Below are 133,496 nucleotides of genomic sequence, written 5' to 3'. Positions count from 1 at the left end.
TGCTATGGAGGCTTCACGGAATGGGGTTTGGTCTGCCCGTGGTGTGTGTGCATGTGTGCGTGTGTGTGTGTGTGTGTGTCTGTCTGTGCTTGCTTGCTTAGGGACATACAATATAAACATTGTAAGGACGTCAGTGTCCACATATGTGGCCAAGTGAGTAATGTAAGGGATACAGGGAATGTTACACCAGTCTGTCCATACGCTGCTGTAAACACAATCTGTCTGGTGCCGTCTGACCACTTAACAACCCTGAGCACAGCATGGACTCACACTCCTATGGATGTATGTTTTTCAGAATCCGCGAATGACCATACACACACAGACACACACAGACACACACACACACACACACACACACACACACACACACACACACACACACACACACACACACACACACACACACACACACACACACACTGAGCTCCAGATATTCCACCATGGCATGCAAACATCATAAATCAAGTCTGTAATTGGAGCTAAGCCACAAGTTCACTGCAGCTTCTTACCTCTCAACTCCCTCTCTCTCTTTCTCTCTCTCTCAATCTCTCTTTCCCTCGCTCTCTTTCTCTATTCCTATCACTCTCTCTCTTTCCCCTTCTCTTCTCTGTCCATCTCACTCACTCCTCTCATTTGTCCATCTGTTTGTCAACAAGTATGAGCAGACCACAGTGACACACATACTGAGTGGGAAATTAGCCTGCTGTTGTGACGCTGATGGGTGTGTGTTTGTGTGCGTGTGTGAGTGTGTGTGTGTGTGTGTGTGTGTGTGTGTGTGTGTGTGTGTGTGTGTGTGTGTGTGTGTGTGTGTGTGTGTGTGTGTGTGTGTGCGCGCGCGCGCGCGGCGAGTGCCTTCGGTCCCACTTTGTCTTCTGTCCAGATGGTATGTTTCCTCAGTGACTATCTCACCGAGCATCTCTGTTTCTCCCTTGGCCCCTCCCCCTTCGTCTCACTCTTCTCACCCCTAGGGTCAGTGCGATCCACCCCACCACCACCACCACCGCCACCACCACCGCCCCATGCCACCATTTTGGGTGCCAGATCGATTGCGCGCACCCTCGGGACACATGCGCTACACCCCGGACAACAAAGCTCCCCTGGAGAGTTTTGAACTTCACTCAGCACATTTTCCGGCCTTCGCCCGCCAATCTGAACTCCGACCCCTGACCTGGTCACCTCACCCTTTACACACTGCCTCCAGTGGCTCATTGTCTCCGGAGGGGTCATAAATCAAAGCCGACCGAGTCTCACGGACGAGATCCAAGGGATGATTTTTTTATGAATCCTAAAAAGGAAAAAAAGCGATCTTTGCGTAAAGCTGCGAGGAGGGAGAGAGGAACCAGACAAATATAACTGAAACAGAAGAAGGAAAATCAGCGCTTTAACTGATTTCAGGCGTCACTTGGATTTGCATTTGAAACGTTCCATATTACAATCCAGAGAGAGAGATACTGAACAGAACCGATAAAGAACCAATGAAGTTGAGGAGTTACAGATTACATCTAATGGGGCCACAAAGCTGTCGTCTTTTATAGTGGCTGCACCGAAAAGGATCACTGCCTTTGGGGGTATTGTATCAGCTTAAAATAAATTTGATTCAACTTGCTCAAACCATATTTTTTAGGTTTTCTCCATCTTCAGTGATCAATCTCAGGCTGAGAACACTGAAGAAATATAGATTAAAAAAAAATAAAGCACATTTTTAAGTTAATCCTGTGACTCGTTTTTTTCCTGTGTATCAGAGTTTTCTGACTCACCAATCTAATAAAGCCTCTGCAGTGGTTCTTCATTATTTATGGCTGTGTAAATACATCTGCAGGTTAAAGCGATTCAGCGCTGCGATAACGCGGCTCACTGTATACAGTAGCGAGGCATTATTACAATATCTTCCCATTCTACTCCCCAAGAAAACACTGTCAGTTTGCACCAACTGCAAGATCAAAGGTTCCTCCAGTATCTGGTGCATCTCCTGTCAAACGTGTGCAAACACACACACACACACACACACACACACACACACACACACACAAATACATGCATGCATACAAATGCGCAGAAACACACACACGCACTCTCTCTCTGTCTCGCTCTCGCAGACATGCGTCTGAGCACACACACACACACACACACACACACACACACACACACACACACACACACACACACACCACAAATGTTACCTGGGGGGGGGGGGTCTGAGCTCTTCCTCTACAGGCTTTCACCTCACACGCTCATCTCAATTAATCAGCCAACAAAACAGATGTCAGGAACAAAGAAATGATCTCCAGGCCCATGGGCTACGGGGGAGGGAGGGGGAGGGGGGGCCGGGCGGGTGGGGTGGGTGGGGGGTGGTGGTGATGGAGAGGTTGGCCAGGGGAGGGGGGGAGGGAGGGAGGGAGGTTGGGGTTGAGGTGGAGTGAAAGGTGGCTGTCGGAGGCAGGTTGCTACAGAGGCGCTGGGGCGAGGCTGCCAGGGAGCTCCAGCCTCGCGAGGCGCCGCCGTCCGTCTTGTTGCGTGGGGTCGCCGTGCACAAGATGAAACTGTAAATGAGAGAGAAATAAACGGCAACGAGAGGGAGTAAAATAGAGGCAGCGTGTGTGTGTGTACAGCGTGTGTGTGTGTGTGTGTGTGTGCGTGCGTGCGTACGTGATTGCGCGCGTGCGTGTGTGTGTGTGAGGAAGGGAATAACAAAGCCTCGAAGATGAAAGAAAGTCCACAAAACAATGGGTACAAAATACTGTTCCGCGGTGTGCAGAAATAGAGCAAAGATTGAAAACCTGCCAAGATAAAGACAAAGCTCCGCTTTTGAACTGTCACTTCGCCACGATACCGTCAAAAAAACAAATGGCAATCTTGACACGCTTCAGTCGCTTTCAAAGAGGCGTTCATATTTTATTCACAAATGCAAATGTGAGGGGGGGGTGTTTTTGTACTTTTTTTTTTCAAACAAAGATCTTAACCTGTTGTTAAGCATTGAATTCTAGAATCCACTGCTGAATTATTGACATCTACATCATCTACAGATGGAGCAAAGGGCAGGGGGAGGGGAGGGGTATAGGGAGAGATGAAGGAGGAAGGATAGGGGAAGAGGGAGGTGGAGGGGGGATGAGCCAGGAGGGGTGGGAGGAGGACGTGGGGAAGGCCCCAAATCATTCCACTGTTACTTCTTCCTTTATTGAAGCCGTGCAGAGCTTCAATAAAGCCAGAGCCATGTTAAGCAGCCACTGAGACGCGTCCGCTCGCTCTCGTCAATCTCTGCCGTTCACACCAGACGCAGCCGCGAGTCCCGGCAAACACCCGGGCAGAGCCATTCATCCGCCGGCATTATCTGGCCATCCCTCTCCCCAGTCTCCCCCTTCAATCCCTCCATCCCTCTCTCCCTCGCCGCGCGGCGTAGACAGCCGGAGTTACAGTACACATCAATAATGGGGCAGATAACGTCTCCGGGCGCACCCTTAAATCACGCTAGCGTCGGCCCCGGAGGGAAGAAGGAGCATATGAAGAGAGAGAGAGAAGGGGTGAGAAAAATGAGGGTATGGGGGTTTGGGGGGGGAGGAGATGGCTCAAGGTGCCCATTTCACGCCACGCAACTCCACACCACACCACACCACGCCACGCCACACCACGTCACGCCACTCCACGTCACGCCACTCCACGTCACGCCACTCCACGTCACGCCACTCCACGTCACGCCACTCCACGCCACGCCACTCCACGTCACGCCACTCCACGTCACGCCACTCCACGCCCTCCCACGCCACTCCACGCCGCTCCACACCACGCCACACCACTCCAAGCCACTCTACTCCACGCCACGCCAGGCCACGCCACTCTACGCCACTCCACTCCACGCCGCGCCACGCCACACCATGCCACGCCACGCCACTCCGCGCCAATCCAGGCCACGCCACTCTACGCCACTCCACGCCACGCCACGCCACTCCACTCCACGCCACTCCACGCCACTCCAGGCCACGCCACTCTACGGCACTCCACTCCACACCACGCCACACCCCTCTGTGCCACTCCAGGCCACGCCGCGCCACTCCACACGAGGCCACGCCACACCACACTACTCCACACCACGCCATGCCACTCCACGCCACGCCACTCTACGCCACTCCACTCCACGCCACGCCACGCCACTCCACTCCACACCACGCCACGCACACTGCGCCACTCCAGGCCACGCCACTCTACGCTACTCCACGCCACGCCACTCCACTCCGTGCCACTCCACACGGCGCCACACCACACCACTCCACGCAACACCACACTACTCCACAACACGCCATGCCACTCCACGCCACGCCAACCACCAGTTGGGAAATACACAAGCATGACAAGGTTGCATGAAATAATAAGACCTCAAGACCTCAAGTTCAGGAAAGAGACAACAATGAGGGTGATGATGATGTGTGTGTGTGTGTGTGTGTGTGTGTGTGTGTGTGTGTGTCTGTGCGTGTCTGTGTGTCTGTGTGAAATGATTTGCATAAGTCTAAGTGTGTGTTCCTTGTGTGCGTGCGTGTGTGTGTGTGTGTGTGTGTGTGTGTGTGACTGTGTGACTGTGTATGTGTGTGTGTGTGTGTGTGTGTGACTGTGTGTGTGTGTGTGTGTGTGTGTGTGTGTGTGTGTGTGTGTGTGTGTGTGTGTGTGTGTGTGTGTGTGACTGTGTGTGTCTGTGTCTGTGCGAAATTATTTGCATATGTCTAAGTGTGTGTTCCTTGTGTGTGTGTGTGTGTGTGTGTTTTAGACAAGAGACACATCACGGAGGTGGAGGACACGAAAAAGCACTTAATGGAGCGCTGCAGTCCACTGCCACGCATCGATTCAGAGGAAACACTGACCCAGGCTGTAAATATTGAATTCAGATTCCCACCCGGGCTCCTCAACAGACGCGCAAACGCAGACACACACACACACACACACACACACACACACACACACACACACACACACACACACATACATTTCTCACTGTTTAGGCTGACCTTCCTGTTTGGGTTGAACTGGGGTACATCTGATATAAGAGAAGATTTTATTAATCCCCATTTTACGTGTGTGTGTGTGTGTGTGTGTGTGTGTGTGTGTGTGTGTGTGTGTGTTAGCGCTCCTCCTTGGCCCTCCATCCTTCACACACACAATACACACACACACACACACACACACACACTATTACACCCTTCACTCTCTCCTTCTTTCTTTCCTTCTTCATTCTACCCACTGTTGCCGTGGCCACTCATCCTTCGTAGGCAGCTGCTGTCCATACACCCAGCGCGCTCTGAAGTATAGATCTGGACAGCAAAAGAGATTTATCGGATTACTTCAATCTGCGCAAACAGACCCCCTAACTCCCACCCCACCCCCCCCCCCCACCCCCAAAACACACTCACGCAATCATGCACACACACACACACACACACACACACACACACACACAGGCTACCACAGGAAAAAAAAATGCTGCGGCACAAACGTGGAGTTCTGGTTCAAGGTCTCGTCAGCCGCGGTGTGAAAGTATTAAGGTTTATCAACGTCTTCATTCTTCTGTTGCGTTTTGTGACGCGGCTCCCCGCACCACGTGGTAGCTGACCTTCTGACCTTTGACCTGTTCTCAGCACCTGCCCGACCCCTTGGGCAAAGGGTTAAAAAGGTCACAGGGGGACCTCCCACTCAGGACAGATGCAGCTCAACACATGATACAAACACATATAAACAAATAAACAAACAACAAACACATGTGTTGGATATTGGATTGAATTGGGATATAAAGTAGGGTTGATATATACACTATATACTGTAAACATAACCTAACCCTACTTTATATCTTTATATCTTCACAAAGATGGCACAACAGAGCTCACTTCATTCAGTGAACACTCAAAAAGTTCCTTTAATTATTTCTCTCTGTATATTCATACATCCCATTTTCTAAATGTTCTTCATATTCCAAATTCAAATATATATATTATATATATATGATGTATATATATATTATATATATACATCATATATCATATTCATCAAAACTCGAGTTCAAAACCATACGAATAAAATTCAAGATGATAGCAATTTGATATCATTATAATGTGCAATATAATAAAGCCTTTAATGCATTTCTATAACTTGTTCCTGTGAATTACATCCAGTTGTTCTGTTAAGATTCAAGATTCAAGATTCAAGATTTTTATTTGTCACATACATATACATACTTTCATACATATATGCAGTGAAATGTAATGCAACTAAATAGGGCGAGCTTGTAAAAACAGAAAACCTATACGTTGCTTACACTGTCAACCAAAGAGCAGAGTAACTCTATGAACGACTCACAACACAACGTAAAGGTAAAATAGAGCGCATAAAATGATCATTCACGACTCGAAAGTTTGGCATAAAACAGTGCGCCCACTGTGATGCCACCTGTTGTTCCTTTTATATGATTTCGAAAATCTACGCCAGTTTTGATCGAACGACTTTATTTCAAGACACGTTTGCAGCGTTTGGGCTGTCTAGGTGGGGTTTTTTTTGGGGGGGGGCATGAACATGAACTATTGTGTTGAGCCACGTTTTGGCTGCTGAGTGCTGTACGGAGAGTTTTGTAAACAGTGATCTCAGTGTTATAAAACGCTTGTTAGTAACTGTAAAAAAAACAACAACAACAGCAGTAATTGTACAGCGGCAGTGCTCTGTGAGAGAAGCACCGTTGGCTCGACCGGATTCACAATAGAATCCAGACGCAGCTCGTCTGACGACCCAAATGTCACGGAGCAGATCGGAGAAAAAGAAAACGTGTCCCATCCAGCGCGTTAAGACATTCGGCCCAAATGTTTAATACACTCATTATGGTAGTTTCATCTGTTATACAACACTGTGTGTTTTATCCCGCACACATGCACATACACAAACAAACCGCCCACAGCACTCTGTATACGTGGTGATTTGTGTGTGTGTGTGTGTGTGTGTGTGTGTGTGTGTGTGTGCGTGCGGGCGGGCGTGTGTGTGTTTGTGCGTGTGTGTGTGTGTGTGTGTGTGTGTGTGTGTGTGTGTGTGTGTGTGTGTGTGTGTGTGTGTGAGCTGTCAGAGGAGATCTGGGGAGAGTGGGCTAATTGGAGTTAATTCACCATCTGTCTGTGTGAGCCAGCAGACAGGGTCATTAGCAGAGACAAGTCCAGCCACAGGGGAGGCCGAGAGGGGAATCATCATCCCTCACTCCTTTTCTCTCCACCCCCTCTTTGGTTTTCTTCTGTGCCTCGTCTTGCTTCATTTTTCCCCCTTTTCTCTCTTTTGTCTTCACCTCAGTCTCACCCCCTGATCCCACTTCGTCTCATCCTGCGGTTGGCTGTCGTTTTCAATCGCTTCTGAAAAAAGATAAATAATAAATAAATCCCGGCTTTTATTTTGAGAGCTGAATTATGAAGGATATCTCACTTTGTGATATGCAAAAGGAAGTCTGGCGAAGAGGCAGTGATGAGCCATTGAGCGCGTTTCCCAGTGTGCCGTCGCCCTCTGCTGGACAGACTTGGTGTGTGCAGGCAGATCAACCCGAACTTGAGGGGGACCTATTATGAAAAAGTCACATTTTCACTGCTGGTGCGCATACATTTGGGTCTCTGATGGGCCTGCTAACAGACAAACTGTGAAACCCAACCCTGGCGGTTTTTATGAGCGGCCTTCGGCAGAAAACCTATGATTCCACAAGCCGCTCACATTCGCCTCCCCCTACTACGTCAAGTGGGGACTCGAATTAGACTAGAATTAGAACCGTGCCCCCATCTGAGTAACTCCACCCACGGCTTGAGAGCCACCAGACCCGCTAGCCTTGTCGAAGCTAAGCCCTAAGCATGGGAAGTGCTGTCGGTTGCAGAGACCAGCACAAATCTTCTAAAAGAAAGAGGAATTAGTTCCGACTGGCCCTGATAAAACTGCAGACGAGGGAAATGTAAGTATTTCAAAAAATAATTGTGCGGTGTGTTTGGCATAATCCACTGTGCGTTTCTCCAAACAAAACAAATAAAAACAGTCTGTTTTCAATGAAGACGTATCTATTTTATTTTATTTTCCGACATCTCCTAATTGAATGAAACAATAAAAGCCCTGTGCGGTGTCCCCCACAAGCTTGAAGTCCGGCCAAGAAAGCAGTGGCAACCGGCAGTGCCCATGCCTTATGAAAGTTGGAACAAACTTTAAAATCAGGCCTCGGAGATGTAATATGAGTGAAGATTCAGCAACCGCATTGCTTATTTCTTGCCTCAAATTTGTTCAGAAACATATTTTGGTGGACTCATAAGGTGAAATCAGTGAAAGTTTACATACTTACTACTCATTCTCAAACCCCGTTGGCTCACAGAACAAGGGGCCTCAGGAGGGAGGCGACACACACGTGTTTTTGAGGCATGTTATAATGGCAAGAATGCATAATCTGAGTGGTATGTTCAGCAAAAAATAAAAAATAATTCAAAGACATGTATTGGGGACCTCAGAGCCCTATATTAACTTGTTGAAAATGGGTATAATACGTCCTCTTTAAAGAACCACTCGTGTAGCCTCTGTGCCCCATTTCTGACCTGAGCTTTCAAAACTATGTGCGTGTGGCACTCGTGCACTCACCCACAGTGAATGGCCTGTGTTGATGTGGTCCCCCACATCAACACAGGCCAGTCCGACGAAAAATGATCAATCCTCAATCCTCCCACTACAGGCCTATTACCTACCATTTGAAGGCACGTGATTGATTTGACCACTAGATTCCTCCACTCAAGATATTTTTTTTGTGTGTGTTTTGTATTTGCTCATGATCAAAGGACTCTACCTTGATATTAACCATTGTGAATAAAAATAAAAATAATAATGTCAATATCAGGCTCAAAACGTATATGTATTGGAAACGGGAGCGTATCTACGCTCCCAGGGTCCTATGTTCCCCAGTTCAATATTCTAACCCTAACCCTAACCCAAACTAACCCTAACCCTAACCCTAACCCTAAACCCCAACCCTTCCCATAATAGCCCATGTCATATTAGGTGAATACAGAGCTGGGGAACATCTTTTTCAGTTTCCCATAATAGGCGTGTTTGTACCAAACAGTTCTGGGGACTCCCTGAAGGGAATTAGGAACTGAGGAGGTCCCCGAGAACTAAATACCGTGCACTTGCGTCACGGCAGCTTCATCTTGTGTCGGTTAGCCCCTGCCCCGGAGGAGGATCTAAAACAGTTCCTAGTTCCTGCAGTGCGGACACAAACAAAGGGACGTTTCTCCAAAAGTTCTTCGAACTATGAAAAGGTTCCTGCGGTGCGAAAATGCCTCATGTGCTATATAAAGCTGAGGAACATAGGAACCTGGGAACATAGAACCTTCTGAACATAGGACCCTAAGAACATAGAACCCTGGGAACATAGGAACCTGGGAACATAGAACCTTCTGAACACAGGACACTGGGAACTTCGGAACCTGGGAACATAGAACCTTCTGAACATAGGACCCTGGGAACAATAACCCTGGGAACATAGAAACCTGGGAACATAGAACCTTCTGAAGATAGAAGCCTGGAAACATAGGAACCTGGGAACAAAGAACCTTCTGAACATAGGAACTTGGGAACATATAACCTTCTGAACATAGGACCCTGTGAAAATATGAACCTGGGAACATAGAACCTTATGAACATAGGACCCTGGGAACATAGGAACCTGGGAACATAGGACCCTGGGAACATAGGACCCTGGGAACATAGAACCTTCTGAAAATAGGAACCTGGGAACATAGAACCTTCTGAACATAGGAACCTGGGAACATAGAACCTTCTGAACATAGGACCCTGGGAACATAGAACCTTCTAAACATAGGACCCTGGGAACAAAGGAACCTGGGGACATAGAACCCTCTGAACATAGGACCCTGGGAACATATGAACCTGGGAACATATGAACCTTATGAACATAGAACCTTATGAACATAGGACCCTGGGAACATAGAACCTTCTGAACATAGAACCCTGGGAACATAGAACCCTCTGAACATAGGACCCTGGGAACATAGAACCTTCTAAACATAGGACCCTGGGAACAAAGGAACCTGGGGACATAGAACCCTCTGAACATAGGACCCTGGGAACATAGGAACCTGTGAACATAGAACCTTCTGAACATAGGAACCTGGGAACATAGGAACCTGGGAACATAGAACCTTCTGAACATAGGAACTTGGGAACATATAACCTTCTGAACATAGGACCCTGTGAACATATGAACCTGGGAACATAGAACCTTATGAACATAGAACCTTATGAACATAGGACCCTGGGAACATAGAACCTTCTGAACATAGGACCCTGGGAACATAGAACCTTCTGAACACAGGACCCAGGGAACATAGCACCTTCTGAACATAGGACCCAGGGAACATAGCACCTTCTGAACATAGGACCCTGGGAACATGGACCTTCTGAACATAGGACCCTGGGAACATAGCACCTTCTGAACATAGGACCCTGGGAACATAGCACCTTCTGAACATAGGACCCAGGGAACATAGAACCTTCTGAACATAGGACCCAGGGAACATAGCACCTTCTGAACATAGGACCCTGGGAACATGGACCTTCTGAACATAGGACCCTGGGAACATAGCACCTTCTGAACATAGGACACTGGGAACATGGACCTTCTGAACATAGGACACTAGGATCATCGAACCCTGGGAACATAGGAACCTGGGAACACAGCAACGACCCATTGGAAACACAGTCACGGTCGACCCTCCTTTTCAACATTTGTTGTTAGTTTGTCTTTGTTTTTTAAAAATGCAAAACTTTACGCACAACACACAGGACCGTTCTTTTATTTATTAATTAACACTGCAAACATGTCTTGAAATGTAATAATTGTTCAACCGTAAAAGACAATCGGGGTGGTTGGTTTTATCATATACTCATCCAGACATAGACTGGAGGTTTAAAAAAAAAAATAATGCTCAGGAAGGCTCTGTATCATTGTTGTTTTTTTCGATTGCTTTTATTTTGCAAGGTAAAGGATGAAGGTCATTTCTTATTTGTGATATGCAAATAAACAATAAACAAAAAAAATATATATACATGCCAAGGGATATTTTCAATTTATGATTAAGAACGGCCTTTAATAAAATTAAAAAAAAAACACATCTCCCGAAACACATTCAATAAATGAACTGAAAGCACAAAAAAACGTGACAAGGCATTGAGCTGCAGTCAGACCTACTGTGCGAAACCAGTTGTTTACCGGTTCCAGTTAAAAAAAAGTACCTTCACTGGCCTGTGTCGAATCAACAGATCTCACTAAATACAATTGAATAAACCCTCAAAAGACTGTCTAAAACACTGTTCTTGTAACGTGAGGCAGAGGTGTAGGAATATGAAAGTAGACAACCGTGTGTCGTGCCGGTGACGTCCGCTAGGGGGAGCGGTCAAATATTTCAAATCCGTGCCGTCCGTTATGCGGCATTCAGGGCATTTGGGAGAGTGGGAAACTACGGGATCCGACTCGAAAAACACCGTGACGTCGGCGTCCCGGTCGCGAAAACGCTCCTTGTGGGTTTTTTTGCTTTGTCCCCCCGCTTCCTACGAAGTGTGACAATTCCACCAACGCGTAAAGAACATCCATTCGGGGGCCAAAAAAAAAAAAAAGATCAGCGTAAATAGACATTTACGCTATTCATGGGAGTATAAACACCCTGAGGAGTTCGACACAAAACAAATGCGCAAGTCACCAATTCATATCTCACGTAGGCTGCAACATAAACAAAGATCAGCTGCGCACTCACTTGGGACAATCGCGAGAGTAGCCGCCTCACCCGTCGAATATAAAGTGTTGCAATATCGTTCAAATCGCCGAAAGGTTCCAATAATAGCCGACCGATATCGCGGTCACCCGAAGTTCCCGTCGAGCGGCGCGACGAGGCGGCGACACGCTCCGCTCCGGCGCGGCGTTTACCACGCGACTCGAACGCGGCGCGACTCCACCAGCGGCGCCGCTGTGAATGGAGCAGGGATCCACGGGTACACAATAGTTACCTTTGTAACCAGCCGCACGTAACACCGGGGGAAGCGAGGGGAGACCTCGGGGATGGAGGGAGCGACTCTTTGGGTGGAAGTGGAAGTGATCGCAGTGGGGCTCCTCGCCCGGCGGTATTAGTCGCTCGGCTCCGGCTGGGGGTGAGATTCCGAGGCGTTAAAAGATTTTGAGTGAAGTTAGCTGTCGGCTAGCGTTAGCGTTAGCCTGCTAGCATCAGCCTTGCTAGCCCGCCAGCTCGCACTTGGGCACCGTTCAGATTTCCCGACTTTCGCCGCCGATTGACGTTTTCGCCGCCACAATAGTGTTACGCGTTTCTGTTTCGACCGAGTTTTTTGTGGTAATCCGCAGTGCGATGAGGTGGGTCGGCCCTCGCTCACTGGCTGGGGTTGCAGGCTAGTTAGCGTGTGTGCTAGCGTTAGCAGCTTTACCTGTAACATTGGGGGAAGCTGACCCCGTCCACGCCGCCTCTAGAAAACCACGGTTCGGGCTGAAGCCTCTGCGCCTGCAGCCATGTTTGAGATGGAGGCGCACATCTCCTGTCTCTTCCCCGAGATACTGGCCATCATCTTCAGCTATCTGGACGTTAGGGACAAAGGCAGGGCGGCCCAGGTGTGTTCGGCCTGGAGGGACGCCTCGTACCACAAGTCCGTGTGGAGGGGAGTGGAGGCCAAGCTGCACCTCCGCAGGGCCAACCCGTCCCTGTTCCCCAGCCTGCAGACCAGGGGCGTCAAGAAGGTCCAGATCCTCAGCCTGAGACGGAGCCTGAGCTATGTGGTCCAGGGGATGCCGCAGATCGAGAGCCTGAACCTGTGCGGCTGCTTCAACCTGACGGACAACGGGCTGGGCCATGCCTTCGTGCAGGACATCCCCTCCCTGCGGGTCCTCAACCTCAGCCTGTGCAAGCAGATCACCGACTCCAGCCTGGGCCGGATCGCCCAGTATCTGAAGAACCTGGAGGTTCTGGAGCTGGGCGGGTGCAGCAACATCACCAACACCGGCCTGCTGCTCATCGCCTGGGGTCTCCACCGGCTCAAGAGCCTGAACCTGCGCAGCTGCCGGCACGTGTCGGATGTGGGCATCGGCCACCTGTCGGGAATGACGCGTAGCGCGGCGGAGGGCTGCTTGTCTCTGGAGAAGCTCACGCTGCAGGACTGCCAGAAGCTGACCGACCTGTCCCTCAAACACGTCTCCAAGGGCCTGAACAAGCTCCGGGTGCTCAACCTGAGCTTCTGCGGGGGCATTTCGGACGCGGGCATGATCCACCTGTCGCACATGACCCACCTGTGCAGCCTGAACCTGAGGTCCTGCGACAACATCAGCGACACAGGGGTGATGCATTTAGCGATGGGGACTCTGCAGCTCTCCGGGCTGGACGTGTCCTTCTGTGACAAGATCGGGGACCAGAGCCTGGCCTACATCGCCCAGGGACTGTATCAGCTCAAATCCCTCTCCCTCTGCTCCTGCCACATCAGCGACGACGGCATCAACCGAATGGTGCGGCAGATGCACGAGCTGAAGACGCTCAACATCGGGCAGTGCGTGCGGATCACGGACAAGGGTCTGGAGCTCATCGCCGACCACCTGACGCAGCTGACGGGGATTGATTTGTACGGTTGTACCAAGATCACCAAGAGGGGTCTGGAGAGGATCACGCAGCTCCCGTGCCTTAAAGTGCTGAACCTGGGACTGTGGCAGATGACCGAGTGACGGAGCTGGGCGCCAAGCTCCTCCTCACGAATATGTTGTTTTCCTCTGTCATTTCCATTCATATTGCTCCCACTATGACCATTACCCGTTGTTTCCTTTACTGACTCTGCTGTGACTCGTTGAGGTTCCGGACCTCTTCTCAAATCTGCGGCGCAGGTCCGAGCGCCTCCACCGCAAACGTTCCATTCCTTGTTTTGATTCATCTCCATTCCAACGCTCTCTGTTTGCCGTCGTATCTATGTTTCACCTGGGCCTTGGAAAAGTTCTTAAAAGCCAGCTACCTCACTCACGAAATAAACAGGAGTGCCTATTAAAGTTTAAATCTAAAAACAAACAAAAAAAATGACATTGCATATTTTTCTGAGTCATCGGTGGCATGTTTTGATACTAAGTCCGATTGTAAAAAATACCTACACTCTCGATTCTTTGCAAAAAAGGCAAAGGTAGAGCAAAGCAAAAGTATCTTGGATTTAAGTTTTTATAGAAAATGTTTTTGTTGGCTGATGTATTTTTGCTTATGTAAAACATATTTTTTTTTTGTAATGAATGACTGTTGTCCAGAAAATTGTACTTCAAATTGAAGTGAGTTGATTGTTTCTGTTTCTTTATTTTACTTTAAATTCTTTTCAGCTCAGTTTTGTATTCCTGCGGAATGCCACATATTCAAGGGGCTATAGAAATAAACTTGACGTATATCTGATATTCCACAATGCTACTCTACTACTACAGGCTTTTGTCGATGTGACAAGACTCCACCAGGAACAGCTGCCTAGTCTTCTTTATGCAATATCTTAGTGTTCCAGTCCTTTTTTCTCCTAAGGAGCTTCCATGGATGTAGTGTAAAAGCATTTGTTAAATAACAGTAATTTAACATTCTTTTATATTCATACTGCAGTTATATTTATAAATAATAATAAAAAAAGGTAGATGTCACTAAATGAGTTGTTTTATTTGCGGTTTTAAATATGAAATGAAACCTTAGAGGTTTGCACTGAGCAATTCGTAACACCTTTGTATCCAGGGGGTTAGTTGGACTGTATGCGGTTTAAAAATAAATCAAAATCTTTAGAAAGCTGCAAGTTTACTCTGTACAATGGCCATCTTTGTTGGGAATCTAATTAGATTTGCTCGGTATTTGCAGCTTGCATATCTTCATATAAATAAATATCTTAACCTTGTAGAAAAGCTGTAGATGATAATTGCTAGAGGAGTGTATTGAATCTAGTTCAGTTAAAGGGATTCGGTGGTGAAACAATACACAGTAACCGACACTAGTTAAATGCTCGAGGCTGATCCAAAAATAATTTTTGAAGGAAATGGATTGGATCGCTTTTATTTCAATTGATTGGAATGACATTTTCCCCATTAAAGTGCCGATCAGAAATCTTTCAAATCTGACATGTACTGCTAATATCAATCCACCTTAATACTCGGCCTTTTAGCAGGGAACACCTGTTCACTATTTGACCAACTTTGTGTATAAATGATATAAACAGACACATATAGGAAACTAGCTGAGTGATGTTTACTACATTACAGTAACAGAACATGTTCCTGATCCTTAAACACGCGGCTCAATAGAATTGACAACGCAAAACTCAAGACTGATATTTATTTACATACATACAAAATGCAATTAATCAAACGTGTCTGTTTTGCTTTCTTTTTACAGTTCGATTCTCAGTAACAGACAGAAGGCAGTACATTTCTTTTACAAATGCAGAAGAAAATAAACCAAATAAACGTCACAATGGACTAGATGGAACCCCCTTCACGCCGCTTCTTTCCTGATGACGTCGAGAGCCACACACGTGTTTTACAAATCGGGACCATTCCAGAGGTGTTTGTTTTATTTCCACCTCCTCAAAATAAGCATCTGGAAATCTTGTGTTACTCGCGACACAGATTGGCGTTTTGGGTCAACTCAGATAGCCTACATACACGTTCAGAAATAGATTTGGAAGTGATCCGTCAAAAGGGCCCAGATGTTTAAAACCAGCGTTCAAATGGAATGTGGTGAACCTCTCCACTACTAAATAGACCACGGGAGGGTTTTTTTTTTTTTGGTTTTTTTTTTTATAAACCCAGACAACCGGCTTCCACCAATATAATCCAACATTCTTTGACATACCAGGGAAGGGAAAAAAACAAAACAAAAAGAAAAACAAACACTGGGATGGGAACAAAATACAATTACATCACTGAGAACACATGAAACCAGATTAAAGGTTAATGCAAGAAAAGTACTCTCTCGTCACACAGTCACGGCTTGAAAACATTTGTAGTTCACGTATTTTGACACAAGCTTTGTTTTTTGACACGTTTTCCTCCATACATTTTGCTGAGGACACTAACTTTTAACAGCCATTTTATTCAGAGCAACTTGCCCCTTAAGATTTTGTGCAAACATTCAATGCATATCCATATGGTAAACATTTTATATATATTTATATGTATATCTATAGATCGTGACTTTCCGCAATTTATGGCAGTACTGACACACCCACACACACCCACACACATTTTGTCTTGACGACAAAATTATACAAACACAAGAGACAACTGCACTGCTTCTAACTCTTCAGTTGGTTTTTTTAAGAATGCACAACATCTTCCACTAAATTATCTTTATTTGATCACATTAGTCGTTAATTATCAAGTTTATTTACAAACTGATCTAAAAATTTAAAATCTGCCGAAAAACTTGACTTATATTTCCTGTAAATGTAATGCCGTAGCACAATGAAAAACAGCCCTGAAGATTAGATTAAACAGTAACAATCCCGTTAGAGAAATTAGGTAAATAATTCTCAGCAAATACCAAAAAATAACTACCACTTGGATTTGCAAGTGCTAGGAAAAATACAAGAAAGGGACATCACTTGCATTTTTCAGTGATTCAATAAAATATAAAATAATGTTTACTTGGGCTTTTAAGTAACATCACTAGAAACTTTGAATGAGATTTAATTGTCAGTGGGTTAGATTGAAACCAATCCTCACATCATGCCTTAGCACCAATAGTACAGAGGAAGTCACGCCCCTGCAGTAGGTCCATACAGATCTCTGTGCATGCTCCAAGGCCACTAGAACGTTCCAAAAACAAAACACCATTGCATACCTCATAAACAAGTGGACGTCGTGTGCAAAACCATCCAAAAAAATAAAAAATAAATTCACAAAATAATAAAAGTTTCTCGCCTCTCTCCGTCTCTCAGACTTGTTTAAAGAACGTAGCTCAGGCCAGTATCCATTGTTGTTGGAACTCCTGGACAGAGTGTAAACCCGACCACGAAACACAGTAAAAATCCGCCGAAAATCCTAGCTATTAAAAAAAAAAAAAGAAAACTAGGGTGGATCCCCAACTCTGTGCTTTAACAGGGAATATACATATACACTCTTTTTTTGGTTTTAAAGCAGTGATTTCTTGAGTGTTCTAATAACCATCCAACAAAAGCTGAATTTGTATTTTGTTTAACCCAGTCTAAACTCGCTGGTAGAACACGGGGCCAAGCCGCTGGTCTCAGCCCGCTGGCCTAAAAAAATACGATTATAATACAAAAATAAAAAAATCATAATTCATCATCATCATGCCTCCAGGATTCACCCACCAAACACACCGTTTCCCCCCCCCTTTCACAGATCCGGAAGGCTTCCCCGCTTCCCCAACACTTCCAACCCTCCGCTTCTCCCACACCCGGGGATCGACCTCAGAGACGGTCGGGCTCAAACGCCGTCGCCCTCCGTGCATCAAGTACTTGTGCTAAACCGAACTGCGAGTGACAATCTGGGTAGATGTGCTTGATGCGCACGATGGCGCCCAGACCAGCCTCAGAGTTGTAGGAGGAGGAGGAAAGAGGAGAAGCTCCAGGGTGCAGGATGATGACCCCCTCTCCCCTTTCTAACCCGGGGACCACCGTGGAGGTTTTTCCTGCTCGGTTTGGTCCGCAGAAAGGTCGAGGGGGGCCGCCGGGCCGCTGTCGTCGTCCGGGGTCAGAGGTCAGCAGGACTCCTCCAGCGCGTTGACCACCTGCTCCAGGATGTCGGGGCAGTAGTCCGCGATCTGCTGGAGCACCGAGTTGGCGTACTCCTGCAGCTCGCCGCTCTCCCGCTCACACTCCTCCAGCTCCCGCTCCAACTGTGGGGGGGGGGGGGGGGGGGGGTGAGGAGGCTTTCGTCAGCCTCTGAGGGTCTGGGTTCGTAGGCGACATTGTGACATTATGGTATTGATATCAACAACATTGTTATTGACGCGTCCAGCGCGACCATGCATTGGATGGTTTAGGACATAATCTCATTAATAAAAACAAACAAACAAGTAAATGAATGAATAAGACAATCTCAAAGGTAAGTGTGAGAATATAAGAATGCATCCATGCATCTATCAGGAAAAAGTCCTTCCTCCATGTATTAAACACCCATATTCTTCATCGTGAATACTATGTGCTCCAAGCAACTTCAATAAATACTATGCAAATCAAACTATGCAACGTCAAACCTTATTTTGAGAATTATTTGGCCTCATTTCAGACCAATTTCCACCGGAATTGGACTAAATCCCGCTGACTGGTGCCGAGCGCTCCGTAGGTGTGAGCCTGTGTGAGAAGGGGGGCTTGAGGGGAAAAAAGGCAGAAGCATCGCTCCGCCGGTACCTGTTGGAGGCTCATCTTCTTCAGCTCCTCCTCCCAGGCGGCGGGGTCGCCATGGTGATAGTGAGGGGGGGGCGTGAGCTGACTGAGGATGCTGGGATCGCGGTCGTGGCAGAGGTCCGTCAGGTGGGCGATGTAGAGCTTGAGCTTACTGCGGTTCTGAGACAGGGCTAAGAGAGGGGGGATCATCTGCGGAGGGCAAAGGAGGGAAGACACGGGGGAGGGAAAGGGGGGGGGGGGGACGGTCAGATCATAGGACGACAGGTCTAGAGGGAGGAAAGAAGAGTTGAAGCTGAAGGGAAAACACAAAAGAGAAATAAACCCTCATCTGCATGCACGGCCTCAGAACACATCACCCATCTCATCAGTCTAATTTGGAATATTATTGAGGTTGAACTCCTAATTCCAACAGCTTGTCCAGCGACTAATAATAATAAATAATAACAACAACAATAACAACATTAATAACAATAATAATTCATCTGGATCAGAGCAGTGGTTAGCGGATCCTAAATGCTCCAGCAGGGGACCTTGATATCAATCATCCCACTTAATCTGCACGTAATCCCTTCCTTTAAGTCACCAGAAGGCGACGGGTCTTCACAGTGTTGACGCACAAGATGAGAGGTGAGATTTGTTCTTGGAGGAAAGGCCGAAGTAAACGAGCGAGCGCCAGATGAACCAGACGCCCCCACCACCCAATATCAATAAAAGGAAAATATAACAAAAAGTCGGAACAGAAAACAAATGGGAGCGGACGGCGGATGAGAAGGGGAGCGAACATGCCACAACCCACGATGGAGGGGAAGGTTTTGACGAGTCAGGCTCTTTTTTGTCGGTGCTCACCCTTCTGAACGAAATAGCTGAGAGAGAGAGAGGAGGAGGGTGGGGGAGGCACTGGGGTGGCTACGCCCAGATACCCTCCTCATCGTCCTTTTAGGCAAAGGAGAAGCCATTTGCAGCAGTAGGAATAAACACCTTGTTAGTCAGCAGACGACACACACACACACACACACACACACACACACACACACACACACACACACACACACACACACACACACACACACACACACACACACACACACACACACACACACACACACACACACACACACACACACACACCTCGACAACGCAGAGCAATTATTTTGCTAAATGTTGTTTAAACTTTCAGTTTATTTCACCAATTATAATCCCATCGCCGTTGAATTCCATTGCTTTCGCAGAAACTACAAAACATACTTGATCTAAAATATTAAGCGAGTGGAAACGTATACTACGTGTCTAACGTAAAAACAATAATAAAAAAAGAGATGTAGGCTACTAATTATTAATGAAGGAATTGTAATTGCGTTCCAAGTGTTTTGGACACTGTAAACAAAGTTGTTACAGCGAGCGAGGAGTACTCCCTTCATAGATAATTAATATCCTCCATTACACTGCGGTTCTCTGATATACCTGCATGGGATGTTTCAACCTGCCTCATATTTTAGTCAGAAATATGTTTTTAAGACAAAAAAAATGGAAGTCAGTGGAGTGCAGAAATAAATCTATTCAAAATTTATCTTGGTTCCACACTCAGCGATCACACAGGCTTCTGGTAAAAGTGACTTTTAGAACTGACACTGATCAGCTGGTCACAGTCAATGGTTTCGATGGACAAGGTTTAACTTGTGGCCCGGTAAGTCACCTGATCTGGAGAGGGTTTGTGATTGGTCTGGTCAGGGGCCGTCTTCAGATGGTCGTCCTCATAATTATCCGCCATCAACTTCATTCGGTTTTGAGTCTGAGTGTGGGGGGAAAAAAAGGAGAGACAGTGTTTATGGTAAACGGGGAAAAAACGGAGAGGGGAAGGTATCGGAATTGGGACAATGGGATATTCCGATTAGGTCGTGATGGCTTTTCAGAGTTTATGCTTTTCCTAAACTACGGAAACCGCCCTGCTCTGCTGGTGAAACATGTGTGAGAGTTGAACGCCGAGCATGAAAGCAGGACGCCGAGTTAAGATGTAGCTTCAGCAGCATCCTACCTGCTGTTTGAGCTGCTGCACCAGCCGGTCCTTCTCCCTCTTCAGCACAGCCACCTCGTCCTGGGTCTTCTTCTTCTTGGAGGACGACAGCTCCAGCAGGGCGATGTTGGCGTCCTTCTCGCTGATGGCGGCCAACAGCGCCTCCTGCCTGCCGGGGCGGGAACGACGGGAGGCGGCATTTAACACACGCAGGTAAACACCTTGATTATAATCTATTATTAATAGTAAACAAGCGCCTCGTCAACAGGGAAGGGGCCAGAACTGGCTGACATTTTGTAACATGCAGGTAGCACATCAATAATCTAGAGCGTGCGTGCACGCGTGCATGTGTGTGTGTGTGTCTTACTTCATCTCCAGCACCTCCTCCAGGTGTTTCCTGCGCTCGACTCGCAGGGTGGTGAGGTGCGCCTCCTTCTCACACAGAGACTGCTGGGTGGAGGCCAGCTTGGCCCTCATCGACTCCAACTCCTGTTTCACCTTCTCCATCGCCCCCAGCAGCTCCTCCATCTGGAAACACACACACATGCCCACAAACACACACGATAAGCAAACATGAACAGAGTATAAATAGATGGCCTCGTTTCATCAGAACAGACATATTTTGATGTGTTGCCAACATGAGCTGCGCTAAAGAGGCAGGGGCAGGAGTATTATCATACGCCATTGGGGGGGAAAAAATAATAATAAAAGACAGGGGTCTGCTTTGACACCCGTCAGAGCAAAATAGACTAACTGCAGCACTCTTTTATTTACGTGCTGCTTAGATGTGAAAATGCAGTGGAGTGCTTTGTTTTTTTAGCGTGTCCGACAATTTCAGCTGGCTGAAAAGATTGTTTACTCATTTGTCCATTGACGTCAATAGCTCAGCAAACATCTCTTAAGCAGCAGGTAAACACAGAAACATGGAGGAACGGGTGCTCAGCAATGGAGAAGGGGGGGGTCATACACTTGGCTCATACCTTAGACCACTTAAAGTGGGCGAAGTTGGACTCATGCATTGGTTTGAATGAGTGCTTCTGAGAGGCAATGTTTGGCAGAGAGAAGACAGGAGATAATGATAAGAAAAGGTAGAGAAATAAAAATAATAGGAGAAAGGGAGGCCGAGAAAAAGTCGAAAGGTGAAGATGACCGCAAAATGGCAGCCGGGAGAGGGAACAAGACTTCAAGATTTGTGAAGGTGTATTTGATCGGCGTCTGACTACGTGCCTGTGTGTCTGTGCGCGCACGCGTACCTGCTTCTCCTGCAGCGACCTGTGCGCCTCCTCCTGTGCGAGCACCATCTCCCTCTCGGCGGTGATCTGAACGCTCTCCCTCAGAGCCTCCTCCAGCTCCTCGATGCGCTCCGTATTCTGCCGCAGCATGTCCTGCGGCGTGCGGGGAGGGTGGAGGAGAGACGGAAAGACAGAGAGAGAGGCGCAACGTAAGGGTAAGGGTGGAGGAGGCACGGAGACAAGAGGGGCTGGATGAGCCAGAGGAGGGAGGGGAGGGGTGCGCTCCAGGGAGGGAGTGTAAGCGGGTCCCCACCGGCCCGGACACCTCACCTTGACCTGCTGGGAGCTCTCCGACATGTTATCCTCCCTCTTCCTCGCCTCCTCCATCAGTCTGGCGTTGCGGCTCTTTTCCACCTGCTCCTTGTGCTTCAGCGACGCCACTTTCTTGGACTGGTCCTTCATCTGCCTGCATGGACACCGTTCAATATATGGGGGGGGAGGGGGAATCAATACAGTATCACAGCAGGACACGGCGGGTTAAAAAGAAAAAAAAAACATTTGGATTTTACTTGCTGCGGTTTCTTTTAGATGATAAAAATAAATAAATAAATAAAGTATCCAAATCAGATTTGTATTGTGTTGACACATTCCAGCCAGGGCGTCTGAAAGTCACTTCAAAATCAAAAACAAAGGACAGCAACAAGCAGTGAAAGAGTCAGGTGTGTGTGTGTGTGTGTGTGGGACGAGACAGAGGCTTATATTCAAATAAACAGCGGAGCGGTAAGGAGTAAAGTGGAGAGAGAGAACGAATTTGGACAAAAAAAAAAAAAAAAAAAAAACAACAACAGGGAGAAAAAGAAAGTGAAAAGGAAAGTGAGGATCCAAGAAAGGAGTTACTAACCTGGAGGCCAGACTGGGCAGACGATAACATTTCCAGTGCAAGGATAAAATGGCGGGACAGAGAGAGAGAGAGAGAGGGAGAGAGAAACACAGATTCAGACATCAAGAAGATGGGCGGGGGGAGGGTAACAAAAGAGAGAAGAAGAAGAAGAAGAAGAAGAAGAAGAAGCAGAGGAGGAGGAGCCACCGTTGAAAGGGCAACACAGGGGTTAGACGCTTCGGCTCCAAGCACAAACGCACACCCCATCACATACAGCCTCGCGGACGCCACGGGCGTCCGTAAACGCCCGAGGGCACCCACGCACCTCTCCAGCTCGTTGATCTTCTTGTCCTTGTCGTTCTTCTCGTTCTCCATCTCGCGGAGGATCTCCAGCAGCCGGTCCACCTCCGCCTGTGCCTTGCCAGAGTCCTCCCTGTGCCGGGCGACCTCCCGCTCCAGGGCGGCGATGCGCTCCGCCAGCTCCGTGTTGGCCTGGGCCTCCAGGGTGGCATTCTGGGCCTGGCGGGACAGGCGAGCGACGGGAAAGTTAGAAGAAGCAGGAGGACGACATCAGTGCAGCGTCGCCAAAATAACACCTTTTACAAGGAAAATTGATTTAAAGATTCCCCCCCCCCCAACACCACAAACAAAACCAAATACTAACGCGCTGTCACAGTTGGGCAACATATGGAGATAATATTGATATTATGATATGAAACTGTAATTTTGGTTATAATATAGTAATAGAGTAAAATGGTTTGTTTTGAAGGCTGCAATACAGCAGTATATCATTAACTTCACTGTTCAAGTGAAATTTTCATTTTGGGAGAATCATTTTTTCTGCCATACTACGTCGACCCACCCTCTTGAGCTGGTTCTCAAGTTTGAGGCATTCCTCCTTCTTCTGCTCCAGCATAATCTCCAGACTCTTGAGTTTGGAGTCTTTCTTCAGCCCGGAGGAAGCCAGCGAGGAGGCGTGCTCCTTCAGGTCCAACAGAGAAGTCTGGAAAACAAGGCACACACACACACACACACACACACACACACACACACACACACACACACACACACACACACACACACACACACACACACACACACACACACACACACACACACACACACACACACACACACACACGTAAAAATAATAAAAATGGTGTCATCATGTCTCACGTAGGAGACACGTACCCAGACGTTTGTCTCTTCCACCCAGGGTATAAATAGAGCAGATGAGTGCTTCTCACCTCTCTGTCTGACAGGTCTCCCTGCAAAGAGCTCAGCCGCTCCTTCAGCTCCTTCAGCTCCTTCTTGTTGCAGTCGAGCTCCTCAGTCTTCTCGCGGTCGTCCCGGTCTCTCTGCTCCTTCAGACGCTCGATGATGCGCTCCTGCAACAAGGCGGAGGAATACACCTCTCTTGTTATATAGAAATATGACACGTTTCCCAGGGGCGCGCGCACACACACACACACACACACACACACACACACACACACACACACACACACACACACACACACACACACACACACACACACACACACACACACACACACACACACACACACACGGCTGACTGTTCTTACCGATATGTCACGACACCATTTTGTATTTGTTCAAAATTTACTTTAAAAGGAATATTTTTCAAGTGTTTAATACTCTTATCAACATGGGAGTGGACAAATATGCTTGCCTTATGCAAATGTTCATTGGAAATCAAAAAACAATGAGAACTAAAACAATGACAAATATTATCCAGAAATCCTCAAAGGATATTCTTTCGTACAGTTTTAACCAATGGCGAGTGAGAACGCCGAGCGCGCGTCACTGGATTTCCCGCGTTCTGTCTCTGAGCCAATCACGATGCACATTAGAAGAACATTTTTTTCATTCATAACTATAAAAAGTGTGCTGATGAAAATCCTGCATGACGGCACCATTCATGGATTATTACAACGTTTGGCATCTGCTACCACGCCGCGACGGTGCAACACACACAAGGTGAGGCATATCCATCTTAAGAATGCTCGGCTTTTTAGAAGCACTATACCATGTTTGCTGATCATGGTCGACTTCAAGGTTTCAATGAATGAAAGTTTTCATCTTCAATTTTGCAAATATGTTAAAAGTCGGATTTTGACATGGGGCACATTTTTCCCGCTTATTTTGAGTATTCTCTGCAGACGCCGCGCAATGAAGACGTGTCTGTGTTGATGCAGCATGCAAACTGAACAATACAACAAATCATCAGCAGTATTTTGCGCCGACCCTGCATATGTCACTTTGCCGTGGCAACTACAGACTTGGCCTAATTGTGTACACACACAGGCACACACGCACGCACCTTTTCTGCGAGGGACTCCTCCAGCGTGGTCAGAGCTGTGTCGGTGTTGGAGGTGTCGGCCTGCAGGCTCTTCACTCGCTCCTTCAAGCTGCTCATCTGCTTCTCCTTGTCCCTCAGCTGCTCCTGCAGGTTCTCGATCTGTAGCAACAACACAGTCCACCGTCAGACAGCACCAAACGGCGTGCCGCGCTTCGTGGATGCCGGCCTTGTCGTCGAGCCGAAAAAGGGCGGCGAGGAGACCGGACTTTGGACGCACCTTCTTCTGCAGCACGTTGACCTTGCGCTCCTTGACCTCCAGCATGTCCTTCAGGTCGTGGATCTCTCCGTTCAGCGTTCCCTTCTCCTCGGACACCTCCTGGATCTGCTTGCTCTTCTTATTCAGCGTGGCCTCCTTCTCCTCCAGCCGGAGGCGTAGGGCGTCCACCTGGCCGGAGGAAAGCGGATTGAGGCCATCGAGAAAAGCCACACGCTTCTGTGCATACATTTCAATGCAAAGTGATGAAAATGCAAATAAAATAGATAGGGACAGTCTTCTAAACATGGCGGTTGTATTTTCTAAGCCATCCATTCTGGATCTGTCTCCGGCGTGGAAGGAAGCCCTAACACACATCGTACCGACAATTTCATTGCAGTGTATATGGGTGTATCAACATGTAAAACCCCACCTTCAATCCCCAACTACTGAGTCAACGTGCAGACACTCTACCTCCGTCTGCAAGATGGCGGCCCTCTGCTCCTTAGCTGTGAGCGACTCCTTGAGCACCTCGATGTGCTGCTTGCTGTCAGAGAACTGGTTGGTGAGCGTCTCCAGCTTGGTCTGCAGGCCGAGCATTTCGGTGTCCTTCCTGGACAAGTCCTGCTTCACCTGCTCCATCTGACGAAAACCAAACACAGGAGGAAAATTGAGGAAACATTTTTTTCCCAAAACTGGGTCTTTTGTTTTGTTACGTTTCTTTTTTATTGAGGGAGGGGGGGTCGAGGTGTCATATTCTACATTTGAATGTGGCCCTGGACCTTGTTCTTCATGAACTTGGTGTGGCTGCGGTAGACCTCCATCTGCTTCATCTCCTCCTGCCGCTCCTCACAGCTCAGCAACCCGTTGGACTTCAACATCAGCAGCTCCTCCTCCATGTCCCGCAGACCACGCTCCATTGAATTGATTTTGGCATCCTAGGAAGCAAGAGGGGGGAAAAAAAAATCAAACAAAAATAACATCTAATAAAATTTACTGTGGACATATGCAATCAATAAATACATAAATATATATTTTTTTCCTTTTCTGAAAATTCCACTCAGATTCAGCGTTCGAGCCATTGTGACATGCCTCTACACTCAGACCGTTCCAAAACGGGCTGTTTCAGTGTGTGTGTGTGTGTATCTTTAATTGTGAATGAACAGCCAGGCCCCTAGCTCTGAGCCAATGGGGTTTGAGCTTTCCTCCGGGATCCATTTTCTTTACTCACGGTGACTGATTTCACCTCATCAGTACACGAAAATTTGTTTTCTGAACAAATTTGAGGCGAAAAATAAGCAATCCGGTTGCTGAATCTTCTCGTGTTAGAGCGACAAGGCCTCACTTTAAAGTTAGTTTCGACTTAAGGTTGGGAGGTGGGTACGTTTTTGCCCAAAAAAAACATCTACAGAACAAGATAAAAATAGAGGCGGTGATCTGAGTTCTTGCGGTGTTCACAGCACAAGCCCCTGAGGCGAAATTTGTCTTTTTCTTGTTCTGAGAGCTCGCCTTGTCGTGATTGGTCCAAATGCCGTTGCGTGATGGCAGGGGACAGACTTCGATCTCACTTTCCAGGTCATTCAATCTCCCCCTTTCCCAGTTCAACAAGCTTGTTTTTTTTCCCCCCAGAGCCGCAACATTCGGAGCATGTATTATAGATACAGTATTTCCCCAAATATAAACCAGCGAACGAGGCTGAAGCTAAGTCAGTGTGTTTTTTTTTGGTTTTTTTTTTCTTCTTTTCTTTTTCCAATCTTGCAAAGCCACTCCCAACGCCTCTCGCTGTCGAGTTTGTCCTTCTTTCACCGCGGAGTTCTTATCGAGTATTCTGCTGACAGTGTTCTGGGACATGTTCTCCCGTGGTTCTTACGTCTTTTTAAGTGTACCTCCTGCTTTAAGGTTGTCGTGCTCCAGGCTTGTGGGAGACACGGACACCGCACCGGGACTCTCGCACGCGGGGATATTTTGTTTAATTTGAAAATCTGAAATTTCATAAATACATACATCTACAATAAAAAAAAACAAAAAAAAAAAACATTTTTATTGGTTTTGTTTGGAGAAACGAGCAGATGACCTTATAGAGAAATACGTGACAAGCTGACTTCAGCTCATGCAGAGAGTAGAAAACATAATCCCCTTTAAATCCCCATAGGGTCAACTACTTCTTCTGATACGTTGTACGGGATTCCAAGTGACCAATCAAAGGAGCGGAGACATCACCCACTGTCTATTCCATCCCCGCCCCCAAAATCTCAAAAGTCATCCTAACGAGAGAGTGTTGCGCAATCCCTAGCGCGTAGGGAGGGTCGAGCTCACGCTCATCATAGCCCCGAGCTTGCGGGATGGCATTTGTGCACGAGGAGCAGAAATGTGCTTGCGGCGGATGGTTTTCTGCTCGCGGGTACTGCCCTGTGCGTTGCGAGTTTTGAGACTAATTTGACGCCATACCTGATGCATTTAATCTGCGATTGGTTAGGTAGGGGGAGAAGAAAAAAAAGAAAAAGAAAAAAACTATGACGACTAGGAGTGTCTTTCTGAATAGTCCAAACTCTTTTTTTAACTAGAAGTGCTCGGAGCGCTATGGAAAATAAGATGTCACGTGGCAGCATGCGCTCTGTCCTGATCGGTATCAAGTGAGAAAAAGTCGCTTGCGCTTAGCGGACACAAGCCCTCATTCTGTGAGGCTCATTGTTTTCACCGAGACTTTGTAAACCTACACATAAAAATCTCACTTGTTTCACCATTTTTGACGGGGTAAATCATTGCGTCAGGATAACTTTGGTTTGGTTCTAACCAGATGGAGAGATGTACGGCACATATCTATTTTTTATTATTATTTTTTACATATAAAAAATTGGTTGACACCTGGCAACCAGTCAGCACAACACGGTTGATAGCGGCCCAAATCTGGTTGCCAGGGGCAACTGGGCAACCATTGGTGTCGAGCCCTGACTTTAGGGTTGCTAACAATGAATGGATTGTTGATTAACTGCCATTAAAATTTGGTCGATTCAGCTTTTCAAACCAAACAATCATGTTTTGTGTCGTAAGCTGTGGGTTGCCTGTGAGGGCAAGCTTATTTCGAATGGCCTTTTTGTTTATTTCATAAGGCGACAGCAACCCATGCCAGAACATAAATTGTTGAAATAGTTATAGATTTCAGTTCAATCCGATTCTGATTTCATATGTCAGAAATGCTATTTTGCCATCAAAGGCTAAATCTCGCCCTCAAAATAAAACTTGAATTGGGATAAAATAAAATCGGATCAAGGGAACTCCCGTAATTTTGCACACTTAATTGACACCGTCATTGCTCCTTCTCAATCCTCACCTTCATGTCAATGACCGTCTGCAGAGCCTTGGTTTTGGTGGACTCTGGGGTTCCCTCGTACCGGCGGTGCAGTTCCTGTTTGGGCGTAGAAGAAACAAAATACGGCGTCAGCGCAGCTTCAGAATAAGACCGGAGAGGGTCTAGTCGCGGTCACCTGACTTCCCTCAGGGTTTCTGTGAACGTCACCTCTCTCAGGGCGCCAATCTCTCTCTCTCTCTGATCCATCAGGCTCTCGAGATGGTGCCTGTGCATCTCTGCGTCCGCCAGTCTCCTGGTCCGCTCCTGGTCCTCCTCTGACGCTTTGGCAGACGGCCCTAAAACCACACCACGTTGTAATTTATTAGCTAGTTAGCCGAGCGACAGACAGAAGCTTATAACCATAGCTGTCCATTGGCCTTGTGCATTAAGTCCCTCCAAGGGCCCTCAGGTCCTTCATACCCACCTTTGCTTTGCAGCATTTCAAGGAGCTTCTTGATGGACTCGTCCCTGGCTCCCAGGGTCTGCTTCTGGGTGTCGATCCTCAGCTCCATCTCCTCGAGGGTCTTCCTGAGAAGGAACAGCTCCTTGGCCTGCCGCTCGTGTTCGCCCTGCAGCCGGCGGAAGTTCTCCTCCGTGGGCTCGGAGGTCAGGGCCAGGTCGCGGCCGTGGCTGGCGGGGTCCTGCTGGAGGAGCTGGTTCAGGTCCCTCTGGATCCTCAGCTCATCCTGGAGCGCCTGCACGGTCATCTGGAGATGCTGGGGAGAGGTACGGAATAATGCATAAACTGGACATGATATTCATCAGTTCAGTTCGTCCATCTGCCATACTTTATTCCAGAAACGATCTCTATGGGTGGCCGGCGATACGGAAATGCATTCACCGACCACAACAAATTTAAAAACCACACGGGGATAACGACAAACCACCATTCATGTTAATGGACCTTGATGGAATATTATATTACGACAGCTCAAACTCGGCCCCTCGTCATGACAGGAAATTTGGCGAGGTGAAACCGTCACAGGCTTTTGAAAAGTCTTATATTTCATGTCCCAAGTGGTGAAACACAATCGCCCCAGTGTAGTGTTGCTTTGTTTGGGGCATTTGATGCCATGGGCACTTGGCAGAGCAGCACTGACACAACTACAATGCCGTGTTGCACACGCTGCTTAAAACCAGCTGCGAGGCTTTCCAGCAGAACAAAGAGACAAGTCTGTGTCTGCCTCTGCCCATCTCCGTCCTGGTCCTCAGATGGAATCGCTACATTTTCCTCTTCCTCTGTCTTCTTCTTCTGCTGCTCGCTCGTCGCTCGCTCTCTCGTCGCTCGCTCTCTCTCCCCCACCTGCCTTGTTCACTCACGCCCTCAGTTTATCTCACCTCTCCTCTCACTAACCCTCCTGTTTTCAGCCCCTCCTCCCTGTGACTCAGGCTGACTCACTGCGCCACACACACACACACACACACACACACACACACACACACACACACACACACACACACACACACACACACACACACACACACACACACACACACACACACACACACACACACACACACACACAGTAGAAGAGCATACGTACATAGGTAATGCACTATACTTATAGCGCACTATACCAATCCACACTGTTGAGCCTATGCTATGAAAAATACTGTACAGACAAAAAATAAAGGCAACAACAGATCTACAGTACATACTCTACTACTCTGGGTCAAATATTAATGTGGCTGGATATGGTCTTTGCATCGCTGCCTTTTTTTTGCCATTATAATTGAGTGTCAGCATTACTTGCATGCATCATCCTAATAGTTGATTAAGCATCATTACCATCTCAAAACATACAACACTACATGAGAAACGGTTATATAAGCCAAGTGGCATGAGCATTTAGCAAGCAACAACTGATGGTCATTAGCCAGATCTGTCCTGCTTTAGTAGGAAACAAGAGATGACAGCCATTTCATGGCAAGGCATATGTGGAGACGAGGTAATGGCACTTATCACAGAGGATGAAGGGGATAAATGTCTTATAGTGGGGATTTTGAGAAAGCTGTGGCCAGCAGACATGAGAACACACAGGAAAAAAAATGAAACACATTAAAAATGACCACAATATACACATCAACATGCCAAGCAACATGTATGTAAATGCACAAGCAAAAATCTGCCTATTTGGAGGCAGGCTAGATGAGAGGGTGGACATTTTTTTTTTTAAAGGGTGTAATTAGCCAGATGCCTTTGTGTGAGTCTGTATCTTTGTGTCTGTGGGTGGAAATAGCTCACGAATGAAAGCAAACATCTTTAAATTAGAGCACCCACTTATTAGCCTTACACTAGTTGGGCATTACTGGGAATTAATCCACAGTGTGACTCTGTAACTCAGCAGGCGTAAACACCAGATTATACATATCTGTGCGTCCTCTCCACCACAATCATTAACGGATTAGACTCTTAGGCAGCGTGCACAATGAAAAAGCACTGCAGAACAATTACAAAAATGATTTTCCTCACAGATACAAACGCACAGTGAGGAGGTACCGAGCAAAGCATTAGCCTAAATACAGAGCCAGCATCTCACTCTCAATCTGAAGGCCAGGGAGAGAAAAATCAGGAAAGAAAAAGGCAAAGAAAAATAGAAATGGGAGAGGAGGGGGATGGATGGGGGTGAGAGTATGAGGAGGAAAAGGGCGTGAAAGATAGGGTTATGGGTAGGGTAAGCGGACACCTTCTTTCCTTCACTCACAATGACCTACCACTACATTTTGGCTTTCTACGGCAGTTTCTTTATTCTTTTCGACCACTCATGTCAATGGCTTTTTTTGGAAGTAGACTTTCAGCTATAGAAATACCGTCTGTAATGCAAATGGGAATCAATCTAAATACAATTTCATTCCAATATACAGCATCACATGCTGCTTATAGAGATAATGTGCTGAGCTTTAAATACCCACGCAAGCTAAAGCTTGCTTTTCAAATAGAAAGTGCCATTCCCTGGAGCCTGTCATTAACCATATCATCAATAGCCAAGACAATTCTCTGCAGTGGAGAAATTAACATACACATAGCCCGCTTTAAAATCTGCAGCCTCTATATGTTTTCACAATGTTCACCACAGTCATGGCTTTCTAAGATGAGCGTGGACCCTAATACAGCTATTAAACGTCCACCCTCTTTGAACCATGTAGCAGTGGTATACAGCTGCATATAAGAGGATTATCTAGATGCTCCTGGAGCTGCTGGTAACCTATGGAGAGTGATGAAGAGACAGGCCACGCAAAGCTGCATTAAAAAATAGAAAAGGGAGATTTCTTTTTTCACCACAAATATAAATCCACCCTTGGCAAGGAATTGCATACTTTGAACATTTTCTCGCAGAACAAAGATTTCTGATTCTCCGTAATCACAAAAATTAAATTCAGAAAGATGCTCACCTGCGTTTCATCTTGAACAACGCGATATTGTTCCTTCCACACGGTGATCTTAGACACCTCGTCTTTACGCAGCGCTCGTTCCTTTTTCAGCTCAGGGCTCCAGAAGGTTTTGATGGAATTCATGGAGGAGCTAAGCTTGCTCTCCTTCACCTCCACCTCCCGCAGCAACAACTCATTCTCACGCAGAACCTGAGAGAGCGGCATTGGTAAGTAGATAAACAAACCAAGTCTTTGGCAAAGCAAATCTGTAAAGTGGAACGGAATGTGAATAAAATACCTCCTTCAGTTGTGCCTGCAGGTCCAGTATTGTGTTGTCCCGTGCCTGTCTCAGAGAGTGGGGCACAGTGGAGGCCATGTGATGGTCCCCGAAAGCCAGGGCATCGCCCATCATCATGCCACCAGGCAGCATGGCATTTGAGGGCACAGAGGTGGCGATATTGGGGGTGCTGGCCGCCACACCGCCACTGTTGTTGCTCCTAGACCCATATGTCACCCTCTGCCTCCCCATAGTCGTCATCACACCACCGCTTTTTGGGAGGTGGTCTGTCGGCATGGCAACTTCGTTGTCACTCAGGTACATTGGCCCCGAGGTGGCGTAAGCCGCATTGAGGGACTGGATGTTCTCCATTGAGAGGGTCTTGCCCCCTGGTCCTCCTGGGCCCCCTCCACTGCCTCCGGTGCTGTTGGTGCGACGGTGCCCCATCCGAGGGGAGCGGGGAAGGCGAGGGGAGCGGCCGGAGCCCTGATTACTGCTGCTACCCCCATCCCTCCCAGTGCTGTGGTTGGCATCCCCTCTGCCAACAGAGCGGGCGCTGCCATACATCTTCTGCTAAGTAAGAGGCTGGAAGTGACAAGCTTGAAGATGTTAGATCTTAAGGGCGTGAATATAATCTCGCTGACTGCGAGGCTGGCCCTGTCGGTGCTTCTGCAATTATGCGCTGTCTCCGTTCACTAGTGTTTGTGCTTTTGACGGTGTTTCAATTAACATTGGTGAGAATAACATTCATAATAAGTTGAAGACGGCTTGTTTTCACAGTCACTGAAAGGCGGAACCGATGAACGCTTCTCCTCAAACTAGAGTCGCCATCCAGGGAACCAATCTGTAAAACAAAACAAAATAAATAAAGAAAAATCACATTGTTCTGTGAATAATATAGTTTACCATTCATGGTGTCGGTGTGTGTGTACTGTGTATGGCAAGCAACCGTGCCTGTTTAAAATGGGATATGAATTATGTAGCTCAAAAGAATAGCACAGCAACATCAATTGCCCATTAAAATGGATTGACTACCATCAATTATCGTTTACAGCTCGTGCAAAAGGAGTTTCTGCATGAAAACAGTAACAAGCTTAAATCAGCTGGGTAGGGTTGACAATTCATTCATGAAAATACATATACACACACATATCAAAAATAGACGACTAAGGGTAATAAAGCAATGCAATAAATAAATAAATACGATTAACGCGCGTTAATAGTGGTGGCGGCTTCGGAATTATCGCGTTGTTGGTTCTGCAGCAAATATTCCACTCCGAGCATCCGAGGCTGCCGGCGGAGCGCCTGCGTGGCCTAGCAGGCGGTGCTAACCCCACGGCTAACACGGGACACCACCGCCGCTACACGCTCGTGTGCGGTGGATTATAACGACGTGTCCCGATCCCTGCTGCTACGATCTGTATAGCGACGGGACCAGTGGAAAAACAACACACACACACACACACACACACACACGCACGGGATTGTCCACTGTGATCAATGGAAGAAACGATGAACCTCCCAGCAAATAAATGGGAGTGTGGAGACATCTCCCAGGGGAAAATAATATGGCGAAAAGGATGTGTGTGTGTGTGTGTGTGTTGTTTATCGACGCGGTGTTCAAACGCAAACCCGACGGGGAGGGCGACGGCGACGACACATCGGAGCGTTTCTTAACCAGCGCCACTGCTTTACCGCCTCCATTCCCCTCCCTTCTCCCCATTCAAGGGCTGACCATCGCGGACCGTGGAGCTTCCATTCACCGCCGCCCCCCACCCTCCCCGCACCGGACACCGTAACGGTCGATCGAAGTGACAGCACGAGAAACGCACGTCCAGCCCGACGACAGCCTCCGTACGCGGGGGGGGGGGGGGGGGGGGGCTCGGTCCTCACTAAACGCCAACACAAATCTCATTTCTGCTCTCGCTCTAACACAATAAGCCCGTGGAGCGGGAGGCAGAGAAACCCCCCCTCTCTAAAAAAAAAAAAACTACCTTTCTCCCCCTCTGTCCAACGGAGGTCAAGTCGGCGTCGACGGCGGATCATGTGACGAGGGAGAACCAGCTGCAAAAAACGCACATTTTCTCTCTCAATTCCTCGACGTTTCCCAGTCTGCTCTTCCCATCTTCCAGCGGCGGCGGCTCTGACGAGCGGTAGCGACGCGCGGCGCGCGAACGATTCGGCCGTGGCGAACGCGTCTTTTAAATGACCCCAAGAGTCGGGAGTCACGGCGAAAGGGGTGGGCGGGTGGGCGGGTGAGTGGGTGTTCGACTCGCACGCTTATAATAATTACCGAGAAATACATTGAAGTTCAAGGCAAAAAAAAAAAAGAAGCCAATATAAGGGGGGGGGGGGGGGTGGTGGTGATTTACACATCCGCGTACCACCAAAATAAAGAATGTTGACAAAAGTAAATGATTTGTGTGGTGTACATTTTGATTTATGGACTTCAAGATTCAAGATTTGTATTTGTCACATACATATACATACTTTCATACGTATATGCAGTGAAATGTAATGCAACGCACCCGGTGATAACACACAATATGTCCTAGGAAAAAAATAAATTATTTCTCATAGACCGACTAACTGACTCCTAAAACGTAATACAGTAAGTTGAATACTTATAGAATAAAATAAAAATATATAGAATCAAATAAAATACAATAAAAATAAAATGAAATAAAATGGAATAGATAGAGATACGCTTACGTATATACAGATATGTGCATTAAAGTGGCCTGTGAATTACTACTTGAATTAATTACTACTTTGATTTAACCACTCTTGTAATTCATTCAATTCACAACACGGAATTCACCGGAGGCCCTCGCTCGCTCACCGTTTTTCTACGCCGACTGACTCGCGTGAACGACAAACGAACGACTCGTTTTTACCGAGCGACTCGTCAAGAAGAGAATCCGAAAAAAAAAAAAAAAAAAAAAAAAAACACCCAAAAAACAAAAAAAAAAACAGTCGAACCTCTCACCGCCGACGAGCGGGGCGCTCCAGTGACGTCAAGCCTGGGACGCGCGTCCACGAGCGCCGTCGCCACGCTCGAATTTCGGGTGCGCGGTCCCGGTGATACCGTGAAACGCGCGCGCTGGCCGGGCGGCGCTGTCTTGCGTTTTTCGGTTCCGGCGTCTTCGTAAAAGTGACCGGATCGCAGTCACCTAGCCCAGCAATGTGCGTCGTTAAAACGTCGCTGCGTCGGATGATTACGGGACAATTTCAACAGAAATGCACATTTGAACCGATGGCCGGTAATGCAATAAATATTAAATATACCAGCAGAGAGCAGTGTTGACTCGCAGGAGCGACGCGGCTTTTAAACGATTTAAGAAATGGTACGATTGAAAAAAATAAACGGCAGAGGGCGTGCAAAAAAAAAATAATAATAATACCTTATTTGAAAAGCAGAACGTATTTAAATATTTGACCAAGGCACGGTGAAAAGAAAATCCAATAAATAAACACGTTTTCTCTCTCTCTCTCTCTCTCTCTCCTCTCTCGCCCTCCCTCTCTCTCTCTCTCTCTCTCTCGGGTCAAAGCCAATAATATACTCATTTGTTGGAGTTAAATAATCTCGTTCTACATGCACCTTTGCCCAATTTCCTACTTTTGCCAGCATGCGAATTATTGATACAGAGGTTTCTCATCGTTGTTGTTTTTTATTTTTATTTTTTATTTTATACCGTCATTTTTATATTGCATCATTACTTTATTGTTCCTTTATTATTTATTATTACTTCATTACTGACTATGTGTGCTGCTGTAACACCGCAGTTTGCCCCTAGTATCTATCCATCCATCCATCTACCCATCTATCCATCTAGAAGTTGTAGTAGTAGATAATAAAACGGAGAGACTGATGCCCTCAGTGTGAGCTTAGTGTATCTCACACGAGTGTGAGTGTGAGATACACTAAGCTCACAGCACTTAGGAAATGTGTTGTTCCTTGTGTTATTAATTCCGAATTCACTCAAGAGTTAGGTGTAGGAATGGGTGTAAAAAGAAGATCGCTGTTATGTATGAAGTATTATGGTGGAGGTATATGGTGGATAGAAAAAAAAACCTGAGCCCGATCCATACAAATAAAGATAGATAAGGGCCCAACACCAACATTTAAAAGCGGTTGCCAGGCTGGCCACCAGGCATCAGCTTTTGGTCGCCCAGACTGAAAATGTGGTGACCATTTTTAGTCACCTTCTATTTTGAGTGATTAAGATACTGCATCTGCATTTGCATCTTGCCATTTAAAAGTAGCTCTCCCCCAGATGAGGTCCGAGCCCTGCTCATTATCAATGCTCTCTGTCTACAAAGATAAGAACCGGTTATTGTATTGTGACGGCTGTATGTTGGCAAATCTGACCACATTCACTGGAAAGGCAGCTTAAACCTAATACATTTCCTGTATATATTTTTTTATTTTATGGGATGGACCCATAATAAAATTGCCATTGTTCGGATTTTTATTATTCTCTGAATTTTTCGGGCTAAAAGTGACAGATGAATGATAGATAGATAGATAGATTGATAGACAGATAGATAGATAGATAGATAGATAGATAGATAGATAGATAGATAGATAGATAGATTGATAGACAGATAGATAGATAGATAGATAGATAGATAGATAGATAGATAGATAGATAGATAGATAGACAGATAGATAGATAGATAGATAGATAGATAGACAGATAGATAGATAGATAGATAGATAGATAGATAGATAGATAGATAGATAGATAGATAGATAGATAGATAGATAGACAGATAGATAGAAAGACAGACCTGTTTCTGATGAGGTCATACTATGATGCGCATGCGCTCTACCAGCTGATTGGCGGGCGAGGCCTTTGCAGCGCTTCCGTTTTTTTTGCGGCAACGAACCGAGCCCCCGGGGCGTGGAGAACGGAGAACACAGCGACACTTGGTGGCGCGAAGGTGTCACAGCGGCCATTCGCTGCTGTGGAGCCTGCAGGCGGAGCCCTGACGTCTCGTCGATTTCATATTTTCATTTTATTCACCATAAAAACTTCGAAGAAGGCTTCGTGTTTTCATGGTGATATTCATGTTCAGTGATTCAAGTCGAAGGTCAAAGGTCAATGGAGGGCGTACGTTACTTGTCTCGAATTGTCTCAAGGTTATCCCAATTGGAATTTCTTATCGGATTCATGTGACAAGTATTTTAAGTGCGATTAATGTTTTCGCCCAATGAAAATAATAATTTCGTCATCGGTTGTTGATGTGGAACGCGGCGAATGCAAAGGTACAATGTTTGTGGTTGTACAATTTCGTATATATTTACAGATTTTTTTTTTAATTTTTATTGAGAAATAGTATTTAGGAAAGGTGCGGGTAGAGTGGCCTCTGGGGTGAGCCAGTGGTCCTTATAAAAGGAAATAAGAATAAAATCATAGAAAGAAATAATTAAAGGCTATTTAACAGATCCACACACAAACGTGTCTGTACATATTTTATATATTATACATATATATATACACACATTATGTGTGTGTGTGTGTGTGTGTGTGTGTAGAGGGAGAGACAGACAAGTGGTCGAGGCGGTACTGGTCTTCGGCCAGCGCCGAAACCTCCATCACACCGGCCGGGCCACTTCCGGTGGGTATGTGACGTCACAATGACGTCACTGCCGCAGGAAGCTCCGCCCCCAGCGCCGCGCGGAAACCGTGCGCTCCTCGCGAAGCGAACGCTGACGCGTCCCCCGTGTGAGGGCCTTGTGATGGAGCTGGAGACAGCGGCTTCACGCCGCGTTCGCAGTTCCTCCGGCTCCTCCTCCTCCTCCATCTCCATCTACAAAGGAAGTCACAGCATGGCGGCGCCGAGGTGTGTGACGCGGCGACACGCTCCATTCTTTTTTTTGGGATTCGGTTCTTGACGGTTCTTCACTCGGTTAAAAAAAAAAACAAAAAAAAAAAAAAAAGGAGTCGTTCGTTTCTCAAGAGTCAGAAGAGGCCGCGAATGGGATCCTCGCAAATTGGAAACACGCGGAGATGTCAAGGTTACTTATCTTGGCGAGAGTGTAAAACAGCGGCCAACGACGCGGCCTCGGGCTTTAATCGAGCCCCCGAGTGTGAGTTGAAGACCCGCGCTCGCTTTGTCGGATGAGGATTTGTTCGCCGCGCACGAATCGTTCGCGAGTCAGGCGTCATTAGTCCGCCACCCGGTGCCGCTGTTGCGCGGCCAGTCGCTCAGCTCGCTGCTAGCTGCTCGGCTAACGCAACGCATAACGGTAACGTCAACACGGTGTCTTCTCGTTACTCCCGCCACCGGGTGCAGTTATAACTCGAGCAGTGAAGTTTAATTGACGGTATCGGATGAATGCTCCCGCATTAGGTCGCCCTCTCGATTCCCAGCGGGGAGGAACACGGCGAGAGGGCGGGTCTAGTTTTTAGGCCATTAAAGACCCGCCTTGCTAACGCCGACCAGCTAACTGCTAAACTAGCTCGCTAGCTAGACGTTCTGTCACTGCTCGATAGCCTCCAGTCGGTACACCGGGCACTCGGAGCCTGGGTTGTGTTAACGTGCGACGTTTATCGTCGTCCTAGCATGGAATTTGGACATCTAAATGGTAGGATCAGCTCTTTAAAAAAATCAATTGCTTGAATATTCACCATGCAGTGTTGTTGTTTTCGTTGCAGCGTTTTCTTAATGGCTGTGAATGGGGTTGTAAGGACGCAAATAATGCGTCAACCGTTAGGTGAACCTAGCTAGCGTTAGCCTGAGCCGCTAACAGGCTAACAAAGAACCAGCGCTCTTCCCCGGATGACCATTCCTATTGATTTAAATATGCAATTTAAAAAAAACATAAAATATGGATATGTGCTTTAATTTCGTTCCTTTCGTCTCATCAAATCTCCGCGTCTGCTATGCTGGAGCCATTCGCCGCTGCTGGGTTCGAGTTTAGTTCTGCTTTAACTAGTTGACAATCCGCGCTGACTGGGTGGTATTGAGGATTTATCTATTTATTAAGTGACATCTATTTATTAAGTGACCACAATAGCAATCTGAAGCTCTGACAACATTAAGTTTACCTTCGTTCGCCGTATTTACCGACATGGATTCGTGTTGCGCCGTCATTGTTAAGCGAGCAGCCTGGACACTCACACCCTTAATATGTAGATCAGAGCTGGTCCATGATTTTTGTGTTGATGTCCAGATCGCCAGCCTGTTACCTGCTTGCCACCTTTCTGTTCTACTTATTTCATTTACATGTTGGCAGTGTTGCCTGTGAATAACTGAGGGCCTTTTTTTTTTGGTATCTTTGCCAAAATAATTGATCTTGATGTAAGCAACTCCAACAATATCTGCAGGCATCAGGCGGCTTCCATCTTATGTACAAAACTTCCACCCAGAGGAACCTTTAGTCAAGTGTGTTCCAGTGCATATATTCTTTTAAATTGTATTTTGGGGGTGTTTTAACATTCCTATCAATTGTAAATGTAGCTTGCCTATTTGGAACGCTTCTACCACGACCCATTGTGAATCCTAAACATTTCAAGTTACTTTTACCCGTTACATTCACCGAATGAATGTGTACATCTGGACTGTTAGTTTGGGGTGATTCTAGTATGATCATTCACATATAAGCCCTTTTTCACCATTTATAACAACATGCATCAACGTTTCACAAGCTGAAAATTCCGGTCTCACATATTGTTCTTGGTATTAGGACTTTCAGTCATTCAATTTTAGTTGCAGATTAATTATTATATTTTTATTTTTATGACACTATCATAATATAAGCCTATAATAGTGTAATAATACACCCCCCCCTCATGAAGAACAACCATTTATTGTCATTGAACATTGGAACATTAAAATACATGTACACAACTAATTTATCTTAACCGAGCCTAATTCACAGCAATGAATTCTAACACTGGCTCAAAATTACCCTGAAATTTGGATAGAAATGTATAATTCTAGAATTGAAGAATTTTACAAAATGGTCACAAATGAGATCTCAAATAACCAGGCAATTATGTCATAATTGTAACAGCTGAACTTGGTATCAGCCTTTTTGATTCACCAATATTCTCAAACAGACACTGTACGTTTTTCTTTCTAAGCTGCTGAGCTACTCTTGACAGACCATGTCGGACAGTGTTATGCTTTGTTTGTGTTTTTGTTTGATGTGTATATAGTCTAAGCATCACTGTAACAACCACTGTATCTTTGACCTTCACATCATTTTGAGCTTTGCAACTTTTGTATTTTGATATTGGTTTGTTTTCTCTTGCAGTGATATTTGATGGGAACTCATTAAGTGTGCAGCCAGCCTCTGCATCTACAGTGCAGATTTTGGTGCCTGGAGGCCGCTGCCACTTGTTCCCCTTCTTCAAAGTGACTCCTTATGTTTGACGAAAACAGTTCCCTCTGTCCCACAGGATGGATGGTGTGGATTTAAAAGGACTTGTATGTCAGCATCGGGGCTCTCAATTTTGCAGTAGTGTTCTGTTTTTTTCCATCTACAAAAGAACACCTCCCAACCAAAACCTTGTCTCTCAGCACCATATATGTAATAATGGTGTTTAAAAGTTAAAAACAGACTAGAGAAAGTTGAAGTCACTGCGATACATCTAGTTTCTATTTGAATCGCAGATTGATACTGATTTACCAGGTCTGTATGGAGGAAGTGCAAGTATCTTCCTTTTAATTATTCGTCTGAAAAATATCTGCTCACTCTTGCTGTGGGTGGTGGGATGTCTGAAAAGCCCAATGACAACATGGTGAAGTTCCTGGCTCTCCCTCCGAAGACTGGAAACAGCACTGGGTCTGGTTCAGACACCATGGTTGGTGAACGGCTGTCAACGGAAGTGAGGCGCCGCCACCACACCATGGAGCGGGACCGCTGTAACGCAGAGCACCGCTTCTTACGCCGCAGCGTCATTAGTGATTCCAACGCCACAGCTTTGGACCTTCCTTTGCCCAGCAAGATCCCCATCCTTGCGCACCAGCGGGTTCAGTTGCACGAGGTTATCACCCAGAGGCACCACACTGCGGCTGCCCTCGTCCCACAGGTCGGCGCTGGTGCGGCTGTGACCGAGGAGTCGTCTCGGTGTGAGGAAAGCGGAAGACCTGAAGAAAAGGCGAAGGTGGATGCGGTGATTGAAGAAAAGAAGGCCGCCTCTGCAAAAGACGTATGTGATGGAGAGGTGGCAGTGGCAGCTCACACGGTACCCAGCCTTACTTCAGAACCTCCAACTCAATCTGAAGCTGAGAGCAGCGGCGGGGCAAAGGTGGATCGCGAGGAAGGCGATGAAGATAAAGACACCGCCAAGGCTCGAGCTGAGGCAGAGCAGAGAGAGGCAGAGAAGAAAGTACAGGAAGACATCGAGGAGGCCGAGACCAAGGCAGTTGGGACATCAACAGATGGGCGCTTCCTGAAGTTCGATATTGAGATTGGACGTGGTTCTTTTAAGACGGTCTACAAGGGTCTGGACACCGAAACCACAGTGGAGGTAGCCTGGTGTGAGCTGCAGGTAAGACATTGTTATGCGTATTGGGCTGGGGGGTGAGAGGGTCCCTGTTGTGTATATGTTTTTATTTTTTTAATTATTTTCATTCAATGAGGGAATTGAGTAAAATAAGATACATCAAAATAAAAAACGCAATGTTTTTCTTTGCTTTATTTAGAGGAACAGGACTCTCGATCGCTCCCTCTCCAATGTCTCCATTACGCATGGAGAGGGAGATAGGGGCGTAAATTGCACCCCGATCGCTCCCTCAATAAGACACACAGAGGACCTGAAATATAATTGCAAGAGAGAGAGACTTTTATCTGATACTTTGAATAATACTTTGAATCTTCAGAGGGGGAAAACACGAGTCAAGACAGATAAGAATCTCAACAGTCCTGTTTGTCCCCTTATTGTTAACAATGATAAATTCTTATTTGCGTCTTTCCATTTAAAAGTAGCTCTCCACCAGATGAGGTCTGAGCCATGCTCATTGTGCTGTCTGTTTATAAAGATAAAAACTGGTTATTGTATTGTAACGGCTATATGTTGACAAATGACCAAATTAACCAGAAAAAAAGATAAAACTTATATTGTTTCAGTTAGTTTGAAGTTTTCCCGTCTAGTTTTGACTAAAATGTTTTTCGAGTTCCCATGAACACATCACTTCTGACACACATTCATTTTCTGAGCCCATGAACGCAGCATCTCTTCCTGCTTTGTTGTGCTTTCAACCGGAGGTAGAGCCTTGTCAACATTTTAGTTTTAACGGTATATCATAGTCCACTAGTTAATCCATCACGGATTGCGTTCGCTCAGGCGGATAAAAATAAAATGCTAAAGTGGGTCGCCGTATCCCCCCCCCCCCCCCCCCCCCCCCCCAAAACCCATCTTTCGATCAATTTGTACGATTCACACGTCACCGAAATTGGCGTGAATAAAGCGACATTCGCCTAAAAGCGAGTTGTTTGCATCCCTGACTGTAATAACCTTGCTCTACTGCCCTCCACTCTGATTGACTCTTCGGCTGACAGTGCACTGTCAGCAGCCCGGCAGGAGAGACACCCCGTGGTGCACTGGGATTTCATAACTGAACTATGAGCAGGATGCACACTTTTACTTCAGTGTCATCACAGATGATGAAGAAAGGCATTAAAACATGAACCACCCGAGGTGCCGGTGCGCACGTGAGTAAATGCACGTGCAGCGTTCTGGTTCCGACTGTAACAGCAAAATTTAAATATCACTAATGAAACAAATTAATTTATTTTGGGGTGCATGTTTTTCTGTTTTTTCCTTATTAGGGGTGAACGATTAATCAAATTCATACCAACATCGCAATTTAACAGAAAGCAATTTTCAAATTGCAAAGCCTGCGAGTACATTTATTTATTACATTTAGTTATTTTTAAATTAATTTTTTATATATATATTCTACTGTTACACAATCTAACCAATATGGCTGTCCATTTTGCTGAAACGCTGCGTTTTTTTCAAATGTTCAGATTCAAACAATTTCAATGCTTGAAGTTAAATCAATGAGTCAATATTCTACTGTGATTGAAGGGGTTTTTTTTGTGAAAGCACCAATACTTAGCTAAATATTGTAAATGTATTGATTTAGAGTTAGTCTGCAAAAAAAAATTTCATATTTGATTTTGCTAATATTGCCCATCGCCCCGCCACCCTCTCCTTCATCTAAAGCTCCTTTTACACATAGTTCCCGGTAAATTACTGGGATAACCTTTCCGGTGTGGTTATTATATAGAATCACGTCATCGGACCTTCCCGGGCGTAAAAGACGCATCTAGGGTCTGAGTGTCATTTTTAAGAAGAAAAATAATAAATTATGGCCTGTCTCCATAGAGACGGGATACATTTCAGTTTCTCGTTTTTGCAGCCGACTGCCACGGTTCAGATCAGACGCCATCACATCGCCATTTTGTTATTAAAATTTTACTACTAGGTCTTGTGGTGGAAAATTGCCGGACCAGATTTCCCCGAATATGCATCGCTGCTCAAATTCACACATGGCCCCATACAGGAAATCTTCCGGAGCATTGCTGGGAAAGACTGCATGTGTGAAAGGGGCTTAAACACTCATTTTTAACCCACTTAGTTTGGAATATAAACAAAAGAGGCCGCTCATTGCAACAACCTTCTATTTAAATTTATTATCAGTAGTTTATTTTTCTTCTGGAAGGTTGACTACAACATCTACCGTTGATGAAGCATTTTTTTATTGGGTATAATTAGACCAAGGCCTAGTGGAAAAGAGACTAAATAATTTCCTTCTTTATTGTTATCTGAGGTATGGCCTCAGTCATTTCCCTGAAGAGAGACATGGCTGGCATTTCCCCTATTGTTCCAGTATTCTATTCTGTTAGGTTTGAGAGGAATGCATTTGTGAGTGGTTAATCTGGCTAATTTATGGATGGGCCTTAGTGTTCAGACCTTGACTCACAATTAGAGGTAATGTCCAAATAAATATTTTGAATGTCGAACTTTTACAGCACACTAGCTGATATGATCGGTCAATGTACCCCTAGAAATTGAAGAAAACAGACTGGACAAACTTCACATATACGGTTGTTCTCCTGCTGAGAAATGGTAGCAATGGCTATTGTGGAAATACATTTTGTCATGAGGTAGTGCTGAACGATTGGGGAAAATCTAATTGAAATTTCTATTTACTTAAAAAAAAAAAAAAATTAAGACCAACTGCGATTTTGTATGTTGCCATTATTATTATTATTATTATTATTATTATTATTATTATTAATAATTATAATAATAAAAATGTAAGTTCCGTATCTTCTGTATTATTCACTAAACAGAAGCAATAAATCATTCTATAGCAGTGGTACTCAACCTTTCCCAGCTCAGGAGCCACATTAACAAAGAATATTTTTGCAAGAGCCAAATTTCTGAAACCTCCCTTTCCTCCATCAAACCATTATGAATTTTAAAATAAGGCTACTAGTAATATCTTACTAATGAATGAAAAGCATGATGTATGCTTTCATAAATTACGTACAAAAAGCGATGGGCCGACTCTACTGCGCATGTCTGCTGCGCTTGCAGCTGTAGATACCTTTTTCTCTGGAATATGTCACTTAAATTAAGTTAAATGGCTTAAATAAAACACGTGGATTGAGATAAAAATTGTCTTTTGTATTTATTAATTGCGTGGAGGCTGTTGTGGTGCTTGTAGCATGGAAGACGATGGAGGATTTGGACGCACGCGGTGGTCTCGTGTGCTGTTGGGGGTCCAGTTATAAGTTGCGACTCCAGGTTATTACTTATATACGGTAATAATATAATTTAATACCAATAATTAATACAACAATTTCCAGTGGAAACCGGGTGATCAGCCGTTGATCACTCAGTTAGCAAATGGTTGATCACTACCAGGAAACAGATCTCTATAGACAAAACCTTTTTTTATTTTATCGCAGCCTTTGTGATTTGAAAATTGCGTTCTATTATTGTGATGGCAGTTTGAATTCAATTAATCGTTCAGCCCTAGTCATGAGTGTTTTCCCCCTATTCTAGATTTTTATGAGCTGAAAACTGCTTTGTAGTAGTTTTATGTAATTGCACCACTGGAAGCCTATAAACAAGATTATGCATGTGGGTCCTTCTATTATATTTTCCAATCATCCCCCTTTTACCAACAAAAAGTGAGATCTATGAGATGGTCATGAGCTTGCATACAAATCTGTTTTGTAAAATGCATTCTTTGTAAGGAGTGGCATGAGCTACTGCTTTGGATCTACCATAGACCAATAGATAACACATTTGGAAGAACAAGCTTCTAAAAGGCTGCATCTCTGCTGCTCATGCTTCAAAACAGCATCACGGCTCTGAGTGAAGCTTGACCTTATTCGCTGCATGCAAGTCAACATTTTTTGTCACGTTTTTTTTGTTTTTTGTTTTTTGTTTTACCATCCTGTCATTGAGTGACTTGAGTTGTCATGTGACAGCGCATAAGCATAGTAGGAACGAAGGCCACAATCTCAGCGCCAGAGATTACAGAAATGGCCCCTCCCAATGAGAGAATCTGGCGCATTCTCGGCGCGCACCCCCTCTGAACGTGTGTGACTGTAAAATGGGTCAGATTCCTGACCAGGAATTTCTAATCTCCTGTGTGAAGTAAAGTGCAGCTGATTGGCCTGCCAAGACATGTTGCTCCCTTCTACTTTATTTCCACCCAATCGCCCCATTTCAACTCCACATTTCTTTTTTCTTTTTTTTCTTTTTTTTTGCGCTTCCTCAACCGCTTTTCAGCCCCACTCCCTTGCTGTCACTATTGTTTTTTCTTAGCTGCTGTGTTTCCTTACAGCCTCTTTCCACTCCTCAGCATGAACTGATTTTCTGAGGGAATGGGTCGAGAAATACTGTTCACTATTTGCTTTTCCCTTTGTACCTTAAGAAAGATCCTAAGTCATGAGTCATCCTCTGATTTATAATGTTGAATGAGCTTTTTGGTTCGAGTCTTGATCCTGTTAACTTTCCTTTTTTTAGATACTCAAGATTTAAAAATTAGTTTGGACAGAACATCATTTGAATACTGCTTATATTTTCGCACTGAACCTGAATTGACCCATTTGTTAAAAAAAAAAAAAAAAAAATGTGGCATCATGCTCACAAATAATCATGTTAAATGTTGCTGGCAATGACTATGTTATGAGTCTTTCATTCCTGTAGTTTGAAGTTGTTATTTGCTGACATGTCAGCAGGAAGGAATGTGCCTCAATTTATCTTGTCATCTTGTCAGCCCAAGATGGATTAGGGGCGGACAAGGCGGATTTCTCTGGGTTTGAAAATTGTTTGAAACATTTGGGATAATGTAAGTACACAACTCAACAAAATATATTACGTAGTAGTAGCATTCGTTTTTAGAAATTTTAATGCGGAAAAGTGACATTGTACCTTTTTAGAACAAACAGTACAATTTGAGATGACTTGAGGTGGGTTCAAAGTAAAGGAAAAGCAGCTATTCAGGTACGGAAGAGTTGAGGATTGGTATTTCTTGTTTGTGCCATAGTGATGCAGCAGCAAGTCAGCCTTGTTGACACTCTTGAGTTTGCCTCAACGCTTGTACGCTTATGCAAATTGTGTTTGCAAAAAATTGTCATGAATGGCCCACATTTTAAAGCACACAGAGGTGCAATACATAACAAATGTTCTGTGCCAAAGGCATATTTTATGTGGAAGCTATTTGTCCAGTTGTCTAGCCAGCCGTCTACCCCCCCATTTGTTTCGGATCTCACATTGCAGACATGTTTGAGCAATAAGTAGGTCAACGCACTGGGGAAGTAAGTGTGAGTGCCGGGGGGAGTGGAATTTATTTGGGAACCTCCCCTTTCTCTGCCCAGCCATCCTTAACGAATTGGTCATCTCCAAATCTCTATCTGTCCAACCCGCTTCCTTCCCAGACTTGGCTGAAGCTCAACAGTGAAATATGAATAAGAAAACCCCAGGCATTCTCTCGAAGGCATGCGTGTTCGACTGGCTGCTGGTATGCCAAGAGTGCTGGGCCATACCCCACTAATCCAACAGGCAGGCTTTCTTGCGATTGTTCTCTTTCGGCATTAAAGAATGCTTGGAGATTTTGAATTTGAGCCTCCTTTTTTATTTTTTTCTCCTGACTACAGTGCCAATTAAGTCTCCTGGTTATCCTTGATCCAACATTTCTTTGGCATCATACCTTTCTGAAACCACAGATCAGAGCTTGCTTCCCAGCTAAAAATGGGAAGAGCAAAATGAACACTGTCAAAATATGAACCAGGGAGAAAAATGCATGCCATTGTCTCATACTTCGGTTCATCATGAATATAATAACACAATGTGCAATAAATATACACTTCGCAAAGGGCAGAGATGCCAGTAGTAATGACAAAATCAATCAATTGTTCCGTTTGCACTCTGCATGCAAACTGCAATATCCCATTCAGATTTAAAAAAAAAAAAGTAAACTGTCAAATGGTATGTTGAATAGCGATTATTTTTAAAGAGTTATTTTTTAGTTATAAGTGGAGGTTTGAGGAAGATTTGCCTCTACTGAAAAGGGAAATATGTTTGTTGTGTGCAGATACTTTTAGTGAAAGAGATGACATCTCACAAACCTTCCTTTATAGCATTAGTTTTTGTCTCACTATGGGGAATGTGATAAACTAGCACTGATGAAGCAGCTATGAGGGAGGAACAAGAATCCTATATATTTGACTGCGTCATTCATAAACCTCTTCTTGGCTTCCCACAGAGGCATCACCTCTTGCAGTAACTGCCTACACCAGAGCCTAATTTTTTTGCTTGGCCACTGATTGGGCCAATTCTCGAGAGCGCTTCTGGCTATCACATTTTGAATGAAATACTCTGGCTTCATGTAGTCGCTTCATGGTCAGTTTTCTACTGATGAATTTCTACAATATATCCCATCATACCTTCCACCACTAGCCTACATATTGACTACTTTATTTGAAGCTTTTGTCCTACAATTGTCCAATGTATTGGATGAGGTCTTGATTATTAAAATTATCGTACTTCTATTGTCATTTATCAGGGTAGATGTGGTGGCCTGGCTAAGCTTAGCCATATCAGAATTAAGGATAAAGAGGACTATAACATTTTGTCTTTTAGTTGATCCAACCCCCAGTGTCATCCTCAGAGCAAGAACCTGACAAGGCCAGTCCTCAGCACCATCACAGGCCTATCCTCACTCTGTCTATTTTTAGGTTCAATGGGTTATTTATGACAGCCTTTGCCTGGCAGCAGTATGTTCTCTTCTACATTGGCCATGCTGCAGTTTAGTGCCACTAATATAATTCACAATGCTGTCTCGGGGAAAAGCTCTGTTAAGGTGCTAAGATTTTAGGGTTATCTTAAATTCTTCCCTCCCCTAAATAATAGGGGTTTTCGGATCAAACAGTTCTGGGGACTGCCTGAGGGGAACTGGGGAGGTTCCGCCGAGAACTAAACCTTCAAGGGCTTTTTTTTACTCTTTGAATTCACACCGCCAGTAGGAGCTCTGAAGTGACGTCAGCCAATGGGGTTTCAGCACGAGTTTCGCGTTCCATGTTGTATTTAATCTAAAATCCTTGACTTATTTCACCCTATCAGTCCACCAAAAACAGTTTCTGAACAAATTTGAGCTGAGAAATAGGCACTCTAGTTACTGAATCTTCACTCATATTAGATGTACAATGCGTAATTTTAAAGTTTGCTCCGATTTTCGGAACGCAAGGGCACTTCTGCACTGCCAGAGTAAACATCTGAAAATAAAATAAATACATATACAATAAAACACAAGTTTTATCGTTTATATTTTTTATTGGCACAGAGTGTACGTGGGCTAGTCTCACGGCCAGAGAGATGCGACTCGACCGGGGCTCACTGGGACAGCCCGCCCCAGTCAAGGGTCGCACCGGGGGTGGAGGTGGACGGGGAAGGCAGCGAGCAGCCCGTGGCGAGGTCGGGGCCTTTTCTATTTATAAAAATATTCAAATTACTTATGTGCTAGGGATAAACAAAAGGCTGCAATTGGGTGGGGGCAGGACTTAAAAAAAAAAAAAAAAGTTGTTACACAATCTAATGATTAGGGCTTTTCCTCCTATAGGCAAGCTAGGCAGATGCATTAATGAACCTTGGTGCTGATGCGCGAAAAAATGTTTTTAAAGCTAAAACATGACAAAACATGACAAAGCATGACAAAGCATGACAAAGCATGACGACGACGACGACGGTGGGTTAGGGTTAGGGTTGACAAGTGGACACATAATGTAATCGGCGCATGCCTGAGCACCAGTAATACCAGTAGCCGTGGCAACCCTAGTTCCCGGGGCTGGATTCAGCGCGCCAGAACGGTGTGTTTTTATTTCAAGTCTCCTCATGGGACGGACGCGTGCATAATGGGGACACTTTCTCAGTTACTCAGTGACCAGTCCGCGGTGCACTGTGCAGGTGGTGTGCTGCTGGCAGAGCCCGGAACACCTGTAGAGTTTTTTTTTCGGGTTTTTTTTTTTTTTTACTTGTTTTTTTTTTTGATTGTTTTTTTTAATTAAATGAGCACAAAGCTGTCCCTAAGCGCACAGAGCGGCGCTCATTCAATTGCGTACACAAAGAGGATGTATGTGGATGTAAGTGCGCAACAGTTTTTTAAAATTATTATTATTATTTTTTTTAATAATGCATTTCTGCTGAAATGTTTTTTTGTTTTGTTTTTTAACGAATGTTAATTTTATGATTCTAACAATTACAAGGCTTGAAGTTAATTCAGTCAGTCCATATTCTATTGTGATTGAATGTTTTTTCTTTTTCTAAATTTCTTAATTCAATTGTTAAAAAAATATATATTCTTCATATCAATTTCAATTTCCCAAATCGTTCAGCCCTAGTAAGTGGAAATATTTGGGGAATAAATTTATCGTTTGATGTTTATTTTTCCATCATTTTAATAACATTTTTGGATCGATTCACTCTTACACTTATCTTATTTCTATGTCAAACTAAGCCGTACATATATTTTTTTATCCATTTAGTCTTTGACCTTTCACACAGATATTGGCAAAGGGCAAGACACTTTGATTGCCCTCGGATATTATTATATATTGCAGTGGTATAAGTAGTGTAGTTGCAACATGACTGCTTATGGGCTGACTCAGTCCTACTGTGTCAGACGAAGCTGCTGTGACTCATCTCTTCTGCCCTGTCGGTGTCTGCCAGTTTTGCTTTGCTATTTCCGACACCTTTTAAAGGCCCCCTTAAAAGGGTATTTAGATGACGAGTCTGAAATGCCCGAAATTGTTCTCTAATGTCTTTCGTGACCAGCTTGAATAAAATCAAACTCAATTGAGGGAAATATGCCCATGATCATGTCACTTGAAAGTTAATAATGTTGAGTATTATATCTGTGCTTCATGGCTGGGATCAAAAAAGTTAACTGCAATTTAAGATTCAAGATTCAAGATTTTTATTTGTCACATACATATACATACTTCCATACATATATGCAGTGAAATGTAATCACTGCATTTCTGACCATTTCTGACCATAATTGTATCAAATGTATTGGTCTTTTCCTGTTTTTAATTTAATTTGTTCACAATCTGACATTAGTAATCAATTTAATTAGAAATAAAGTTCATAATGTATGTAAGGGCGGTGCTTTCTTTAATACAATGAATAAGGAAATACAGATAAAATAAAGATAAAACAATCTTTTTATTTTCTTTATTTAAAGGAATGGGACACGTGATCGCTCCCTCTCCAGTGAGGGAGTTACAAATTGCGCCCGGATTGCTCTCTCAGAGGACACACTTTTCACATGTTAATAAATAACTTAGGCGGTTTGTATGAATCCGACGTTATCTGTGGTGGAAATCTTTAATGCCCGCCTCTTATCTGATTAGCTAAGTAACCATAATATGACATTGATGAGCGCCGCTGCTGTTAGGCTCTCGACCAAAAGAGTCGTGGAAAGCAGCGCCCCAACCTTAAAAATACATAAAAATTTAGATAAACTCAATGCTTAGGCCTGACGGGGGGTCAATTTTAGCTTCCAATACATTGGGGGGAAACCCTGCGGTTTCTGCGGCCAGCCAGATTTATTACACTGTTTACAAGTTTGTGTGCATTAACTAGAGATTAGCACATTCTTCAGTACACCGCTCATTCGTCAAATGACTAATTTACAGATAGTTTAGTTGAATAACTCCCAACTGTAAGATGGACTGTGAAGTTTTCTTCACAGATTTCACAATTTCTTACAAAAATGCTCATCTATGATTCAAAACCCTATTTTATTTAAAGCTAGACATGCTAGTTTGTATTTAAAAGAGCCTTGCAGGGATTTTTATCTTTTTCTATTTTTAAGTGATCATATGAATGAATTGGCTTTTTTTTTTTTTTTAAGACGACACCCAAACTAAATTTTTAGTAAATTTAAATTTCCATTTGTTTTAATATTTTACTTTCTTGATTCAGGAATGATCGTTTCCACAGTATTCCACGAGCCAAGAAGCAGGCTATTGCAGCTGCAAGTCTCAAAAGCTATGTGTGGGGGTGGGGAACAATACAGGATAGGGGAGGGAGCTCTTGTGACTATCAGCCCCTGCCCCCTCCAGGCACAGGGCCTGTGGCTGAGAGCTGCCTTGGATGTGTTGCATGACTGTTTCCACATGATGTGGAAAAGGGGAACCACTGGCCTGTCGATGGATCCTCTGAAAAGTAGGTCAGTTGGTCAAAGTACGCAGTAGCGCCTCCCTTACCCTTCACCCTTTATCATCTATGCCGTGATATTGGTGATAAATTACAGACATCCCTGTTCTCAAAAGGTCTCCACATTTACCCCTGGTATCCTTTAAACCCGACATAGGTTCCCAAAGAATTATTTTGCTCTCGGCTACTCCCGTTAAGAGTAGCCACAGCGGATCATCTGCCTCCAATATCTTCTGTTCCCAAAGAATGTGGAAAGAATATATGACCTCAAAACGCCTGAGGACTGCCAGCAGCTCCTTGACGTTATTTTAAGTTATATTGTACTAGACTATATTTTATAGTTTCCTCAAAACGCACACACACACACACACACACACACACACGCACACACGCACACACGCACACACGCACACACGCACACAAGCACACAATGCTCAAGCTTCCTGTATAACTTGGCTGGCTGCCAAGTCTTGGGTTAAAGTGAGGTTTTCATTTTGAATATGTTGGTAGTTTTTTAGTACGGGCGGTTTATTGCTTTTGGCAAATTGTTATGAGTCGGCTTCTCTGTAGTGAAGCATGGTGCGAATGTAGGTCATGCCAGGAATTGGCAAGGTAACTTGAGATGGCCAGAGAAGATGAATGTGTTGCATGCTCCAGAGGTTATGGTAAGATCCATTGCTATTACTTTTGCAATGGTTTCTTTCCATAAACTCATTCTCAGACTGTTTCAGGCATTTGTTGATTGTTTTTGTTTGTTTGGTGTTTTTTATTTTTATTTTATTTTTTATGTTAATGGTCTTGTTGAACCCACTAACAATAGTATATAATTTCTAGTAGTTTGTCTCCCACTAGTTAAGGGTTTGGGTTACATTAGCATGGGGCTGTTTCTGAGATTGGAGCAGTCCGTATTTTATTGTTTGGATATTGGCAGTTAATAAAGTTGGTTATATGTTACTCTTGCTAAATTGTATAATGAAGTTGAATTGAGGAAAATTACATTTAACAGTTGAGGTAGGGCTTTAATGTGGGCAGGAAATAAACACAGATATGACCTTAAGTGTATTCCACCATGTTAGTCAAGCTTTCTAAGGTATTCAAATAAATGTCAAACTCGTGGGTAGTATTTTGTTCCATATTAGGGAATCAAGATCGCTGTAAATCGAAGCTCTCATCTTTCTTGGCTTCCAGTGGACATGTTTAAACGATAAATTATGGAAATATTTAGGTGGTTATCTTTCAGTCAGTGGTTACAAGTTTGACAAAATCATTATTTAATCATCTGAGAAATGCTCAGTTTCTGACCAAAATAGTCATTCAAACCTTTGTAGTTGTAGCCTCCTCGTTGATGTCCCTCAACTGCTCTATCATTGGAATTTTAAACACTGTATATAATATTGTTGATGATAATGTTGAGTATACTTAATATTTCTTTCTCTTTTTGTCAGGATCGCAAGCTTTCCAAGTCCGAACGGCAGCGCTTCAAGGAGGAGGCGGAGATGTTGAAGGGGCTGCAGCACCCCAACATTGTCCGTTTTTATGACTCTTGGGAGAGTCCCTCAAAAGGAAGGAAATGTATTGTACTGGTGACAGAACTCATGACTTCCGGCACACTCAAAACGTGAGTAAACAGCTTGTATAACATTGACACAATAAATACCTAAGTGAAGCTAACTGGCTAGTATTGCTACTAGCCTGTCTTTATGGCTAATTGCAGGAGTTGTTAATTGTTTTTACACACAGCTTTTGACATTATTACAATTGTTAACTAGCTTCCATAACGGCAGATCAGCATAATACAATAAATAATGTTGATGATGTACGCTGGCATCATTTTTATAAATGGAAATGCTTAGTTTAGATAGTAATTTGATAACAAAATGAAAATGACCCCTTTCCCTTCACCACCTATCTGGAAAGGAAATCACAAATGACACGTAGCCCTAATATCAAATCGTGGGTTTGTTTATCTCTAGATATCTGAAACGCTTCAAGGTGATGAAGATCAAAGTGCTACGGAGCTGGTGCAGACAGATCCTGAAGGGGCTCCACTTCCTTCATACTCGGGCCCCTCCCATCATCCACAGGGACCTTAAGTGTGACAACATCTTCATCACAGGCCCCACAGGATCCGTCAAGATAGGAGACCTGGGACTGGCTACACTTAAGCGTGCCTCCTTCGCCAAAAGTGTCATAGGTATGACTGCACAGTCATTGCTGACTCCCCCTGTCCCCGCAAAGGGGCAGTGCATATCCAAAGGTCATTATACTTGTGTATTGAAAACCATTGGAATCATGAAAGGGTATTTTTTTTACTTTGTGTTTTTGTTTCTCTGACAGTGTGGTTCAAAAACAGACCACAGTGTTTCAGCTCGCTCTCAAACCACAGCCCAAACGGAGGCCAGATATTGTGGCTCTCTTAGGCAGATAACAACAAGCCCTTCTCTCTTCACACTCACACAGCAAGTCTGTTACATTTGGTCTCTGTGACAGAATCTTTCTGTTCTCTGTGTCTTTGATAAGGGATTTTTTTTTATTTCCAGGCACCTACTGAAAGTAAGTAGCGCCTCAGTTCTTTCCTTGCAGAGTACAAATATCTTATTTATACAAATGTTATGCCTTGTACTTGCAGGCTAACCTGGTCAGGGCTAATGGTACACCCTTGCCTTCTATCCTAGACTGATCTTTGTTCTGTGGTTTGGAAATATGTGGTCTGTTTGCCAATAATGTTTAACATCTCTTTCTATGGCTTTACCTCAACAGGTTTTGGCTAGACTTTGTCTTTCTGTCATTTAAAAACATTTCAGGATGAAATAAGTTATTTTCTCCCTCTTCTAGGGAGTCTCCTCCATCCCTGCTCCCCTCTTTATCCGCTTATTTTTATTTATTTATTTATTTTATTTTATTTTATTTTTCCACGTTCTCGGGTATTTTTTTTTAAAATGTAGGCTCTAGCTTCAGCTGTGCCCCATTCTGCTGTATGGGATAAATAGGGTACTGCTGGTCTTTGAGTAAGTATGCACTTTTATGGGCCTGGTAAGTCTGTCAGTGTGCTGTGACACACACCACTTTAGAAACAATTATTGAAGAACCAACTGGGTTTTTCTGTGTAAGACCTACATTTGAAGCCTGAGTTGTCATTTTTTTCAAAGGACTGGTGTACAGATACACACTCATGACCACAGCATCTAGCTATGGGATCTGCTTATCTCAACCTTGACGCTTAACACTATTCCTTTACAGGTCAAGGAAAGACGGTAAGTCAACGATTTAAAAATAAATATTAAAAAAAGGTAAGTGCATTAAACCAGCTGTTTACTTCCCTGTAAGGTCTTGACACAAGTTACTTCCATAGTTAGTCCTATTTGTAAGTCAAATACTAGTGGCATTCATTTGAACAAATGGACCTCCATTTTGGCTTTCTCCAGTGTCCTCTGTATCAAAAACTACTGAAATGTTTTGTAAACTACTCATTACGGCTCTGAAGTGTGTTCTGTACACCAGCTTTCACATACACTTTCACCCCCAAATTGTTATGGTCTTACACAGACAAACGGGTGCATCTTTCTCTACGGTCTAACTGAGCTTAGCTTCCTCTTCCTTTTTTGTTTTCTGTCCCTTTTATACTTTCCTCCCCTCCTCTCTCTTTCTCTCTCTTTCCTAATTATCCTCTCGCAGGTTCTACTCCGAGAGATGGCGACAGGCCTGATTACTCTTCCTCATCCTCCTATTCCTCAACCCCTCGCGAGTTTGGGGGGGCTGAGGGGCAGTGGGTTGTGAGAGGGGCCCACTCAATCTGTCAGGGAGATCGAGAGTTCTGAATAGTTGTTTTGATTTAAGGTACCCCTGAGTTCATGGCGCCTGAGATGTATGAGGAGAAGTACGACGAGTCAGTGGATGTGTATGCCTTTGGAATGTGCATGCTGGAGATGGCCACCTCAGAGTACCCTTACTCAGAGTGCCAGAACGCTGCACAGATCTACCGCAGAGTTACCAGCGTAAGTCTTCCCTTCGGCCCTTTTACCAGCTGCCCTTACTTCCAGTGTCAACACTAATCCTTTGCTGTGAAGGCTAGTTTTAGCCGCAGCCACCGATACAACTAAACTTTAAAAACAGCATATTTACCAACTAATTGTTCTGGCAGAGCTTTTCAGTTCGGCAATTCCTCCAGACTAATCTACGTTGCCGTCGTACCTTCTAAATTTCGACTTCTCCGCCCGACTTATTTACATTTACGTCATTACGGGTGTCATTCTAATTGCACTTGTGTTTTAATTATTTACAAACACACTAGTGGACTCATGTAAGCTCCTTCCCCATTGTCCTTTTTCCTCTGGTGTTTTTGCTGGTGTTAACTAAGAAGGCACGAGGCGTAGATGGTGGATTTGAGGTTGAGCCAGACCACCGCTGTTATATTGCAACCAACTTAAAACACACACAAACACACGCGCAAGCTCATTTTGACAACTTGCACAGTTTTTGTAAGTATATCAGTAACGGCTTTGAACGATGTTCAATTGTTATAAAGTCCAAGTATAGTAAGAAATCTCTTCTAGTGTCCCTAACTAACGGTTAACTCCAGTCAAAGGTCTAACAAGTAGGTCATTTCCATGTGATTAGATCAAGGTATAGCTATTTTTTTTGTTATATCCCAATGTCAGCTATTAATTGTTGTACACAAAGCAGTTCATTTAGGGATTTGTACTATTGCTTTATATGTATGTCAAGTGCAGCAGTCCAACATATTTCTGCAGTGCTATGGCTCCAGGCCCTAATTAATTATCCTACCACAACATGCTTTAATCTGCAAAAGCCACCTGCCATTAAAAATAAAACTTGCCTTCAATTTTATTTGAGTGATTAGTGCCAAAATGGAATGTATTTAAAATCCATCTATTTAAAATACATCTTGTAATTCATTGGAAACTGTTGCATTATTGACTCTATAATGCAGCATTGCAACCGAGGTTGAGTGCATTAAGAGAAAGATAATTCAACCCAATCCTAAATCCTACACATCCTTATCCTGCTTAGAAGGGATACTGAGGTAGATAGGGTCAGGTTGATAGTGGTTGGGCGAGCATCCAAATCGAGTTTGTTCGCAAAGGAGAAGCATTCTCATTCAGTCTTTTGTGTTTCCTTTAGGGGGTGAAGCCAGGCAGCTTCGACAAGGTGGCCATTCCGGAGGTGAAAGAGATCATTGAGGGATGCATTCGCCAGAACAAGGATGAGAGGTTATATAATGATACCAGTCCCCCTCTGACTGAAGCCTATGAAACGGACCATCTGTTTGCTCACTTGTGCTTTTACATCCCCAGGTATTCGATAAAGGACCTCCTGAACCACGCCTTCTTCCAGGAGGAGACGGGGGTCCGCGTGGAGCTGGCAGAGGAGGATGATGGAGAGATGGAGGCCATCAAGCTGTGGCTGAGAATTGAGGATGTAAAGAAACTCAAAGGAAAATACAAAGACAATGAAGCCATCGAGTTCTCTTTTGACCTCTGCAAAGACGTGCCAGAGGATGTGGCCCAGGAAATGGTGATTATTTCAAAGTTTTGATACGCAATGCAGAAAACCTTGAGATTGACGATGCCACAGCTAGTTTCAGTCAGTCACTCAATGCGTTAGGTGTGTTGAATGAAGAGTGAAAATGGAAGTGGTTGTTGTCTTATGTTGATTTGTAGTTTACTATCATTTTTGTCTTCATGCACCAGGTTGAGTCTGGATATGTGTGCGAAGGTGACCATAAGACCATGGCCAAGGCCATAAAGGACAGAGTGGCTCTCATCAGCCGCAAGAGAGAGCAGAGGCAGCAGGTCTGTAATTCATGCCAGACCCTTTCATCTTACCATTTTGTCCTAAGTGTTTGTTGGTGTCCTTTGAGTGCTTTCCTAGAGCGGTTTGGGTTGGTCCTTTAATGTTTCCCCTTGATACTCTCCTGAAGAATCTAATACATTTTGCTGTCAATTTAATTGAAGGTGCGACAGGAGCAGGAGAAGAGGAAGCTAGAAGAAGAACAGGCTCAGTCACTTCAGTCCCAGCAGCAACACCAACCCAGCCACCAATCCGGCACCGAGGCCCCACAGCTTCCTGTGCAGGCAGTACCACAGCCTGCCACATACATCCCACCACAACCGGCCCTTCAACCAATGCAGCAGATGGCTCCTCTGCCCACATCCCAGCAGACTCTCCAGGCAACAAGCTACAGTAGTCCTCAATCAGCCCACCTAACGGGTCCAGTTCAGGGGGTCCCTTATGTCCCACTGTCTATTGGGCAAGCTCCAGCTCCAGCTCCAATACAGGTTCAGAGTGTCAATGCTGTCCAGACGGAGTCAGAAGAGCCAGAGGCGGATCATCACCAGCCGCGGCCACAGCACACCGCCGGAGGTTTGTATCAGGGATCACTTATCATAATTAACTGATTGGCGCTTGACAGGCTGTCATAAAACTGAGCCATCCTCTTTTATCATCCCTCCACTTGCAGCTAGCCAAGTTGCAGTCAGGCAGCCAGGATCTTCTGTCCTCCATGAGGCTCAACCTGCAATGTCATACAGTGCTAATCAGCAGCCTCAACCCCAGGTGTCATATTCTAAAACTAACTCATTATTCAGTCATATAGCACATTATTGTATTTGAACTTTTCTTCTGTCTTGAATAATAAAGAAATGCAAACAAACATTCCTCTTTGATAAATCAGGTCCAGCCCCAGATCCAAGGCGTTCAGGCGACCACAGTCCTTCCTGCGTCTACCAGTGCCCCGACTGCCGGGATGGCACCTCAGCAGGTAGAACTCATTTCTACATGTTCTGTCAGCCTTTCCTCTTGGAAAGCAGAATAGTCTCACAAAGTCCCATGATCTCAGTTTGTTCTGTCTGGTTGTTACACTTTCTTCCTTTGTTTTCATTGTATTTTTTATTTTTTTTTTATATATATATCTTTCCTGAAATTCCCACCTCTTATGTGTTGTGTTTTGTTTCTTGTAGTATGGAGCTTACTACCAATCACCGCTTCCCCCGCAGGTAGATAAACACGTCCCTTATAACATTCTCTAGAGTCAAAACGTGACAGAATCTTTGCTATCCAGTGTATTTGCCTGTAAGACGTGTACTTATTGAACCCTAGTTTCACTACTAACGTTTCATGAGACATACTTTACAAGCCATGTGAGGAAAGTTTCATTGACGTGGTAAAAAGAAATCGACAGTATGACTCATGCGCTGACGGGCTGTTGCCTAATATGAATGATGAAACTTTGCAATGTTGTCAAGCAGGTAAGTGCCTTAGGCCTTGGGGGAAAAAAGCCAGGTCTTTAAACATTTAGCCCTTATTGGTAGTAGGAATTAGATCCTTTGTTTTGTGAAGTTGTTTTAATATTTACCTTTTTGGCCCTCTCCCCCCCTTCATTCTATCTCTGTTGCTCCCTGCCATAGGTGTCCAACCAGCAGGTGATTCTGCCTCCGTCCTCCCAGCCTGTCCCTCTGCAGCAGCAGCCAGAAGCCAGTGCTGCTCCACAAAGTGTACCTCTGTCACAAGCACAACAAGGAGCTCAGCAGCCACAGGTGACACACACCTGCCTCACTTCCACCTATTATGACTTATGGACTGACATATTAAGATCCAGAATTCCATCATATGTTGTTCCTTGCTGTGGACTCATTTCTACATTGCATGGCTTTCCCACTCATTTGCATGCTGCTTCTTCTGGCATAACAATTAGTGTTTGGTCAATGAGCAAAGCCCTCCTGTCCTGTCTCCTCCAATCAACGCTGAGCATCTATACTTCCTCTATCAGGCAACATGCCTCTCTGTTCCACAGGTACTCTCCAGAGCTCATCATAGTGTTTTTGTGATGTTTATATATAGTGGGTGAAAGGATTCGTTATATTGGGAATACATGCTTGTGCTTGTGCATGCTTGAATACATCTTGAGTCTTTGTTTGTAAAAACAATTTTATTCCAATTCCATGCACCACTCAGAACATCTTAGTTGCTAGTTATTGAATTAATGCTTTTATTTAGATTTAGATTTTTAATCTGGGAGTCTTCTCACAATAGTCTGTTACCTAGGGCTGGGCAATGTTGACAAAATCAAATATCACGACCGCGACAATATTTCTGACCAAAACCTCAATATCAATTTGGAGATATTTTGGGGATGGCTATTGGTGTGTTTTTGAGATATTTATACACAATAGATATTTCAGAAACAGTCATTGGTAATGTGGCTATTCTAACCAAACAGGACTGATTTGAACAGCTGGAGCAGTCTCAGATGTTCAGAAAATTTGCATTACTTTACTGTAATGCAACCAATTTAATTTTATCGCCACATTACGGTAACCAAAATGAGAGAAGATATCTAGTCTCACGGTATCTATATATTGCCCAGCTCTACCGTATCCTATAATTATATCCTAGAAAAGCTTTACCGGAAAGTTTTTGTTCCAGTTTCCTCCACTTGTTTTTTCCTAGCTACCCCTGTATGGCCTTCCCCCATGCATGTATCGGCTGGTATCTTGCATTGATCTTTTGGTCTTTATTATTTGTATTTCAGGTCCCTGTGAGTGTTCCTCAGTCCGCACCAGTGGAGCAGCCTGCAGGGCCTTCTGCACTAGTGCCACCCTCTGTGGAAAGGTTTGTATTGGCAACAAATATAATCACTATTTGTTTTTAATTTTTTTCATCAAAATAGCAAAAATAAACATTTTGACCAGATAGCGCTTACCTTTCATATCAATCTCTGCCTCAGTTGCCTGTCAGATGCAGCCTCAGGTCTCAGTGACAGCAACGACGGGCACCCAACATCAGGCAGCCGACACGAAGGCCGCTCGCTCAAGCGCCACCAGCGGCGTTCAGTGCGCAGTCGCTCTCGGCATGAGAAGTTCTCCAAGGCCAAGCTCAACGTCCTAAATGTAAGTTTCTCCTTTTTTACGCGTGTCTTCATCACTTTGACACCGCACGCTCCCGTATTCTAATGAGTTCCATTCCGAATGTTCCATTTAGATTTCGAACATGGGAGACAGAGTGGCCGAGTGTCAACTGGAAACACACAATAGACAGATGGTGACCTTCAAATTTGACCTGGATGGTGACAATCCAGAGGAAATCGCATTCATTATGGTATTGACTTCAAATATCACCCATTTTGGTGGATGTGGATACCAAGACCTGGCATTCTCTGTATTGGTTCTGCTGTGGATCTGACATGACATCAAAATGCTAAAACAGCTTCACGCACGCTGGCATTTGTTCCTAATACTTGTCAACATCAATACTGGCTTTTATTTATAACTTATCAGGTCAAGAGTGAGTTCATCCTTGAGAGCGAGCGAGAGTCCTTCATCGAGCAGGTTCGTGAGGTCATAGAAATGGCCGACGAGAAAGGAGAGCTCATTTCAGAAGGCTTCGCCCAGGTATATTCCTGAGCATTAAAATCTATTATAATAACCCAGTCCCCAAACTGTGAGCCTCCGTGCTTCATTTAGTTTTCATTTTGCCACAGATGAGCGATCTCCAGCAGCAGCCTGAATCCACTCCTCTAATACCAGGTAGACGGAAAACACCCATGAATGCACAAATCTTCCCCTGCGACAGAAGTCGTTATACATCTCTTTTACACCTCTTTTTCCTCAAACCTTTGCCGTAGGCATTTCTCCCAACACCGCAGCCCAGGTGGTGCACTCAGCAGGCCGCAGGTTCATCGTCAGCCCCGTGCCAGAGTCTCGTCTCAGAGAGCAATTTTTTGGTCCCCCATCTGCTAATTCATCCATTGGCGATAAACAGGAATCAGGTATCGGGTGTTTTGTTTGACTGATGAACTGGCGCTGCTCTACATGTCATTGGTGGAAGTGAATGTTTACAAGCTGAATCTCGTATTCTGCTTTTTTGTTTATTATACAGTTAAAATCACTGGTGTATATTTTGTTGCTATTTCTTTCTCATGTTTTTAATCTTGTTGAGTTGAAAGGAAACTGCTTATTCAATCATTGATTTGTAAATTTTGCATTGTAGCTGCACCTGTGAATCTGGGCCTCTCTCTATCGGCACCGCCTGCCGTCCTCCAGCAGGCCTTCAGTGAGATGAGGCAGATGCACGGGGAGAGACGCTACACCATCTCTCACCCAGTGACAGAGCCTGAACCTAGCACCGTCCTGTCTGGGCAGACTGAACTCTGCCCTAATAACACTCAGGCTCCTGTCGAGGCTGCGAGTGCCCCACAGCCTCCCTCAACTGGGAGGGTTTCTCCCTCCCTTGTACCAGCCCAGTCCCAAGCCCCTGCCAGCGGTGATGCTGGCTCACCCCCCCAGTCCTCCCACCAAGCAACCTCTCAGCCCACTCCTGCATCCACCGCCAGCATCCCGCCCTCCTCGGCTGCCGCTTCTGCACCAGCTGCATCCCAGTCTCCGCAGCAACAACTAAGTGGATCTGCAGTCTCCGCCCCTTCTGCTGCGACCGTTGCACCCGGCACTAGCGGTGCAGTGCCGGCCTCAGATCAACAACCCCCGGCCTCTTCCTCCCAACCTGGACTTTGCTCCGTCCCGACAGCGCTGTCTGTCACCTCCCAGAATCAGCCTGTAGTTACGGCCATCCCTGCCTCTGAGCCAGAAGGAGCTGAATCCCAGACCAAGGCCCCTGGGGTAGAGAACATCCAAGCCCTGGATAAAAAATTGCGGTCTCTCTTTAAAGATCAAAGCACCGCCCCATCAGTGGAAGGCCCTCACGGCGCTGGCACTTCGTCTCCTCCTGCCGGGACAACGTCGCCTCCGCCTGGGATGGTCCTCGTCCCCCCATCCAACCTTTCTCTCTCTTCCGGAGTGCAGGCTGCCCTAGGACCAAGCTCAACCCCGGGGCCAACTGGTGCCCCCGCAGGACACGCCCAGACCCCTCCAACCAAACCCAGAGCACAGGTGACTTCAGATGAAATTAAACCTTTTCAAATTAGGCTTTTCAGATACTGTAGATTCATACTGACCTCAGGTTTGTTTTTTGTTTTTTAGACTCTTCCTACTGGTTTTGATCAGCCTGGCTCACCTCCCTCAGAGCAGATACCCCCTTTCCCAGGACCAGCACAGGTGAGAGCCTATATGTCTCCTACTTAGTCAATATGAACTGCAAAAGAGTTTCTATTAATGTCAGAATTCTTAAACACACGTGCCTAGGGAAGATTTCAACCCACAACCAGCTGCTTGTCCTCACCAATCTATCAAGCCTATTTAGGTGTGTGTTTGTGTTCAAGTAAATATCGAAAGCTATTGTGTGTATAAAAGCCACTGATTGTTTTGCTTTGCGGTCATTTTTCAAAGAAAATTTAAGAATTTAGTTTTGAAGTTTCATGCACAACTATGTGTTGACATCAAGCAGGCTTTTCAACTTATGCGAAGCGGGCCAGAATATCATATGACTATAAAACATAAAACATGCCTCATATTATTCACCTTATTTGGTCTTCATTGCTAACTTTGCTTGTTTCTGCACTGCTTCAGTCCCAGCAGCGTCTGGGTGATTTGGAGACTCAGCTGAGGAGAGCTTTGAGCCCAGAGACTATACAAGGAGGAGAATTCACTCTGGGACGTTTCCAAGTATGTTTTTCATTATGGGTGGAAAGTGCTTCTTTTTATTCAGGGTTAAATTATTTCCTCAAAGTTTTGTGTACTTTAGTTGATAATATTTATGTTTACATCTCATGCTTATCGTCTCTCGTGTCTTCCTGAAGGTCTCTGTGGCTACCGACGGAGCCTCCAGCAGTGTGACGGAACCTTCCAATGCGGTCTCTTCTTCCTCACTGACACCGTCCTCTTCATCCTCATCTTCATCGTCTTCCTCGTCCTCCCTTTCAAGTCCTGAAAACACTCTCCATCGATCATCACCTCTGTCCAAAGAAGTTCAAAGAGAGGACACCGTGGACGGGGCTTCTTCCCTCCCTGATGCGCCTTCATGTCAGCCCACCACCATTGGGCGCTTTCAGGTGTCCAATGCCACCGAACCCCGTGCCGGTTCCAGCTCCAAAGTGGGACGTTTCTCAGTAACAGGTGTGTCAGGTTAAAAGTAGTAATCTGTAACATTATTTTGCTCAAAAATCCCATATTTGATTTAGCTGTGACCTAATAAGAAACAGCGATTCAATACTTATTGTAAGGCACTTTGGACAAAAGCGTCTGCTTCATTACGTAATGTATTTGCATGCTCATCTGTATGCTGTTTCGATTGTCTATGGACCGCCTTTCTCGGCAAAGATTGGGCACACCCAAATAGTGGAAGGCAGTGGCACTGAATTTTATAAACCACCGTTGCTAGTTGTGGTCATTAAACTCTCAATATGGACGAGCATTCACAAAAACGAACCTCACCCTTGGGTGAAAGGAAAATAACCCCACTACATCAAGTGACAGACAATTAGTCATTTGTGAAATAGTTGCATAATAAAGTGTGTCTTTAATAGTGACCCCGGCTTCAGCAGCGGCCTCCAGTGTGCAGAACGGGCCCTCGTCCTCAGTCCCGAATGACTTAAGCAGTGACAATGACGACGACTCAGGGCCTGAAGATGATGATTTCAGGAGGGAAGTCAACCGCCTCAAAGAAAAGTATGTCATTCATTAAAATGATGGCTTTGGACCGAACGTTTCCTCTATGAAAATGTTCTCACATCCCCAAGAAGACCACTTGTTCATTTCGGAAAATCTTCATCAGTTTCTCTACCCTTCTTCTCTGCCTCCCATAGACACATGATAGAGATCCAGGCCTTGCACTCTCGTCAGAAAGAGGAGGTAGATGCCCTTTTTACCCGGTTGGGCAAACCTCTTCCATCGGCTGCACTCCCCCCTCCGGGGGCCATAGCTGGAGCTCGACGCAGGCCAAAAAGCAAGGGGCATAAATCCGGCCGTAATTCTGGCCAGCCGAGCCCCCTCCATTTGGGTAAGGACAGGAGTGTGTTGCTGAAATGTATGTCTCCCTGACGTGCTCAACCAAATGACGGCCACACTACCCTTATCGAGCATCAATTGCATCATTTTTTCCCCTCTGTTGTACTGATTATGTTTTTAGGAACCCCAGTCTTGGCCCATGCCCCCCATACTTCACCATCACCCCCAAAGCATGCGTCACCCCCCACCACAGGGACCACGGAAACGGCCGGCAAAAGCTCAGTCCACCGGCTCAAATCCTCGCCATCCATGCCCAGCCTCGGCAGGCCCTCCACAGGTACAGACAACCTTGAAGAAGTTGTCTTGAAGAAGTATTGGGTCTAAAAGGCTTTCCTAGTTCACCGCTCTCCTCAATCTTTTTTTTTAGGAACAAGCGGGACGAGCTCTGACAGCGGCCCGTGCCACAGCCAGAACCCCAGTCATTCCCTGACCCAACCGGCTGGACCGAATTCCGGCCAGAAGTGCAAGGGCACCTTCACCGACGACCTTCTCCTGCTTGTGGATAACTGGGCCAGGGATGCCATCAGCCTCTCACAGTGCAAAAGGGGCCCAAAAACTGGAACAGCAGGACACGATGTAAGTTTTAAACTGAAAGCATGTAGTATTGGCCCTGTAGTGCATGTGCTGTAAAAATAACTATCTCCTCAATTTTGCTCCAGATTATTCCACCAGCCAACATAGGACGCAAATTTTCCGCCCCAGGCCACCTCTGCCCAACGTCCACCGCCACTACCCACCACCCGAACGTAGCCAATCCCTCTGCTCCCATGGGACCTCGGAAAGGCTCCCTGGGCCCAGTGGCCCCGGGACCTCTCAATGTGGGTTACACTTCTGCCCCTTACAGCACACCTCAATGGGCGGGCCCCACCAACCCCTGCCCTGTCAACCTGCTGAGCCCCACACAACCCCTAGCCCAGTATCCGCCCCCCACCACCGCCTCCACATCCCTGCCACAAGGCTACCACATGGCGTCCACGTCAGCTCCGCAAAAACCCATCAATCCTGGAGGTTCAAATCTGAGGCCCACGTAGCCCAGTGGCAGCCCTGGGGGGCTGGGACGAGATAGGACAAGAACCACTAGTTCTCTCTGAAGCCCATTGCTGAGCTGGTTGTAGTTGTTGTTGTATGTGCTTTTTATTTGAATTTTACTTTTTTTTTTTTTTTTTTTTTTAGAGATAGGAGTGGGGCGGCTTGTGCGGTTCAGTCCTAACTGCAGGAAGAATGCTGTCTGGTAGTTGGAGGGAGAGTGCAATACACACCCACTGCACAGCAGTCGCACACTTTCCCTGCCGTTGGCTGTGGAATTAGCTGTGTTTGACTAATTGATTGGTTTTGTCCAGTGAATATAACTGAACTCGAGGGCAAAACCAGCAAACAGCCAAAGATGTCTATAGAGCGGACCCGTTGAAACGTCGTCATTCCTGTGAAAGTGAGGGGATCGGAGGATTCATGTTTGACATCTTTTATTGTTTCTGGCCTTAAGCGTCATTAGGATGAGGACAATTTCGCACAATAGTGCTCAGACGAAAATACACATTCGTACACACACACACACCTTTAACTATGTTTATTGGGTCGAGTGGATTTTGTTAAGTTAGGCTGAGCTGTATGAAGGAGGGAGTGGAGACACAGAAAGTTTGAAAGATTGAAATTCTGATCTGGTTGAAGATTTGCCGAAGTATGTCTGAGAGGAGAGGTAGCAATGGAGAGAGAGAGCGAGCAGGTGAAGGAGGAAGTGTAGTACCTACGTTTATTATTTGCATTTATCCCATTTGTACAGTAAAATGCAATAACTGCAAAGAAAGATATACTATACATCGAGAAAGCGGTGGCCTTAACCTCCACACACGAAGCGACAAAACCACACACGAGCGTGTACATAGACGTTTGTTCACTGGGTTCTATTTCCATGTTTAGGATATTTATGTGTCCTTTGTGAGAAGGTCTGGTGTCTTTTGTGATTTGAGTTGTCACTATTCGTTCATTGATCCATAACTTTTTTTTTTTTTAATCATATATATTTATATATTAACTTTTGACATTTTGGTGTAAGCCAGCGGGTCGTAGACCCTTTTGGGCTTGAGTCGCGGAGGTGCTGGGACTGTAATCAGAACTCGACAAAAGGAATTTCTGCGGCCGCTGCCGGTTAAGGCTCGAGGGAATGCTAACACCACGTCGCCTAGTGTACACAGCGGTGACTGCAACCGAAGACCTTGATAGTTCCGGGGCTCGTAACCCGCGGCGTGCAGACAGGGGACGTGCATTGGTCTGGAGATGTTGGCAAACTGGGGGCTTTGTGACGCTGACTCCAACGCAAGACTCAACTCAGTCTTGTCAAACAGTATCTCTTAAATCCTCTTCGAAATCGCCTCTCAAATCACAAGTGTCTGGGGTTCTCTCTGTGGTCTGTTTTGTAAGTGTATATTTAACAAAACAAACAAGGTGTTCTTTATGGACCTGTATTCAGCCATCAGATTTTGATGTTGTTTCACTGTAATTATTATTAAAGGTTGTTAAACAACATGTAGTTACGGAATATTAAAAGTGCAATTGCGGGTCATCGTTATTGGTATCCTTCAACACATTAATGATCCTGCTTTTTATTAAGCTCTTATCTTCGACTGCCCCGTTCCCTTTTCTAGTTTTGTGTATATACATATATGTTAATGTGAGGTAAATGGTTTCACGTGATGCTCAGTGGCTCTAGAGAAGTGTGTGTTTGCCACAATTCAAACGCTCATCCACACTCTGCCCCCGCTCCCACGCAGAACACTAGTGCCTTGTGTCCCCAACAAGTCTCATATCCATCTGGTCCCTGGACACGTTTCAGAGTGTAATATAACTGACTGTTCTGCAGAAAACCAGTTGACACAAACCTGCTCAAAACACACATTATTAAACAAAACAATGCTACCCCACGTAGCACAGTCGTTAAAACTTAAAAAAGATTTTTACAGCTTCTCGGAATATTAAAACACACGCAAAGCACATGAGTGCAGATCAGAAGATCAGAGAGTTTGGGAACCCATCTCCAAATCGGTTTGTATCTGCAAATACCTGGTTAAGTCGCGTATCAGGGGCGCGTCACACTGTTTGCTTTCGATGTTTCATAGGAACCGGCATTTAAAAAAATACTAATAATAAATGGCGTCACATTTGCTCCGTTTCTTTCTCGCACAAGTCCCACCGCCTCAACACGAGTGCCATTTCTCATCGTGACCCTTTCACCTTCCCATAGATTGGATGATTACTTTTAACTTCTCTAGAGAAAGAAATAAGTTGCTGCAATGCAGAATATGCAATGTCAAAGTTTTATAGGGACCGAGGGGTAATGGAAAACATTTGCATGTTATTGAGGGTTGTTACTGACTTACATGTTTTTGATATTGGAATATAGAGTTCCTGTTTCTTTTCTTTTTCTTCCGTTCTGTAAATCCACCGACTGCAGATCATCTATCAATGTTGTAATTCAGCGCTCTGGCAGACTCACTTCAGTACCAATACGCATATGAATCTGCATGCTGACTTAAATGGTTTTTATTCTACAAATAACTACCCGCTCACAATCTAGCACTGTACAGCACAATGAATATCCATGTTACGATGCTATTATCAGTACTATCCAAGATCTGTCTACATAATACTGTCAATAGGCTACTGACACCTTTCCATATCCTCTTTTACTCTTTATTTCCAACCCTCTTTACTGAACTTCCTGTGACTCGGTGTTCTCTGGTTTTGTGTATGTTTTTCACATTGTACAAAATGTACAAATAAAAATTTAAAGCCCACGTTTTGAATGTTTTTTCAACGTTTCTTCCATGGGCGGCGCTTTGTTTTGACAAGACTGAGGTGGTGATGTAGTCAAGGAATGCAATATTAACATTACAGTGTGCGCTGACATAGGATTGTGTTCGGCCCTCTTATCTCTCCTCACATGAGAATCTCACATTTAAAACTGAGATGATTGCTCATCGCAACTTACTAGAATAAATAAATAGATTTGAATATGAACACCCTATGGATGCATGTTTTCAAATTGAACAAAGAAGCCCCTTTCCTCACTCGTGTTGCCATGCGCTCACATCGCCCTTTTTAAGGAATCCGAGCAGGGCCACCCAACCCAACAGCAGAACCACGAAAGAACAAGTTAATCCCCCCTGTCTTAAATTAATTGAAAATGTGTCTGAGGAGAGCGACTTGAAAGGCTGCAGTCCAACAGTCAAAACCCAATTTGACTGAGCTTGAACAGTTGTCGTACAAGGGGACAGTGTTTATTGCCCAACCTAGGTGTGCAATGTTGGCAGAGACCTTTCCAACCTGACTCATCGCTGCGACTCAAACAAAAGGCATTTCGCCCAAAATGATCCAGACGCCATACACGTACGCAAACACGTACAGGTACAAACAGGATGTTCTCAGAGGGAAGTGGCCACAGAGCTTAGAGTGTCATCAGCAGGTTGCAACAGATACAGAGAGGCATAGACGTGGATGTCTTTTGGCCACATCCCACACTGATGAGCGCTTCATTGTGAAGTGCCCTGCGGAACTGGATGACGAATGCCACTCAACTCCAGGCACATTTAAGGGAGGTGAGGGGCACCCAAGTGTCACATCAGACCATTTGAAACTGTTTCCATCAGCGTGGTCTGCGTGGGTACCTGACCACACCACCAGGCACAGCCATCATCGTCTTGCACGGGCCAGGGAGCATTGACGCTGGACGAGGGACCAGTGGCCTCAGTGCTGTTCTCTGATGAAAGTCGATTCACGTTGAGCAGAAATGAGGCCGCCAACCATGTTGGAGACGTCAAGGAGGGCGCTATGCATCAGCCACTGTTGTCACCAGACGAGCCTTTGGTGGTGGTGTTACAGTGTGGGCAGGTGTGTCTAGTCAATACAGAACTGCCCTACACTTTGTGAATGGTACAGTGACAAGCCCATACTACCTGAATAACATCATTAATCCAGTCATTGTGCCTCTGCATGAACAACACAGGCCTCATTTCATCTTCATGGACGACAATGCTCCAGCTCATTGAGGTGGCATCATTAGGGAACGGCTGCTGGAGACCGGGGCACCTCAAATGGAGTGGCCTGCACTTTCTCCAGACCTGAATCCCATAGAAAACCTATGGGATCAGCTGAGTCGCCGTGTAGAGGCTTGTAGCTCTGTACCCCAGAACCTCAATGACCTGAGGGCCGCCCTTCAAGAAGAGTGGGGTGCCAGGCCTCAGCAGACAATAAGTCGACTTGTTCATCTCAAACAATCAATTGTTTGAGATGAGGAAATCACCATTGCATGCTTCTACTTAAATGCCCTACTTTCATGATATAATATCACTGTAGCATGAACCTTTTACATTTTCCATAAATGTCACCCGAAAGCCAAATATCCCTAACTTTTTGTGAGTAGTATATATGGACAAACTCCTCATTCCACATCTGGTTACATTGTGAAATGCTCTAAAATCTGCATAAAAGAAAGAGAAAAAACAACAAAACCAAAAACACTTCACTCAATTTATTTTTGCAAAACATTTGACACAGAGCAACACAGGGAATTAAAACTCACTAGTATTTACATAAATACATATTGACAAATATATTGAAAAAAAACCCAAAAACCTAAAATGTTTTCAGGGGACAGAAGCACAGTATTGTTTGTCAAGTGTCCAGCTTGCGTTTTTTCATATATTGTCTGTGCGAACTGAACGACTCACCTGTAAAAAGACGAGGGAAACAAGTTAGCGGAAGATATGTCATTAAATAGGTTCCCACATGAACGCACAAAGGGCTCTCACCGGGCCGCCCCTGGTGCTGGGTTCCGTACTGGAGCTGCTGGTCCTGTGCTTGGTAACTGCATGTTGTATTGCTGGGCGTGGGTTTCCCCGGGGGCCCCCTAGCATGAGCCGGGCCCCTCTGAGGGGTCTGACTACGCGTCTGCATCTGGTGATTACTGGGGGTGCTGGGCCTCGGGCCCCTGCAGGTCTGCTCCCCCTCGGGGGCGTTCAGATCCTCAATTCCATCCAGGGTGAAATCCCAAAGCTCTGGGTCATCTGGGGGAAAGAAGAAGAGGGGAGACAGGAGTGGAAGCCATTTTCATTATTGGTGTCACAGGGTGCTTTGAGCCCCCTGGTGGCATGGAAGAGTAACAAACCTGCTAAATACTCCTCCTTACTGGGGGGCTCCCTCCTCAGCCTGGGGGTACACTGGCCTAAGACAGTTTCTTCCTCCTTGCCAGGAGGGCCTGCATGACCTTGACAAGGAGAGCATCCAAATGAGGGTTCCAAACAGGACACCAATGGACTCTTGCGTATACCCGGTTATCTCAGGATACGTAGCAGTATGATCGCCATTGCTCCAGGGGCGCGGTTACCCTCGCTGGGCTGCTGCCCGATCGCAGTCTCTCTATCTTCCGGCTTGAACCCGGACGGGGCCCGATCCTGCCGCAGCTTCTTGGCTTCCATCTCCTGGCGGAACTTCTGCTGCAGCTGCTGCTGCCTCAGCTTCCTCAGCTGTTTGGGGTCTGTGTTGGGGTCGGCCAGGGTGGCGTCCAGGGGGTCTCGCGTATGCCTCACATGGAGAGAGGAGTATAGAAACTTATATGAAGGAAGTAGAAATCGAAAAATGAGTCAAAAAAACAAACAAAAAAAACAGAACGGAGGATGAGATTCGACACGATCGCCATCCTCAACGACCCACCCCACCCGACTGTTACAAGTTGGGAAGAACCTTTATACGTGTTCCCTTCATCACCAATGCAACATAAAATGACCCCAGAGATACCAACACTTCATCCCGTTTCCTTCAATTCATAATAAACGTACTTATAGTATATCTACTGTTGTGTAGCTGTTCGATTGTAAATCGAGTGTTCTGCCTTAACCTTCCATTTCACTCCTTCCTTACATCTGGTGCTGAAATAGCACACTTCCACACTGGGGTCTAGTTAAGTACACCAATCGAGTGTAATTTATTTTTAAATGCAGAAAGAAAATACAGTCCCACAATTGAACCATGCAAACGTGGGCGCCGCCATTTACCCGACGTTGTCCTCGGCCATCGCCGGTGCGCGGCCCGCGTCGGGAGTGTGAAACGCCGGGGCTTTGTCGTCGGCCGCGCCCCTCTGACCCCCCGACCCGTTCAGGTAGAGGACTCTGGGCTCCAGCGGGGCCCTGGTGGAGGGCTGGTCCCTGGCGGAGGGCTGGTCCCTGGCGGAGGGCTGGTCCCTGGCGGAGGGCTGGTCCCTGGCGGAGGGCTGGTCCCTGGCGGAGGGCTGGTCCCTGGCGGAGGGCTGGTCCCTGGACAGGCCGGAGAGCCGGGCCCTCTCTACCAGGGGCTCGCCCTCCAAGCGCTTGGTCTGCGCCAGGTCCAAGGGAGGAGGAGGCTGAGCGGGAGGAGGAGGAGGAGGAGGAGGAGGCTGTGAAACCACTCCTCCGAAACGCCACGTGACGGATAAAGAGCGGATCTCACCTGTTTGGGGATCTTGTTAATTGCCACGAGATAGTCCTTATTGTGGATGCAGTTTCCCAGGGCGTTGCCAAAGCATCTGAACGACAGGGATGACGTCATGCCGTTATGCAACGCAGAAAGCAGTTTGCCAACCTGCCTTTCGGGAGAGCGTGTGTTTGAGGATCTGTCTCGGGGTGTTATGAAACAAAACGGCGCTCCAGTACTTAAGTGCTCTCTTCATTCCATCGGTGACGGCCTCTTTCCTGGCCTTCTCCAGCGCCAGCGCTTTGGACTTGAGGCCCTCGCTCACGCCGTAGCCCACGTCTTCGTGGAACGCTCCGTCCTGGAAGCAAAAAAGCACTCGCCGCTAAAAGGGGTCCGAGTGGAGATTTATCGACGGCACGTCATCCGTCACCACGGCCGCACGAGTTAACACACTTCCAGAGCGCGGGTCCCCCTCTCTCCCTCTCTCTCCCTCTCTCTCTCCTCTTTCATCAAATGAATTGATATTATGACAAACCTTGAGCTGAACTTTGACAAATGCGCTGACTCCCACATAGAACTTTCCATTGATGAGGTCCACGAAGTCTGTGAAGGCAAAACACAGGCCTTGAAATTAGGATTCGACGCTGACCATGGCTGGATGAGATATCGTTATAATACTGATATTGGGCGTAATGTTGTCGAATGTTGTCTTCCAGGCTGCTTTACAGTAAATTACAGACATTTTCTGAACTCCATAGTAGCTGTAAATGCCTCTACTTGCTTGGTCATAATAACCACATTTCCATCTCTCCAATATTTATTCTGTGTAGATATAGGAGTATAATAGTCGTCCTCAAAATGTGGTCTAATTCTCGATATTGAATTTTTTTGTATTCATTATTATTATTATTATTTTCTAAACATGATATTTGATTTTGTCAACACCACCCTCCCACCCACCAGCAGATGGTTCATACCGACGTTCTGTTGAGAAATGGAGTGAGACCAGCCGTTGTAGCCAAACATCTCGTTGGCCAAGCTGACGACGCGGTGCCCCTCGATGTAGCACACCTGTCAAATTTCAGATTATCGTTCAAATCGGGGGGAAAACATCCAAGTGTTATTATACTGACGTGGGCCGGTGAAGGACGTTTCAACCTTTTGGCCTCCTCCAGCCACTCTGGTGCTGATGTACTCTGGTCCCAGCTTCTGCTGCAGAGCAGCCTGAACGGCTCGGTACTCCCCTGCCGTGTATTTGTACTGGAAACACAAGCATCTTAGTGGAAAACACTCTTTCTATAAATGATAATATACATTTTTACCCTGAAATCTATTGAACACAAATACCTTCACATGGTAACATGCTACACGGAGAATAATCCCCTCTTCATATGAGAAATAGGACACGCCTGTGTACTTTAAACTGCTGAGCTTTAACTTTACATGGTTAAAGGATATTTAAAAAATATATATTTCTCAAATATCTCCGTTGGCTGCTGCTGCTGGATGTGTATGTATATGCACTACTCACAAAAAGTTAGGGATATTTGGCTTTTGGGTGACATTTATGGAAAATGTAAAAGGTTCATGCTACAGTGATATTATATCGTGAAAGTAGGGCAACAAAAGCCAACAACAGTGGTGGGTTTACCACAACAAAAAATGTCAATGTCTCAATAACTTGTCATGTGGCCTTGAGCATCAATTACAGCTTGACAACGACATCTCATGCTGTTCATAAGTCGACTTATTGTCTGCTGAGGCCTGGCACCCCACTCTTCTTGAAGGGCGGCCCTCAGGTCATTGAGGTTCTGGGGTACAGAGCTACGAGCCTCTACACGGCAACTCGGCTGATCCCATAGGTTTTCTATGGGATTCAGGTCTGGAGAAAGTGCAGGCCACTCCATTTGAGGTGCCCCGGTCTCCAGCAGCCGTTCCCTAATGATGCCACCTCGATGAGCTGGAGCATTGTCCTCCATGAAGATGAAATGAGGCCTGTGTTGTTCATGCAGGGGCACAATGACTGGATTAATGATGTTATTCAGGTAGTATGGGCTTGTCACTGTACCATTCACAAAGTGTAGGGCAGTTCTGTATTGACTAGACACACCTGCCCTCACTGTAACACCACCACCACCAAAGGCTCGTCTGGTGACAACAGTGGCTGATGCATAGCGCCCTCCTTGACGTCTCCAACATGGTTGGCGGCCATCATTTCTGCTCAACGTGAATCGACTTTCATCAGAGAACAGCACTGAGGCCACTGGTCCCTCGTCCAGCGTCAATGCTCCCTGGCCCGTGCAAGACGATGATGGCTGTGCCTGGTGGTGTGGTCAGGTACCCACGCAGACCACGCTGATGGAAACAGTTTCAAATGGTCTGATGTGACACTTGGGTGCCCCTCACCTCCCTTAAATGTGCCTGGAGTTGAGTGGCATTCATCATCCGGTTCCGCAGGGCACTGTTCACAATGAAGTGCTCATCAGTGTGGGATGTGGCCAAAGGACGTCCACTTCTATGCCTTTCTTTGACTCTTCCAGTCTCTGTATCTCTGTTGCAACCTGCTGATGACACTCTGTGATACTCTAAGCTCAGTGGCCACTTCCCTCTGAGAACATCCTGTTAGAAGCCTTGCAATGGCGAGGTACTGTTGATCAATTGTTAGGTGTCGTCTTGGTCTCATGATGTCAAAATGTGAACAGCATGATGAAGAGGACTGTTTAAATACCAATTCTAATTGAACCAGGAGATGTATTGGTCGATTCATGGATCAAACACCTGTTGTGAATTTTGCCGTTCAGCCCTTTGTTAGAGAACAGCAAGTTGTGCAGAAAGTACTGAAACATTGAACAGTTGGACATGTGCATTCAAAAGTTTAGAGAAGGTCAAATTAAGTTCACCTGTAAAGGTTATAGTGCAGTTTAGGTTCATCCTGAAATTTCACCCAAAAGCCGAATATCCCTCACTTTTTGTGAGTAGTGTGTGTGTGTGTGTGTGTGTGTGTGTATATATATATATATATATATAAACTTTAGAATGCATAATTTTTTATTTTTCCCTGACTAAAATGATACTTAAAATAGTAGTAGTAGCAGCGGTGGTAGTCGTGGTTGTAATAGTCGTGGTGGTGGTGGAAGTAGTAGTGGTGGTGGTGGTAGTAGTAGTAGTAGTAGTAGTAGTAGTAGTAGTAGTAATAGTGGTGGTGGTAGTAGTAGTAGTAGTAGTAGTAGTAGTAGTAGTAATAATAATAGAGGTAATGGTAGTAGTAGTGGTGGTAGTGGTAGTAGTCGTAGTACTAGTAGTAGCGGTAGTGGTACTAGTATTAGTAGTGGTAGTAGTGGAGCTAATAGTGGTAGTAGTAGAAGTACTAGTAGTAGTGGCAGTGGTAGTAGTAGTAGTAATAATAATAATAATAGTAGTAGTGGTAATAGTATTAGGAGTACTGGTAGTAGTGGTACTACTACTAGTAGTAGTAGTGGTGGTGGTGGTGGTGGTGGTGGTGCTAGTAGTAGTAGTAGTGGTAGTAGTAACAGCAATCGGTTTAGGGCGTTTCATTCACCTTCCCAAAACACGTCGCAGGCTCGGTGCTCTTCTCCACGGTGTCATGGTGCATAACTGCTGCTGCTGCTGCTTCTTCCTCGGTTTCAAACCAAAGCAGAACGCCATGTTACAGTTACAGTTACATTCCAAGCAGAGCACCGGACGCCATGACACAGAGTCCGATGTAAACAAAGTGGTGAAGAAGCACATGTGGCGCTGAAACTCAGCAACTACCTGAATGACTGCACCGTGTCGCGCCATCCTACCCGCTTAATTTAATACCTTTAAACACGCGTCCACCCTACCCGCTTGATTTAATAACTTTAAACACGCGTCCATCTTACCTGCTTGATTTAATAACCTTGAACACACGTGTTTGGTTTGTCGTCCCAGACTCTTGCACAAGAACGAATCTCCCGCTTCGCTCGGAGCGGGCGGCGGGCTCTGGCCACAGTGAAGTCAGCTTCACGTTCGATTGATCAACGCGGAAGAACAATTTCAACGCGGTGATTTCATACACTTGATTTCGATGGATTTTAACTGTTTGATAGAAATTCAAGACCCTCAATACTTATGCCTTCGCTCTCTCACGTAGCCTCGATTTTTATTTTTATTTTTTACATTCTGTAATACTGTTTACGAAATATGAATCTCTGTTGTGGTATTTTTATTTTATTAGATTTGACCTGTGGAATTAAACATTGACAACACGTATCAATTATAGATATAATAGAATAGAATAACTGTCGATTTATAATAAATGCAGCTTCTGAGCGATATATATGAAATAATATTCGTTTAGTTGCTGTGGGCCCCTGCAATCCCCTCGTTGGTCCCCAGGGGGCCGGGAACGCCCGTCGCAGACGATCCAATATGAGGCGAACTTTACTACGGATATGAACGGTATGGTTTCCGTCCCGGAGCCGGAAGAAGAACAGTGTGTGTCACGTTTTTGAAATTTAATGGAACAAAACGTGGACGTATCGGGCTAAAAACCAATTACTGTGGAACTGCGAACGTCTAACCATACACGAGACAAGTGCTGTAGCATTACAATAATATATTAGTATTATTATCAATATTATTATTATTATTATTTATCATCATCATTATTATTATTATTATTATTATTATTATTATTATTATTATTATTATTATTATTATTATTATTATTATAACAACAATAACAACAACAACAACAACAACAACAAAAATAATAATAACTACAACAAAAATAATAATAATGAAAACTATGTTAATAATAAATCCGTTTAAATAAAACACCTCATGTAAACGTGTAGCGCATGCGCTCATCCTCGATATGAGATTAGCACTTTTTTTGAGTAGTATTAAGTGTATTCCTTTATTATGAATATTCTGCTATTTCAGCTCTTTAAAATGTAATATTTTATTATACAACTAACATTGACCTAAGGTGCTAATCGCAAAACCAGCTACCAATGTAACGTGCGGCTGCATTCCAGTTCCTGTTTTCGAAAGCAGTGAAAAATGTCGACACGCCTAATAACACAAGATCAACTTGGCAGCAAAACCAGGGGAGTAATTAACTCCCAAACCCCACAATGTTGAAAAGAGGCCTCGGTTGTGCCTTGTCCACAAAAGAAGAAAAATATAAATACCCTTTCAAATATTATAAGAAAAATGTAAATACACTTTTACATTTAGAAATGAACGAAATAAATACATTCGAATATAAACGTTTGAAATGTACGTACGTTTTTGTTTTTTTTTGTTTTTTTTTTGTGACATCAAAAAACAAAGCATTATCAAGCCTACACGCTATATATCTAGATGGTATATTAATTGTATTTGAGCATACACCGAATGCAGAACGTATTCGGTGGATGCTAAGCCGTTACACCTATTTAATGACGTTACATAATAATAATAATAATAATAATAATAATAATAATAATAATAATAATAATAATAATAATAATAATAATAATGATAATAATAATAACAATAATACGATCGTGTATATTCTCATTCATAATAAAATCACAAACCTGGTGGCGAACGATCACGCATGTCTTGCTCATGAATGTGCGACTCAAGATTCAAGATTTTTATTTGTCACATACATATACATACTTCCATACATATATGCAGTGAAATGTAATAAATGTGTTCATATCAAATCAACCATGCGGCTCCTGCGTATAACCCACAGAGAAACGCAGACGTTTATGTTTTGTTTTTTTATTTATTGAAATACAAAACAATAACAAGCACGCCGACACTCAGACGAGCCACAACGAACCGTCGCCCCCCCTCCTCGGGCCCTTCCGCGGAGCGGCGCGTTCTCCGGGCAAGGACACCGCGACGCGCGCGCACGTGCGCTCGCAGACGGCGGACGCCGGCGCGCGGGGACGCTCGGGGCCGCGCGTGCTCCTTGCATCGCGTCAAAACAACGCGGGGGCGAGCGCGCGGCGCGTGCTCCATGAATGACTCCACGAGCCCCCGCATCCTTCGTCCCTCCACCCCGGCGCGTGGGGGCTCTTTTTGTGTTGTTGTTGTTGTTGTTGTTGTTTTTGTTGTTGTTTGGTTTGGGAGTCCACGGTGATGCTGGCGTAAACACGGGGGGATCGTTATAGCCACTTGATAATCCCGCTCCACCCGGAATAACACCGTCACGACGGTGAGTGCGCGACGCGTGTTACTTCGTGAGCGATGTGTTGATATTATCGCGCCGTCCGTGGACTTTGGACACGTGTTTGGGCTGACGTGTGTGTGTTTAGCTCCGCGGTGTGTACATACTGTGTACATGTCGTCCAGCGGCGTGTACACAGAGATAAAGAAGAAATGAGAGGGTGGGAAAAAAAAAAAAAAAAAAAGCCTCCACGTACGCACGGCGCGACGGGGCTGCACGTTACGCACCGTGGGGTGTTTCTCTGCTGAGACGATTCGTATCTCGTGGAAAACAAACACGGTTTTGTTGATTCACGGGGAGTGTCGGTGTGGCTTCAGGCGTTACGGTCGCAAGTGGATCGGTGTGTGTGCGTGCGTGCGTGCGTGCGTGTGTGTGTGTGTGCGCGCGCGTGTGGACACAGAAGATGCCTCAGAACAAGAACAAAAGGAGAAGAATGCCCAGACTGGCGTGGCATTACTGGCAGACATTGTGTACTCTCTCTCTCTCGCTCTCGGTCTCCCTTTCCCTCTCTCTCACACACACACACACACACACGTACACACACACGCGCGCGCGCGCGCACACACGTATGCGTCTGTGTATCGGTGTTTTCTCGTGTGTTTCAGACAGAGGGAAGCGATCGGGTGTGATAGGTCGTGTAGTGTGGGTCTCCGCCGACGAGGATTCCACGCATTAGTTGATCGCGGGTTCTTCCCGCAGCAGGGCTCCGGGTCGCCGGGTGTCGGTGCGGTCGGACCGCCCGCCTCTTTGTCTCCGGGTGTCAAAGAAACCCAGACTGTAGTTCCCCCTCGTCGCCAGCTGTGGGCGCCCTTCTGGGGCGAAAACAAGGAGACACCCAAACACTACTCCAGCGCTGTAGTATGTCGTGTTCCAAGGTGGGGGGGGGGGGTCGCGTCGCAGCTACGCGGTCTTTTTAGGGAGGGTGGATCGCATCGGTTCCCGTTTTCTCTCTGATGCAAGACACGACAAGCGCGCACAACAGTGACACACACACACACACACACGCACGCACAAAACCTCCAACACCCTCGACACAGTGTAGAGCTACACCATGCAGCAGGAGGGCGGGGCGGTGTCACCACCTTTCTGCTGCTTGGACCTGAACCCCTGCGAAGCTTCGTTTATCATACATTCTGTTTTTATTTATTTATTATTATTATTATCCCCCCCCCCCCCATCACACACCGTCCAAGCCTTCACTATTCTGTACTTTTGCCTCACATTAGTGGAAGCTTCTTGCCCATTAATTGCACTAGGATTGCTCCCGTGACATATGATGGACGAACAGATCAAAGTTTTATTGCACACCATGCGCTATCAGACATTTTGACATACAAACTCAAACGCACTTAAGTTATGACGCGTTTGTTTATTCATTGGATTTCACACACGTTTAAAATCACGACATGGCGACACCGGACCCCCTGAATTATCTGTGTTTTGATGTTTGGTTGTAATTATTGTGCAGTGTGCGTTATTTTGTGTGCTTTTATCACATTGTATGAGGGTGTAAGTATTTTCATAAACTGGCTCCAGTGCCAATTTCCTCTCGGGAACAATGAGGCTTTTGAGCTGTGGGTTGCGTGGTTGATGCATGGTCTGTTCCGACACAGAAACTGTTGTCGTCGTGGTTGTTTTCACCATCTTCCCCCGTGGAACGCGCCTGATTCGCCCCTCTCGCTGACAGATGCTTGATGGACTTCGCCGGAGACATGGCTCTCGCCCTTCCCCCCGACCCCTGTCACTTAACTTCACCACCTTCTCGGCACCTCCCCCCAGCCCCGACATGGACGGCAGCGACCATCCAATCAGAAGGTAAGGATCACTTCAGGGGATTAACATTTCAAAATCGGGCAAACCAGAGAGGCCATGAAATATTCATCGGTATGTGTAATGACCCAGGCATCTCCCGTCCTCAGAGATTTCATTACCTAGCAGAGTATTCCAGTAACCTAACGATAATCATGCCCTGCTATATTTGATCCACTTCTTTAATTGTGTGCGTGTTCTGTTTTGTGTGTGTGTGTGTGTGTGTGTGTGTGTGTGTGTGTGTGTGTGTGTGTGTGTGTGTGTGTGTGTGTGTGTCTGTGTGTCTGTGTGTGTGTGTGTGTGCTTGTAAATTCTTATTGTTTTGTGTTTTTCTTTTTTTGTATTTATGTGTATGTGGGTGTTGAAAGGGTCTATTGTTTATTGTCTTGCTGTTGCAGTGGGATTCTGGGCCATGTGGAATTGAACACTTTGCTTTTGTCGATGCCCAGAGGTCTGTTTTCGCACCGACCGCAACCATTAATATTTTGGATAGGCACACAGTTGGATTTCACAGAGCAGCACTTGTCATCTGTTTACAAATGTGGTATAAAGACGGGTGTGAGTGTGTAAAAGTCAGATGGAGAGAGTAATTACAGGGAGTATTTACTGTATTTACAAAAAATGGCTTACCTTGACCACATTGCAATTGATAATCAACATTTTAAAATGTCTTCAATTAAAGTAAATTATTTTAACATGATCATATTTTTCTAAATACACCCAGCCAGGGTGTATTTCAAAGAGGGGACCCCTCAGGGGTCCCCACTTTGAAAATCAATGCATTACACCACTTATGAGCAGCTGTGTTAAAAACGCTTGAACAGGAAAATCTTTATTTATTGTCCCATATTGTGTCAGTGCTTCCTGTCCCTGTTTTCCTTCTCGAAACGCCAAACTACTTCCTCCTCCTCAGCCTTCTCAACAACGTCTTGGCTGCATCACTCTGCTGTGCATCTGTGTTGTGCATAGTGATTTGTTGTCTGTCAATGGCGTTATTGTATTTTTATTTCTAAGTCAGAGCAGGGTTCGGAGGGAGGAAGGGTGCCCGGCATCAGTGGATATTCCATTGTTTTGTCTTTTCTTCCGAGACCCACCTCTCGGCTCCGCTCCAACCATCGCTCTTTCGGCCGCCGCCCCTCACTCTGTTCCACTCCTCTCTCCCTGTCACTGGCTTCACACTGTACTCTAACAGTGCTTTATCTCTCTTTCATCCTCACTCTCTTTTCTCAACTGCCTCAAGCGCGTGCGCACACACACACACACACACACACACACACACACACACACACACACACACTCCCACGCAACACCACGCCTCTCCTGTTCTCCTCTCCCCTCTGGCGTTCTTCTTGTGTTACTCGTCTGCGTCTGTATACAGTATGACGCTGCCTAGCCTGACCTCCTTTCTACTGTGCAGTATTTAGTGCATACTCTCTCTCTCGCTCTCTCTCTCTCTCTCTCTCTCTCTCTCTCGCTCTCTCTCGCTCTCTTCCCTCTGGCTTTCCTCTCCGTCATGAGAACTCTGCACAGGTTGAAGTTGATGAGTTCTCCCAGCTTGAGCGAGCTGGGGAAGAGCGAGAAAGGTACATCAGAGGAGCGGGGAGAGAAGCAGAAGAGAGCGGGAGCCAACGCCACCTGGAACAGGTACAGCAACAAAAAACAAAATTTGTGGAAGAATCGTTTTTTTATGTATACGGCTAATATAATTTACGTGTATATTTGTTCTGGGCAGTTTGCTTTCTTTTTATTGTAGAGAGAGACGGGAAATGGGGGGCAGATAGCAAATGACCACAGGCGGGATTCAAACCCCAGTCACTGCAGCTGTTTTGCCTGTATAGTACACATGCTCATCCAGCTGAGCCACCAGAACGCCGATGTGTATGTTTATTATGTTGTGGGCTCCGTAGCATCCACAACGCTGTCATCGCCGTCTTCCAGAAGAAAGGTCTCGCAGACAACGAACTCTACGTCCTCAATGAAGGTGTCCGGTGCGTAGAACAAGTTGAAGAAGCACACACGCACACACACACACACACACACACACACACATACGTATATCAACGCACGCTTTGTATGAAGAAACATGAAATATTCCTTTTTTTTTTTTTTTTTTGGACCGTCAACGTCATTCCTCGCTAAAATAAGCATGATCGTAGGCAGACATGACTGAACGTCTCTTCCCTTCTGAATGAGGTTGTTTGTATACGCCTGCTTATGGGAACGGAGTCATGTGGTGGCATCAGATATGACATTATCTTTCTAGACCAAACATTAGACCCGTGCCTTCCACCCTTCCATCGCATAAACCCTTATTATGGCTTAGCAAATAGATTACCACACACGTGACCGTCAGAGATGTATATGAGTAGTATGTGTTTATTCACCTTCTGCTACGAGATACAAGATACGGATGCTGTGGTAAGGAGTTCATTCTCTCCTTTTTTCTGTCGGTGGTTATTCCTGTAATGACATATTTATAACTGATGAGCTATTTTCAGCCATTCAGGCTGTTTAGCTAGATGAACCAGTTGCAGGGTGTCTGCGAGCACGGTCGCTCAGTTGTTGAGTGGGACGTTGTTTGTAAGTAGTTGTTTGATGCTGCTTATCTCAGCGTCAGTCCCATTGTGATGAGGTCAAAAAAGTAAAGTGATTATCTTATCTCCGTCTTCTCAGGCATCTTCTGAAGACCGAGCTCGGGTCGTTCTTCACTGAGTACCTCCAGGTAACTAAGAACTTTTGATAAGAGGTGATGTAAGATTTGCCTTGTCACCAAAACTGCCTGAGATATAACAGAGAAAACGATATGTCATGACATCCAATTGGGACTATCTGTGATTATATAGTTTAAAGATTTTAAAATATATTATTTTATAGTTAAACGTGTGTGACCAAGTTTTTAAAGGTAGTTATTGCATAAATAAATAAATAAAATAAAATAAAATAAATAATAAATATTTGATATAAATTATGAATTAAAACGTTGCTAAATAATAAAACCTTCTTGTCTTTTCTCCTCCCTGTGCCTCACAGAACCAGCTGCTGACTAAAGGCATGGTCATTCTTCGGGACAAAATAAGGTTCTATGAAGGTATGACTCGTAGGCTGCTGAATCAGAATGACAACAGAATAACAAAGCAGTTCATGATAACATATCACGTCACGCGTAATCGGCCACTTCTCGGGTTTGGACGTGTTTTGATGTGATCGGGTGCAGGCCAGAAGCTGCTCGACTCCCTGGCAGAGACTTGGGACTTCTTCTTCTGTGACGTTCTCTCCATGCTGCAGGCCATCTTCCACCCAGTCCAGGTAAACCCCTCCCTCCGTGACCCCGGTATTCATTTACCCCGAGGCTGAACCTGCCTGAATGAGACAAACCTCGAGCTGCCATTCCTCCTCCCTCTCCAGGGTAAGGAGCCCTCCGTGAGACAACTGGCCTTGCTTCACTTCCGCAACACCATAGTCCTTAGTGTGAAACTAGACGATGCCCTGTCTCGACCTCGGGCCCGCGTGCCCCCCTCTGTTACACAGATGCTGCTCATTCTACAGGTAGGCCCCGTGTTGTCTCACCCCACTCCCTGTATCCCCACCTCCTTCCCACCCTCCCCTAAGTAGGTCGTATACTACAAAGGAGTGTGGGAGAAAGAACCATGGGTGGAGCATTACTGTTAAAAATACTCTAAAAACTGTGAATATGAATATGAGAATAGTTCACTCCTGGGGCACACACACACACACACACACACAAACACATCACTGCACACAAACTCAAAACACTTGTCTTTTTATTTGCTTCTTTTTCAGAACACGTGTTTTTTGTACTAGCTCGACTCGCTCAACCTTTATCTGATTGAATCACGACCTCATTCACACCGGTCTCCGCTTCCTCCCTGCAGGGGGTCCATGAGTCTCGCGGTGCCAATGAGGACTACTTGAGACTAGAGTCTCTGGTACAAAAGGTGGTGTCTCCCTACCTGGGTACCCATGGACTGTACTCTGGCGATGGAAGCGAGGCACAGTGCTGTGTGCTGGGTGAGACGGCCAACCGTGCCTGTGCGAGACGAAAGACAGAGACATGGGGTTGTATGCTGTTCTCAGGCTACATACAACAGACTGCTGATCAAAGTGGCTCAAATTTGACATAAAAGAGATTTTCGTAAAGAGAAAATATTCCTTGCTGTGGAATGCTGGTTGGTTTTATTTATCCCATCTGTAGTATTTCATATACATGTCATCCACGCGGCTGGTTTCAGAAAGGGTTTTGTCCATAATTCCATAAGATACATGTCACTTAAACAAAACTGTAAATCATCATTAAGCTTTTCATTGTGAATATAAAATCTGTATCAATATTAATGTTTTAATACACCCTTTAATTCAATAGAAGTAATCACTTTTCTTTGCATGATACTCCTGTCCTACAGAGGAGCGCTTGCAGTGGTGCTGGCCCAAGTCTGTGGATCAGTCATCCAAAAACCCAGTGGTCCGGTCAAAAAGCTACAACATCCCTCTCCTGCTGACTCCGGTGGCTGAATATGACCCAGATGCGAGCTCTGTTGGAAGCGGAGGCATCCGGCGCCACTCCGCCTGTGAGATCATATCTTGCTTGGAAGAACAAGGACTGACCTATGCTGAGCGAGCCACTGGGTCGGACTTGTCCGGCTCCTCCTCCAACAGGCTGTGTGTGGGCGCTCAGTTCAATGGTACGGCGCCGATTTATCATAAAGCATTGAGACACACGTGAACATTTGAGCGTCTTACTCCTTTGTGCACATACAGGCGCTATACTGGCGTTTAACACCAGTGGGTTTAACGAGAGTTACCGTACCAATTCTCACAAACCACTTCCCCCACAGGGATCTTACAAGGAGGAGCCGGCGCCATTGAACTCCACTCCCTCCACTCGGAGTCCGCGCCCATCCTTGCCCTCCGCTCCTCAGGACCCCTCCACGGAACCGAGGCCACCACGACGCTCACGGATCTCAGCAAGGCGGCCTCCACACCGCCCAGTGGATCGTCAAGCCCCGAAACCATAATCGGACAAGTTTTGGAGTCCGCAGACTCGGACTCAGACGGCATATTCATTGATTTCCCTCCCCAGTCGCCGGGGCTGGGGTACAGTCGGGAGAGCAAGCAGAGCATTGTTTAAATTGAGGTTTAAAGGGACAGTTGAACAGCTGGATCGGCATCCGCATGGCCTCAGATATTCAAGAATAAGCAAAAGGCGATGTGACAACTCGGTTTTGCGAAAAGTGTTCCCCAGGGAACACAGATCCTATGGCCAGGTACACGCTGCTTCTACTAAGGAGAAGCCTCTTTCTTAACCAACCATTTATATAGAATCACAAGCTTAGCTTATTTGAATATACCTGCCTTGTTGCATTTTCTTTTTTGTTCTTTTTTGACTTTTTGCTAAATGTGTGTCAAATTTCACCACGGATGGATTGTTTTCCATTCTGCTGTGTAATTGACAACAACACCGGAACACGGTGTTGTGCTCTCACTTTAATGCTGTCTTATAAAAATGTGGACTGTTAACGTTTTTTTAAATATATTTTTTTTATTTCCAGTGCTTATCAGTCTTCTTAGGGCAAACATGAATGTGATGACTGATGTGTTGATCTGTTAGTCTGTGTTGTCTAAATATAACAGACATTTGGGAAAAGATGATTGTTTATTGTTTACATTGAACAAAGAAAGGAACATTTTGCTGGTTGTCATCTCAAACACTGTACTTTGTGGCACCAGTACATTGTAAATAAAAGTGTGTCGTATTATTTTCAGAACGACTTGATATTGTGAAGTGAGCTTTTGACCTTAAATTAATTAAAACTTTGGTAAGGGCTTTTAACCGAAGCTTTTAAAATGCTGTTTTGCCTCACATGTTTTGTACTTAACTTTTTTGACAATCTGTGATATCCAAGAAGTTTTATCTGAGGTTGTAATTTTTATTGATTTGTAATACTGGTACATTAAAAATTTACATTAAAACACATTACGGCCAGTCTCTCTTTTTGAAGCAAGCAAGTTGACTGACACAATTTCTTTTGTAATAATCGTGATAATTTCGCGATTAAAAGAAAATAAACGCTCATCATATTCATTATGAAAAGACTTAAAATGTGACAATTGTCAATGGACTCGTGCTTTTATTTTGAAAGGGTCGCCGGAAGTCGAGTTGTAGCAACTTCGCACAACATTGGCTCGGGTGGATTTTTTTGTTTTTTTTTGGGGGGCAAAAAGAAAGAAAAAAGGAACGAAGCCGAACGCTCCCTGTTCGCCGGACGGCTCGTTATTCGGTCCCTGTCGAACGACTCGCTCGACCGTCCCTCGGACTTGGTATGACGACACATATTCCACTGTTTCACTTTGTTCCGGCGGTGTTTGTTGTCTAGTTAGCTAGCGTTAGCCTCGGGTACTCCAGTGGCAAGCTAACGCGAGTTACGAGTGACGTCATCCATATGACGACCACAGCGACTATATTGAACTGAAAGTGGTGAGTAGCCGTTGGCTTTACGCTTAATGGTAACTTAAAGGACTTTTTCAACTATGACCTTAACGTCGTATTTGTACTGGGGGTCATTGACAGTGGTGGAAGAAGAAGAAGAAGAAGAAGAAGTACTCAGACCTTTAACTGAAGTAAAAGCCCCCTGACACAGTTGGCCCGGGAGAAGTGACAGTACCACATTTACATTCAGACTTAAATATAAGTAATGATTACTTACCCACTGAACGCTTTTTTTTCCCCTAGCAGATGAGTGCACATGCATATATATCCTGATGACTTACAAATAAAGACTGTCAGTGGTGTCATAGAAATGTATAAAGATATGGCCCTCATCAATCATCGATGACCAACCCTCAATCAGAAGCTTGATAGATTCAGCCCCTGCTTTTTGATATACATGAATTTAAACATGAATATAAATCAGTAGCTAAAATATAGATAATTGTCTTTAAATGTCGCGAAGTGAAAGTCGAAGGTCTCCTCAACGGAATATACCGAAGTGCAGTAATGTCCATGTACATTCCACCACTCGTCATTCGGTGTTATGGCTTGATATGGTCGGCGGCGTCACTGTGTCTGTTTTACGCTTCATTACAGCTCATGCTTCACCTTGTCCCTTCTAATTACATCGTTACATTTCTGCATAATTTCCAGGCAGAGTTGATTCTTGAATGTGGATATTGGCTCGCTGACAGTCTGCTGTAGATGAAAATGTCCCTGGTCCAGCGTGTGCTCCTCTCTTGGATATTCAGCCTCATCTTCCTCATTATGCTGGTCCTCAAGCTGGACTCAAAGATTCAGTGGAGCTGGTTCCTGATCTTCCTCCCTGTCTGGACCTTTGACACCATCCTCATCCTCCTGCTCGTGGTGAAAATGGCAGGCCGCTGTAAGCACGCCTACAACGCGCGGGACGGACAGCAGAACATGAGGCGCAGCATCTGGTACCTAATGGCCCTTCTGCTGAAGCTGGGCTTCTGTCTGTCCCTGTGTTCCCGTTTAGAGAAGCTCATGGATATTTGGCTCAGTGTGGTGTGTATTCCTCTCTGGGCCCTGCTGGTAGGGGCATTAGTAGAACTGGGTTACAGCGTGTTTCACTACAGGAGGGACTGAACTGGGAGAAAGGAAAAGATTGGACTGTGATGATCTTCTGCTTCCACAGCTTTTCCAACCCCCTTAACATATGAGCTGAACAAGCGAGATGGGAATTTTGAAACTCCACAAAATAGCTTTAAAGAAATGGAGGCTTTTGGACGCATAGGGGCCTTTCGCTGTGGAAGCATGGCTGCAACTTGATGCAGTACTGACTTCAGAAGAAATATATACGAGAGCCAACTATTTTCACACGCTAGTCTGTAAATTGTCATTGTTTTGTTGCTGTCTCTAACGGATAAGGATCTGTTCTGTCATGTGTGACTGGGTTCAACTTTGAAAAACATGGCAGACCAACTAGGCACGACTTCCTTCTTCCTGTCACGCTAGTCTCACAAGAGGCGTAAAAACTCATGCTGTATTCCAGAGAATAGGCAGAAGTACATGACTTTACCAACGTTTGTAGTTTGACAAAATGTGTGATGCTGTTTTATTTCATGTTTTCTTATCACTTATTTATATGAATATTTTTTTGTAAATCTATGTTGTGCTTCTTTGAGACCTTCTCATAAATCTGCTCATTGGAATGTCCGAAAACACCATTTACACATTAGTTGACAGACTGTGTGCCTTCTTAGCATTTCCATACCTGGTTTAGTTGAATGATGCACCTAAAGGGGGTAAACGGTATTAGCTGAACACCTTCACCTTGCTGAACTACATACATACTGTTTATGTAGCTCATGAGAATTGTGATCACGTTCGATCTCAAACAGTGGACAACTGGATGAGACAGGTTCAAACTGTAATGACAGTCAGTCTCTGCCCCAACTAGTGCCCTTGTTCAGAACCCACCAGCTGCTGGAAAACAGAGCTGTGCCCTGATAGGATCTGGAGAAGGGATAGAGTGGGGGTTGAAACACAATATAAATGATGTAATTTCAGTGTCAATAAAGAATCAAATTATCAGGTTCAATAGAGATGATACTTTGTTTCCTATATAGGATTCATGTCATCATGGTAGTGCGCCATTAGTGGGGGACATTTGACATTGACAGCAATTTCTACTTTTGGCTTGTACAAGGATAATGATTTTACAAAATGTCCATTTGAGTTAATCCTATAGCTAAATGATAATAGATTTGTCAGGTGGCAGAAATTCCAGAGACAAAAGTACACAGTGAACAACAGCAAACTGCAATGACAAGTAATGAGGCTGCACAAGACATAAATTGATCAAGAAGAAAAATGTGTGGCAAACACAGTTCATATTCTGAACCATTTATTGAGAGGTTCTGATCGGAGTATAAATCACACTACCAAGTCTAACCTTAGGAAATAAAATGTATTTACAACAAAATTCTCACGTACATTGGTTTCAAATAAAAACAGACAGTAAATGATATAAATAAGTTCTATGGAAAATAAAACTCGTCTTACAAAAAATATATGCAATTTCTGTATACATTTTCTCACATTGGTGCTAATACATCTATACTGTACAGTTTCCATACATACAGTATCATTTACAGCCCTGTGTGAGTAAAACAAATCAATTCCAGTCTGAAAACAACCTCTTGCTCCTATTTCAAAGTGTTAAAACTACAAACTGGAGAGACTACAGCAATATGGCGGGGAAAAAAAAAACCTATATGGACATTGAAGATGTGTTCCAAACAGTGAGATTGGGTATTTCCTATAGCAGGGGATTAAGACAGGTTGTTTTCAGATAGGCTAGTCGAGTACCTATGATAGGTGCTTTAAGAGCGAAGCTAAGTAGTGCACAGGCACTGACACACGCGCCACATAACAGATTTAATAGAGCCTACGTACATTCGCTAACAAACGTGAAGTGAGCTACTTAGCTTACATTCTTACTTAGGCCCTGTATAAATACTTTAAGAGTACGTCCTTCGTTCATGACACCGAGGTGTCAGCACTGTGTTGGTGTGAGCGAAACCGATGGAATGTGTCCTATGGCGTGTTCCAACAGCAACTAAAACCCATTTTGTATCCGAAGGAAGGATGCATTTTCAAAACACTTTCACATAGCCTTGGTGTAAGTTGCACAGTAGAAAGAAAGCTAGACATCTAGACATTCATAATAAAAAGTCTTTCTGGGTCTGGGGCGCGTGTGGTTTGAGGGGGTGTTTCAAAGAGTGCTGCGAGTCCTGCGTGGGTCCTGCAGGCTTCGTCTGCATTGCGTCCTTTGCTTTTGGTCCTTTGGAGGGCGTAAGTGTCCGACTGTCGGACCCAGACTTTGAAGAGGCGCCCCGGGAGTCACCGTGATGGTGACCCCTGACCCGACTGTCTGTGAAGGAAAGAGGCAGAGTTTGGTGAACGTCCATTGGCTTAAAGAGGTCAAAGGTGATGAGCGTCCGTGGTTTGTGTTCAGGTACAACAGAAACCGGCGCGGGGATGGTCTTCTTTCTCTCTTCCTTATTGTTGACGTCTTTATCCCGCTTGCCTTCCTTCTTGATGTGGCCGTGCTTGGGAACGCCCGCCTTCCCGTCCTCCCTCGCCAGCTTGGACTGAGGCGCCTGCAGGGGAGCGGCGACGCCCTCTTTCCCTTCTCTGTGGCCGCTCTTCTCCTTCTTTCCGTGCGGCGGCTTGTGTCGATGCGCTCCGGCTTCCTTCGCCTCCTCTCGCTCCGGCCGAGTGTGGGGTGCCGTCTGGCCGCCGCTCCGCTCCTTGTCCTGCTCCTTCTCCCGCTTGACTGGAGTTTGCGTTTTGGGGATTGGATCTGCCTCCCGGGAAGCCTTCTCCTCCCTCGGAGCGGGAGGAGACATCTGGGAGGCTTTACTTCCCTCCCTCCCACTGTCCTCTCCTTCCTTCTTCTTCACGAGTGGCGATGGGTGCGGAGGCACGCCGCTCTCGAGCTTGCTCTTCTCCTTCATCCTTTCCTTGTCTCTATCCTTGTCTTTCGGCCGCTCCTTCTTATCCCTTTCCTTTTCTTTACCCCTGTCCTTCTCTTTCCTCTCCCTGTCCTTTGCCCTATCTCGCTCATCTCTGTCTTTTCCCTTTGCCTTCTCCTTGTCTTTTTTCACTTGTGGTGGCATGCAGGCGCCTGCGTTGCCATCTCTGGTTTTCTCTTTGGCACCCTGGCCATGTAGCGTGGTCTTTTGGTGCTTCTCCTCCGCCACATCGTTCTCTTTCTTTATGTGCTGTAGTGTCTTTAAGGGTGTGCCACCCTCTCCTACCTCTTCTCCTCCCCTGTGTGGTTGGTAGCCCGCGCCGCCATCGGCCCCTCTATTTCCCCCCTCTGCCTCCTCTTCTGCCTCGTCTTTCTTGGCCTCCATTAGTGTCCCCCCCTGCACACCTTCACCCCTCTCCTTCTTGATGAAGGCGAGAGACTCCGTGGAGGGCGAGTCCTTTGGCTGAGTTTTCCTCTCCGGTTCCCCGTCCCTCTCCATCTCTTCCTCCCGGCAAGAGGCCGCCCCTCCCTGTGAGGCCAGCCCCTCCCCTCGATCCCCGTCTTTGTCCTCCAGATCGACCGCGATCTTTCCGGGAGCGTTGTGCTCCTTCCTCCTGTCTGGCTCCTCGGCCTCATCTTCGTCTTCCTCTTCTTCCTCCTCCTCCTCCTCCTCCTCCTCCTCTGATTTTATTTTAAGCAGCGTCTGCGTAGGCCCGCACTTCTCGTCGTTATCCTTAATCTCCTCGTCTTCCTCTTGTTGGTGGTACTGCTTGAGGCGGATGTGCCAGGCCAGGCTGCAGACAGCCGCGACAGTTTTGAACTGGTGCACCACTCCCCGGGGAATAAAGTAGATGTCGTCGTGGTAGAGCTGGATGCGAGCGTAGCGGATCCCTTCCCGTCGAAGCTGGTTGAGCTTGGCGTCGTCGATCCACTGCACACACTGTGGAAGGAGCGACAGGAGCAGAGCACGCTCAGCAAACATTCCATCGCTATAAACGAGCAATAAAACCAGCGGTAAAATACACGATATGGCTAAAAGGAAATACTCTGGTAGGTTTGCGAGTGGAGGAGTTAGCTGGACTGGGGGTACAACCATGCAGACACAGGAGGCAGATATTAAACAAAGCACAAGCTGTAATTGACTAGCATTTCTAAAAAAAAAAAGAAGTCTAAAAACCGACATGGCACCGAGCCACGCAAGTTCATTCTCTGCCTCCTCCCACACACAGGACCTCATAAGACTACTACTCTACTACTAAATCGAAACAGCAAATGAGGCAAAAATAAAAAGAATAACTCCATCCCACTCCCACAATGGAGTTTGTTTTTAGTCGTGCCCCTGTTTAATCAAACTAATGATTTAATATACATTGCTACCTGTGACAGTGGAGGCTCGTGGAGGTCGAGCTGTAGTCGCATCACCACGTCAGGGAAATCTCCGGCGTGGAAACACACGACGTCTTTGGTGATCCGTGCGGGAGCGTCGCTGCTGAGAGGCGGTAACAGGGGTCAAGATTTGCTACAGAAACGCACACTTGTGTAGGTGTGCGCGTGGTGTACATTAGGACGCAGATGGACGCGGCGGCGTGCTCACCCCTCTCCGCAGCGCACGGCCTTCAGCACACCTACGGCGGCGGTTGTTTGTCTCTCAAACCCCTGACCGATGTGGTCGGCGTGGGCTCTCGTCCGGTCCTCAAACAGCATTTCCCGCGGCTCACTGGCTCTGGGCAGGTACTGGAGGTTCTTTATCTCGTTGGTGGATCTGCTATACATTTTTTAAAGAGACACTACATTCAAGCTATATGACAGATGACGGGAGATGCTTATGGATGTATATAAAATAAATGTTTAAATTAATTGAAAACAGTCTCCAATTAACTTTCCTTGAGCCAATATATAAAAACACTATTTTTGTTTTATTATAGTTCTCACAATTTGCAGATTCCAGACCATTAAACCAACAAAAAACTACCTGACCCACCTTTTCCTTTTGAAGGGCGATTTTGGCATGTCCGCCATGGGGATCATCTGTTCTCCAGGCCTGACCCACATGATGGGGCCGTCGTCACTCTCAGTGGGGCTCTGAAGCCGCAGGCTGGAGAACGTGCCCCAAGGAAGAGTCCTCTGCGCAAGGGTACGCATTAAAGGTGAGACAGATGTTCACATAGCATACACATGTTTAGAGAATGGGGAGGGAGAGAGAAAAAAAGCACCAACCTCCAGATATGGGGAATCCTCCAGCATGTTGATGAACTCTGGGAAGTAGTCCCCAACCTCCTCATCCACGGCTCCAACAAGGCTCACCTGCCGCATGGCACCAGCGCGGTACGTACCCTGGGAATAAGTGCGCTTCACCTGAAACACGGAGACACAGACACAGGGCGGCTCAGACACCCAGCTAGCCGGCGTGAACCCTGTCTTACCTAACGTCCTCTCCGAGGGTGGTAGAGTTGATATTATCTAAATAGAAATGTTTGTATATATATTTATTAAAATGAAAAAGCATTCGTATCAAGGCTGTCCATGTATACATCTCAGAATGCAGAGACAGTGTAGTAGTTACAAATAAGATCTTTTGAACTCCACCTGTCTGCTGTACTAACCAGGAGCCTGGTGTTGTGAATGGAAGCAGTAACATTGCTGGGACACGTAAAGTAGGGGTCGAGCTGAATCCAAATACCGGCAAAGCACAAAGAGTGGGTTTTACTCATATTTATTTAGTACAAATATTTTTAAAATGATTTTTTTTCGGGAAGGAAGAAGAAAAATAAATAAATAAACATTCAGAAAAATTGCGCGTCCGATCCGCACTGTGGAGCTTGGCTGCAAAGACGAGAAACTTAAACACGTTGAGTCTCTACGGAGACAGGTTTTTGTTTCTTAAAATGCTGCTCAGATGCTAGACGTGTCTTTTAGAGTTAGGGAGGAGAGCACTACACGGTGTTTGGCAGTTCAGGATGTATGAAGCGCTATGAGTGTTGGGAACTCGGGCAAAAGTGTTTCACCTGCCCGCGCCGAAGCTGGAGAGGGAGCGCAGAGCAGGAGAGGGAACAAGCAGAAAGGGAGCGGTAGAACGGGTGGAGAAAGTTCCTCCTCCGGAGGCATAGAGAGTGTAGGAATCACACTGATTTAATAAAATTGGGTTAGGGTTATTGCGTCTAGGAATGGGGGCTCGGTCCTCGCTCCGTCAGCAGAGGGAACCGGGTCTGTCCGGGAGGGGCGGGGGACGGAAACCAAAGCCCTGGCCTCAGAGCCAGGAAAAAAAATGAAACCATTTCAGATTTTACGTCCGTTACCAATAGATTGTCCAAACGATCGCATCTACACTGGAAGGGACTGTCCCTTGCCCCATCTGTTCTGGCATTTGTCATGGGATGTGTGAAAAGGCGCATGACGGAAATTTACCGGAATGTAGCTGCATGAGTGAATCATGAAAATCACCAGCGGTGCCGGAAAGGTTATCCCAGTAGTTTAACGGGAAATGTGTAAAAGGGGCTCAACTTGCTGTGTTTCTATCACAACAGCAAAGTTTAAGAGGTAAAGTTTACATATAAGAAATAACCAGTTATTTGAACACTGAGATTGATGTGACATTTTCTGTCACATTAATCTGACATTTTCTACTAGTATAGATGGTGACCTACCAGTTCCGCTTGTGGCACACTTGTAACTGGAAGTCCCCGTTCTTGATGTGGGACAAACTTAGGTTCCCAGAACTACATCCCAAACCTGGCTTTTTAAAAGTAGTAGAAAGTATAAATGTAGGCCTAAGCGATATATCAATGTAATATTAGATAGATCCAGGGATTTTGGGTGTAGTAATGTTGTCTTGGTCAAATGATCTCTGAAAGGCCCAATTACGGTAATGTGATGCATTCTTCTGAAATGTGTAGAGTCCCTCTATCTGCTTAGTCATAATATCAACATTACTAATGATTTTTTTCTTTGTGCGTGAAAATATCTCATGAATGCAAAAATCATCATCCCCGAAATCCCCCAATCATCCCTGAAAAAGCATTGAATTATACATGTGCAGTATTTGGTCAAAAATATTGGGATGTAAGATTTTGTCACTATTGCCCGGCAACAAAGATGTTTACTTCACTTTCATCACCTATATATATAAAAAAGTTTTTTTCCTGTTTATATATATTTCCTCTGCGTCAATCCATGACCGAATGGGGTAGCAAATAATTTTTTGCAATAATATCAATTACATTTTCAAAAATGATGTTGGACATAAGCAGTTACATTTCCAGAGTAACTGTTAACTTAAAGTTTACACACTTGAGTGTGTATCAAAGGCACTGTAAAGTGCCTGTAAAGTTAGGAGAGACATTTATGACTGATCTGGAATTTCACAGTTCGTTTCAAGAGGGATACTTGTGATTTTTGTTCATTTGTTGAATTAAAGGTTGCTTTTTGAAAGTTATTTATTTGGCTATTGTTAACATGTCGATGTGTATTATCAAGCTGTCACTGTACTATCATATTGCCATTGATATGATTGCTTTTCCAAACTAGAAAACAAAAATAGGACTGGGCATCAAAACTTTACGCTTTTATGGTATCGAAAAACATTGTGCCTTCAATGTCATATTCCTATAACAATGTGGTGAATTTCTTCATTGACAAGAGGGCCAAATGAAAATTGAAGGGTTGTATAGTACAAGTAGCTTGAGAGTAATATTTGTCGAAAGGCAAAGCGATTTTTATTCAATTTTTTATTATTAATGTAGTAATGAAGTATGTGGGGAAAAAAATACATCGTTTAGGAACAGTTGTCAAGGTATTGATAACAACTTCAGAAAATACACGGACCTGAAAGTCTGGCCTACCTGGACATTTTACATACCTTCTTTATTATGATTCTTAGATTTCAAAGAGATGAAGCGTGGCCAGTCCATCCGGGATCTGGGCGAGGACTTAGATACGGATGACTACAACCCCACCCCGACCCCCGGAAAAAACGTTCCTACGTCCATAAGGTCAACACTCGAGTGTTTACTTCCATACATCTCCAGACGTGGGGGAACTTTAAAGTGTTGCTAGGGTCCCCTCTACAAAGTAACACTCACCTGAGTGTGGAAGTTGACCATCGTCGTGGTCTCTATGTCCTTCTTCCCGAGCACCTCCATCTTCACTGGCGCGTTGGGGAACTTGTAGGAGAAGTAGTCCAAGAAGTCTGGGAGATAGGACGCCGCCCCGTGGATGATTCCCATCACGTAGTGCGCCGCCTGCACTTGGTCCTCGCTGAACGACATTGTCACAAACTCCTGCGCAAAGCGCTGCATCTCCGCCGGGGTGAGGTGCGAGAGCTGCTCGCTGTAGGCGTGCAGCACCGACGCCCCTCCGTTCGCCTGCTGCTCGATGTGGATGAAGCGGCCAAACTCCAAGCCGTCCAGCCGCGGCGACGGGGTGCAGTGGATAGGGGAGGCAAAGGCCAGCCTCTCTCTGGCCATGGAAGGGGTGGAGGTGGCAGCAGCCACGGGAGAGTCCTGGTGGTGCTGATGTGGGGATGCGGTTTGAAGGAGGCCGCCGCTGCCGCCGCCGCTGCTGCTGCTGTTCCCGTTGATTTTGGTGAGGAGGTCGGGGAGATCCAGGGAGACGCCAGCGCACACCGTCTGGCTTGACCGATGATACATCTTGGGCCGGCTGTGCCTTGGCTTCTCCCGCTCGCCATCTTTGTGTTTCTTTTTCTTTTTCTTCTTCAGTTTCTTCAGCAGGAGATCCTCCTCCGAGACAGGTTTGAGCTTCTCCTTTGACTCTGCAGGAAGGAGGGAAAAAGATACATCTTATTAAGGTGCACAATCAGTTGCGCATATCTCCAAATCAGGCACCCCGGGAGAATGAATACCTTAACCGTCGACTAAATAAGCGTGATCTGATTAAAGAGCATCAACAAACGCCCGTAAAAGTCCAAGTGGTTGTTGTTAAAGTGTCGCCCCCACCTTTTTGCTGGGAAACCAAATCTCCGTTTTCACTCGCAATGTCATTCACAGGTAATAACTTGTGATTCTTCCAGTCCTTGTCCTTATCCTTTTTCTTATCTCTTTCTTTGTCCTTAACACGATGTTCTGAAAAGGGTACAAATGGGGGGGGGGGGAATTTTTTTTGAATCTTAATGTGCAAACTTAATGATAACTGGTGACCAAACAACTCCACGTGTGTATTTCCATCTGGGCCTAATAAACACTGGGGCCTGTGGAAAACAAGTGATGTAACGTACGATCGTGTCGCGCTAATCGGACATTCTGCGCACAATTATCATTCAAATAATTTATCCTTTTTTTTTTTTTAATTTTTTTTAATCACGTTCTGCCGCTCTCCTGTCTTTTGCGTTTCCCTACCTTTCTCCAACACTTGCACGTCACCGTTCTCCGTCTTTGTATGGCAGCCAGCAGGGCTCACTCTCTCCACGGCCACGGCCGAACAACTCTGCGTCTGTGCGGGTTTGTCCTTCTCCCTGTGCCGCTTCTCTTTCGCCTTCTTCACTTTGTGCGGAGGGGACGCGAGGAAGTTGCTGATCTTGAAGATCTTCCGAGCGGGGGCCGCCGCCGCGGCGGAGTGGCTCGGCTTGGCCGGGCCGAAGCTCCATTTCGCGGGGCTCCCATAGCTCTGCTTCCCGTTGTGCTTCTCCCCTGCGCAGCACGCCTCCCCGTTCACTTTCCTGTGCTTCAGGCCCTTCTCCTCGATGCGCACCTTCTTGGAGGGCGGAGGGTAAATGTCGCTGGAAGACTGCGGTCGGCTCTCCGGCGGCCGTTTGGGTATCAGGGCTTTGGGGGAATTTGTTTTGCTGTTCGCTGCGAAATGCATGGAGTCCACGGACTCGGCCATCTTGGAAGTTTCTATTTTTTACGGTCGCTGGTACGTAACTGGTGCGTGAGAGACGGGAAGGGGGCGGGCCGACGCGACTACGTCGGCGCGGGAGGGGGCGGGGCGTCACGGCGGGCTGCTGCGTGCCAGTGGAACTCGGAAACGAGTCGGAGGGCCCCGCGCGGCTCTTCGGGGCCCGCGGCAAATGTGCTCGCTTGACACGTCCGTGCGTTCTATAAAACGATCTACCAAACAAGACGAGAACCACGGCGCTTTTTTTTTTTTTTTTTTTTTTTTTTTTTACAGATCAAGGCAGCGTTGTGTGTGACGTCAGGTGGGTGTGACGTCACGCGACGACAACTTAATGAGTTCCATTGCCTTCTTGTTCGCGGAACACAATTTGGTTTGACTGAATGCAGCGATGTCTAGGTACAATTTTAATCAAAGGGGGAAGGTTTGCTTTTTTAACGCATCTCTGTGTATTGCAATAGAATATGAATGATGTGCTCATGTCAGTGCTGTGCAGTGTTAATAATCCCAATATAACACATTGGGTCTGGTCCCTCTTTGGGAAACTGCTGTTTATTGGTGGAGATGACAAATTATCTTCTTTTATTTTTTAATTTTTTTTTACATGTGTTGTGTGAATTAAAATGCCAGGTTTATGTTTTGAGATAACATTGACATTTCCAGTTTTGAGGTTTTTTTTTTTTCTGTTTTTGTGTTGTATTAGGTGAGTGTCAGTGAATACCTAGGTTGTACACGCACGGACGATGCAAGGGCTAATTAAATTAATAAAATGTATGATTAAAAAAAGCTATTGGCTTAAAGTGTTCGTCTGCCAAACTGTTCGACTGTTCTGTTTCATTTTCCCATTTATAACAAATGTTCTTTCTGTCGTTACTGAAATGCACCGCTAGGTGGCAGTCAAATGGAGGGATTTATTTACTTTGTGGATAACCATGGTAAATTCTCATATAGTAAAATTAAACGTAAATGGAAATATGAATATTATTAATTAAAAATATGTTCGCTGTTATTTATGAATAAATAACACGTAATCGATATTGATTAATACATATGATTGATACATAATAATAAATTAACACTTAACACTTTGTCACATCCTTAAATTAAAAAACATATTATACACACAGAAAGATTACATTGGTGATATACTCACTTTACCTTATCTAATAAATGTATTGACAAGGAATTAAATTGATTAGTATGTGTGAACAAGACATTCAAATTGAATATGTTAAAATGACCATAGATTGAAAGAAAGATGCCATGAAATGATGGACTGATTTGTGAATCTTATATATATATATATATTTAAAGCTTAATTTCCCCAAATAATTAAGAAGATATTGATTAACTGTAACTAAACTAAAACTAAACTACTACTGTGAAACTAACATTTGAAATTGCAAAACAAATAAATAAATAGATAAAAGGTGGGAGAGGGAACTGGAGGAATAATGAGGAATGGTTAAGAGTATGTGAAAGCCTGTGTATTTCTTTTCTTTAATTTAACTATACCACATAGTTTGAGTGTTTTGTATGTTGTTGTAATGGAAAATTCTGTTCAATTAAAAATAAATAAAAAAGAATAACCCAGGCAGCTGTTATAGCTCTTATAAACCTCAAACAGTCATAAATGTTGGGTGACGTCAGTACTAAAATGTCTCATTTCTATTGCAAAATGAAAACAGTCCCCTGACCTTTTCCCTCCCAAATCACTGGGCATTTCTGAGTGTTGTTTATATTGTATCACATAACTTATGTCAAAAATCTGCAAGTTGGCCTACAGTTGTATACAGTACAATGCCTAATTTTGTTCTTTGCACGGTGCTACATTAGAACCTCATTTAGCACCGTATGCATGGTTACCCCTGCAGGGAGCACTGCAGTAGCCTGGTGCTGGGGCAGGGCACGGTGGCACGCAGTGGCATGCGGTGGAACGCGGTGGCACACGGTGGCACGGGGTGGCACAAGAACCCCACAAGAAATAAAACCCCCCGCTAAAAACATTGCTTGACCAGCGATGGATGCTGAGGTTCGTCCCTATGCACTGGAAGCCGCCCACTGCTCCTGACCTGCCCCCGGAGGAAGGACAAGCCTTGATGCGAAAAAATATTTCATGGCCTCCATTATTTGCGTGTGCTTGCGTGTGTGTGTGTCGGCCGCCGTAGCTGCACGTATGCATGTGTTGTGGTGTGCGCAGTGACAAAATAAAAACGCGCTCAGCCTGTCCAGTCTGGTTTCGTAATAGGATTGCTAGGCTACTTTTTTTTTTATTAATGCAGCCACTAAAGTAGCAACCCTAACCTGCCAGAAATTGGAAAAGAAGTGTACACAGTGTACACAATGCTGACAGCGGCTTAGTCTCAAAAAGAGATGTGTTCATTTCTTTGAACCTAAATCATTGATTGGTTTGTGTTACACTGAGTAGTGACACTGACACAATAACTACAGTGCACAGAGGGGTTAGGTTGAAGAAGAATGGTTATTCTCGGTTCCCATAACGACAGGGGTAAACAAAATTTGTATTCTTTCACAGCACTTTAAGTACTTGGGATATAGTGGGGAAACATGCGAGCAGATGCACTACTGAAGGATGGATTACCTTAGCGGCCAAGATTTTCAAGAAATTGGTAATTAGTGCGTGAGATGCATGATTAGTCACACCAAGCACGGAAACCCAGCGTGCTTTGTGTCTGGTCCCTGTTATCAGTCTGGAAATGCACAAACTCATTTAGTGTGAAGGTCCCACAGGGAAGCTCCTCTAATAGCAGATAGTGAGTGCAAAATGTTTTTTTGGATGGCACGCCACATTTATCACGCATGAGAAAGAAATAGGCACTTTTGTCATCATCAACTTTGTTAATGGACAGATGTAAAAGTTTTGCAGTCCTTTTGTAGGAGACTCACACCGGCCATTCCCACAATTTTCCGTGACCCTTTTTTCGAGACAAGAATTCTCAAATAAAAAATTTAAACAAATTCTTAATGAAGCCCAGGTTCTTGGAATTTAGACGAATTGACCTGACATTATCTGGTGTTGACTGTCTGACGGAAATCCAGCCCAGATGTCGGGGACCGGGTCCTCAGCCTCCCATTTTTAGGGATCGGGATTGTCAAACTGACAACTAAAAACATTTTTTCACACATGGTGAAGGAATTTATCAGTTACCATATATCAAGGACTGGAAGCAACGTGTCTGTCTGTCTGTGATTTAGAATGACAGAGGGAGTCTTGAGAGGGGGAGATTTGTACCACTGACCACTGAATCACAACAAGACAAGTGGATAGCAGGATTATACTGAGTCATGTGAGTTGACTTTTTCCAATAATTAATAAAAAAAATGGTCTTATTTTTAGCTGACAGAAAATATTCTAAAATCACGATGGCCGACGCAGGGACCCGGAGCGGTGCTTAGAGGAGCGTCCGGGGTTCAATTCGGTTCAGCCGAAAAATTGACGCCCACGCACAACAACAAGCCTGATGGACGACGGTGGCGGCTGTGCCCAAACGGGATGGAGATGAAGTGGTCTTCCCGAAAGCCCAGACAGCGAAGTGGGACCGATGTTTGTTCTAGTTCGCATGGAAAAAACCTCAGTGTTTACACAACGTGGGACAGCGAGCGGGCCAAGGCAGCTTACAAAGGGTATTCAAAACATTGTTTCTTGAGAGGGCACACTAAGGAGAGAGAGAGAGAGAGATAGAGAAACAAAAAAGAGTTTCCCATAAATGGATGAAGCCAAGAGCGAGGGAATTATTAAATCCAATAAAGAGTACGTGCAGCCGTTGTACAAGGAATAGATCCTAAAGCGTGGACCCAGAGTCAAGCTACGCTCAGCAAGCTGCAGCCAACCTCTCATCATAAGCTGGAATAACATTAACAGGATTAGATTTCTTCATGCAGCAGGGATCTCGGCTCAGTATTCCGGGGCGTTCTTGGGTTGCGGCTGGGCGCTTAATGCACGGGCCTCGCGAGCCGTGTTATTAAAGATGTGACTGATGATAATGATTCAACACGGTGCGGCATTTAGACAGAAGTCTCTTGAGAGTGTAAACACTTCTCTTACACTAGTTCCCGGTCAAAGTGCCGCGGCATCGGAGTGGCCGTGACAGGTGGCAGCTTAGTCCTGCTTTTTGTCCCGGTTCTGGAAACAGTTGTCCGGTGTCAAGGCAGTTTGTTGCTGCGGTGCTGTGGTACGCCCGGAGACGAGCGACGGCAGCTATGCAGAAATAGATTTATTCCGATTCTATGGTTGAGCCGTCAGCAACACTACGCAGGGACCATGACACCGCAACATGAAGCCACGGACACTACAAGTATAGTGTCGGGTATATATAGAATAATAGAGAATATTCAAAGTCGAAACCTATATTCCCATGCCATGTGATTCAACCTCTCTACTTTGATTCATCTGCAATCTGTAGTTTATCTAAATGCAATGCCTATGCTGCTGGGATTTCTCTCAATGAATGCAGCTGTTTGTCCTTCTTTTATTAAAAAAAACATATTTTCTTCTCACCATTACCATTTTTCCACTACATTGAACATCCTATTACAGCATCAGCCAAACTGTGCCAGACAGCGAAGAAATCTTTCTACATCTGTGCACCCAGAGCAATAAACCTGTGTTGGAATGCAGGCCAAATTGCAAAGAATCAGCTTTTACCAGAGAAATACTTTTAAAATCTCTGAAAACATTCAAATGGAAAAAAAAATGTCCGATGGGATTTAACAGAAATCCACACTTACGAGTGTCTAGTCATGCCATATCCTGGAGAATCCACACTTAAAGGAGCAGTGTTGAGAATTTAGTGGCATCTGGGGTCAAGGTTGCAGATCGCAACCCACTGAATACCCCTCCCCACGGCAGTGCAACACGGTGGCCTCTGTGGAAGAGACTTGCAAAAAAACCCTCTCTAGAAAGGCCCTCTCTAGAGCCAGTGTTTGGTTTGTCGGTTCTGGGCTACTGTAGAAACATGGCGGCCTCCGTGAAGCGTACCCGCTCCCTTTGTAGATAAAAAAAACCCCCAGCTCATTCTCAGGTAACGCCAACACAACAATTCTTACTTTCATGTGAATACACACTAATTAAAACATACTCATGAATATTATATTCCATTTCTGCCAAGTCCATTCCCTGAATTCGACACACTGCACCTTTAAGAAACAACGGTTTGAGTGTGTATACATCCTGTCTTGTCAGTGTTTGGATTGTTCGTAAATAAAGGCTTATTTTTCTAATTTTTGAGATGGAGTGCAGTTGAGAGCTCCAACCTTGGATCCTTACGTTTCTCCCATCAGACTGGAATGAAGGTGATTTTTCTGATCAAACCTTTTTAACCATCGTCACCCTCTTGATGATTATAAGAGTCTAAATAAAATACCAACAATTAGCCTCCGCATACCTACTTCTGCATTTCATTTGTATGAAGCAGCCCTTGAAACAAAACCAATATATGATATTACATTCCTGACTTTTCATCATCCAGAAGCCGCATTTAACTGTATGACTTAGAGTGAAATGAAAAATATCCTCAAAGACCCACCAAACAAAGTCCTGGCTCGGAGCCCTGAGACCAATATTGGGCTTCAAATGCATATTTCGACCTGTTGCATCTGACAGTCACATGTTTTTGGACCTATCGACAGGAAGCGTGCGACCTGCCTGCCAAGGCGACTGTCACACACATGCATTCTCACAGCAGTGATATACAATGAAGAAAATGTGCGCTTATCATTACAACATGGATGGAGAATGCATTACAAGCGGTCCCCGTTATGACATTTGATTAGGAGATCCAGACAGAGTAATTAGGATTGTGATATGCTATACAGTATATGCTTTAACATTAACACCTTTCTCACGCTTTGATAATTAACTTAAAACTACCGATTGTTTGTTATTGATTTTTGTTCTGGTTATATTTCACTATTTTATTTCAGTATTCACTGACATTTTTTTGCTTTTTTTTTTACTTCAGTATTTTATATTTATTTCTATACTTTTAAATGACAATTAAGCTTATTCTACAACATTGTTTTGTATATCATGCTGTTGTGACTATTGTATTTTGCATAAACCATCCATCTATCTATCTATCTATCTATCTATCTATCTATCTATCTATTCTTCAACTGTCTAATATGAACCATTAACTTACAAATGAATCCATTTCGACCTTTCGTTTCAACACGATCTTTCCTTTGTTTTTTTCCACATCTCCCTCCTCTTAAAATATCCCGTACTCCACTTTCAACTCTCCACCACTCTACCATTACTGCCCTCCCTCCCTCTGTCCTGCTCTCACTCCCATCCTACCTCCTCCTCTTGCTGTCACGGATTCTCACAAACTGAGGTGGGTCTTTAGTGTCGTCCTGCACCCTCTTCCCATTTTCCCTCTCGGGTCTTTGTACTGGTAGTCTGGACGCGATGAGGCTAGCGAGGCTGTGCACATTTGGAGTCCTGCTTGTTTTTTGTGTCCTGCCTCAGACCACTGCAAACTGGGGCGAAGGATCGCCCCATTGGATTAAAGGAACCGGGCCCTGTTCTGTGACGGTCAGACCGGTGGGACGCTGCGGACATGGGCCGGAGGACGACACATGCTCCTACAGGCTCAACCTGCCACCGCTCACCCTGCATCTGCCCAAACAGCTCCAGGAGCTGGCCATGATCGTGGAGGAGGTGCAGAGGCTGAAGGAAGTTGTGGACGAGCTGAGGAAGACATGTGCTGATTGTCCGGGGAGCCAAAGTGAGAGAGAGAGTGCAAGACCCATGGAAAGAGAGAGCAAAAAGGAAAACGAGGGTAAGGAAAAACCTGAGGATGAGAGGCACTGGGTGAAAGAGAGCTATTCTGAGAGGCAAAATGAGAAAGGCAGGGATGCAAAAAAGGAGCTGGGAACAGATACAGTGGATGATGAAAAGAGAACTATGGAGGAAGAGAGCTTCGGGATGGAAAACATTCTAGAGGAGAGAGGGGGAAATGAATTGGGAAATGGGAGGGAGAAAGATAAAGTTGCTCCAGAAAAAAAGAAAAAGGAAAATAAAGACGCAGAAAGTCACAGACAGACAGAAGGCACTCAGGACAAGACTATATTGTGGGAGAGAAAGATGCCAGTGGGCAGTGAAGAGAGGAGGCAAGGGGATAAAGTGAGAGAAAAGGCTGTTGACAAAAAGGAGAATCAGAGGAAAGAGACTGTAATAGAAAAGAGCATTAAGGGGCACAGGGAGAAAGCTCCAGAGCATCAGCTAGAAAATGAAAAGAAGATCACAAGTCATGACAAAAGCAAGGAGAGTCCAGAGAAGCACGGAAATGATCATCATCTGCGGCAGGGCAAAAATGAGACGCAGATAGATATGAAGCCTCCAGGCAAGGAAGTCTGGGGGATTGAGGGAGCAAGAATAACCGATGACCACGGGCTACACGGGATATGGGATACAGGGAAACTGCAGGACGGGGAGAGGAAAGTCGGCGAGGGGGAGCCAGAGAGAGAATTCGGGAGCAACAACGAGAAAGCAAAGCAAAGTGAAAGAACTGAGGGGACAGAGCATGAATATGCAATAAGGGAAGGGGATCGGGAGAAGGAGACTGGAAAGCAAATCATGGCAGAGAGCGGAAAACCAGCCCAGGGTATACAGAGGGACGACGATGGAGACTTGTCTTCCAGGAAGCCAATTGAGATGGCAGACATTGTTTTACCCACTCTCGTCTCAACTCACGACCGGGTTGTTAAGCCTGATGGCTCCAACGGCTCGGACAAATCTTTGAACGTTGCGTCGCCGGCGCCACCGATCTCTCGCTTCGGCTCGAGTACGTTCACGGGTACTAAAGAGGGACACAGGCCTGCCATACAATCAGGCACTGCTGTGAGCTCTGCCACAGAGTCAAACACCGTCAAAAGGACAAGTTTATTGCCACCAATGCCCGGAACAATTAGCTCCAGCAGAAGACTGACTAAAGACCGACAAGTGACAACTACCGCCACGCCTGGGACAATAACACCTCGATCTGGATCGTGCAGGGTTTCTCCGTGCCCAAACTCCAATAAAACCGCGGGAGAACGGTCCACATCCAGCAAACTAAAAGTGAAATCTGGAATAGGGATTCATAAGCCCAAAGGACATGAAACAATTCCAGACTCTAAGCCTGCTAAGATCCCAGGTAGGCCTTTTCCAAGCACAGGGACAGATAATCCAATGGTGTACGCTGGACAAATCCAAGGCAGTTCAGACCCCTGGATCAGCACGACCAGCGTCACCCCGAGGACAGGTGGGGGCTCCTACGACGGACTCGGCTCAACAACAGCTGCTAATACCGCTCACTCTAGTCAGAGTTTGGCGCCAATTACAAGTTCAATGGCCACAAATGTCAGGCAGTGGTCCACGACAATGAAGACCAACTCAAAAATTAAATCAGCCACAGTAACCGAACCAAAGCCGAACCCAAAACCCAAGCCCGGCCTAAAGTCAAAATCTGGCTCTAATAGTAATCATCACAAACCGCCTTTGCCTGAGAAAAAGATTAAAGCCGATCGAAGGCCAATGCCTGTTGAAAGGTCTAGTCCAACTGATCCAAATCCCGTTTCCAATGAACCATCTAATGGTAGTAAAGAGCATACAGTTGATGAAGTTAATTTCTCTGCCGAAAAGAAAGTGGCTCATCAAAACCCTGTGCGTACTTCCCAAAAACCTAACGCCAATAAAAAGTATTCTAATACCAAAGTAGTTCATTCCAGACAGGGTCCTTTAGTTGACCAGAATCCGAATTCTGATAGAGATCTAATACCCAATCAAAAGCCAAAAGCTCACCCAAAGACTAACCCTGCCCAAAGATCTAAACCTTCCCATGATTCCATACCTGACAGAAAGCATGAACCTGAAACAAATCACACATCTGAGCCTGTGACTGACTCATTGTCCAACTTTGCTCCAGATCCTTTGCCCGACCAAGATCTTAAATCTAGCACAACGCCTGATCGCACAACAAAACCTGGCCGGACGCCTTCGCCTTCCATAACTGACCCAAAGACCGAAACGGAGCAACTCTCGATCACTGGCCCAGATATCCAAATGCCTAAGCTTGACGAAAACCATACAGATCACCAGTCACCAGTGGGCGGTAACAACCATCCAGATGCAGGACGTAACCCTGAGCAGAAGATGAAACCGGCAAGGCCTCAACGAGTTCCCCAGCCAAACCCTAAATCTATCCTCAATCAAAAACTAAAGCCAGAGACGAACAAAAACACGGCACTACGGCTTCCGCATAGACCCTGGACATCGACAAAGCCAACACCCAACCAGAGAAGGACCATTCTAAAACCGAAACCCGCTTTGAAGCCAAAGCTTCGCCCAGGTCCCTCCGACACAGTGTTTCATTCAGAAATTCAAGACAAAATGCAAACTACTTTGAGCCCTGTAAATAAAATTATTGATCCAAATCCATCCCACAGGAACACAGAATTTGCCGTTGGCACGATGAAGACTCTCACAGTCCGCCCAAGAACCAGCACTAGTATTTTCCCAAATGCTGGTCCCTACCCTCACCTTAATGGACTCATCCTGGGCTTCACCGCCAGACCGGCTGAAACGTCCGGTGGTGATGTGGCGATGGGATCTATATCACCGAATCTAAAAACAAATTCAGTTACCGATCGTAATTTGAATGCACAGCCTAAGATCATACCACGGGAAACAGCAACCGGTGACCCCAAGCCAAGGCCCACGCCTAGCGCCGGTCCTCAGACATCTCCTACAATCACCCCCTGGCTGAGGTTATCTTACAGCTCCGCAACCCCGGCCACCTTCGACCCCGACCACAGTAAAGCGGGTCTCATTCCTGAGCCCACCACTCCCGGTGCACGAGAGCTGCGTGTGAAGATCAACCAGGTGGCCGCCTTCCAAAATAACAGCCTGAGGCCATATGTGCATTCCCGGGATGAGCTTTGGCAGAGCCGTCCAAAGGTGGGCCTTCAGGTAAACCAGGGAGTCAGCCGGGCCAACGAAGCAGATAGCCAGATCCCAAAACCGACGTCATCAAGGGGTAAGACGTGTTTCATTTAATACTGGTCTCGCCAGTGTTTGTATTATGCACTTTTCGTACCAGATAAAATAATAAGTGAAAATGTTTAGCACCAACACAACAGTGGTTTAACATCTGGTTATTATTATTATTATTATTATTTTTGTTTTTACAGTTATTGTACACAGAGTAAAATAAATGTATCGCTTGTTCAAAGTCTTTGGTATCACATCAGTGACAAACAAAGTACTCTAAGGATTTCCATTTGCCAATGTCCTTTGAAGCAGTTGTTAGATCAACGTTGCTCTGACATGAATTACGGTTTGTCTGAGTTATCTGAGGAATTTGCATAATGTGTATAAAATGCACACCCCTGGGTGTGAGCTGTGTGTAGGAATAAAACCACAAGTGTACTTAAGGTTAGTGAGACAAAACAGCTGGAAAACATCCTTCAGTGGAGCACGGCCTACACTGAGTGACTAATGAGGCAACAAACAAATCACTCTTTAGACCCTTTGGCCAAACAAACTAGGTCATTCAAGTCCAGGCGGTGGATACCACTAATTTATTATCTACATTTATTGTACAATGTTGTAACTAAATGCTTTGTTTAATGAAGGTTTAGAAGACTTTAAACTGTCAATTCACGCTCTTGAAGAATATTGCGCCATTTCTGTCGTACGTCTCACTCCTGAAAGATGTTTATAAGAGAGGGAATTCTGAAAAAAAAAAGACTACATCATACATACGGCATTCAGTCATTTCATACAAAATGTTGATACATCCACAATTACATTTTGTCTGCCAAAGAACAATATGATATTAATAACAAACACTATTTTCACTGATAACATATCACCTATTTTGCCTTGCTTAACATCGGAAGAATATTCTATTGTGATTCTTATTTAGTAGATTAATTTGTCAGGTTGATTATTTCTAATCGTTGGGAATGCAATATCCATCTGTCTATAGTTGCCAAGGTGCCGAGGGACTGCGGTGACCATTTGAGAAGAGGCGTGAAGCAAACTGGCATCTACCCAGTGACCCCTGACCCCCGTAACCAAACCTTCCCAGCGTTCTGTGACATGGAGCTTCACGGTGGGGGTTGGACCCTCATACAGCGGCGCCAGGATGGGAGCGTGAGCTTCAACCGCACCTGGGCAGAGTACCGCACAGGATTTGGGGAAATGAACGGCGGGGAGTTCTGGCTGGGCAATGAACAAATCCACCTCCTGACCCGAGCCAGAGACATGGTGCTGCGTGTGGAGCTGGAGGACTTTGATGGGGTGAGGGAATACGCAGAGTACGGGCATTTTAGGGTGGCCAGTGAGAGGCAACGTTACCGCCTGACGGTGGGAAATTATTCGGGTTCTGCGGGCGACGCCCTGCGCTACAGCCGAACCTACGACCATCACAACAGGGCGTTCACCACCCCAGACAGGGACAACGACCGCTACCCGTCAGGAAACTGTGGCGCCTACTACAGCTCCGGGTGGTGGTTTGATGCCTGCATAGCAGCAAACCTCAACGGGAAATATTATTTTGGAAAGTATAAAGGGGTTAGAGATGGGATCTTTTGGGGGACGTGGCATAACATATCAGTGGAGTATTACCCCACTAATGACAGGCAGTCTTTTAAAAATGTTAAGATGATGATCAGACCCAAGGGCCTTGTGCCGTGAACGAGGCCGTTGACGAGTGAGACTGGTGAGACTGGCTCAAATCGTAGTTCTCTGTGCAAGGGTGATTTTTTTTACCAACTTCAACCGTGAGATCACATGCTCTCATACCTGCAAGAATAAGGGTCTAAGTGTAGTTTTTCATTCGACCCTGTTCATACAATATTGGCGCCTCGTGGAAATATAAACAATATACGCAATATCCTTTTTGAGCTTTTTAAATGGAACAATGACGTTTACAGAGAAAAGAAGCACAGTAATAAGTAGTAATAACGCAGGCTGTTCTTATTCATGGAATATAGTATTTATATAATCCTATTTTAAGGGAAGTAGATTTTGCTTCATATCAAGAATGACAAATCTCCGGTGAGAAGTGTTTTACCAGTACAGATAGATGCAAATTTTCATAGGCTCAGAAAGACTGCTATGAGGGTAGAGAGACTGCTGAATTTAAGTACTGGAATGTTCATTGGTGGTTGAGTCATGCTCTACTCTAAGCTATTTTATACATTGTTTGCCTTGTTTGTTATATATTTTTCTAATTAATAAAACCTGAGTACGTTCTTTTACATTTCTTGCCTTGTCAGAACTGCAATCGCACACGCACTTTGACTCACACACACAGACACAAATAAATACAATGGCATTGTAACTATACTTAAATACATTTTTCAAGTATATATACTTTCTGAGACTTTTAAAGAAAATGTCTATATTTTTTTTCCAATGACATAACCGACACCTTTACTCATCTTTACTCAAGTTAATACTATAAGTAGATTTAAGACCAACGTTTATTGTACTTAAGTATAAATGCCAATGTGGTACTTTCACTTTTACTAAAGTCATTTTGCGCAGGGTATTTGTACTTTTTTCCTGAGGTAAAAGGTCTGAGTATTTAATACAATACAACAGCTACCTCACGGGTAGGAATACACGGTTCAGTTTTTGTTAAGGAACCAACGTCGGCTGATTCGTAGGATTGTCGGGGATTCTGAACGTGGTGCAGCGCGCTCCAGGCCGGTAGGCGGCGATACCGCGCATGAAATGGGACCGAAAAGGCGGAGGGAAGGAGGGAGCGGGTAGTGGTCCATTTAAACTGACGTTCCAAGCAAGGACGAGTAAAGTATGGAGGAGCAGCCTTCACCGGGAAGACATTGAATATAACCACTGGGAAATGTACCTCGCTCTATAACAGGGAACGCGATGTTTTGCTGCTCGGCACAGCGTGTGTGTGCGCGTCCTTTGGGCCGGGAGCTGCTCGCAACATGGCAGAAGACACTGCGCTGTCCGAGCCACAGCTCCGTGTCCTCCCTCCGCACCTCCTGCGCTTCTCCTGCCGGTACCAAACCAGCGAACGCCAGCGGGACGCGGTGGGACCTCGTGGTAAGCCCGTTCTGCGCGGTTCGCGCCCGGCTGGGCTGCAGCATCTCGGTGCTGCCGTTGGATCCGCACGCCTTCCCCGAGGCGAACCGGGCCCTCGTCGCGGTCCATGGGGCCGCCGGCCTCCATGACATTAAAGTGACTTACAATGGAGGGACCGCAGAACTGTCCATCGTGTCCGACGGGGACGGCGGCGACGTGTCGGTGGAGTTGGCCGCGCCCATTAAAAGCAGTAGGTGCCGCATTTGAGCTTTTTAAAATGTAATTTGTGGGTCTTGGTCCAAACGGTGTCGGCGTTGTGGATCAGAGCCGTAGTCCTCCTGACGCCGCACTCTGATGACGTCATCCGGTGTCAAGGCTGTGGGACCCTGTGATGTAAATGAAATACATTATATTGGATATACACTTGGGTAGATTTAAAGAAGGCATTTAAAGTTGCGAAAACATGTACAATATAGGGTTAACAAAACACAGCAGTGTGTTTTTTATATGGAACCAAGTACTCTCCTCTAATACAGTTTCCCCTTTTCACCGCATGAAGAAGAATCTTTATTCATCACACAACACGCCACTACAGCACATGCACATGCTTTGGATAGTGGCTGGTGAAATGGCTCCTCTGCATTTGACCCATCTTAGCTTGTCCTTCCTCCTGGGGGGGCAGCCAGAAGCAGTGGGCAGTGACACGCCCGGGGACCTGGCTCCATATGTCCATCGCTGGTCAGACGATGATGTTCTGCATGTTTTTGGTGGGGGTCCTTACTGATGTTACATGGAGGAAACCCCATGTGAACACAGGGAGAACATGCAAACTCCAGACAGAAAGGCCCCTAATTGGGGGATAACCCGCCTGAGCACGGTGCCAACAGCACCCCGGGGGGGAATCGAACCCAGGACCTTCTTGCTGTGAGGCAACAGTGCAATGCACTGTGTACTGCTGTGATTCTGTTGAGGATCTTCTGAGCAGCGCTGTATTTTCTTGTTTTCGGAGGCCAGTGTTCGCCGTTGGTCTTCCACAGTGGTGTTTGTGTTTGTGTTTCAGATCTGTATCTCGCTACTCGTGGAGAAGGCAGCGTCCATGTCCAGAAAATGGAGTGTGATGTCTGCAAGGTTGAGACAGAAAAAGGCAGCTGTGTTCTGCACTCTGTTAAGGTAGCTTCACCTAGCCACACTGCACTGAAATCTGCGTTCATTGCAGCTAAAAATGAAACAATGGTTTTATATTAATGTCACATTCCTTGTTCCGTTTTCTGTTGTTTGTGTATTTACAGGCTCATCAGGTGGAGGTCCTGTCCCACGGAGGAAATGTTACTGGTATGGGCACTATCCATGGCAATGTGGACATCAGCACCTCTGGAGATGGTGTATGTTTAGAACTATCAATGTGATGACTGATTTTGTTTGAAACTTTACCGAAATGTAAATGCATGCTGTTATAATAAAAAAATAGTTGGTTGCTGCTCTATTTAGAACTGCAGTGACTGTGTTGCTCTTGTACAAAGGTGTCACTAGGGGGCGATAGCAGCATACAGGTTAACTTAATGCTTCCCCATTAGTCATTTTAACATTTATACCTAATATATTATAGTAGTGTTCCTTTTTTGACAGAAATGCATTGTTTTAAATAGGTTTATCCTAGCCCTGCTCTTCCAAGACTAACTGCAACTCAATGCAGTTCTGTCAAGTAATTGGTTTATGTCTGTTTATAGGCAGTAGAGGTCAAGAAGCTGCAAGGCACTGTAATGAATGTGTCAACAGAAGAAGGCACTCTGAAGGTCAAAGCCATCTACGCGGAGTCAACATCTGTCTGTTCCTCTTCAGGGAGAGTGGAGCTTGGACACGTACATGGTAAGTAAAACAAACCCTGGCATCTAATCTTACCTGTCTGTACAGCGACAGCACCACAAACACTAATATAAGATCAAGGGAAGGAACACATTGCAATGGGGAAATATTCCATAAAGCCTTAAACGGGCTTAAAATACAAATAAAATCTACTCTATTATTGGAATGTGTGTAGTTTATATAGTAACTTCCATCCTTGTAGTTTATAATATATATTGTGTTGCACCAGACCTCCATATGGTACCATAGTATGTTGTAAATAAATGACAATTGGCTGGCTTCTGTAAAACAAGTCTTATCCAGTCAGTCAATGAAATATTAATGCACATATTGAATAGGTCTTGTTCTATTGAAAATACATTTTCTAAAATTAATAAAAAATAAAAAGTTGTTGGTCATATTAAAGTGTTTTATTTTTATATAATTGGTTGTTTTGACACCATCAATTTGAACTGCAAAGTTTGTAAATCTGTTACCTTTTACTGTATGCCAAACTTTTCTACAATGTTTCGGATTAATTTTTAAAGGGACAGTTGTGAAATAACAAAGCCGTGGCATAAATATTTTGGCTAAAGAAGAGAGGGAGAGAGAAAAAGAATGTGAGTGTTAAAAGCCAGAGAGGATGATGAGTCATGTCTATGCAATTTAGGTTTGTTCTAAGACAGAGAAGGGCATGGAAACAATTATCTTTGTGATTGCTAACAGTTAGAGTGGCCAGTAAAAGGGGCGTACTGAGTCACCAAGTTCAAGGTTTGGTCTCTTCTTTTCAGGCAAAGTCATCTGTAAAGTGCTGTAGGATGTTGTTGAATCACCTGTTAATTATGTTTTCACTGACTGTTCTATTGTCGTCTTTAAGGTAATGCCACTGTGAGGAATGTGTCAGGAGATATTATCGTAGGTAAGCCTACATTCCTTTGTTGCTATGTAATATGAGTAATTCAGCCTATTTAATAGCTTGTTTTTGTTTTTTCTTATCAAATTCTTTGGTATATTTTACCTTGGCAGATGGCTCAAATGGGTATTTGAAAGTATCTTCTTCCAGTGGAGATATTGATGCCTATGTGGGGGACAGTGGCAGTGCTGAACTCCACAGCGAAAAAGGTAAACGGAGGAACTCATGGGAAGTTGCTGCTCAACAATGTAACTTCAATTCCAAGTGTAGTTGGACTGGAATACTTCTCTTCTTTTCATCTTGATCTACACTTTTTCCTTTCCATAGGGGCAGTGTGCGTGCGTGTCCCCTCCTCTATTAGAGCAGGGCTGCAGCTCTTGGGAGCCTCGGTAGAGATCAGCCCAGAGGTTTCCCTCTATCAGGCAGAACACAACACAGTCGAAGGCCAGACCCAGGTCACCGGTGAGTCTTCTTTATAGCACTGGACCCCATCACACATGCACGTCACCACTCCCAGTACCCTGGGACCACACACACGGTATGACAATGATCCACAACCTGGGTTCCCAGACCCTCAAAGGGGGTCGTCAGAGATCGCCGTAGGGGGGGCGTTGCGTCACCCTTGGACAATTCGAGGCTTAAGTTTCGTAATAGGCATGAGTGTTTTGTCAAAATAAAAATTGTGACTAAATCCAGGACTATATGGTATAATGTATTCTGTGCTCTTCCTACCACTGTAAAATAGAACCAATTCAGAAAAAAACCCTTACATTTATAAATTCATGAAAAAAAAAAAAAAAAGTACTGTCATTTAAGTAGGGGGACTCGGATTGAATTAGGTTTGGGTCTCTGGGGCGGGGCATTGGGAATGCCTGCTCTCTGGCCATTAATAAGAACAATTAGGTCAGGGGTAAGACACGCTGTCACTCTGCTCGAACGGTGTGCGGTCAAACATCTCCTGATGTGAGCAGTATCAACTTAATACAGTATTTGTAGGAAATATAGCTATCAAGTGGGATCTGCAAATTTAAACACAATGTCCACTATTGTTTTATTGTATGAGGGAATCAGTAAGCCATTTGTGTGGAAACTCTGGGACAGAACAATATGTATTGGACTTTGATGAGAGTATTTCTCTTTTCCAGGTTATGTGAATGGTAATCCTCAGACAGCGCAGCGGATCAAAGCTCATGCAGCACAAGGCAGCATCAGGCTGAAGACACAGAGCTGGTTTGAGTCCCTCAAGCTGGGAAGCTAAGTAATTGATTTTACTGATGGTTGTAACGCTCCATCAGATGAACTCTCAAGAATATCACCAGTAGAATTGATTTAACTACCGCAAAGTTACTGAAAGATCCATTCTTTTTTTATTTCCAAGCAGCAAGGAAGGTCTGTAGTGTCATCATTAACTGTAAGTTTTAATGTAAATGCATGTGTTGTCTCTGACGTATATGGAAGAATACCATTTTTATAAGCAAAGAAAATGTGAATATGTATCATGAAAAGATGTGATTATTTTTGTAAATTAAACTTAACAAAGCGCTCTACTGAAGATTCTGTCATTGAGTTGGTTGTTAAATATAATGTCCTTCAATGCAATCAATTATTATGATTTTCAAAACTTCTGTAATTACTTGTGAAAGTAAAGTGCCACATTCATCTAAAGGACATTATGTCATCAGCTCAGCTTCTGGTCTTGTCCCCACATGGTGCTGGCTCCTCCCAGGTGCTGTCACTCTTGCTTGGTCTTTTGATTGGCTTCAACATCTGACCCTTGTTGTTGTATCCAAACCAGTAGGGGGGGTCGTCCCTGCTGTGTTCCCAGTACTGCACGCGTGGCTGCAGCTTCAAAGCCGCCAGCCTGAAAGAACACATGTGCATACACTCATTAAGACGCTGTAGTACTGGAAGACAACTACTGGAATTAGTTGAATCCTGTGTGATGTGTCTTTACTTGGAGATGCCACTGCAGTAGGCCATCGTGATAATTCCGAGTGGAGGACAACACCTTTCTAAAAGGCGGAGGGTGCGATCTGTGAGGAGAACGCAGCCGCTCACATCCAGCTCTCGCAGGTAATGAGCGCCAGCTGTCAGGTACTGCACTGCCATGTCTGTCATCTGTCAAGACAGACGTGGAATAATGTGGCATGAAATGAAAGAAGGAAGCACAGATTTGCACGGGGCTGGGGAAGATTTTAAACAGACTCCCGTGGAGACAGTGTATACCTTGGGACAACCTGGCATCCGCAGTGTGACCAGACTTCTACAGTAGAAGGAGAGGGCTTTGACGGCCTGGTCAGACAGGGAGACGCAGTGCGACATGTCAAGGTGCTCCAAACATCTGATCCGCTTGCAGAACTTCTACCCTCATGGGGGGGGGGGGGGTTAAGGAGGACAATTAGTGAAATAGAAATAAACTGTAGAAACAGGAAGGCTAGAGGTACAGTCGACTTATGTCTACAGATGAGCTGGTAATGTCTGCAAATTGATCAAACTACACACTTTCGACCAAATGACAACACTTGTGGGGGAAAAACCTGTACCTGTACGCCTGAGTCTGTGATATAGACACACTTGGAGAGAACCAACTTCTTCAACTGAATTCCCTCCAGAGTGGCCAGTCCCTAAACATGGAAGAAAATCAAGTTTCAATTAGAAGGGTAATAATAAAAAATATTGAATGAAAATTGCCCTCATTTGTCAAGTGAAAAAGACACGTGCACACTACCTGATCCTGGAGGTTGCAACCACTGATGTCAAGAGAAGAGACGGAGCTGCCGCTCAGCCATTCTAGACAACCATCGGTCAAGCTTTCACAATAACTCAGGTTGAGGTGGTGCAGTTTAGACAACCTGGCGAGTCGCGCAAAAAACACAAGCATCATAAATCCTAAGGGTCGCAGTGGGAAAGATATGTGAGCATGTGCAGACATACCTTTGAGCGATCCTCATGACCGAAATGTTGCTGATTTGGCCACATCGACTTATGTTCAGCTCCCGCAATTTAACGGCCGATGAGCCTTCAGTTAGGTAACGCATACCTGCATCGCTCACCCTGTAACAGTAGAAACATGCATTCATTCAGGCATTGTAATGGGGGGAGGATACTACGTTTTACTGAGTGTAGATCATAATTTCTATTGAGAAACACTTCTAGTCCACACAAACACACACACACACACACTTGTTGCAATGTGAGATATTAAGGTAGAGCAGGTTCTTCAGGCTGGCCACAGCTTTGAGGCTGGTGTCGGTCATCCTGGGGCATTCTGCAGCATGGAGTCGGCGAAGGCCTGGGGAGCTGCGACACAGGGCCTTCCAGCTCGCGTCTGTAATGCGATTGTTACCTGGAGCAAACACATAAGGGTTGGATGGGGCCAGAAATAACAAGGAAAAACATTTCCACTGACTTGGCATGCCCCAAAAAAAACACCGAGACAATACAGCCCTCACCCTCGGTGCTGAATGTCCTCAGTTTGGCCACTTCAGCGATTGTTTTGAAGGCTGTGTCTGACAGATGAGGTGTGTCCAACAGTGACAGAGCAGACAGAGAGCGGCAATTGGTGATCAATGTCTGTCAAAGAAAAGACTTGGATCAAGATCGGCGTCTTGCCTTGTGTGTAAAACTGGATACTTAATGTTCTTCTGTTTAAGTGAATTGCATTGCACCACTTGTTTTACGTGCAGTGCACTCTGTTCAACATTCCAGAGCTGTTAAGTTATACTGTCCTCTAAACTTGAAACACGTGTCAAAAGCTAATGTACTTACCGAAACACATCTGTCCGACAAGGTTGCCATGTCATTGATCACAATGTCTTTTAGTGAAGGGCATCCTGCTGAAATGTATCTGAATGCATCAACCGTCATCTAGGGCAAAATCGAGAAAAAGTCAAGGAATGTGTTTTTTTTCGTGAACGTTGCATTCTAAAGGATGCAGCTGGTTAACATTTTCCTCTCTCCTCACTTTGTAGTTAAGCAACATAAAGCTGTGCCATCTGGAACAACTCCAGCGTGCAATCTCGGAAGAGAGTCTACAATATGTTAAAGTTGATGTGCATGATGTTATGGGGTGTGCACGTGGTGAGTGGGTGGGGTACATGCTGGTGTGTAATCCAAGCCCTGCACTCGGCCACAGCGCCCTCGCGCTCTCTCTCTCTCTCTCTCTCTCTCTCCCTCTCTCTCTACCCCCCCCCCCTCAATCTCTGACAATCTTACCCCAGGGCTCATTTTAAACAGTTAAGAGTGCGAGCACTCGCATATGTATCTCGAGACGCAAGTTAGAACCAGCAGTCTGACAGGCGTGACTCAATATACTACAGAAAACTGGATGCTGAATTTACTGAAAGCCAAAGCTGTCTGAAACCGAGAGCGACGTGGAGGATACAAAACTGACCTGAGTGCAGCCTGACAGATTGAGGTGGATTAGATTGTGGCAGCCCTTCCCTGTGGTAAGGTACTTTAACCCTTTATCTGTGAACCTGTAGCAATAGGCCAGACTCAGGTACTGAAGGTTTAGACCATGACTGTCAAAAACAGGAATAACATCATTAAGACAGGGTGAAGACAAATGTGTGCTTAAATTTTAGGTCAGCTATTAATATTTGCACTTATTCAGTCAGATCAGCTAAGTGAGAGTGAAGGCATGGATTCAAAACTGGAAATGAAGCGGTGTACATTAAAAGGAATCAATTAAATTATATTTATGATATGTGTCTTAACCTGTACAACAGGAATTGCAAAATGATTTTCGAAACATAAATAATGTCAAGGAAGAGTTAATAGCTGCTGTTAGGGGATTTGTGTAACATGTTCCAAACAACCATGACAAGTGTTTAGTTTGCGTTGCTTCTTTTTCTCCCCCACTACTACCCCTTTAAATCATTATAACATAATAACATTTGGCAAGCCTCACAGTGGCCTGTTTTTTGGAGAAACAAATTGTGTTCCAATTCTGGGAATGTGCGGGCCTGAGGCCATTGAAAACGTTTACGTGCCATTTGGACCGAGTAAGAAAGGCGACTGGGAAAGGCAATAGTTCAAACCTCACAAAAAGCACGATCACCAAGCCGTCGACCACGATGCAAGGCTTAAACTTTTGCACTTTACCTGGACAGCGCCCTCAGAGCTTCGTTTGTCACAGGTGTACAGGAAAGGTTCAGATACAGTAGGTTGGGACAGCCTTCCACCACCCTCTGTACCATCACATCCTTTGAAGAAGGACAATAGACGACTGTTAAACCGCGTTCGACATTCATCTGGATACAAATAGCAACAGCACATTTGGACGTAAAATAAATAAAACCAATGGAAGGGTTTTCAAAAGAATTCACATGGACTATATTATGTTCCATTCCACAAATAATCAAAGGAATCGTGTTTGGGGTTAAGTCAATCTACAACCTGATTTTGAAAGCTAATATTATAAAGACAAATGTGATACACGGCAAATAATCCAGCTCGGCCCTTCGCGTGGCCTCTTATTGAGCGCCCACATGTGGTTGTGATTTGTGACTCTACCCAAACAAATTTGCAAAAACGTGGAACCCTTTTCCTGTAAAGGATTAAACATTTGGCCATGTGATCCACTGCTCAAAGTCCGAAATCCACAGCACCCTACTCACAGTGACATTGGAGCATTCTGAAACATTGAGTTCCTGAAGGTTTCTGCATTCACCTGATATTGAAAAGAGGCAGAGAGGGAAAATAGAGCAACACAGTCATAGTTCCTGCATATGTCCTGTAACTGGTAAACACTTGTCCAGTGTTAATACTCAACTCACTATCAACCGGTCGATGTTACTGAAGTATGATCTTAATACTTGTCTGTACACCAAAATCCAAACCTAAACTTAACCGTCTCTTAATCGTACCATTAAACCTGACCCATCGTCTACCATATACCAACCGTTTAACTAATGAAGCCCAGGCAAATGCCTAAAGTTAAGGTAGTCCGATACTGGCTTGTTTATCAAACTGATAAAGTGTCTTTAGTTTTTACATTTGACAAGTTAAATGTTAGCTTTGGCTCAAATGTAAGCCAACTTATAGTCCCTTTATACAGAGTTGAGTATTTACATTGGACTTTTCTGCATAGGTGGTACAAGATAACTCAAATAGTGTCAGGGAGTGATAATCATTTGTCATTCCGCAGCCTCTCTGACTTGTCTTTATTGTAATACGATGAAGTATGCGAGAGATTTCCGCCCATCTTAGCCGATGGCTCCGAGGCTTCATTCCAGACCTGTAGTGTATCCTATATGTTGTCTCGCTCGCAGCCTGCAGGGTACACTGCTGCAGCTGTGTCCCGTCGACAACAACGCAGTTGACCATCTGGCCTCTCGCTTCTGTTTCAAAGCCTCCTCCGCGAGGACTTTCATCACAAACCGCTGCTTTGGCGTAAGTCATTCCCGCTGAAAAGGCAACGCCAGCTGTGCTCAGGATGCACGTTGTCTCCTCTCTCTTTTGGGCCCTGCTGGCCCTGCTGCTGGTCTCGTCCATCGAGATGAGAAGGCCGGGGGGAGGTCGAGGGTTCAGGCGAGCGAGGCACGGCCTCACCCGAGACAGGTAGAGATCAATTTCCCCTTCACACTCTTTGGTTTAATTTCTCCAAATCGAAATCGATCATTGCAACACACTTCACACAAAATGCCAGAGGCCAGGTAAGAAACATGACCCACCATTTTGTTTTTTGTTTTTAACACCATGGCAGGATAAAAAACGGCAAGCGCCACAGCAGATCTGGCCCCGGCCAATTTGTAGCGGCTAAGTGCAAGGAGTCCGCAGAATCCGGAGACGCCTTTCTGGACTGTCAGGACCGACGTCTGACCGCAGTCCCCACCTCAGAGAACTGGACCCAGGAACCCAAACACCTCCTCCTCGCCCGCAACCGGCTAAGGATCCTTCGCGACGGGGCCTTCTTTGGGTTTGAGGGCTTGACGAGTCTGGACCTGCAGCAGAACCAGATCTCTCTGGTGGAGGAAGATGCCTTCCAGGGCCTGACAAACCTCAAAACCCTGCTTTTACAGCACAACAAACTGGGCACGCTCAGTGAGGAGGCCCTCATACCCCTGCCCAACCTGCGCTACCTACGTCTCCATGACAACCCCTGGAATTGTTTTTGCCTGCTTGACAGTCTTGTACGGACCCTGCAGGTTCCAAGCAACCGTAATCTCGGAAACTACGCCAGGTGAAAGACTGCAATAACAAATAGACAAATTCTATAGTTTGACTTGTCCTTAGGTGTCTTAGCAGCAGTAGCTAAATACACATCTATTTTACACAAAGTCCTAATGTATCTCTTGAATAATGAGATGGCTCACATCAGCGTGTTCTAACTCAGTTTCTCTTGCCAGGTGTCAAGAGCCTATAAGGCTGAAAGGGAAAAGGTTGAAACGGGTGGACCCTGAGTTGCTGTGCCAGGAGTCCGACCCCAATGCAGGCCCCCAGGGGGACCAAACGGACCCCTCAGGCTCTCTCGATCCTATTCCGCTGCGGAACAAACTAGAGGCAACCACCTCCTGCCACACCTACCTATTCCCCGAACCCCGGTTGGACTGCAGTAGTAGAGGTTTCTTTACAAACAGTGTTTTTTTATTTTCACAATTTCACAATTTCAAAAATGTGCTTCCATGGGTCTTAACAAAAACAAGAACACTATATGTTTGTGTGTGTACTAAGAGGACACACACGTCTTATGCAACAGCACGGTTAGGGAACAATAACTCCCGATATGTATTTCCCAGAAACAAAATGATTAACTAGCTCACGCATTAAAACCGCAGGAATGACAAACCTCCGTTTCGCCGAGTGTTTTTAGAGCCAGGCCGATTTTGGCAAGAAAGCAGGCTTGACTTGGCAGGAGTTTTCCATCAAATATTCAGGCGGCAGATTCCTGAGAATTTCATAGTTTCATAGTTTACACTTTGCACACTTTACCCAAAAGGATAGGAAAGTACTCGCAGGGTCTGGCTTTGTCACAACATGTGACATGTACGGTGAAAGGTTGAGGTCGAATCTGAATCCATGACATTTTTCCATAAGCTTCACCTGTGGAGTGTATGGCGCCCACGGGATTATCAAACCTCTTCAATAATCTGCGCAGACAGAGAAACTTGCATAGCAGAGATGAAACTAGAATGACCTCAGTAATATAAGAAAAATCATGACCCCAACCATTGAACTGAAAAACAAACGGCATATGTATGAAAAGTTCTATGAGGTGTAATTAGATTACCGCGTGACCTTGAGCAAGTGGGTACGAAAAATAATTTGATAGATGAATAGTAATATTATATTTGTTGACTAATCACTCCTCTCTTTTCAGGTCTGACAGAGGTTCCATCAGGCATCCCAGAGGACATTGTTCACATGGACCTGTCTGATAATGCCATTCAGCATCTCAGGGCCAGAGATTTTCATGAAGCCAGTAGCCTCAGGACGCTCAACCTCAGAAACAACAATCTGCAGAACATGGAAAGAGGTACATATACGTACTGTATGTATCTATACAAGAAATATCTCTGAATAACCAGGGAACACAGAGCTTATCTAATCACAAAAACTTTCTCTCCAAGCCTGTCTGTACGGCCTCCTGCACCTCCGGGAGCTCGACCTGTCCGACAACAGCCTGCATTTTGTCCAGTACGGGGTTCTGGAGGACCTCTACTTCCTTTCCCAGCTCAAACTGGGAGGAAACCCCTGGGTGTGCGACTACAGGTGGGGGGGCTTCTGCTTCTAAACTTATACGATCCAAGCTTTGTTTGCCACGAATGCAAACATACTGAATGCATAACAGCGAGGGTCGACGGTGGCTCAGGAGGTACAGCGGGTCGTCCAGTAACAAGAGGGTTCCTGGTTCGATCCCTGGCTCCTCCTGGTTACACGTCAAAGTGTCCTTGAGTGACACTGAACCCCTAACTGCTCTCGCTAAGCAGGCGTGCGCCGTGCTTGGCTGCCATCGATGTACGTGTGTGTGTGTGTGTGTGTGTGTGTGTGTGTGTGTGTGTGTGTGTGTGTGTGTGTGTGTGTGTGTGTGTGTGTGTGTGTGTGTGTGTGAATGTGAATGTGAGGCATGCACTGTAAAACACTTTGAGTCGTATGACTAGAAAGGCGCTATATAAATACACTCCATTTACAATTCACCATAACCTTTCCAGCATCCACTACATGGTGTACTGGCTGCGTCTGCACCCGGTGGTGAGGCACGTTGGCCTGCTGTGCCGCTCGCCTCCGGAGCACACCGGGGAGAGCGTGGAGAAGTACGTGAAGTCATACAACAGGGAATGCCCTAAGGACAGGCAGCGTGGCCAGGTGGCTCAGGGAGAGACAGACCCCGAGTCCTGGAACACACTGCTCGAGCTGCAGGGAGAGCCCGAGGAGGAGCTGGAGGCCAGCCACTTGAGAGGGCCGCAGAAATACCAGATCTTCCGGCTGTCTTAACTGAATTGAACGTTTAAAGCTCCCAAAAGGCTCTTCATTTTTTTCTTTTTCCAACATCTTTGATCAGTCTGTATCAGATGGAGAAACTTCACTTTTTTTTAGCACAGCTTTAAATGTTTACATCAGTTTTTTGTTTTTCATAAAAATATAAGAGCTATTATCAACTTTTTGAGTATTATGTAGATGCTTGATGTTAGAGAACAGCTAATTGGAAATATGGAAATATGTGAATATTGCATGTCGACAGGATATGGGAAACTCACTGATGAACATTAGACTATGCCAAGTCAGGGACGTGCATCCACGCAAGTTGAGGTGAATAATAAACGGCCGGTACTTCTGTAGAATCTCCTTGACTGTGCTGTCTGTTATCCAGGTTTTCTGTTTGGAAAAGTTCACCTGCAGAAGTCAAACACTCGGTAGAATCATGAGGTGGTTTTTTTTGTCGTCCGATTGTTGTTAGAATCTGAGTCGAAATAAAAAAATATATATATACGAATCAAATCTACATCTATTCAATGTTCCTATTATTCAGGAAGATGGAAGCTACAGACCTGACTCCACAGCGAGCCTGACTGGCTGATGATGGTGTTCCATGTGCAACATACTTCAGTACAGTGCAGCCAGTCTCGCAGTTCTAGATACTGAAAAATCTGAAAGCAAAAAAACATACAGATATACATATATTTTAACACATCTGTCAAGTAATTGCAAATAATTTTTCAATTGCAAATTATTATTTGTTGTCCAAATTCTAAACTGTCCTGGATGTAGGATTCTTTTTTTTCCCCAAATTCTAAATCCAGACAGAAGTGAATAGTAAAGACATGAATTGAGAATTAGTGGGAACTGGTCATGGTAGATATCACTCTCTTACACGGCACTGCCGTCAGTGAACACAAAACAGAACAATCGATGCACGTGCACAACGCGTGCCAGAACACTGTACGTAAACCATCGAGAACAAACAAGCTGCTGCGACTGTTCTAGTAATATAAAAACAAGAAAACATATTTGTTCTAGATTGAAAACATGTGACAGAAGCACTACACAGAAGCACTGGAACAATAAAAGTATCATATTTAATAATAATTCATATAGAACAAGCCCACAATGGAAACACTGATCATTTTTTTAAACTTCTTTCCGAGTATGAAATGTGTACAAAACACTGTGGCACCAGCCTTTAAACAAACGTGCTGTGATAGATTATGAAGTCAAGAGTTGAAAATATTTCCCATACCATGATAACTGGAAATAGGCTGCAGACCGTAATTAACTCCAAATGACTTTCATCAACTCTCACAGAGTATGTTTACAGTGCAGTCCACTTTATGTGCAACAGACATGACATCACTCAAAACCGCCTGCAGAGAAGGAAAGTTGGAATTGCAACCCACCCAGGTCCACCTTTTTGGAGAAAAACTCATCAGGGTAATGGAAGGTGAGGTAAATAACAAGGTAAACTGTTGAAAGCCCCAAAATTGAAAGTTGAAATTAAACATAAGAAGATGTTAGAAATGGTGGGGCGTGGTGTCGGCAGCGTACCTTCAGTGCAAGTTTCCCCGGGAGCATCGAAAGACCGTCACACCCTTCCCCAATTCGGCGGCCTTTGTCGGCCATCTCCACAAAGCCATTCTCCACCTTCTGAGGGATAGAAATGCAGAGACAGGCGGACGGGGAACACACACAGACGCATACCATATGAGATCACAATGTGAGGCTTTAAAGACGCCTGTTTTCCACCGGTCGTCTCGGAGCCTCCGTGCCTCAAAGTACTCCCTCGTCCTCTTCGAGTCCTTGGCGGCGAAGCCCCACGCAAGGATGACGCGCTTACATCGCACAGCATGGACAACGCTCTCAAGTTTCTCAACGGCAGCTGAGTCGAAAAGAAATCCCAATGTGAATGAATGAATGAATCACAAAAAGCCCAATTACTGGTGTCTTAGGTGAGATCACCTTCACACGACTGACATGATCTACGTACAAGAACCGGAATGACTAATGATTTTTGTTTTGGCATTCTTTAGTATTTCTTTGATATATATATTTTTTCCACGACAGATGCATGTATATGCCACGCAATGGAAATGAATGCCCGATCATTCTTGTCACAGACAATTAATTCATGGAGCAGATGTGCCTCAGCTGGTCTGGCTACCTTACCCGCTTGTGTCCTCCTCCTGAACCTCAGCCAGTTCCTCCATCTGACAAGAGCTAGACACTGGCATTTCCTCTCAAAATGCTCCTTGGCAACATCCATCTTCAGAGTCAGCTCCATCGAAGCCGTCTTCCTCTGCGCAATGTACCTCTTCCAACGTCTGGGGCCGCTCACAAAAACACAGAGCCCATCAAAAGGTCAGTCGTGCAGGAAACTGGCAGGATGTACAAAACTACGATTTTTATAATTTCTTCCTGAATGAAAGTAAACCTTTGCTTTCAGGACACTGTTCTCCTGTATAAGACACTTCTAAAAGATGTCTCAAGTAAGCAGCCAGCCAGTTGTCCTTCAAACAACACACCCAGTTGTCTGCCAGCCGGTGGAACAGTATTCCTCAGTGAGGTGAAAGGGAATCTGGGAGATAGGATGGCCTGTAGTGAGAGCCCTTGTTCCCCTGATACCGAGACAAGCTTCTGGACTTTCACTCACATGGGTCAAGTTTCTTCCCCCATAACTGTGTAATCATAATATGTGAATGTTTCATTAGATACATTTTTGTTTTCACTAAATGACATTTACCGAATGTCCATTTCTAGGCCTGGTTTATTGATTTAGTATATTTTTTCATTTATTCTGAACATTTCAGAAAATCACCCCGAATGTAACCCTAAATCAAGTGTCAAGAGACGATCACTGAAATCTTATTGAAATCAAGTGAATCGGTTTTATGAACCCAAAAACAACCACTAGATGAGTTAAAAAAAGAACGATAACGCTATACTAATGGCTCCACCTGTGTTTATGTAATTATGTTGGCACCAGCTGCCTCCAATGAACCAACTTAAACATGGATTGAGCCTGTGAAGCCTCACAGCCATTCCTTGTCATTTCCCGTCACTTCTTGCTCGCAACCCCACTGGGGGGGCATCTTGGAGAGGGTGGGTGGACACTCAACACTTGGACCAAAGTTCCAGTGAAATAAGAACCCTTCTTCAGACAAGGAAGGACGGCTCTCATTGTGAGCTTTTTGGAGCCGGTTATTTGAGATACGAACGCCGCCGCCGCCCCTGCTACAAGTGGGCAGTGTTTGAACGCGTTCATCATGGCTCTCGTATTTGGGTAAGTTCACTGGTATCAATTACCTTGGTAAAGAAATGCAAAATGATATAATTTTCTATTTTTCAGGGTTACCTGGTTCACTGGTCTTTTGGTATCGGGCTGCATCTGCTATCCTGCTCAAAAAGGTAATATTTATACTTTTTACTTGGAATTTGTAACCAGATGGGTTTAATTTTTCCGTTTCCATTCTACTAGGTTACGATATTGCACATGGATACCCTTTCCATGGTGGTAAATCCAGCAGTTATGGAGATGTGCTTGCACCGTATACTTCTGCCCAGCTGCACCATGAAGAATCTTCAAACACTGGCCAAGGCTCTGTTGACTCAAGTGATGAGGCGCAAGCTATGGCGCCTCTGGGCTTTTCCCCCACCCAGGGTGTTCCATCGGCCTATGTCTACAGGGAGGTGTTTACCGCGTCCAGGCCTATTTCTGGTCCCAATGGCGTCAGGTCGGCAAAAAGAGGACTTGCTCGTAGATCCGGGCTGAACATGTACGTTGTGAACCCATCAGCGCCCTCTGTGCGCAGACCTCGGCAATCCTCAACTGGTTATGATCAACAACCCCCTGCCATTGTAATGGTGAGTGAACGTGAACCTGAACATGGAGTTGTGAAGGGAATCAGTTTCCCAACAATCGGAGATCTAAAACAATTTATAGACTCTATGAAACATTCCTTTTTGAAACCAGCAAATGGTACGAGTAAATATTTCCAAACTGCCCGGGAAATGATGGAAAATGAGATCACTGACTCCCATCAGGTTGGAGAATCCCAAACTGATGGCTCTGTCGCAGAAGAACCTGATACTAATGAAGTCTGGAATGAGTCGCCGAACACCGTGTTTCAACAGGGCGGCATGCCGGGTGAAGGCCATTCTTCCATCTCCGCGCCGAGTATGGTCGCTATCTATGATGACGTTCAAGACTCCCGCCCTTTGTTCTATCGCAGCTCAGATTCTGCAGCAGGGAACCGCATCGCAAATGATTATCAAGGTTCCCTGAATGTTGGCACTGTTGCCAAGGCGCAGGGGGAGAATGTTCCGTCAACAAGCTACATTGTTTCTTTACCAAGACCAGGACTGTCGAGCTTATCCTCTGGTCAGGGTTGGTCTTTTCATGACAATGTGACGAAACTACAGAGTCCAGCTGAACGTCGTCGCCAACATCAGAGTGGAATATTTCGGGTTCCAGGGGCAAAGGCCCAAGAGTCAAAGCCTGCATTCTATAAGGAAGACTATGAAAACCCATCGGCAATATCTTATAAGCCCAGTAAACAACTATTCCCACACCAGAGGTTCCCGACAAGAGCCAACTATATCCCCTCTACGCAAAACCATTCGTATTTTGATTCCTCTATTCAAAACAATGGCGCCGGTTCTTATGGTAAAAGTCTCATATCATCTCAAGGCCAATTCGTCCAAAGGAGACCTCCCTCCACTCCGCAGCTGCCTGTCCCTGATCTTTTTTATTCTGGCTCAGATTGGAATCCAACCCAGTTTCCGGGTGGCCGGCACGGCGGCTTCCAACTCGCCAAACCACCCACAAATTCTAATAAGGAGCCGACACAAAACAACTTCACGTTTTCTGTTTCGAAAGTTCAGGCCAAAAATGATCAGCCTAACAAGCAAACTGATTCTGAAAATAGCTTAACTAACAAGGCATTTGGAAGCCACGGACAGCTCTCTGGCAGTGTCAAACCTCATGTAAAAATCTCCTCTATAGAACTGCCAAGCAGGTCACGCGTTGACTCTTTTATGACTGTGACGCCTTCAGACTTGGTGCGTGAACAAAGGGAAGAGGATCCCTACTTGGCTGGTTATGAAGCCGGTCTTCACTCCTCTGCTTCTTTGTTGACAGGTCAGGAGAAACAGCTGCTCCTTGTGCAGAATCCCAACGCTGTCATCCAGAAAACAAAGCATTTAACCAACAAGCCTGATGGCCGCGTTGCTGATTCCAGTGGCTTTGACTCTCTGCAGAACGGGATCTCATCTCAGAGGGGCGGCAATCAAGGTTTTAACTCCCGTAGACGCTCAGAACCCAAGAACGGCTTCACAAGCACGGTCTCTAACGTTAATGTCATCAAACCAGAGCGCAATACAGTTGCCCTTGGACATGAGTTCCATAGCGACAGTTACAACCTTCATTCTATCAGCGACGGCAGCAATGCGGTATCGCATCTCAGAATTGAGAATATGAACTCTAATATACTACCAATGGCGGTTCACAGGCGTGTGCCTCTGCTCAGAAAGAAAACAACCGGTTTCTCAAATCCAGGAAATTCTCCAAATGTCTGGCCACTCAGCCGACTCTATCTGGCTAAAAGCCAAGTAGGGAAAGACCCCTTGATGGTGAAGCATCCCAACCACGTCAGAAAGGAGCCGGGCAACTTTAACCTTAGACACCCTAAAAAAGGGCTCCTATCGGATGCTATCACTACTAGTATTACCCAGAAAGGTGTTTACCAGAGGACCGGCGGCAAAGCAGCTCCCCAAAGGCAAACCTATAGATCAGAGTCCAACACACATCCTCCACCTCGGCCCAAATATGTTCAGTCCAGGAGCTCCTTTGTGAGACGCAAAGTCCTTTCTTCACACACAAGCTACTCCCCAACGCGGCTCTCTGATGAGGCCCCTAATAAGATATGGAGATCTCCAGTGAGCGAACATGGATACAAGACCTGACCCCATGTGAATGCAAATAACATGAGATTCCTGTTGATGCACCTGAAAGGTACAGTAACAAATTAATCTCTCTTAAATTACGTTATAAGGTTTTGACTCATTGCTCCTAAAGTGTCTAAGTTTTTGAGTATTGGGACAGCTAAGTTTGTATTTGTCCTGACATCATAGAAAGTAATTGGAGATGTATTTGTTGGCTCTCTAATCCAAGTAAATTGTTTCCCAAAGTTGCTGTTTTTATAATCTCCTAAACTTAATTAGAAAATGTAATATCTGATGGGTTAAATCACAGGTTATGGGTTCAGTCTATTTCTGAAAATATAATAGGAATGTGACCACTAGTGTGAATCTCCTTAAATCAGATTTTTAGCTATGAATCTAATTTTAACATTTATTTTACAGAAGGTGATGGATGATGTTCAAAGGTGAGTATGCCAAATTAAATTTTGCTCTTGATATATTTAACGATTTATAAATTTGAATGATTATGTTCATTGGATTTCGGTAGGATCGGCTGTTGGTCTCTGGACCGAAGACAGGGCTTTCTGCACATAACCAGTTGAGCAATAAATGTGTTTTGGGGACTTTGTTCGTTTTTTTTTTTTTTTAATTTTTTTTTTATTCAAAGTAAACTCTAATCTCCTCATACATTTGGGTATATTTTCTGATTCAAAATGTTAAATGCAAGTTGTGATGTTTCAGGTACATGAGATCTATGGCCACCTGAAATTCAGACAGTGAAATTGTGTATTCTGAATCTTTTACAATAATTTGGCCACTCTCATTAGGGATACCTGTCAGCAAATGTGTTTTAATTTTTATTGGTAAACTGATCTTGAATTGTCTCGTAGGCATTTAAGTCATCGCATCATATTTTAGAACCCACACATGTAGCCCACTGAATTCAAAAATCCTATTTTAATAAATTATCCAGAACATTTTAGGTGTTTAAAGCCGCACTCACCTGAAGCAGTAGTTAGTTAAGTTTGTCCTGTAATAGCAGAAAGCTTTCTCAAATAAATAGGAGGGCAACTGGGGGAAAACACAAAGTGTCCTGTAAAATGCAAAAAATTGGCAGTTCTTGTAAAAAAAAAAAAAAGTATAATGGCGGGGGAACCATACAGTACCATGTCACGTGTCGGCAAGGAGTGCTCTGCGTCATTAACAAACTTGTACCTTGAAATGTGGGGGGGATATTAGATTAGGCGTTTACTAAATGGCGTAATGATACAAGACTAAACTGTACACTTATATTTGAAGGAACATCCAGGAGTGTTCAATTCATCGATATAAAGCTTGTCTCCAAATTGTTATTGTTACCCACCAGTCAATGTCGATATTGCAATGTCCCTGAAAGGCCATGAGTTTATTTTTCAGGAACCCGATTGGATCATTGGGACAGACTAGACATGCAGATGCCAGTAAAGCCTGTTGGCAGAAGAAAGGAGTGCATTGAAGTAATGACAAATTGGCAGCTGACTGGTTTTGCATGCATTGGTCGTATCATTTATCAGTGGTGGAAAGTACCAAAGCACTTGTAAAGTGCTTGTGCTTACACAAGCACTAACCCTAACGTAGTTCTGTATTTTGTTCAAATATCTGTAATTAACAATATTCAGTTCTGAATACCCATTTAGACTTTTACTTCACTACATTTCAAAGCAAGTTCATTTCAAAGCCTACTTTTACCATAGTTCATTTCAACACGGTTGCATTACTTATAAATCAGGATTTATATCAATTGCAAGCCAAAACAAGAGGAACAAATTGTGATTAGATCTATCAAACTACACATTTAGGATTACACATCAATGGTTCATTACATCCCTATCCTTAAATGACTGACAATCTATATTTTACTGTAAATTGTAATCAGGATATGCACTTTATTCTTATCAGGGCACTGGTTATAACTTAATACTTCAAGTACATCTACGAGCAAGTACTATACTTTTACTAAAATGTTTTATGAGAGTAATTGGTAGTGGTATCTGTGATTTTACTTCAGTAAATGGTTTGTGTGCCACCGATTGTTACACTAAATTACTTTTATTTTAAGACTAAATGAACTTGAGCATAACTACCTGACATATTTGTGGGAGAGAGTGTTTCAGGATGTACTGTTTCAGAGCAGGTTCAGGCTCCATTGCACATTAGCTCATTTAAGATAATAGAAAAGTTAGCCACATTAAAAAAATAAATAAATCTTGCGTCGCTTTTCCAAACAAACTGTTCATGTAGTTTACAGTAACCAGGTAACCAACCATCTACTGTAAACGCAAAGATGTTGGGCACCTAATGTGATGCACGGGTAAATGGTTGCAAAGGTACAGAAGGAAACATCTTAGTACGTCAGATATAAAATTGGTTTTGAAGCAACTTTGTGTTCATATCGTGTGTGTGTGTGTGTGTGTATGTGTGTATGTGTATATATATATATATATATATATATATATATATATATATATATATATATATATATATATATATATATATATATATATATATATATATATATATATATATATTATTATTATTATTTTTTTTTTAACTCCGCGAAACTTTTGGTCGGCCACTTTCCTCCCTCTATAACGACGACGTGTGTTGACAAACTGATGCTGCATTCCAAGGGAACTCGGAAATCTGTATTTCGGAGAGAGTAGTTCCTACTCGTGCTCCTTCATCTCTGTTGGGGAAAACATGGATGTCGGTTGTAAATGAGTGTTTTATTTTTTGGCAAGCTTGAGTCTTCCAAACACACAAAAGCAAACCTAGTTTAGATGGTAATATACCCCCCCCCCCTTCGAAAATCCATTCAAAGTACAAATCTGTGGCTTCACCGTTAATGGTGTGTCGTCACATGGCTTTGACGTCAGCGCTTTTATCTCGGTAACCTCGTGGCCGAGCGATCTGCCGCGAAAGTCCGACTCGAATGAGAGTTCCGCCGGCACCCGTCGAGCGTGAGCCAGGGGTTTCCTGGGTTGCGACGTCAACGGAACGCAGCGAGGCGGGCGGCTAGCCGTAGCTTGCGGCGGAGCGTGTCATAATGAGCTCCGGGGTGTTTGGTTCGAGTGCCGCGGCGACCTTACCTCGCCGCGTTCGCTAACTCGGCCGTTTGCGTCAAATAAGATTCGGTTCTCGGACCGAGGGCATTTCGTTGACCTGCTCGCCGGTGTTCGCCGCGGGCTGATGGTTTGAAAGTTTGAAGGTTGCGTTCGAAACATGGGTGACAGCGGCGGCGTGGTCGCCAAGCTCGGCAATATGAAGGCGCTGCTCGGCTTGGTGGCCGGGGCCGGAGCCTCCTATGGCATTTATAAATTCATCACCCGGGGAGAATTTAGGAGAACCAAGAAAGGCTTCAAGGGCGACCACCAGTCGAGCGAAGTAGCCATACAGCCAGGGAGCCTGGTGTCCAAGTTATCCGGACTGGAGGTGATTCGGACCCGGGGTGACGACGCCCAGCCCGGGGGTGTGGCGCCAGGCGAAGCAGGTGCCCAAACTGAGCTAGATCCAAATGGCTTTTTTTAGGTTTGTGGTCCACTAAACTCTAATCTCTCATCCATTCATCCGGATCGTTTGTTTCTCACTCAGGGAACCTTGGACCGCGGCACTTGAAGGCGCTGCTGTCGTCCCTCCAGACCAGCGGGAACCCAGATGACAGATGTCAGGTTCTTCTCACTTTAGGGAACGCTGCTGCTTTCACGGTCAATCAGGTAATGAAACGAAACGAAAATAAACCTGAAACTAGACATGCTGGTGGATTTACAACCCGTGCAAGCTTTCCACTTTATATTTGTGCCACACCGTTTTATGATAGTGAATGAATTTTCTGTGCTACCCATTCGCTGTACTACCCCCAGGACCTTGTGAGGGAATTTGGGGGCCTTCATGTCATAGCCTGCTTCCTTTCGGACCCGGTGCTGGGTGTTAGAGTGCATACTCTGAACGCCTTGAATAATTTGAGCATGAACATCAAAAATCAAGATCAGCTCAAGGTAAAATGTCGTAATTAATCATCAACATTGAACGGACGTCTCCTTTTTAAACCCCATGCGCCATAATTCACGTGTGAGGAGTTTTCCTTCCTGTCTGTCCTAAAATTAGTTGTGTTGCTTCATAGGTTTATATACCACAAGTACTGGAGCTGATTGAGATATCGCCTGTGAATTCTGATCTGCAGCTCGCTGCCCTCAGGCTGCTCACCAACCTTTCAGTCACAGACAAATATCAGCATTTACTCAAGGAATCGATCACACTTTTACTCTCTCTGCTCATTGTGAGCAACGAGTCATTACAGGTTAGTTGACCCTTCCCATCAGCTTCCTTTTGGGCCAAATCTACATGTCATAGAATACATCTCGTAGGCATATCTATGAGATTTATTAAAGCTAAAAAGTGTGCACTTCTGCTATCCATGTCCCAATGATCCTTTGTTTGTAAATGTGATCTGGAATGTATGACATTCATTCCGAGACACATGAATGAGCTGTGTATGACTGTGTGAAGCTCTACCGATGTTCTTCTTTTCAGATTCAATCTTTGAAAATCCTTGTGAATTTATCATCTAATCCTGATATGATGGATGACATCGTCCAAGCCCAGGTGAGATGACTGGGAAAACACTCATAAATGTATGGAACAAGGTTTTGGGTTGTTTTAATGTATGAGTTTATAAGTAAGCCATCATTGTGTCACGTCATCAACATGCATCCTACTGTACATGCATGGACTCTTCTC

The 133,496-nt window shown here is 45.1% G+C and overlaps 11 protein-coding genes across 12 annotated transcripts in view; 7 read left to right on the top strand and 4 right to left on the bottom strand.

Moving 5' to 3' along the window:
- The first annotated feature begins 12,099 nt into the window (after positions 1 to 12,099).
- Positions 12,100 to 14,585, top strand: LOC307231712 (F-box/LRR-repeat protein 14-like). The gene has a single exon (XM_080002498.1). The coding sequence runs from the start codon at positions 12,560 to 12,562 to the stop codon at positions 13,754 to 13,756; it is 1,197 nt and encodes a 398-aa protein (XP_079858624.1). The 5' UTR covers positions 12,100 to 12,559; the 3' UTR covers positions 13,757 to 14,585.
- Positions 14,586 to 17,493: 2,908 nt separating this feature from the next.
- LOC307231236 (ELKS/Rab6-interacting/CAST family member 1-like) lies at positions 17,494 to 34,225 on the bottom strand. The gene is made up of 20 exons (XM_080001852.1): positions 34,097 to 34,225; positions 32,124 to 32,946; positions 31,847 to 32,035; positions 28,878 to 29,169; positions 28,622 to 28,749; positions 28,436 to 28,510; positions 25,887 to 26,042; positions 25,579 to 25,746; positions 25,129 to 25,296; positions 24,873 to 25,010; positions 23,776 to 23,916; positions 23,391 to 23,531; positions 22,854 to 23,047; positions 21,979 to 22,114; positions 21,670 to 21,801; positions 20,784 to 20,944; positions 20,438 to 20,585; positions 20,099 to 20,194; positions 18,409 to 18,594; positions 17,494 to 17,894 (listed from the first exon to the last, which is right to left on the bottom strand). Exons 2-20 carry the CDS (start codon positions 32,667 to 32,669, stop codon positions 17,757 to 17,759), a joined length of 3,333 nt encoding a protein of 1,110 aa, XP_079857978.1. The 5' UTR covers positions 32,670 to 32,946; positions 34,097 to 34,225; the 3' UTR covers positions 17,494 to 17,756.
- Positions 34,226 to 40,524: 6,299 nt separating this feature from the next.
- LOC307231465 (serine/threonine-protein kinase WNK1-like) lies at positions 40,525 to 68,510 on the top strand. 2 transcript variants are annotated; one of them, XM_080002184.1, is made up of 27 exons: positions 40,525 to 41,611; positions 53,254 to 53,426; positions 53,782 to 54,002; positions 55,646 to 55,803; positions 56,951 to 57,039; positions 57,124 to 57,343; positions 57,520 to 57,621; positions 57,784 to 58,192; positions 58,290 to 58,384; positions 58,503 to 58,589; positions 58,789 to 58,824; positions 59,236 to 59,364; positions 60,360 to 60,439; positions 60,555 to 60,717; positions 60,809 to 60,925; positions 61,105 to 61,218; positions 61,308 to 61,353; positions 61,452 to 61,595; positions 61,817 to 62,712; positions 62,803 to 62,877; positions 63,289 to 63,384; positions 63,519 to 63,834; positions 64,245 to 64,386; positions 64,524 to 64,717; positions 64,847 to 65,002; positions 65,093 to 65,301; positions 65,385 to 68,510. In XM_080002184.1, exons 1-27 carry the CDS (start codon positions 40,832 to 40,834, stop codon positions 65,754 to 65,756), a joined length of 5,619 nt encoding a protein of 1,872 aa, XP_079858310.1. In that variant the 5' UTR covers positions 40,525 to 40,831; the 3' UTR covers positions 65,757 to 68,510. The 2 variants fall into 2 exon arrangements, with proteins under 2 accessions (XP_079858310.1, XP_079858311.1); XM_080002185.1 differs by lacking the exon at positions 40,525 to 41,611 and adding an exon at positions 42,654 to 42,774.
- A 1,785-nt stretch (positions 68,511 to 70,295) lies between these two features.
- On the bottom strand, positions 70,296 to 73,236 carry LOC307231947 (DNA repair protein RAD52 homolog). Its single transcript, XM_080002824.1, has 9 exons — positions 73,143 to 73,236; positions 72,701 to 72,768; positions 72,392 to 72,523; positions 72,202 to 72,333; positions 71,772 to 72,115; positions 71,105 to 71,301; positions 70,886 to 70,984; positions 70,530 to 70,784; positions 70,296 to 70,448 (listed from the first exon to the last, which is right to left on the bottom strand). The coding sequence occupies exons 1-9, from the start codon at positions 73,189 to 73,191 to the stop codon at positions 70,393 to 70,395; spliced, it is 1,332 nt and encodes a 443-aa protein (XP_079858950.1). The 5' UTR covers positions 73,192 to 73,236; the 3' UTR covers positions 70,296 to 70,392.
- Positions 73,237 to 78,258: 5,022 nt separating this feature from the next.
- Positions 78,259 to 86,167, top strand: prr5a (proline rich 5a (renal)). The gene is made up of 11 exons (XM_080002714.1): positions 78,259 to 78,367; positions 80,067 to 80,194; positions 81,707 to 81,832; positions 82,096 to 82,176; positions 82,862 to 82,910; positions 83,219 to 83,276; positions 83,403 to 83,494; positions 83,594 to 83,734; positions 84,082 to 84,217; positions 84,610 to 84,888; positions 85,042 to 86,167. The coding sequence occupies exons 2-11, from the start codon at positions 80,067 to 80,069 to the stop codon at positions 85,332 to 85,334; spliced, it is 1,383 nt and encodes a 460-aa protein (XP_079858840.1). The 5' UTR covers positions 78,259 to 78,367; the 3' UTR covers positions 85,335 to 86,167.
- A 216-nt stretch (positions 86,168 to 86,383) lies between these two features.
- On the top strand, positions 86,384 to 88,942 carry LOC307231126 (transmembrane protein 60-like). Its single transcript, XM_080001705.1, has 2 exons — positions 86,384 to 86,524; positions 87,348 to 88,942. The coding sequence occupies exon 2, from the start codon at positions 87,399 to 87,401 to the stop codon at positions 87,801 to 87,803; it is 405 nt and encodes a 134-aa protein (XP_079857831.1). The 5' UTR covers positions 86,384 to 86,524; positions 87,348 to 87,398; the 3' UTR covers positions 87,804 to 88,942.
- Positions 88,943 to 89,881: 939 nt separating this feature from the next.
- On the bottom strand, positions 89,882 to 97,533 carry LOC307231946 (lysine-specific demethylase RSBN1L-like; the record flags this gene model as incomplete). The annotated part of the gene is made up of 8 exons (XM_080002823.1): positions 89,882 to 91,636; positions 92,074 to 92,185; positions 92,291 to 92,458; positions 92,678 to 92,820; positions 92,914 to 93,051; positions 95,775 to 96,463; positions 96,648 to 96,773; positions 97,047 to 97,533. 8 exons carry the CDS (start codon positions 97,531 to 97,533, stop codon positions 89,882 to 89,884), a joined length of 3,618 nt encoding a protein of 1,205 aa, XP_079858949.1.
- Positions 97,534 to 110,359: 12,826 nt separating this feature from the next.
- fam185a (family with sequence similarity 185 member A) lies at positions 110,360 to 114,910 on the top strand. Its single transcript, XM_080002425.1, has 8 exons — positions 110,360 to 110,858; positions 111,669 to 111,778; positions 111,898 to 111,990; positions 112,336 to 112,474; positions 113,328 to 113,369; positions 113,477 to 113,572; positions 113,691 to 113,825; positions 114,509 to 114,910. The coding sequence occupies exons 1-8, from the start codon at positions 110,450 to 110,452 to the stop codon at positions 114,619 to 114,621; spliced, it is 1,137 nt and encodes a 378-aa protein (XP_079858551.1). The 5' UTR covers positions 110,360 to 110,449; the 3' UTR covers positions 114,622 to 114,910.
- A 136-nt stretch (positions 114,911 to 115,046) lies between these two features.
- fbxl13 (F-box and leucine-rich repeat protein 13) lies at positions 115,047 to 125,082 on the bottom strand (the record flags this gene model as incomplete). Its single annotated transcript, XM_080002822.1, has 17 exons — positions 115,047 to 115,224; positions 115,318 to 115,481; positions 115,590 to 115,724; positions 115,907 to 115,987; positions 116,092 to 116,215; positions 116,298 to 116,417; positions 116,547 to 116,709; positions 116,816 to 116,936; positions 117,132 to 117,230; positions 117,757 to 117,886; positions 118,470 to 118,570; positions 118,985 to 119,037; positions 123,065 to 123,200; positions 123,356 to 123,454; positions 124,350 to 124,448; positions 124,571 to 124,680; positions 124,968 to 125,082. 17 exons carry the CDS (start codon positions 125,080 to 125,082, stop codon positions 115,047 to 115,049), a joined length of 2,028 nt encoding a protein of 675 aa, XP_079858948.1.
- LOC307231140 (leucine-rich repeat-containing protein 17-like) lies at positions 117,585 to 123,292 on the top strand. The gene is made up of 7 exons (XM_080001725.1): positions 117,585 to 117,811; positions 119,719 to 119,927; positions 120,073 to 120,549; positions 120,716 to 120,930; positions 121,687 to 121,842; positions 121,937 to 122,078; positions 122,519 to 123,292. The coding sequence occupies exons 2-7, from the start codon at positions 119,803 to 119,805 to the stop codon at positions 122,799 to 122,801; spliced, it is 1,398 nt and encodes a 465-aa protein (XP_079857851.1). The 5' UTR covers positions 117,585 to 117,811; positions 119,719 to 119,802; the 3' UTR covers positions 122,802 to 123,292.
- Positions 125,083 to 131,825: 6,743 nt separating the features above from the next.
- Positions 131,826 to 133,496, top strand: part of armc10 (armadillo repeat containing 10) — a 3,348-nt gene continuing 1,677 nt past the window's right edge. The window contains exons 1-5 of the mRNA XM_080002022.1: positions 131,826 to 132,249; positions 132,351 to 132,472; positions 132,620 to 132,754; positions 132,880 to 133,056; positions 133,290 to 133,361. Coding sequence (XP_079858148.1) covers positions 131,982 to 132,249; positions 132,351 to 132,472; positions 132,620 to 132,754; positions 132,880 to 133,056; positions 133,290 to 133,361 — 774 coding nt within the window. The 5' untranslated portion in view covers positions 131,826 to 131,981. The remainder of the gene's footprint in view (positions 132,250 to 132,350; positions 132,473 to 132,619; positions 132,755 to 132,879; positions 133,057 to 133,289; positions 133,362 to 133,496) is intronic.

Source organism: Zeus faber (genome assembly GCF_960531495.2).
Source record: "Zeus faber genome assembly, chromosome: 6".
NCBI classification, from domain to species: domain Eukaryota; kingdom Metazoa; phylum Chordata; class Actinopteri; order Zeiformes; family Zeidae; genus Zeus; species Zeus faber.
This window is presented reverse-complemented; position numbering and strand designations above follow the sequence as displayed.

Excerpts from the sequence above, each read along its gene's own strand:
- LOC307231465 (XM_080002184.1), top strand. The coding sequence starts at position 40,832 with ATGTCTGAAAAGCCCAATGACAACATGGTGAAGTTCCTGGCTCTCCCT. Across the intron at positions 54,003-55,645 it reads CTTCGCCAAAAGTGTCATAG|GTACCCCTGAGTTCATGGCG; the intron begins GTATGACTGCAC and ends TTTTGATTTAAG. Across the intron at positions 65,003-65,092 it reads CCTCGGCAGGCCCTCCACAG|GAACAAGCGGGACGAGCTCT; the intron begins GTACAGACAACC and ends CTTTTTTTTTAG.
- LOC307231126 (XM_080001705.1), top strand. The coding sequence starts at position 87,399 with ATGAAAATGTCCCTGGTCCAGCGTGTGCTCCTCTCTTGGATATTCAGC.
- prr5a (XM_080002714.1), top strand. The coding sequence starts at position 80,067 with ATGCTTGATGGACTTCGCCGGAGACATGGCTCTCGCCCTTCCCCCCGA. Across the intron at positions 83,495-83,593 it reads CCATCTTCCACCCAGTCCAG|GGTAAGGAGCCCTCCGTGAG; the intron begins GTAAACCCCTCC and ends CTCCCTCTCCAG. Across the intron at positions 84,218-84,609 it reads GGCACAGTGCTGTGTGCTGG|AGGAGCGCTTGCAGTGGTGC; the intron begins GTGAGACGGCCA and ends CCTGTCCTACAG.
- LOC307231236 (XM_080001852.1), bottom strand. The coding sequence starts at position 32,669 with ATGTATGGCAGCGCCCGCTCTGTTGGCAGAGGGGATGCCAACCACAGC. Across the intron at positions 23,917-24,872 it reads AGGAGTCCCTCGCAGAAAAG|GAGCGCATCATCGAGCGTCT; the intron begins GTGCGTGCGTGT and ends GCCTTGTTGCAG. Across the intron at positions 20,195-20,437 it reads TGCAGCAGCTCAAACAGCAG|ACTCAAAACCGAATGAAGTT; the intron begins GTAGGATGCTGC and ends CCCCACACTCAG.
- LOC307231712 (XM_080002498.1), top strand. The coding sequence starts at position 12,560 with ATGTTTGAGATGGAGGCGCACATCTCCTGTCTCTTCCCCGAGATACTG.
- fam185a (XM_080002425.1), top strand. The coding sequence starts at position 110,450 with ATGTTTTGCTGCTCGGCACAGCGTGTGTGTGCGCGTCCTTTGGGCCGG. Across the intron at positions 112,475-113,327 it reads GGAGCTTGGACACGTACATG|GTAATGCCACTGTGAGGAAT; the intron begins GTAAGTAAAACA and ends GTCGTCTTTAAG. Across the intron at positions 113,573-113,690 it reads TGAACTCCACAGCGAAAAAG|GGGCAGTGTGCGTGCGTGTC; the intron begins GTAAACGGAGGA and ends TCCTTTCCATAG.
- LOC307231947 (XM_080002824.1), bottom strand. The coding sequence starts at position 73,191 with ATGTTTGGCTACAACGGCTGGTCTCACTCCATTTCTCAACAGAACGTC. Across the intron at positions 72,769-73,142 it reads CATTTCTCAACAGAACGTCG|ACTTCGTGGACCTCATCAAT; the intron begins GTATGAACCATC and ends TTGCCTTCACAG. Across the intron at positions 70,985-71,104 it reads CGGGCAGCAGCCCAGCGAGG|GTCATGCAGGCCCTCCTGGC; the intron begins GTAACCGCGCCC and ends CTCCTTGTCAAG.
- LOC307231140 (XM_080001725.1), top strand. The coding sequence starts at position 119,803 with ATGCACGTTGTCTCCTCTCTCTTTTGGGCCCTGCTGGCCCTGCTGCTG. Across the intron at positions 120,550-120,715 it reads AATCTCGGAAACTACGCCAG|GTGTCAAGAGCCTATAAGGC; the intron begins GTGAAAGACTGC and ends TTCTCTTGCCAG. Across the intron at positions 122,079-122,518 it reads CCCTGGGTGTGCGACTACAG|CATCCACTACATGGTGTACT; the intron begins GTGGGGGGGCTT and ends TAACCTTTCCAG.